At 37.8% G+C, this 144179-nt stretch overlaps 4 protein-coding genes across 4 annotated transcripts; all 4 read left to right on the forward strand.

Moving 5' to 3' along the window:
- The first annotated feature begins 703 nt into the window (after window positions 1–703).
- On the forward strand, window positions 704–16931 carry lingo4b (leucine rich repeat and Ig domain containing 4b). The gene is made up of 3 exons (XM_072393719.1): window positions 704–994; window positions 13593–13684; window positions 13859–16931. The coding sequence occupies exon 3, from the start codon at window positions 13871–13873 to the stop codon at window positions 15680–15682; it is 1812 nt and encodes a 603-aa protein (XP_072249820.1). The 5' UTR covers window positions 704–994; window positions 13593–13684; window positions 13859–13870; the 3' UTR covers window positions 15683–16931.
- Window positions 16932–22993: 6062 nt separating this feature from the next.
- LOC140316036 (semaphorin-7A) lies at window positions 22994–65056 on the forward strand. The gene is made up of 14 exons (XM_072393718.1): window positions 22994–23324; window positions 29491–29630; window positions 31910–31972; window positions 35845–35940; window positions 36262–36367; window positions 38672–38779; window positions 39164–39303; window positions 40798–40976; window positions 42663–42771; window positions 42903–43113; window positions 57554–57669; window positions 58407–58579; window positions 59066–59121; window positions 59920–65056. Exons 1-14 carry the CDS (start codon window positions 23246–23248, stop codon window positions 60264–60266), a joined length of 1923 nt encoding a protein of 640 aa, XP_072249819.1. The 5' UTR covers window positions 22994–23245; the 3' UTR covers window positions 60267–65056.
- Window positions 65057–68440: 3384 nt separating this feature from the next.
- Window positions 68441–88820, forward strand: tlr18 (toll-like receptor 18). Its single transcript, XM_072393720.1, has 4 exons — window positions 68441–68582; window positions 82752–83747; window positions 84159–85341; window positions 86012–88820. Exons 2-4 carry the CDS (start codon window positions 82762–82764, stop codon window positions 86477–86479), a joined length of 2637 nt encoding a protein of 878 aa, XP_072249821.1. The 5' UTR covers window positions 68441–68582; window positions 82752–82761; the 3' UTR covers window positions 86480–88820.
- A 1853-nt stretch (window positions 88821–90673) lies between these two features.
- s100a1 (S100 calcium binding protein A1) lies at window positions 90674–92920 on the forward strand. The gene is made up of 3 exons (XM_072393230.1): window positions 90674–90741; window positions 92221–92370; window positions 92724–92920. The coding sequence occupies exons 2-3, from the start codon at window positions 92230–92232 to the stop codon at window positions 92886–92888; spliced, it is 306 nt and encodes a 101-aa protein (XP_072249331.1). The 5' UTR covers window positions 90674–90741; window positions 92221–92229; the 3' UTR covers window positions 92889–92920.
- Window positions 92921–144179: the final 51259 nt, after the last annotated feature.

The following is a 144179-nucleotide window of genomic DNA, read 5'->3' on the forward strand; positions in this document are numbered from 1 at the left end:
TAATGTCATTATTTCTGTTGGTCATAAAAACACTGTCTCAGCCCTCACTCAATATATGAAGAATATTTTTCTTTACTTTATGTCAACTTTGTTGAAAACAAAGAAGATCCGGGACTTTTGAGCAGCTAGAATCCTATATCAGATAAGAATGGAGCAACATTCCTCTCCCTAAAGTCCAACATCTGGTCACTTCAGTTCACAGACATACAAGGACATAAAAGAGAAAAAAAGCATGTGGGGGTTTACACAGTGGTTAACATTGCCCCATCCAAGCTTTTTGTTGCTGTCATCTAGATCAACTTATATTTATATTGTTATAGTTATTGTTTTTCATGAAACAGTAAAATGGCTCTCCTTTGACATCTGATGTGTTTTCTTTGTCCTGTCGTGGATAAAACATTTATTTACATTTTACACAGCGTCCCAACTCTTTTGGAATTGGCTTTTTATACATTTTGGTGAAACAAAAGTGATCAAGTCCATCAAATTGTACTTTGCTTCTGCCCTCTATCAGCTTCCATAGTGGGGAATAACCCATTCTTCCTTACACGACTGGTTACTTTAGGATTGAACGTGTTTCGGCCCGACACATTGCGCTAATCCAGCCTTAAATCTGCTTGACTTTTGCTGAAACTGAGCGGAAAGATTTAGAGTGCGCAGCATCAGCAGCACCGCGGTCATAGCGTGGCAGCCTCACCACATGCAGTAGGACAGACAGACAGCGTCGACCTGAATTATTTTAGTAGCGCAATTATCTCAAGTCCTCCAGGTATTGGACAGTCGAAGAAGGAATTAACGAAGAAGGAAGGCGGAGAAAACCGCGTGAGTCTGGTGTCACATTTGTTGGAAACGTCTTGTTGAATGTGGAGAGAAGAGGAAGGGGAAGGAGAAGGAGACTGTCCTGAACAGAGATGTCTCTCAGTTGGAGATGTGAGCGATGAGCGTTGAAGCGGTGACAGCTTTGCGATGATTTCTTCTCTTAAAGCATCAGCTGGTGAGTGCCAGTCATGGTATTTTACTTTCCTGAAAAACTAAACTTACTTGCGTGGTTTACAAATGTTTTTGAGGCAGAATACAATATGTTGTGATCCTATTGTTATTTTTTTATACCATTAATATAACACACATTTGAAACATTGGCTACATTTACAGTTTAGTTTTAATCTGACGATAAATATTACGGACATAAACAGTTTAATCACGTTGAAATTTGATTTACAAAGGGAAGAATGGTCAGAAACCTCCAAAAATTAGACAAAGAGAGGCATTGTTGGTATTATTTTTTTAATCTCTTTTTTTTATATTGTGGTCTAATCTCGGAATCAAAGCAGACTGAAATCCCTCTTGGCTGATGTTTTGGAGAAAGGTGGTGTTATAACCTCCATCCAGTTCGATATTAAGAAATGAAGACCTATGACTCTTTTCAGACATAAACTTCACAATAATAAACATGTTAAAATGTTAATAACCTTCATAAAACTAATTGTTTGTGGTTTGGGAGTAATCTTGAGTTTAAACATGGGCCTGCTTTTAATTATATTATGACTCTAATCGTGTTTTTTTTTATCAAATCTCCTAAAAGCATCATTTGTAGTACCCTTAAAAATATATGCCATTACTACTATTTTGATGTTTAGCTCAGCAGCTTTGTTGTTTGTACAAATCTGTTGTTGCTGTTTTTGTGGAGTAACATCTCCATGTGAACAGTAATCCCCACACTAGTTTGTTCCATAAACCCTAAAAGGCCTGCAGCAGACTGTGTTTTAACTGCATTTTGGCAGGATTACAGACAGCAGTAAGTGCAGCCTCTTTTCCTCTCGGGGCAGTGTGTGCTTAAATCTGAGTGTTTTACTGTCACATCAACTGTCTCATTTCCCAACTTGGCCCCTCATGTTTGATTATCACCTGTCCTGCAGTCTGATATAAGCCAGGATCAGTATTTTGGTGACGGTCCAGAGGTGAACTCAGACCAGAGGCAAACTGTTAGTCTTCTCTAATCATAATCAGGACACACATCACATTGGTTGCAGCCCTGGAGGAGCAGATCACCGTCAAGGGAGAACCAAGATTGACGCTTGGGATTCTGCCAAATGAGCAATTTAATCAGAGGGCATTTTATGTACAGGAAGTATGTCAGCCTCCTTGTTATGAAATGATTTACCTGGACCGTTATATTCGGCAGCAGCTCCAGACCCAGGCTAAGAAGTGTATGACAAGTCCTCAGACTAGTTCTTCTCCCTGCCTTAGTGGTAGATGTATACAATTAGGCCTGGAGAGAGTGTATTTACTTGTATGAGAGTGGGGCTGTTTGTCAGTACATTGTTATATCAGCATATCTTGTGTCATCTTTACCAAAAAAAGATAAATATATCATACTATAAATTGTAGATGAGCTTTTTATGATGTTTTTTTGTTTTGCTGTAAGAAACTAAAGATGTGGAGATTATATATATTTTTTGGTCAAGTTAAGGCTTAAGTTTCTAAATTTGGACAATAATTGGAAAACTTCAGTCATAGACAAAGCAAAATCTTTCAGATACAGTCTAGTAAATCCATTGGATTTTATACAACCGTATTAGAAAACCAGTAATAAAAGCTTTAGTTTTTTATTAACATGTAACATTTCTTTTCATTTCAGAGGAGTTTGTCCTTTCTCCACATAACTACAGTTACTTTCTCCTAGTGGACTGTACTTGCCTGCATTAACCTACTTTTGACACTTGGGCAAAAGTTTGTTGCCGTGGACTTCTTGTCCATGATTACAAAGGCAACAGTGGGCCATTGTTTGCCGATGGCACCCAGAAACCTGACTCTATAGTAGTAATGACGTGGTTAAAATGAATTAGCCGATTGACAAGGATGTTGATATTCTAAAAGCAAAATTGCCAAAACTTAACTCAAACCTTTGCTTTTTTTCATAATCTTTTACAAAAATTAATCAAATATATGTTTAGATTTCACAACTAATCAAATACAAGCATGAAAGTTAAAATTAATTCAGCATCAGGAGACAATGACAGACAGATTTTACAATGAATTCTACATTGCACTGTAAGCCCCCTAAACAGATTATTGAAAATAACTGTTAGATGTATCAGTAATGGAAAAAAAAGTATTTTAAGACATACTTATAGATACATTTCCTTGAGGTTATCCATGTGTAAATCATTCAACGCAGAGAAAAGATAAAAAAAAAGACAAATCAGCTCAATAATAACAAATATAACAGCCTCTCCCTATGTGTCACTGTTGATTTGTAATTCAGTGGTGCAAATTTCTGAATCGTTGCATTTCATTATTGTATGAAAACATTAAAAAAAGGACAATAAAAGCTGAGATTTAATGACAAAAAGAGTCTGGAACTCCATGCACAGCTGTCCACTTTGCCTGTTCTGTACATGAACTTTTGTTGTCCTCACCATTGAAAATAACTATCCTCAACATCATGTAGGAAATAATAATCTTTACTCAAAGCAATAGAATTAGATTTTTTTTAATCTCCAAGACATCTGTCTACAAAAAGCCATGTGAGTATGTTTATAAAGTCATGTGTCACTGCAGCTTTGACTTCTATCCAACAGCCTTAATACCACAGTCAGCAAAAGAGGGTCCTGTCTGGGAAAGGTGTATCTGAGCCAGGAACAATGCATCCTCACATCCACCCTGTCAAATTTTCATCTTAACAGTCATGAGATTATGTTCAGGACTTTACTTTTTGTTAATGCAACGAAAGGATAAATCTCTCAATTATCGCATGAAGTCTGGGCCATGTGCAGTTGTTTGCCTTTTCAACTGAACTGAACTGTTTTTAGAGGGATTGCACGTGAAAACATCTATCCAGGGCAGAATCTGTAATGCACAGCACTTCTGAGCCCACTGTGTACACAAGTAATATTTAGGCCACATAGTCATTTGATGTCTGCTCATAGATGAATAGAAAGATCAGACATTCACTGCAACTGGACAAATGCAGTCAGGGCATACATAAAGCCCTGTTTGCCGCCGGCTGACTTGTATTGTTTGACTATGAAAACATGTATCTTTACATTAAAGATTTCTTACATGCAGCTTGTTTTTTCTTTAACGTTGAGTCCTTTCCCAAGACATATGAATGCTTTCCAGTTTCCTCTGTTGATTTGTTTTTTAACTGTAAATAAGAAAAGGCTTCAAGGATGAAGTCTCTTTAAACTCTCCCCACCCCACTGGAGAGCAGAGGGCAGCTGCTTTCCTGAGTGTTTTTGTTTTCTTCAATGTGCAAGACTTCTGAATGCTTCACAAAAGGAGGTGAGGGATTTTGTGGGTGAAGGAGAAGAAAATGAGAAAGAGTAGGTGTCAACATGGCACTTTTATTGTACTTTTTGTACAATTTGTACTTTGCAGTGGCTGTGTTTTTTAGTTATTTCAATGCATAGACTATTAGTCAGTGAGTAAGAGTATGTGTGGTGTCTTAGTCTTTTATTATTTGCTTTAAGGTTAATGAGGTTTGATTTGTGGTAGCATTCTTTTTAGCACATGAAGTGGTCACCTGTATAGTCATATAGATACAGGTAATTCAAAGTGCTTCATGTATGGAGATCAAATTCAGCTGAAAAATATATAAAAACTCAAAAAAGCTTATCATCTTTAAACAGTGCAAAAGTGCTCTTTTGGATTCATAAAGCTTCTCAATGTCCCAAAAGATTTGTGATGTTGCACAGAGATTGGTCAGGTGTAAAAACATGGCAGGGAAAGAACTTCTGTATAAACCTCTGTTTTGTTGTTACTGCACTAACGGCCACTTTTTGTGTGCTCAAACGAGTGCAATTCAAGAATGTCTCTGAGGGCAGTCTGTACAATAGTGTGTCCTCATTTTTACAACTCATTGCATGAAGACTACAAAGCCACACAAAAGACAGCCTTTGAAGACACAAAGAGATCAGGTGGGAAATGCGATGCAGTCAGAGGGCTGCAACTGCAGGCTGTTTGCCCCATCTTTGAGTGCAAACACTGTGAAAAGTATAAGCAGTTTATCTTTTCTAGACTGGACGTCACAAACCATTAATTTGTTTTTCTCATTTGCCTTGGCAGCATACCAGAATAATTTCTTTACTTTTTGAAGTATCACTGTCTGTTGAAGCAGTTTTTTTTTCACAAAGGAAAGTGCTATGAAAAAAAAAGAGCAGTTAGTCTGTATTAAAACTGTAAATCTGTATTAAATCTAGTCATTTAAAGGACCACTTTTTTTTGTCACATCAATCGTTCTAGCAGCCTGTCAATGTCCTTGTGCCCTAATATGTTCCTCTATCAAAAGAATTTAAGGTTTTCTCTCCCATAAAGACCAGGAGAAACTCATCCATGCATTCATCTCCAGTAGACTCGATTATTGTAATGGTCTTTTAACTGGACTTCCCAAAAAGAGCATTAAACATCTGCAGCTCATCTAGAACACTGCTGGTAGAGTTTTGAGCAGGACTAAGAGATCTGAACACATCACACCAGTTTTAAAATCTTTACCCTAGCTTCCGGTCAGTCACAGAATAGATTTTAAAAGCCTACTGATGGTTTACAATTCCCAGAACGGTTTAGGCCCAAAATGCATCTGTGATATGTTCAGAGAATATAAACCCAGCAGAGCTCTTAGATCCAAGGCCTCAGGTCAACTGGTCCAGTCTAGAGTCCAGATTAAACATGAAGAAGCAGCATTTAGCTGTTATGCTGCAAACAAGTGGAACAAACTGCCAGTGGAGATTAAACTGTCACCAAATGAAGACATTTTTAAATCCAGGTTAAAAAACATTTCTTTTCTCATGTGTCTATGCATGAAATCTGCACGGTATCTTTGACCTTATCTAGACTGTTGCTTGTTTTTGATCATTTTAATTTGAATTATTCTACTTCTTTCTCTTTATGTTCTTTTATATATTTATAATGCTTCTTCCACTCCCCGCTGCAATGCTTTTATTTTATGTAAAGCACATTGAATTGTTTTGTACATGAAATGTGCTACAAATAAATTTGACTTGACCTCCATGATAGAGTTGACAAAATACGTAAGACAGGAAACAAGAAACACTGACCTCTTACAGTCTTGCAATCGTTCTAGAATGTAGAATGATGATATCAAATCCTCGCAGTAGTTTTGTTTGCTTTATTTTTCTCTTCCAAATAATTTCGGTCCAGTTTTAAAAAGGGTAGAGGCATTTGTATCATGTACAAATCACAAGTGCCCTAATTTAGCAATGCAGCTCAATGGTATTGACAGAAAGACAATAAACAGTAAGGAAAATAAAAGACCCACATATTTCACTCTTGTGTTCACAGCCGTTTTCGCACCTGAACACCAGAGATATTCAGGAGAAATTGAGGACAATTTGGTCTGGACTTTTTCTGCAGTTGCTTTTTACACGTGCCTCACAGTGGGAGGCTTCTAGTGGTAGATGTGCTCAGCTGGAAATGTAGGGGAGGTGGTTGGGGGAAATCTTTGCCTGTAGGAGGCAGGACGTGATGCAAATTAGCCTGTGGAAAATCTCTGTTTTCTCTAGAAAATGTTGACAATAGCAGATGAAGCTCATTCTTTTGATGATATTCTACAATTCTACAATTATTTTCAGGTATTCACCAGACCATGGGCCAGAATTTAAAGCCAAGTCTTCAGCTTCCAAATGCAGAGCATGAGATACAGAATTTCTATGTTTGCTGGGAGTTTTAAACACTGTATGGAATAAATTAGAGGAGTCATGTAACTCGGGATAGACAACGCAACTATTTGGACTTTTTTATCATTAACCTTCCTACAAAGAAATGAAAATAATGACAAGTTGGATGTGAAACCAGTCAATGTGACAGTGGAACATTCAAACAAAATGCATCAAGAGTAAAATTCACCATAATAAAATTCTATAACCACATATCATTAGGACTAATAATAAAAGCATATCTTATAAAGGGGAAGAATTCTCCTTGTGCTATCTGAAATGCAGTTACTGATAAAAATCCATGGAATAATAGAGGGATGCTCTATCTTACCATACAATAGCATTAGTGTTTTTTTTCCATTTTTTTTCCAATGCTCTTTGTAGTTTTTCCTCCATACTAGCTTTCAGTTTATTACATGGAAGGGCAGAGGAGCTTGCATTGTGCTGTGTGGTTGTTTACAGGAGTCTTTCCTGCTGTTCTCTCCGCCTGAGGCATCCCATGTATGCTAATGGCAGGGCAGGGAGATCCCAGATGATGAGTGCCTTAGCACCAAATAAAAATGCTGAAATGGCTCTTACATAACTAAAGTGGCCCAAATTGAATTGTATATTTAATGTGTGAGAATTGTTTTTTGCTATTGCAGTGACTTTGTATTACTAAAAAAAAATAAACTAACCAGCGATGGAAATGTCACAGGCTGTGGGAAATTAAGTTTGTGAACTGCCAGATACAAGAAGCCTTAATCCAAACATCTTCCACATGCAATATGCACGCTTGCAATGCTGGCTCTACACTCCCCTCCACTCCAACCCCTCACCCCACTAATTTTTCCCTTCTGTGCCATTTTTGTTGGCCCTGGCTCAGATGGAAACCAGGTGGGATTATAGAGAAGCCCTGTCAGATTAGCATGTAGGCGGCCAAAGAGGAAAACCTCCTCTTGAGAGATTATTGAGATGATTGATTTTCTGTGAAACAGGGAAAACAAATGACAGCAGTTTATTGTTTCCTTTATGTTTATTTAAAGAGGTCATTTTAACATAATTTCTTCTTAAACTGTGGATTTGCAAACTTGTGTTTGGTAAATTTGGAGTATTTGGATATTTTTCTTTCAAGTACAGTGCATGACAAGAACAAATTAATTTCAGTACTTTTAGGTCATAGCTTTCCTACATTGCATCTTCCGTTTGTTCATATGATTGCTTTGTTCTTGTGTTTACATGATTTTATAACTTTATTTCCACACATTTACAGTATATTTTCTCTCTCTTGTATTTATTATCTCCAGTTTTTTTTTATCCAATAGCTTATGTTACCACATTTTGTGGTAACTCTCTCTATCTCGCTTTGCTCTGCTTCTTTTTCACCTCATTGCATTCCATATATTTACTTTTATTACATCTGCAGCTAAAATCTTAACCTTGACAGTTTTATTTACCACCAACTTGAGAACCACTATGTTATTTTATATTTTTCTGATTTCTCATTTAATAGAAATACAAAATCTTGTCTTTGATAATATCACTAACTGGTTAAACCCTCAATCTGCTTTTTATATGGAGCAGATTGTTGTTGAAGCATATGGTCAGTTAGTACATTTGTTTTACAAATTACATGTTCCAGGTTAAGAGCCCTGTCTCACATCAGTCAGCTTACCTTTAATGCGCGACCTTCCTTCCTCTCTCTGATGTACGCTGGTGGATTGAGTGCATAGTTTCTGTTAGTCGAGACGACCTAATTTGTCACATCATGTAGGCTCCTAACTGAGACTAATTCCCTTCCCTCATTTATTTGTGCTATTATTAATATTGCAGACGGTGCACTTTGCATGACGTTACACAGGGTCTTAACTCTCTCCTTGTCAGAATGTGGAATTACAGCAGAGTGCTTTGCCCAACGCACTGTCTGGAACAAGACTGCTGTGAGTGGATCTGTCCATGTGACACACTTCCACCACACATTACAGTGGTGTAAAGATTCAGATTAAATAAACATAATTAATTTGTCAGAGGCACACTTTTGTAGCCACACTAACACATACCTTTTTTTTTAATCTTTAATTAACATGACAGTTATGCAAACAAACAGATGCTATTTTTTTTCTTGGCTGTTTTAATGTTTCTGGTCACTACTTTATTCATATCCTTTTATCATCTTTGTGCACATTAAGCCCAAGATATCATTATGTAAAGATTGCATTGTTGCACTACAAACAGGATTATGTGATAACAACGAATGCCCAATTTTTCACCTGCCCAACAAAATATTCTTTATCAAAGTTTGCTAAGTTAAAGCTTGTGGTTGGCAGAAATCGGAAGGCTTTAAAAAAGGATGACATCAAGTGTTAATATTTGAAAATATGACTGGAGGAGTTTGCTTTACCCCCCTATATATGATACTTTCGAGCCAAAAAGTCCTTCTTGACTTCTGAGTATCAGGTCTCAAGTTGTTATTTCAACCTATATAGTTTCCTGTATACTGACCTTTAGAGGCAATGAGGAAAAGTGGAAGAAAAATCTCCAGAGGACTTCTCATACAGGCAACCTTGAAAATACAAAAAAGATTAACAGAATACCTAGAAGAAGTCTAAAATCAACCATGATCTTTTTCCAAAATGTCAGCCACATTTATAACCATGTCACATAGTTTGCTGTCAATCATGAACCTTTTCTGAACCTTGACGAATCATTTTTCTGTTCTCAACCTAAATAGGTTGTTTTACAGGCTCAACTTAATAAAGTGCATTTGGTACTTGCATGAATAAGTGCTTTTTCTCCGATTAGATTCATACCAACAACAGGTATGGTGAAGTGACTTAATACCCAGCCAGCAGTTAGTTTCATATGGTTACATATGAAACATGAATAAAGTGTCTTTTATGTAATTTGCCGGTTTGTGAACAACCTTAAATAGGCATTTAACATGTGTGGGTCATCAGCAACAAAGAAGGGCAAAGTGTTTCCACATTCAACGGTGTGCATTTGAAAAAATAAATAAATAAATTCAAGACAAGAATAAGGCTGTGATTTACATAATTTGACAGACAGCAGAAAATCTTCAACATGCTCTGAGCAGCACTGAAAAACCTCTGCTCTTAGTGTGGCAACATGCAACAAGATCTCATTCATGTTTTCCTTAAAAGCAGTTCAGTCCCTGACTGGTCTGTAAGAACTCTGTCCTGCATTGTAAGCCAGTGGGTAACTAAACCATTAAACCTGTCTTTCATATATCCATGTGTAACTGTATATTACTATAAGACGTAACTTCTGACTTGTTCTTGTTTACAATGTGTTTCCCAGACAAACCCAAATGGGAAAGAACTGGAGACTTTTGTTTCCCTACTTTGTACCCTACAGCTGTCCTGCCAAAAAAACCTTTTCATATCTGCTGTATGCAGGAGGTCTCAGGGGCCTTCACACTGCAGCAGGTGTCAGAGACCTTAAAGAAAAAAAGAAAAACTCAGAGACACACACTTCTACCGCTGCTGCAGTCAAACACTCTTAACAATTCGAGCACACATACGGAAAACACTGACACAAACTCGTGGTCTGTGATCCCCACACTGTTGCTCTGTTCTAGCCGCTTTAATTGGGGATTCAAGCCAGGCTCTTGTCTTTCTCACTGTGATGTGCTAAAAATAGCACTCTGACAAGTGTCAGAAAACTCAGCCGGGCTCAGACTGTGCATTCTCTATCAGGACAGAGTTGCTTGGCACAGAGAGTCACGCTCAGGGCATGAAAAGTCACAGGGAAACAAAGACTGTCATCATGGGGCTCATGTGAGGTCATGTTCCTGTTTCAAGTACCTGTTGCGAAGGCAGTTTTCCCCTTAATACTTTGTCGGAGCAATTGTATGTTGTCTGTCAATTTTTCAGATTTTGCTGCTAATCACAGTAACAAAGACAATCTTTGTTTTCAGGAATTGCAGATATAGAACAATTTACAGAAGTCAAGTTCTGAGAGTCTTCCCCTCTCAAGACTAAATAAGTCATAATGCAGGCAAGAAGAAGACTTTGTTTAAAGACTAATCATTGCTTCTTATTTGCTTCTGGCAGTGTTACAACAAAATAATGACGCAGGTCACTGCAGCACTTTGCTTAATGTGATCCCGGACTGTAACGATCAGGTTATCAGTGTGGTGACTAAGATGTGAGGCAGAAATGTTTAATTTGAGCTAATTGGCTGAACTGAGCATCTTCAGTAAAAACAAAATTTCACACGTTTGAGAAATACTTGAGTGACCACCATACACACTGAAAGAGAAAAAAAAGAAGCATGAAGAATAAAGCAACACAGCAAAGTAATGACTAAATCTATTGCTGTCCTCAGTCAGTAAGCAAAGCTCCAATTCTAACATGCACTGGCAAATGGCCAGAGACTAATGTAAGGCAGTAAGAGCCCAAGCTGAATGACTTGATGAGTTTTGATGTTTGATGACAAGAGAGGGGGAGCAAACTGGGCACATCAGGGGAAGTTGAATAATAACACATAATTATGCGACAGTGAATTCACCCAAAAGACTGTCTGTGGAGAGACAACATCGCATTGGCTTTGAGAATGATTACATTTTGGCATAGTGAGTCTTTATTAGGTAAGAGTTGGCCTTGCTTTGCTTTAGAAGAGTGAATGTTTTTTACTTATCTAAAAAAGCTTTAGCAGGGACATCAATGGCAGCATCATATTCGGTAGTCAGGGTTTTACAGTGGACAGTGGAAAGGCAAACAAATCCAAGAGACTATCGGATGGAATGAATCTCTGCAGGATCAAACAGTATGACTGTTATAAGCTGAATGAAACAGATTTCTCAGAAAGGATATAGAAGAAGTAGAAAGCAGGGTTTGGCTACGACTTAACACAACCATGTTGCAGAAATTGTGTCATTTCATAATAAATAGGCAATAATAACTGGGTATAAGCAGAATTACAAAATGTCTCATGCCAACAACAATGAGATTACTAATCAGTGGTTTCGTAAGATATAGCTAATAATTGTAGAAAAAATAACTCTTAACAGAAATTCTTTGAAATTCTTTAATATGTCAACTTTTAATATTCTTTAATTACTCTGCATTGTGAAATTATGGCACATGTCTCAAAAATAACAACTAATTGAATGCAAGCTCCATATTTTTTTTCAGATTGTAGCATCTGAAATTTTTATGAATTCTGTATTTTTCTGTATTGGAACATATTGAAAATATCCAGTACAATCAACATCATGATGTGTCAATGACTTAAACAGCAGCAGTAACAGCTTTTTAAGTGACTGCACTGATTTCAAACAGCATCAGTAATAGAAACAAGAGGCTGTGGCTAATAGAAAATAGTTAACCTAATGAACACTGTAATGTGACACTCATGTGACTGCATCCATGCACGGAGGGAAATAGATAGAAAATTACAAATACACTTATTCCTTCACTTTCTAATTTGATGGATGGGGTCAGTCCTGGCTGTGACTCTAGGGTTACAACCTTTGTATTGACTGTAGCTCTTTGATGGTGATCTCTGACTGGCTGAAAGGTCTCAGCAACTGCCAGCCTGAGATATCACACACCTGCCAGGCTATGTCTCTCACAACTTAGTTTAGGGAAAGGGATTGGGCATTGCATTTAAAATGTTGTACCCACTCACTCACTCTACTCACTCGTAGATTGGAGACAGGAGACTAATACTGGTTAGAAATGCTTATCAGTTTGTACCTGATAATAAGTTTGTTTACTTCTTATTTTTTTTAATCCATGGAGGCAGGAAGTAGGAAAAATAGTCTGAAACAGCAGTAGACAATCATGGGACAATGAAAATCTACACTCCAGTAGAATACATCTAAAAAGGTATAGTGCCACCATTCTATTATATTAGAATAGCTCTTAATATAAAACTAAACATAAAAGTCAGAATTGAATAAATGAAAAGATTGTTTTACTTTAGTCATTGAAAATGGCCAGTGACCAGCTTACACTGGCTGAATTCCAACATTATAAAAGGCTTTTATCAAAGTCTTTCTGGTGTGTCTGCACTCTGATACATCAACCTAACACAAGTCCTGTGAGTTTAAAAGCAGAAGTGTCGGCTTGTGAGTCTGCGCTCCCACCCAGCCAGTATAAAAGCTGTCTGCATGAAGAACAGAGAGGAGACAAAGCCTATACAGCTCTGGGACTGTTGGCACCTCTGTCACTCAGAGGAGAGGCTGCGGCGAGGGCACGTCCACACTCTGGAAATGGTTTGATGGGGAAGAGTTAGAAAGGGCAGCTGCTACATGTTGGACTCAGTTTGGCATGTGAGATTCTTGTATTTGGATTTCTTTTTAAGCATATATGAGATTTCTGTTTGTCGTGACAGGAAAGATCGCTCGATGAGTGCAGCTCAGTATTTGCGCTTTGAGGTTCCTGTGCAGCTACAGGACTTTCTGTCACATTACAAATTTGTTTTGTTTCTTTAAGCTTTGCTGCTTGTCATGGAGTAGGTCTCATGGTCGCATAGAAAGGAAATACATGATTTATAGCACGTTTTTTTCTGAGCACTTCTTTAGTCAAGTGGCAAGGCCATACAGTGGCAGAATAATGTAATTATGTAATATTTGAGCATGCAGTGTTCAGTGAGCTGCTTTCTTGACTCTGATTCTCAACAGTTTGTTGGCTGCTTTTACCTTTGCCTCTGTTACATTGCTTTCTGTTTAAAAATGTATGTTTTGACTTTTGCAGAGCACATTTAGAGCACACCACTGATTTTGGTACCTGTATACAATCATGTGTTTGGATTGATAGTTTTATCCCAGCATTTTACTCTCTGATGCAATTAAAGCATGTTATTTGTCATAATGTGCATACTCACTGTGGTGGTAGGAGTAGTTAGCATGGCACACTTTTGTTTTTGGTTGTTAAATTAAGGCTCGTTTTTCTGTCACTCTGTTCTGTCCAGGCCACACAGAAGGGCACAGAAGGACTTGACTCAAGTCTGACTCCAACATAACTGCCACTGGTTATGAAAAGCTGCACTTTCAGACTGAAACGGTTTGTATTAATACAAGCTTATACTTATTTGAAGGATATAAATTCAATATAAATACATGATTGACTTGGCATTTACTGTATTGTTCAGTATTTTTTGTAAGAAATATGGAGTTTTCTGTAGAAGCAACAATTTATGGTTAATGTATAATTGTTAATTGTCTGTCTTTTTTTCAGGCTGGAGGTAAGATGTTTGTGGAGTCAGTCGTCCGATGGGGGGTGTGGAGCATCCTGCTCCAGTTTGGACTGGGTGTATCTGCAGGAAACTGTCCTCCACGGTGTACTTGCCGACCTGAGGCTAGACAAGTCATCTGCTCTGGCAAGTATTTGAATTCAGTGCCGGAGGGTTTTTCCAGTGATGCCAGGCGTTTGGATTTATCCCGCAATAGGATTAAGACTGTGGGACGCCGCCAGTTCTCTGGCCTTCTTCAACTTCAAGAGTTGGACCTGAGTGATAACATAATCTCCATGATTGAAGTAGAGGCTTTCTTGGGCTTACAGAATCTCAGGACACTTAGACTTAAGAATAATCGTCTCAAGATCCTCCCAGTCGGGGTGTTTTCTGGCTTGTCCAGTCTGCGCTTCCTGGATTTGAGCCAGAATGAAATTCTTGTCTTTCTGGACTATACATTTAAGGAAATGATCAGCCTCCAAACTTTGGAAGCTGGGGAGAATGACCTTGTCTTTATCTCTCAACGAGCTTTCTTTGGTCTGCAGAATCTACAAGAGCTTAACTTAGACCGCAGTAACCTAACCTCCATTCCCACTGAAGCATTGTCCCAGCTCCAAAGCCTGACACAGCTTCGCATGCTACGCCTCACCATCGCTACACTGCCCAACAGTGCTTTTCGGCGACTCCACCGTTTGCGTAGCCTCTTGATCACAAACTGGCCAGCACTGGACACTATGGCTAGCAACAGTCTAATCGGTCTTAATTTGACCTCACTTGTCATCAGCAGCTGCAACCTAAGTGTAGTTCCTTATGCAGCACTTCGTCATCTGGTGTATTTGCACTTCCTGGATCTGTCATACAATCCCATCACTGTCATTCAAGGTAACCTGCTAGGGGACCTCCTGAGACTCCAGGAGTTACACCTAGCTGGGGCAAGCCTGCTACGAATAGAGCCAGGAGCCTTTAGGGGACTGTCCTTCTTTCGCTTGCTTAACGTAACATCCAATCAGCTCACTACTTTGGAGGAGAATGCTTTCCATTCTGTGGGGAACCTTCAGGTGTTACGGTTAGATGGGAATCCCCTTGCATGTGACTGTCGTCTTCTGTGGGTATTCCGTCGCAGGTTGCGTTTGAGCTTTGATGGACATCAGCCAACTTGTTCTTCTCCTGATGCTGTCAGACAGCGTGAATTCAGAGACTTCTCAGAAAAGGAACTCCCAAGGCTCTTCACCTGTCGCCCTGCTCGTATAATGGACCGCAGGCCACAGGAAGCAAGAGTGGAAGAGGGTACCACAGTCCTCTTTTCCTGTAAGGCTGATGGGGATCCATTCCCAGCTATCACATGGATATCATCCCATAAGAATGCTGTCTCTCCAACAGGTAGAATTAGAGTTTTACCAAATGGTACTTTAGAAGTGCGTTTTGCACAAGTTCAGGACAGTGGCACGTATCAATGCCTGGCAGGCAATGCAGCTGGCAATGACAGCTTGACTGTGGGCCTGTATGTGAAGGGAGTTCCACGCAACAGAACAAGTCATTTCTTCGCAGAGGAGGGCTGGGTAGAGCCTCCAAATCCCCAAGCTGCCAACTCCTCAGCTCAAATGTCCAAGCCGTATCCATTTGACGCAAAGACTCTGGTTATTGCCACTACCATGGGATTTCTGTCTTTCCTTAGCTCAGTGGCCATCTGTTTTGTCTTCATGTTTTTCTGGAGTCAGAGTAAAGGTCAGATCAAGCACACAGCAACTATTGACTTTGTTCCTAGGTCCTCTGTGGGTGGAGGAGGGGATGGAGGTGATAGTGGGAGATTTACAATGAAACTTATTTGAAGCCATGTAAAGGCATGAGAGGGGTTTTGATATTGACTGTGAGTTATTCTGCACTATTAACTTGCATCGCTGTGCTCAGAGACAAGACCTGCATTCAAAAGCCCCTTAAAAAGGCAAATCAGATCCAACTTGTTGAGCTTGTGCCAGTCTTTTTCTAGTTTTGGAGCTGAAACTTACATCTCAGCAATCCCTTGTCTGTATAATCCATCTCATCCATCCATGGATAGAACAATGTTAAAACATTGCAGACAGAGCGCCTTCAAGGTTGCTGTGTATTTTTATAACAACTTGTACTTCAGTAAGGAAATAATCCCCATGCAAATGTTTCTTTTTTATGTAGCATCTAATTAGAAAATAATTCATTTTCACGGGTTTGCTTTGTAATTCATGAAGACAGATTGATTGATACATTTTTGCTTTTTGAAACATACCAGGTGCTGTTGTGATCTAACTATCCATTATGTTCTAATATTCTCTCTTTTGTCTTTTATTACCAGTCACATATATTTGCCCTTTTGACACTGATTTTGCATTGGCTTTAAGATTTTAACATGTGAATATGTGATTCATAGCTTTTGCTATATATATTTGTGGAATAGATTAGCCAAATAATTTCTTATTCTCAACCTAAATTTCAGATATTCTAAAGGTTTAAAGATTGCTGCATTTTAATTGATTTTTCAACAGTGAATAGCATTGATGTTAAATGATTATATAGCTATGTAAAGGCACTGACAACCAGCCATAATGTACATATGAATGTATCCTTTACTCGTTCATACTTTAAGGAAATTTTTTAGGTCTGCCTATCCTTTTCTTAGATATTCATTTATCTTATGATAACAATAAAAGGCTTTTTGTTCTAAGTTCTCAAGCATGCTATATCTCTTTTTTATATTTAAGAAACCACTTTTTTTATTTTGCACCCACACAAAACACTCAAAAAGATGTGCCTCAGTAACATTCTGACCATGGACATAGAGAATGCTCACCTTGATCAATGTTATCTTGTAAATATTTAGGTCAAGGGCGATTTGTGTCCTCCATTCATTCCATCATTTTATCTAGTTCTGAGGATTAGTCTCTCTCAAATATGCCTCTTTTGTTGTATCTACAATTAAACTGAGAAACAAGGCCCCACACAAAACAATGCTCAATTATGCCAGGAAAAGAGGTTACAAATGATGCACACATATACATGTTTGTTATTTGCTGTAAATGACTTTTTTTCATTCTTTCAATAAACGCTTCTTTGAACCTGCACCGTCTGTATGGAGTCGCTTTAATTGCTTCATGTGAAATATTTCAGAATGTTATGAAAGTAAAGAGAGAAAAAAATTTAATTGAAATCAGTTTCTCCTCTTAAATTACTATTGAACTTGGATTACTGAAATATTTGATCAACTGTGTGTCTTAGTTTCAGACAACAAACTGACCATCTTGCCCCATTGACAGAAAACAAAGCTACAATTGGCAGTAAACCACACAAATGCACATTCACTTTTTTTTTCTGTTAAGGCGGAAGGATTATGTGTTCTGAGTAATACCATAGTGACTGCCTGTTTTCACCCAGAACCACATGTACTCTGAATGAAATACAAATACTCTCTTAAGACATTCACTGGATTTCTGTCTGCTTCACAGCACATCCTTCTGTGATAACTCTGAGATACAAAGAAGGATATTGAACTTAAGAGTGATGAGATGAATTTTAAGCAATGATTTGCTCTCATTTCACCTTAGTACAGTTAAGAGATCTGCTTTACTCCAAGAGAAATCACTAGACAGCAAATGATTTTGTGCGTCTCATGCAGTTGCCCAGAATAACCCAGAAACGCGAGGGGGAAAAAATTATAATCACGTGTATGAGCAGAGATCTAAACCCTTTTGGATTACGTCTGCATGTCTCAATCTGTTATATAGGTCTGTCTGGCGGGTACTATCCTCTGGGCCAGCTTGGCCTGTAATATTATCTATTTTAAAACTATTTGCTCCCATTGAACAGAAAGCCAAAGAAGCAGATTAAAGGGGTGTTTAAAAGCCACTCCCCCATCCCTTTTACTGGCATATACACACCCCTGAAAATATTATGGTCACCTCGCATCTGCTGTTAGATTAGTTTCCTCCTCTGTTTTGATGAAGAAAATGGCGACATTTCTGTACAACAAAAGACACATTTCACATTTACATTGAAAGCATTTGACTTATTTCAAAATGTGACAATGAAGAGAGCTTCATTGTTTAGATCACCTCCATGACAAACAACTAAAGTGGATATACATTCATTTAGAAGTCAACTAAAGAGTGGCTTAATTTTCCCTGTGTTTAGTTGTTTTTTTTAATTTTCTTCATTATCATTTTATACTGTCTCCTGAAATGGAAAATGAGTGAAAAGTCTATTTTGATCCACACTTAAGAGAACATCTGTATCTTTTTTGACAAATATTTCATGACATAAAAGATGAGAGCTTATTAAATAAAACTGAGAGAAGACCTTTCTGCCTGCAGTACATTGACAAAAGTGAATATAATTTCACATTTTTTTATCAGAACAAATTACTTGTAAAGCTCTAGGGCCATCAGATTGTCAGTGGGCATTCATTTTTGTACATAAAAACATGAATTACTGATGTGATATTACAATAAAACCAAGTAAGAAAAATAACTAACTTATACAGTATTTTCACAATTGATTAAGTTATAAAACATATGTATCCAACCATATCTCTTAATAAATATGAACTAGTTGAAAACGAAAAGAAATTCACCCACGGCTTTGTTATGCTCTGAAAAAATGTATTACTTAAACCACACAGCAATCATTACATAAGGCTAACTAAACATCACACTGTGATTAATACATTTGAATTAATTCTGTACTGAACAAAAACAAATAATATTATGGGAAACAATGGAATATTTTGGAAGAAAAAAAATTTGTCTATTCTTATACATTTAATATTTCTGTGATTTGTCATAAAGACAGGTTGATGACCTTTCTATATTATATATGTAAAATCCTAAATCGTAATTTATCCTTAGAAAGCATATTTGTCTTCGCTAATCAGTTCTGTATAATCAGAATTGCCAGGAGAAGAGGCTAAGGGCTAATCTACATGTAGCATTTGTGCTGTTATTTACATAAAAGCTCATTACTTACTTTGACATACATGTTTGCAGCTGTTTCCTTGGGCCTTTTTTGGCTAGCAAAAGCACAAGGCCTAATCAGATCATTTACCAAAAGTAAAATAATAATAATAGTAAATAAATTAATCAGCAAAACAATGCAAAAATACTTCACTGCAGGTTAGCATCCTGCATCAGAAATCCTACTTCACTAAAAGTACATAAGTACACTCAGTACACAAGTACTGATATATCATTATGTATGATTTCATTAGTTTATTAACGCTGAGGCATCAGTGCAGAAGAAGCATTTTACTGTTGCAGCTGTTGTCGGTGGAGCTACTTTGAACGACTTTATATACATATGTTGGTGTACATTCTCAGTCATCCAGGTCACAGTAATCATAAGAGCTTGAATAAGAGCAACTGGACTTATTTTCTTTGATTCTTGCTGACATTTCATCTCTTATCTTGGAAAACTTTGAGCAGATGTGATGATTTTTCACGTTTTATCCAAAAGGCTTCAATCACCTCAAAATATTAATTGAGTGCAGATTGGTTTTGAATGCTTTTGCGACACTGTTTACAAGCCCTCAAACCAAAGCCACACTCAGAAACCAACTGGCTGTTCAGTTTAGGGTTTGGTATAGGCAATTCACTCTGTGTCATTTTCAGGCTTTGCCTTAGCCCACAGTATTACATTTTTACTATATATGAAAAAATCAGCCTGGAATTCACCAGATAATTAGGTTCAATAACAGAGTGAATCAAAGAAATTCATCCAATAAATTTCAAGATGAATATCTCCAAAGCAAAATGCTTATCACATTAACTTCTATCAATGTTTGGAATATTAATTCGACATTGCATTCCTTTATCACTGTGATGTCAAGCTATCCAACCAAACGAAGAAGTGAATACATGAACAAGAAAAGAACGACTTTGAAAAATTCAAAAGATTCAAAGTCTTGCATCCATGTCGAGCACCAGCCATATCCTGCAGTGTACTGATGTATATCGATTTAAACCTACAAGTAGTGCTAAAACCACGAATCAAATAGACTCATTACATTTAACAAGCAGAACCAATTTGCCTCTATTATCATTGAGTGTTTTGTAACGAAATCAAGCTACAGCCTCAAGCGCCCTTTATTTGCGATGAAATAGGATGCATTGAAGTTAATTACTATGAAGCTTTCCAGACGTGCATGCACGTCCATGGGCCCACAACATCTCCTTGGGGATTTTATTTTGTACCTATTTCATTCTGCGATATTATATCTATCATCTTTAAACTAAACACTGAAGTCACAGATTGAATCACGTTCATCTTTCAGCTGATTTGCTCAGAGTACACACACACAGACACACGTACACACCCACATGTGTGTATGATTTATGTCCTTATAGTACAAATATAATATAAATAAGAAATACTTTTCATTTCTAAATTGAAATGAAATAATTGAAGCTTGGCTGACATTTACAATAACATTGAGAAATTCAAGACCATTAAAGACCATTGACTTAAATTACTGCTTTCTCCTAAAAGTGATAATCTGACAGACCTGAGTCCCACCTGGTGAGTTCACCAATAAACCATCTCATAGAGACAGTTAATGAGTGCATTGAACTGCTGAAGGAAATAGAACATCCTCATATTTATCATTCAAGAAGCATAGGACTTGTGGAAATCAAATACTACTGAAAACTCTGCTTTTGGTGCCATCTGGTGGTTATCAATTCCACAAATAAGTATGCACTGAAAAATGAAGACCAGAAGAAAAACATCACCATTGAGGAAAGTCTTTTGTGAATCTACAAAGTATAAATCACAGTTTAAATTATATTACTGCTGCTGGTCACCAGAAGTGGATTAAACTAAGATTAATCAACCTATTTCTTGATTACAGATCAGATAGATAGACAATAGACATACAAGTGTTTATCTATTATGGGACAGCACTGTGAAGAACTCTTACACCTCCCCTAATTTTTCATATATTGCCAGGAAAATGCAGTTCTTTGCTAAGTTTTCTGTTATGTGTACACACAACACTGGTTCATTGTTTGATTTTTGTGTGTTTTCTAATGCTTGAATGATTCTAAGGTCAGAAAACACATTAATCTGGTAAGAGATGGATACAAGAACTGGACTAAACATAAGTGAAAAAGCAGTCAATGTTGGCTCATTGGGAGCAAATTATAAAGAAATGAAGAGTAGCCCAAGACCTTTCCACAGTACTATCTTTGGCTTATCCTCTATTTTGTTGTCAATGATACAACTTACTATGTGTACTGTTTGCTGCTGCATGAAGAGAATTTCCCCTTGTGGGATTAATAAAGTACTTTCATTTGATTGTGGCTGCATTAACTCATCTATATCCCCAGTTGAGAGCTGCACGGCGGTGTGATGGTTAGCGCTGTCGCCTCACAGCAAGAGGGTTCCAGATTCATCCAAAACCATGCATGTTAGGTTAGTTGGTGGCTCTAGGTTGTCCCTGGGAGTGAGTGTGAGTGTGGCCCTGTGGGGCTCCTGGCCCCCCCGCGATCCTGGATTGGATTAAGTGGGTGTAGAAGATGGATGGAACTGGAACCCCAGTTGAGGATAAAAATAATCCTAAAATAACACACTGTCAGAAAATCTTAAAGCTTTTATACTTGTAATATGTCCTGCTGAAGTTAATAAGAAAACCACTACATTTGGTCTTCTTGTGGAGTTTACTCATCCATTAGTACATTTTATATATAATATTTCCTGACTGAGCTCAGAGGTGTTAAAGAGCAACATAATTATATAATTAGAGCCTTTGAAATAGACTTAAAACCTCCACAAGTGGGTGGGATATGAGTGGCTTTTTTAATTCAAGAACCCATCTGTGTGTATCATGACATGCTTTCTGAATTTAGTGAAAAAAAAATACTGCCTACCCTCTCTTGGAGCTCAATACTCAGAAAGTGCTCATAAACTGTAGATACCTTTGCACGGTGCCTACAGAAATCAGTTTCATGGAGATGGAAGAACCAATTTAACTCTTTCCACTAAAGTCATTTACCTTTCTTTTTAGTTCTTTAGTTTTCAAATTTGAGTCAGTTTACCTCCTAAAACCTCTGCAGATGGTCCAGAACGCAGCGGCGTGTCTGGTCTTCGATCAGCCTAAAAGAACACACATCACCCCTCTGTTCATTGAACTCCACTGGCTACCCTTAGCCGCCCACATCAAATTCAAGTGATTGATGTTAGCCTACAAAGTGCTTAATGGAACAGCTCCCATCTACTTGAATGCTCTTGCAAAGGGTTATGTCACAACTCGGTCCCTCCGTTCATCCCAAGATTGTCGTCTAGCAGTGCCTACACCACGCCTAAGACAATCCAAACTCTTTTCATGTGTCATCCCACAATGGTGGAATGACCTACCGAACACTACCAGAACAGGGGCGTCCCTGTCTATCTTCAAGAAACTCTTGAAAACCCAGCTCTTCAGGGAGCATTTCCTATCCTAGCATTTACCTTGTACCCCCTCTATCTTTGCACTTTATCTTTCTGCACTTCCTTCTATGCCTGCACTCTATCTCTACTCTGTCACCTCTGACAGAGTCGGACTAGTGGGTTCCTTCTATGTAGTTTATTGTTAGCTTTTTATATAGCTTGTTATATCTTCATTTGTAAGTCGCTTTGGATAAAAGCGTCTGCTAAATACATAAACGTAAATGCAAGATCAGCAGAGTCACACTGCTGATTCATTCTTATACAGGCACTTAGGCACTATTGACAGATATTGATTAGAATTTACAGTGGAGACCATTGCTGAGGCAATGGAGGTGTGAGGGCTTGTGAACAAACATAAAGTGATAAAAAAGTGTTCTGTTATCATTTAATGAGAAATTAAAATGTGTTAGGCTGCGCCTACTTTAGGACAAATAATAGCTTATGTTATCTGATCTGACTTCAACTGAAAATCTAAAATATTTTCAAACCATTGAAACAGAAACTGCAAGAGATTGAATAAACGATGAAAAATAAGATCAGAATCATCTTAATTACTTCCAGTTTATCAGAGAAGATAACCTATATCAGCAACAGGTATGACGTGTGATGCGCCACAGCCAAAAATGGTTGACTAAATCAGAAGGTTTGTTATCACATTTGTATGATAACCCCACATTTTATTTCTGCGCCCCTGCTGACAAGCTACACTCCCCCTTTGCCTTTTGTTTCCGAGGTGGAGCCTGACTCCCCGACTTTACCGAACTGGATTGCCGGCAAAGCAGACGGACAGGATAGGACTGGGACCAGCAGTCGTTGGCAAAGCTCTGGGACGTGGCAGATCAGGGAAGGGACCTCGAAGACGGCTTCAAGGAAGGAGAGGGATTTTGGGGAGCGCTTTAGTTTAGGAACTGTAATAACCGACAACGAAAAGCAGAGTCACAGGAAAGATGAATTATTTTATACTGCTGTCGATTTTTGCCACGGTTATTGCTGGAAAGTCACCTCGGCTGAAATTTGTTGTGCATGGTAAGTCGCTATGTTCTCCAAATTTTCATACGATTTATTCATTTAAGCTATTTGTGTCGCCAACCGTGTTTTGTTATTCTGCTTTTATGCGTTATTTGAGGCATGAGTAAATGAATGGGTGAATGGTTTGGAGAATGGACAGATGACTGAAAGAATGAAGGAAGCATCATGGGGTGATGCACCCAGTTATTTTCGAGTTCGAGTCATTTAGGCTACTGTTGTTCTCTCGTTATTAGCAAAAACCACATAAGGAGTATTTATAAAGCCTAAATGAAGGGACTAGCTCCGGATAAATCTCCTAAAACACGCCCTCCCTCCTCTGCTAGTCCAGTTGTAAATTACGCGCACCACCATTCAGGCCCTGCACACACGTTCAAAGGCTCAACGGGATTTAGCATCTGGAGAAAAACAAGCTCTGTTGTATCATCTTAGAATTAGCAACTAAAACTGTGGATGCTTTGAGTGTTTTCGTAGACAGTGCCATACATCTACATTCATTTCCATGGTTTCCATGTGTGCACAGTCCATTCGAATTGGATCTTTGCAACTTGTGGCTTTTCTGTTGGTTTTCTTGACAACATGTGTTTTAATTATTCCAGTGCCAGTACACGATGTGTTCTTGTCTAGATTACAAAGGCTCCAATTAATCCCTCCAAATGGTCAAATATTCCAGGATGACTGAGGGAAATAAAACCAGAGGGGATTCAAAACAACCTCGGTGCTGGAAAGTGGGGGATCATGGCGCCTTTTGGCCCAGAAAGGCTGTGCCTTTTAAACAGTTTCCCGTCATCGATGAAAGGCATCATTATTGTGATATATTGTCTCTTTGGAGGTTGACACAGTCATTGTAGCTCCCGTGTCCTTGCGGAGCTGCAATGCGGGACACGGCTGCTGCTTCACACTGCAGCAGAAGAGATCGGCTTAGTGAAAAAGAGAGCTCCTTTGCAGCCGAAATAAGAACATGTATAGCTTTATGTTGGCTTAACGTATGCAGGCAGAAAATGACAGAGAGAGAGCAATGAATGGAAAATTCCAAGCCGACTCCATGTTATCAATTCCTCTCACGTCTTTTTACACCGCACACAGACCTCTAATATATTCAGCAATCAATAGAGATGGGGGCTGAGTGTCAAGTTATATGTATCCCTCCCCTATCCGTGGATGAGCACAGTTCAAAGCGCAAAAGATGACGTCTCCGAGCGTGCATGTAATAGCAATCAAATTCGTTGTTATACAATTCTAGACACAGTAACAGACACAAAGACGTACAGGTTGAAAATGTCACAGAAAATCCAAGACAGTATCCGTCTGGAACTGTTTCAGGACCTCGGACAGCGCTGAGGTACGCGCTGACGCTCTAATGCGTTAATATGGCTCACTTTGCCTAAAGACAGCGTTTAAAAAATTCTCCTTCAAGAAATTGTGTAAACGTCAAGATATGGTTTGGGATTTTCGTTAACATATCAAAGATTAATCCTGCTTCCCTCACTGAAACAACTGAGTGTAGGTACAATAAATCCTACACTAATGACAGTTATAACAACCAGTCAGTGTTTTAGAACAATGCCTTTATTGATATGTATAAGTGAAGTAGACGATTGCTTTATACACCTCTCAGTATAATGTAGTGTAAAACAGCACCATAAACTACAGACTCTAAAATGTCCATTTAACTGACGCAAATCCTCTTTGAAATAGTTTTAACAAAAAATAATCACACACATCATTAAGCCCTCCCTACGGGTTTAATTTATATGCAGCATCAGTTAAAAGTGTTTGTGAGAAAATTAATATGATTATAACCTACAAAAATGTTTGGACGGAATACAATATTTTGCAAATTGTAAATACCAATATTACAGTATTGCACAATACAACATGAGAGACGTGAGACATCTTAACATTTTAATGAAAAATGTTAGCTCGTCTAGAAGTTGATGCAGCAACACATCTAAAATGACCTGATGCAGAGTAAGTAAAAGGCTGGAAAAGTAAGTGGTACTAAAAATAAACAGCTGGAGGAACATGCTGCAACTGATTATGTCAATTAACAACAGGTCAGTAACACAGAGCACCTTAGAGAGGCAGAGTCTCTCAGAAGTAAGGATGTGCAGTGGTTCAGCAATGTGAAAGAATCTGCATCTGGAAATTGTGGAGCAAATTCAGAAGAATGTTCTTTAACATAAAATTTTGAGACTTCATCATCATCTATCTTCTGTGTTCTTTGGGCCTTCAGTCAGCACTGCATTAAAAACAGACACGATTCAACTTTAACATCGAGAAACACACCACCAATGCAGATGGCTATATATAGGTTTGAGAGCAACATACTCCCATCTAGATGATGTCTTTTTTAGGGAACAACTTGCATATTTGATGTATACAATGCTAAACCACATACTGCATCTACAACAACAGCATGTCAATACAACAAAGTAGACGCAGGATGGTTGAGCAGCTAGAATCTTATATCAGAAATGAACAACATTCTTCTCCCAAAGGTCCAGCCGCTTTTTTTAAGGTATATTTTCCATTAGAGTAAATAGTCTTTTTTCTACATTTCACTGTGAATAAAATTCACAGATCCTTTTTTTCTGTTTTTATTTACATTTTACAGCGCCGTCCAACTTTTTTTAGCAACTGGGGTTGTATCAATTCAATTGTGCTTTTAAGTACTGATATGCCTAATATTGCCCACCAAACATGTGCATTTAAACATCGTTAAGCATCTGCAGTCATGATTCTGCCTACTCAATCAAACAAAGTTCAACATTCACTCTACGCTTAGCCCTGTTTTGATAATCATTGCCTGAGAAATGCAAGTGACTCATGATCAGCTAAACGCTACATTATGTTCAGCATCTAGTTCCTCTCTTTCGCCTGAATATTTTTTGATGCTGAGCAGGCCGTGCTGATTTGGCTTAATGGTTTTTTTCTTTGTGAATAGCTCCCTCCTGCTGGAAATGGAGTGACAGAATCAGAACAGTAAAATTGCAGGCCGTACTGTATGGCTTAAAACAGCTTGCTGGAATATGCTAAAAAGCCCCAGAGAGCTGAGGGGAATTGTACTATTGCACAATTAATCTCTATGGGTTTTGTTGCTATGACAGCCACTTTTCACATTAGAAATAATCATAAGACCCATGCATCAATGTAAAATATTGATTTATGTAGCTCTAATAACAGCAACACAAAAAACAATAAAATGCCTGTGTATTTGTTTGAAAACAGGAGAGAAACTTGTGTAATTTTTTATCTTCTTTTCATTTTTAGGGGATTTACTTTTGGATTAGGATTAGGCAGTGAATAGATGAAAAATGAAAGCCAGCTTTACTATTTTGCATGACTTGTCCTTTCAATGCACACATTTGAGAATAGTACAAATATCAAAAGATCAATACTGTATATAAATGGTAGGAAAAACAGAAACACAGAGAGAAATCCCAATATATGATTAAGACATGGAGAAAGAAAAGAAATGAATGGAGTGAGTGAGATAATAAATGAAAGGGAAACAAAAAGTAATCTTATATAAAGTAATAACACATTTCACAAAGAACACTTTATTGAAATGAAGGCACGATTTGTGTTGACCCTCTCACTGAATTGAAACCCTTAGATTAAAATGCTATTTCACAATGAAATGAGCCCTCATAGATTTTTGTGTTATACTCAAAACAGAAGACTTTGAGGTCCATCTTCAAAACAAGATTTCTTTCAACAAAAAAATCTATGTAAGTAAAGAAGCAGCAGTCATTTAATCTACTTGTGCCAAGCTCAAACCTCTTCCATATTGACTGACTTTCCCCCTGCTGTTTTTTAGTATTTGGTAAGTTTTTAAATTCTAGACTGATCCTAGCAATAACATCCAAAATGTGCAGTAGGAGGCCAATTCACTAATTTAGTTTTAACATAAAGAAATATGAACTCCTCTGAGGGTGAAACTCGTCATATTTTGCCTTTAATGAAGCCTTTTTCAAAATTAGGCTGTCTGCCTTAATGTGTGAAAAGTCGACCTTTTGAAAATTCAAAGTTTTTACCAGCAGGAGCCTATAAATGTCTACGGCAGAGAGGTGGGCACATATATTTAGACTTATAGGAAGCACAACAGAAAACAGTTTATTGGCAGACCATAGATTAAAGAGAAAATAAGTTGAACCGTCAATATCTTTGTAATAGTTGAGAAGACACTGACGTAGTGTCTCTGCCAAAATGATACAATCTAAATATGCTATATATGGTCAAGAAACTTCAGAGGATACTTTTACCAGGATGTTTTTTTCTGGCTATGCTCAGTTTGCTCCTTGGTTAAAGTTTGAAAAATCTATCTATCAGGTTTGGAAAACTTTGCCATTTTTATGACAACATAAATCACTTTCTGCTCTGCTCTGAATGACTGAATTTCTGGTCTTTGGCAGAAGCAGTGGCATCGTCAGCACCGCCTGGGGCAGGATTTGTCATTCTAGTAATGGAGCAGACAGGTCTGCTTAACAAATGCGAAACGAGCATGACTCCTCACATAATGCTGTGTGAAGATGCCGTTTTTGTGTCATGTACTTCTGTGAGAGATGTCTGGTCCAGCTAAAACAGCCAACACAAACCTTTGTCAAGTCCAAAATTTTGTATGGATGTGAAAGGTTCTTTTTGCTGAATCACCTTAGGGTAAGTTATTTAATATGGGTAGCTGGTAAGGCAATATCTGTGTGAATAGCAGCCTTTGTATTGTGATTATTGTCTTTGAGTGTGATGCAAGTCTGTTTTAAAGATGGATTGTTGCTGACGCAAGGCTGAGTCAACAGAGGTGTACTTAGGGGGCTGTAACATTCGGCATGCTAACGGCCAAAATAAATATTAATATTAATCCGTTGCTTTGGTGCCTGCATAATGTTGCCCTCAGCTAAAAGCCACATTGGATTTCCTTGTGTATTTCTCATTTCCTTGAAAAGAACAAGCCTCATCAATTAGATTCCCGCCAACCAGGGGGACTGCTGTTTCCATAGAAACATAGTTGGTTGGCTAGCAACCTGTTTTACCACTTCACTCTTCATCCTGATTTTGCTGTCAAACTGGATGTCCTTTTTATATTTCAGGGATAAGAAGAAAATATCATCTCCGAGAGGATCTCAGAGATGTGACTGTTATGCTACTGATCTTTCAGATGAGAGTTTAGGAAAATAAAAAGAGAAATGTGTTTCTGGATCAGAAAAAAAATTATAAAATGGCTTGGCGGTCTGTAAAGGGTTCAATGGATTGTTGTGATTTTTTTATAAAACATTATTTTAGTCACACAGTATTCATCATCATAGTACATGCAATCATATATTTTAAATAGTAGGAGTTATTTTAATTTTATTTCTAAATAAAGGCACAGCTGCAGTGTAGGTAAGTGTGAGTCTTATGTGTGATTCAGAGATGCCAAAATGTACTTCAGAGCCTTCTGGAGGTGTCTGCAGTGACAGAATCTGTCATAGGGTTTGCCCACATGATTATTTCAGTGATATTTATGCTCCCACCAGATGCCCTTTTCCTGTAGCACCCGAGCTGAGTCTTGTAAAGACTTCCTGTTTGACGTAAATCCACAAAGGGCAATAAAGGTGGTGCAAGTGTTTCGGTAAATGAAAGCAGTTCATTGCCAGGACTCATTGAGCTGCTTTCTGTATTGATGGTAGATTAAATGAAGATTTAAAACTGGAGGTTTGGCTTTTTGCCACGAGGGGTTCTAGACTTTGATTGAACCTGTCAGAGGAGCTTAGGCTGGCTACATCTGGATAATCTTTTGAAATAACTTTAAAAAACTCAATTTTGCTTCCATGCAATAATAATTTTGTATTTACTTTATGAATCTTTTTAAAACAGCCTTCTTTTCTAGGATTCATTTCCTGTGATTTAAAATTCACACCTGTTTGTTTTTTTCTTTTTCTGTATGTAGTAATAGTTGTATTATATAAGTAGCTGTGGAGGTAGTGGTATGTTATTAAAATGTTATCAACAGTTGCTTTTCCTCTTGTCTCAACCCCATTGTATGTTCAGTACCTTCAGCAAGGTGTATTTTAGATTACATATGCTAAAAAAAACTAAAAAAAACAACAACAAAAAAGGAACCGATAAATCAAACAAACTACTCTAAGAAAAGCTCTTGTCTCATCCCTTTTGTTCATGTCCTCAGAGCCCTCCAGGTTCCACTTCAACAAACCTGAGAACTACATCAGCATGTACCACCAGGAAGGGAGCGATACACTCTATGTAGGCGGACGGGCAATGATCTTCATATTGTCGTTCACAGACAGAGGGGTCCGCGACCTGCAGGTAAAAACTTGCTGATCTTTACCAAGATGTTGCAACCACATGTACTTTATTTCAGTCCCCGATTCTGTTTTGTTTTGTTGGGGGAAACACAGTTCACAACAGTTTAAAAAAGATGAGTTCCTTAATTACTTTGGAACTCAAGCTTGGAAGTTCTGCATGTACAAAAAAACACATATGTAGATGCATAGGACCTTTTAGTCATCTACAGAAAGTTATATAACTACAATCCAAAACTTGACAGTGATGCACCCTTGAGCTGTAAATTTTGGCTGCCAGTGACGGACTGCTGACTCAGTTAAACAAAGTGATTTTGATCAATTAACTTAAATTAATGGACAGCTTCACTGTCAAAGGGATGTAGCCAGATTAAAGTAGCTAATGCTGTTAGATGAGGTTAGAGAAATGTTGTTGTGCTGTGTAAATATGAACTATTGGGGGGAAAAGTTGCACCCTCTGGTTGCATACGTATTTCCATATGCATCGATTTAAATTTAATTTCCAAATTGATTAGTTGTGTCTCTTCTACTAATTTGGTTATGGTTTCTTGATTGATTTCCTCATCTAATCACCACAGATGCAATTTATTCTGATGACAGAATGTTAGATAGCTGTATTGGTACAAAATGTTGTAATTACACACTAACATTTCACTTCCCTCGACATTCTGTGTCTTGCTATGTCTGTCACCACTTTGACATTTGGTAGCCCCATACATAATATCATACATGTTGGACACTGCTGATATGACTACAAATGCTTACAGGAGGCAGGAGGGGTGGTAGGAGGCATTAGCCTGCCAGATATCAAGCTGAGTTCCATATGCATCCCACACAACATTTTCCACATCCCTTTCACTTGTCTTTCATCCCACTCAAGACTTATATTTAGTAAATGGTAAGGGTTAGGTTTTACATGAGAGTGGACTCTCAGGTGAGTTACTAGTTTGTGGTCCGTTGAACATACCTGTGTCTTAGTCAAATCATAACCCAGTGGTCTGTTAAATTATAATGCATATGCAGCTAGAATGTGCAACATTTTTCATCTTATTACGATAAGCGGTTAAATACGAACAAATTTTTTTTATTTACACTCAAATCAATGTTAATTATGCCAGTTTACTTTTGACGAACTTACACTGTGATATGTATATAATTCTGAGTCGTATCCAACGTTAGTAGGTTCACATAAGCTGTACATAGGCAGAAAGTCTGCTTGTGTACAGTTCTTTTGTGGTTTTTGTTACAAAATACATTATGCATATACTTGCTGTTCCCATGAAATGTGTGATGATGCAATGTTAGGTCCACATGGGGAACCAGGCAGGGCAGAGGGAGATATGATGGCCTACTGCTGACCCAGAATAGCAGCTGAGATTCAGTGAAGATCTTCTATGTTAGGTCATGCATACATCATTGAAGCTGTATTTATCTTTTTAAGGGGAGAAAACATGATTTACTCAGCTAATGATGTTAACAGAGGATCGAGATTACACAGTGTGGGCAATAGTGTCAGCGAGATTGGAAATGACTTGTTTTCAGCAGGAACATGATGTATTTTCTGGAATGATTGCTTGCTTAGTGTTGGGTTTTACTTAGACATAAGGGCAAGTGGAAAAACAGAGGTGAGTAATGTGTTTGGCATTGTGGAACTGTTTTGATATACAATGGTGTATTTTTCTCACTCATACAGTTAAGTGATACTTTGTCAGGTTGAGTTATTTCTGGTGCAGATTGGTTTTGTGGAACATAGCAGTCGCAAAACAGAATGCTCCACTTTTTAAAGCAGCAACAGTTAAAATTAACAATTGGTGCATAATGAAAGTGCATGTTTTTAAAAAAAAAAACAGATTCAACAATTGAAGATGGAGACATTTATCAAATGATCAGAAAACTTAGCAATCAGTAATCAAAGGCAAACAAAGGCTTGCGTGACTGAAGAAAACGCTATTCAGCAGTTTACTCTGAAGTATTGATTCCTTTGGACGATGTTGCCTTTTGTTGCTCTTTCTTATTTCATGTATACAGAGAATATCAATGGCAATTCTTTAAGGGTTTGTTGAAAGAAAATCTAGACAATGTTGGACTGAAGAAAAGCAGGACCCTGATAAGACTTTGGACAGAAAATGGCAATGAAATTAATTTCATACAGTGAGGAAGCAAAAGTGTTATCCAGCCGTCTGAATGTTTTCTTTGAGGATTGGGTTTTAGAGGCAGTTTTGATACTGAAACAGCTCTGTGTGAAATAACTTGGCACATACTAAACATTCCTTCCTCCCACAGATCCCAGCGGTATCTGATCAGACTGCTATTGACACCTGCAAAGCAAAGTCTGCACCACTTGAGGTAGAGGCTCATCCCCACTGTCATAATCCTCATCACTTCTGCAGTGCTCTCCTCAACACTCTCTATATGATGCTGTTTCTCTTCACCATTTTCTGTTTTGCTGAAATATTTAGTTTTCATCAAATCATTATGTCTTAGCTCCACTTTAATTCCTTAGGCCTTGGGAGACCAAATGGATAAAAACAGTAAAACACAAATGATAATGAATAAAGACATGAAAAGTAGTAATTTAGTTGGATGAGATAATACTACACTGGAGACTGTTTCACCTAAAAAAAAACAAACCAAACACTGTACAGTTCAGTGAGCAGATAATTACAAATGATGTGTGAAACTAAACATTGTGGATAACTTTGTTGTCTGCTTAGAGAATGGGAGATTCTAAATGTTACCACTCTATTCAAACTAAAATAAGGCTAAGTATGATAAATATACTTTCAAATAAGTATTTAGATTTTCAGAAATTGAGATGTAGTGTTGCATAACATTATGTTTGTCATGGAAAATCCAAGTCTAGAGAGACAATCCGTGGATAAATAATTTTGCATTACCTCAGAGAGTTGAATTACCACGCAAAGCTTTCACTGAATGACAGATTACTGACTAGGCTTCGTAGACAAAGGTCCGGGGGACCAAATGTCACTCAAATTCACCTCAAACAGACATAGGGAGGTTGCAAAGTGAGTAAGACACAAAATACAAATTGACCTCAAAGAAGTTTATTCTGAAATATGACCACAAAATTATTAAAACAGGATAAAAAATAAAGTATTTGTAAAATATCACAGATCACAGATAAAGTGGGTGGTCTTTCACATGTCTTACAATCTATCCATGTGGTACTCCCTCATGACAACTTCTGCATTCCATTACAATATGATTAACAGTTCTTTGTTTCCATATGAACAATGAATGTGTTGGTCCAGTCCAGTTATAGTGCACTGTCACTTAAGGGAATCGCTCTGCAGACTTGTTATGTGATGCTTTTATTGCTCCTTACTCATTTTAAAAGGCTGATCTCTGACAGTATCCAGCAGCTGACTGTGTGACTGTTTTGCCTGGCTGTGGTGAGTGAAGCCAAGGCTGGACACGGTTATTTCTCAGCTTTCAGCTGCTTGTGTGGTTTAATATCTCAGGAATATATAAGCTTTAATGTAACACACACCTTCGGAGCATACACACAACCATTACTACAGCCAATAAAAATGACACATCCATGTCACATCCATAACAACCAGAGGACAGCAAATGTGGCCACAGTCACTGTGACAGCTGTGTCATCCCAAGGCTGCAGTATTAATCACAGCTATAGTCTATCAGCAGCTGTCAATAGGAGCTGGTCAGCCAGCTCCTTCTTTCTTTGTGTATACTTGTGCCCGTGCAGACACAGCTGATATACTGTATACTGAGTCACTCTGTAGGTCATGCAATATTGCTCGATACTCTTCTATAATATAGCCCATGCTTGCTCCATGGTTCAGAGGAAATGCTGAAGTTACTGAAAGTTATGATTGTTCTTACTGTGACCTTTAGGCATTTGATAAGAAGCAGATATCTTAGCACTTCATTGATAAATCTGAAAACAATCTTTTTCCATTCTATTTGACAATTGTATTCATTAAATAATTTAACAATAATAGAAAAGATGTTCCGTTGGTAATTTCAAATTTTTAATTTGCTCAGCAATAAGAGAGGGGAACATTTATGTAATAAGTTAAATACTCAGTTATGCATGTTGTTTAAATAGGAATAATATAAATAATTCAACATGTTTTGAAGACTCATATCAGTAAATTATTTTCATGCTAATGTTGAGTTTGGGGAGCTAGCAGCATGTTATCTAGATCAGCCAGAGGAACTTTGTGAGGCACAGATTCTATGGGAGCAAAACAAAAGAAACATAAGAAGCTCTGCAAAGACTTAGATAACACATCCAAATTTTAATGTGATGAATTAAGGACAACCTCAGGACCCATATACGTTTGATTAAGAATAAAATCAGCAGTCATTATTGTGTGCTAATATGCATTTTCACATTTACTTTAAGCGTTTATCTATTTGCTTATAATTTTATTATGTATCCAAAGGTATAACCAGAAAGCAAGATGGAAAAACAATCTTGCACATACAGAGCTAAAGCTTTCTAAAAGTCTGAGGTACTGAAGGACAGGATACAACATTTTTAACTAATATACATCCGCAGGTTTTATGGAAAGCATTACACTTGAGGTGAGATGGGGTTTGAAAGTTAACAGTAATTACAACATGGAACCTGACAGAATGCATGCCCAGCAAACTACAAATCCTCTCCATCCACCTCAGCATCAGTTTGTCTGGTGCGCACCCAGTCTCCAAAGGGAGATCAGTGCAGCTGGAACGCTGGGAAAAAAAAGTAAATCCTACTTTGATCCTACAAGTCTAAATGACTCACCAGCTCTCACTTGGCTCCTTTCAGGTTGAAATCAACAATGTTCCAATCGTAGTTCAGTTGTTTATTCCAGGGAGTCCCATTCAGCACAAAATAACAGCTGTGTAATGTGCTTTGTGACTCAAGAGGAACATTGTCAGTTCTAAAATGTCTCACTTCTTTTAAGTAATCACGATTCGGGCTCAGGGAATGCACACTCTTGGGGCAGAGAGAAGACTGACGTTAGATTGTGGTAATCTGATTTGATTTGGACTATTTCTTCATTTGCTTGTCATAAGTCTGACAACATTTCTAAAATACAGCATTCATTTCTAAATTTTTCTTTTTTCTTTTCAAATCTCATTGGGTTATGTGTTAGCACTGCAACAACAAGCTTGGGAAAGGCTTTGGTTACAGTAACTTAAAATGGCTAATGACACCCTACTTTCTGCAATGAAAGTTCGCATCAGAAAAAAAATGAGGTGCAGAATCATTCACCAGGGAAGAAATGGATGGGCTGGAGTTCTAATTAACACTGACCTTTAGTTGAGATGCTCCAATGATTGTGCAGCAAAGTACAGCATCCAAAATTTCTACATCGTCAAAAAAGAAACTTCAAAAGCAGTGTTTGGAGTCTGACGCTCACCACAGGCCCAAACGTGCCCACAACCCATACTTGTTGGTTATTCTGCCAGATATTAAGTATCATTTTGACTGTTACTCAAACCCTTGCCATTACAGCTGACTCGCTTTAACTTCAGTCCTGCATTTTAGTCTTGGCAACATAAAATCAAACATGCCCCAGCACAAACTATTTCTCTGAGGAGAGAACACATGCGTATACACACAAAGAGATAGATAAATAAAATAAAATCTCATCCCACACATCCGCCCATCAAAACACCCACATATCCACCTACGCACGGTTGCACAAGCTCTGGTTCTGGTTTTTGGATTCATGATGCGATTCCACTGTTTCCACATGCCCATCTGGATTTATGATCTGATAGTTTCCTACAAAATAAATTAATAAATAAATCGATTAATCGATATATTGAATACTTTTAGACACATTATAACAAACTTGAATTGGTGTTAGTGTTAACCTGAGAGCTGTCTGCCAAAATGTTAGTCGCAGGGATGGCGTCCAACCTTTGTCTGAGCAAGCCATATTTTTTTCTAGTAATCAGGGGTTTTGTTCCTGTTACTTTGTTTCTCCATCCCTCTATTCCACCTTCCTCAACTCTTGTTTTTGTTTCTGTCCCTTGGTAGGCTTCTTGTTGTCTTTATCCCTTTGTGCTGTCTCTTTTTTTGTCTAATGACTTTTTCCACATACTCTCCTGAGCTTTTCTTCTCTTAATCTTTAATCCTTCAATCAATCTATGTACTCTCCATTTCCCTGCATGAATAATTTTCTTCCTTTCTTCCCCGTCTATGTCTCACTCATGCCCCTTTTTTCTAACAGCTGGAGTGCGATAATTTCATCACTGTCCTTCAGAGAGTAAATGACACTTTCATTGCGTGTGGGACAAATGCTGGAAGTCCCAGATGCTGGATGCTGGTAAGTTTCTCAAGGCAAATAAATTCCTTTTAGTATGCGTGTCTGTCCTTCAGCTGTTCTAAGTTAATTCCCCCATGAACAATCCTAAATCAATTGTAATTAGCAACAGCATTTATCTGTTTGCCAACTTATTTATTCTCTTGGTAAGATAAGGACATAAATTTATTAAGTCCCACAGATAATGTTTGCACTTAGTAATCAATATGATCATCCACAGATACATTGAAATTTATTGAGTAAGTGCTGATTTAACATATATAATAACTCAGGCCTTGAGCAGAATTCCACAAGGCTCCAATATCCTCCAACTTTCCCTTGCAGGTAAACGACACAGTGCTGACAGATGTCCAAGGTGGTGGGCAAATAGCATCACCCTCTGACATCTCACCACCCTACCCTTCACAGAGCTCCATCAGCTTACCTGCAGGTAACAAACACAAGAGGGAAGGTATACACATTCATTCAAAACTGTATATGTTTATCTGAAAGGTAGAGGAGGAACCACAGCTTTCATATCAGCAGATTAAGTCACTGCTGTGAAACATCCTTGACAGACATGTTGTCAGTGAACCTGATGAACCACAGCTGCTGGCAGCACAGTGTACCTAAAGTGAAATGGATCTTGTATGGTCAAAGTCAAGGATCAACATTTCCTAATAAGTCACTGCATTACATTACAGCAGACGGCACAAACTAATATGCATGTGTTGCTGTGGTAACGGTGAAGGTGTCAGCTATAGCCATGAGACATATTTCTATGCTATGAGATATGTCTTGATAAACTGCCGTGTTCTTTCCATTTGTCTCTATACAGAGGCCGCATCTCAAAATGCTTGCAATTTTCTGCTTTTTTGTTGGTAGATTGCTGTTCTCCATAATGATTCCCATAGGCTTCTTCATGTAGCTCTATACTGATTCTACTCAACATTGTTCTAAAAGGCACTCTGAAATCCAATTTAAGTGACCACGTTTTGCAGGCTGAGACAAATGAGCAGAAACCTAATGAAAATCTCTTTTCAAATGACCTCCATGTATGTTTTGGATGGTCTGTATTCCCAACTATTGCTACTCTGGAAGTGTTAGTCCTTGTCAAAGGGTGTCACTTTGCTCGCTCGCTTATTCTGGAGCAAAGCCACCACTAGCTCTTTGTAATAACTTTGTTCATTTGTGTCAGGAGCAGCAGAGTGACACTTGTGAGTGTCAGGTTCCCAGGAGCAACCTACCTCTTATTATCACACTCTATTCATATCATGCAAATGAGTAAACTCTTTTATCTGAAGTGCCACACAATACTTTAAAGAGTCAGTCCTGTATAAGACATATCAGTCTGCAGATTTACATTTTTCTGGAGCATACATTAAAATCATATCTAATATTCTGCCTGCTGTTACCAAATATAGTGCTCCATTTTATTGAGAAACATCAGTCAATTAGCGTTCTCTTTGAGTAAGTGTTGAGTTTGTTCGAACTTAAATTGTATTTTAAGCTTGTAAATGACACAAATCATCAAGTAATAACATTTAAAACACTTGGATTTCTTTACAATATAAAGTACCTCGCTTTTTGAACCACTTGACTCAAAAAGCTCATAATACAAAATCCGTATATACAACTTCTTCATCTGTCAGTGTAGGGCCTTCTGTAACCTACAGCATTTAGGTCCCCAGAAAACCAGGGACATTTTAGAAGCAGCAAAAGAGAACAGTTATGACCTGCACATGATAAGACAGCTGAAAAATTTTATTCATGGGGCGTAACTGACCGTGAGTTCGCCATCATGAGAGCTGAAAACACAATAGTTTGGATTGGCTTTGTCCACTGACATGAAATAAAAAGGGAATAGTATCATATAGTCTATATAATTCATATATAATATAGATATAATATAATAATATAGACTATACACTGTACTGTGATGATGGATTTGTTCACACCCACTGTGCTGGTTTTGTATTTTGTAAAATATAAGTCTTCCAATAAAACATGTTTTTCATTTGCAGCGCTTTGAAAAACTAAACACTGGGGAGTATAATTCTTTGGCTTAACAAGATCGACAACAGACTTAAACACCTTGCTGCACTCCAAAGGAAATTGAATTCTTAATTGAGTAATTATTGAGCAGTGCATCACATTAACTAAATAAAGATGTTTCTAATTAAGAGTGCATGGAAATAGATGCACCAATTGTTTGTTTCTTGAACCATCTAATGCAGATATGTTGCTTCAGTCACTGAAACCAGTGAGAGGCCCTACAAAGAGCAAGCCATTCGCTTAAGCTGGGAGAATTACAATAACAATCAGTCCTGATTAGGATGTTACTGCCATGATTTCAAAAGCTTCCCCTTCTGCAATGCTATAGAGACAGAGCCCTAAGTGGGGTTCTGATAATATGGGGATAAGTGGCTGCTTTGCTGTGCAAATCACAGTGAAATACTCAATGTCTTCCATGTCTCTTTTGCTATTTTCTCACCCCTGTTTTTATTTTTAACAGGGGTTTTTATTCTGGGCAAATTTCTGTTTATTATTTCTGTTTTTACTCTCAACTCTGAATTAAATGCTTTTTCCTCCATATTCTCCACCCCTCCAACTTCATTCAATCCCCTTCTCTTGTCGCTCCAATCTCTCTTCCTCTCCTTCCCAACCATTTATCGATCCATCAACTGTGCTTTGTCTTTTTTAACCACCGTTTCCCCTCTCTTCTCCTCTTCATGTTTCTCTCTGGCTGTCTCAGATGGGAGTCTGTATTCTGCTATGTCATCGGTGGGAGGTCATGCTGGCTCCATACGACGTACGTTTGGCCCTCAAAAACTTCTGAAGACGGAGAACATTTGGCTGCTAAGTGAGTAGGAGGAGAGTCATACAGAATCTAGACAGGTTTAGACTAATGCATATGGAGATGGTGGGTGGTAGTCTCATCTAAATCATCTACTACCATTCTCATGGGAAAAAAATACATGGATGTATTCACAGTTACTGTCAGAAACCTTTCCACTTCAATAAGATGTTTATGCTAACATTGATTCTCCCAGCATCATTTAAAGTATTAGAAATACTGTTAAAGTGATGGGATGTAATCATGAAATAAAGCTTCTAGCCTTGTTACTTATTCTAGTGGGTATGGCAAGTATAGTATCCTTGATAACCCAAGAGAGGTCTTGGAGGTACGATCCATTCTTAACAACATGATATTATCTCAGTGTATGCATTTGAATCTCATCACCAGATCCACAGTTTGCTGGAGCAGCTATAATTCCATCCTCACAAAAGTTCAAGGAGGAGATCTATTTCTTCTTCAGTGAGTTCAACAAGACTGCCAGGGTGGATGAGGAGCCATTCAGGGCTCGCATAGGCCGAATCTGCACGGTAAAAGTTCCACATGCATATAAATCTATTTATATATCTATCTATATATATGAAGCAACCTGAAAGGTTTAAGAATATTTTAGCTGTTTGGCTCTATAGAAGAATATGCAACCTAAAATATGTTTTAAGGGGAATTTGTTGGATAGCTTTTACAGAGCATCGCTGTTGAGAATATTTAAGATATTTATTTTCTAGGCTTTTCATTCATATATTATGTCTTGTAGTTGGTATTTTGAGATTAGAATGGCAGAATCTTGAATCACAGCTGATCTGTAGTAGGACAAAATTGATCTATGCCATGGAACAAAACGCATTTTCTCAGGCAAAAGTGAAACTATGTGAAATTTAGTGTAGACAGTGTTTGCTAAAAGCATCTGTGGCCCTCTTTATAGTAGTAGCTCTTACTGTGGCTCCCCTATCCAAAAGCTATCAATCAGCTTAAAAAAATATTAGAAAAGGTTAAACTGGGCAGTTACATTTAATTATGTGTATCAGTCTTCCTGTATGACTTCTTCTAAAGCTAGAATTGTGGTGTTGTGGTGGCATTTTCTCAGTAGCAACAGCTACTGGAGAAGTTTAGCATACCTGAAGCACCAGTATAACCAGTTCTGATCATGCTCATCTCAATGACCAGTGAGGTGAGCAGAACCAGAAGTTCTGGCATTTCTAAGCTGCAATTGTTCACATTAGTTTGAAGTTGCAGTTAAAGACATTTAACTACTCATATAACTTACAATCACTAAGAGTGTTTGAGACTATTTCTCATGAATGATCTTTAAATGCTTAGATTTTTTACAAATATGATAAATTATTAAGTAAATCATTACGAGAATTAAAAGATGGGATACTTCAGAAGAAACAACCCAAGACAATGTGTTCTTTTCTTGAGCCATTACAATACAATAAATAGGAGCTGAATCTCATCTAAGTTTACAGGTGCTGCTGCACTGCTTTGGGAACAATGGATTTTTTATTATTTAATTTTTCTAATTAACCTTTGCAATCAGCAGTGTCAAAGCATGTGTTTCTTGATTACCTGGTGTTCTGACGGACTCTCACTAAATTGCAATCAAATTAAAGAGGTAAAATCAAATGAGAAAAGGTTAAAGCATTTATGAAACTTTGCTAAAATACGATTTTTGTTTGCACCACTGAGCTTGCTTTTCAGGAGGTACATGAGATTTCTTTTTTTCACTACCTTTAAAAGAACTCTAAACCATGTTCAGCCTAGTTTACCTCAAACAGAATCAGGAAAAATAGTTTAGTCGAGAAATAAAGTATACAGCCATTGTTGTGTTGGTATACAACGTCACTGAGAGAAAAATCAATTCAGTCTAGAGTTAGGAACAAGTGAGAAACTTGTGGAAAAATTGTAGAGAAAGAGAGTTCTGGAACAGAATCACATCATGGAAGGGAACACAAGTCCTAATCAATTTGGTAACCTGCCTGCTCCTTTATGACCTTGTCGTAAAAGTCTTTCTTCGTTATTCCCAGGTGGATGAGGGGGGTATCAGAGCCCTGCTGGGTGATTCTTGGACCACCTTCATGAAGGCACGGATAATGTGCGGTGCTGGAAATACTCAGCAACAGTACAACAACCTGAAGCAGGCGGTGGTGATGACAGCTCAGGACAAGCGAGCCGGGGTCATGTATGGCCTCTTCTCAAATGCATGGTGAGCAGCAACATATCATAAACCCTTTACTACCCCAACAGCTTCACTGACTAAATAAAGCTATAGAAGGGATGTTGGTATAAAGAGTTGTAAATGATGAATGTGCGACCAGAAACACAAAAGTCTGTTAGGATCAGAAAACAGAAGAAATGCAACTATGGACAGGCAAACTGATAACGTATACATAAAAACACTCTACCTACAAAGTACCTACACAACAGTACACCCGAAAAAACCCACAACTTTGCAGTTTCGTTGGATTCTAAAAGAAAAAGTATAATGTTGAGTTTCCTGTAACTGTAAATTTGGGTTGGATTCAGAAATCGTCAACACAAAGGTAGAGTTCTCAAAGATTATACTGTGAGGTACAGAAATGGTCCTTCAGGTAAATACTCTGGACATTTGTTTAATATTAGAAATACAAAATCATCAGCCAATGACACATATTATATACACCCTGGACAGGTCGCCAGTCCATCACAGGGCCACACAGAGACAAACGAGACAAATGACCACACGCACACACTCACTCCTAAGGACAATTTTAGTGCCACCAATTAACCAAACATGCATGTTCACCCGGAGAGAACCCACGCAAACACGGGGAAAACATGCGAACTCCACACAGAAAAGACAGCTGGGAATCGAACCTGGAACTACAGGAGAAATTTAGCAAATTTCAAGTTTCAAAATACAAATAAGACGTTTTTAACAATATACAAAGGCATATATTAGCTTAAGTAAACTTTTCAGGTCATTGTATTTCTTCAGTGTGTTTCCACAAAGTACAGACTCTGGGGGATGAATAGTTATACTCACTCATGTCTTATTTGCTTAAAAAAAAACAATATTTTGCATCTTTAAGGTTGTTGGTGTTTTATGGAAATTGAATGATAAAAAAATACTTCAGATATCCATTTTAATTTCAGATTAAAAGACAAACACATGAGGAAAATGGGGAAGAATATTTTTGCAACTCATTCTATTTTATGTTTTCTCTAAATGAGAATAGAGACGGTATATATACCTATATTTAGGAATCGGTTCTTTTTCCACTCATTTTCAGGTGAATTGACTGTGGTTGTATAGATTTGTTAGAGGCTCTTTATTTCCTTCACCCTTGAGGATGGAAAGTGATCTAATCACCATCACACGTGAGACTGGGGAGTGGGCTATGTAACATATCAGAGCCTTTCACAGAAGTTGAACTGATTATAGTGAATTGGTTTCCCATATAGCAAAAGCTGTGTGTTTTGCTGTTGTGTGGCTTTATAAAATGCAAATAAAGTGAGATTCACTGTAGTGGAGTGAGGTCTTACATCAGCTCAAATTTGTTCACATTTCATCTAATTATAAGCATCTGATAAGAAAACATCAATGATCTTTAATCGATCAATCCAGAAAAGGTTCAAGCTGAAGAGCTGGCCTTTGAAGTTATCAATGGAAGCAATTATGAACCAAATAAGTCAGATGGAGTACAAGAAAGGAAAAAATGTTGGTTACAGGTAGGAAAGGGTGACTATGATGAACAAGAGTTGATTCAAAGGTAAACTTGGATTTGTACAACATCACAGATAGAGTCAGATTGTTGATATTTAATTTCTCAAGGCCACAACTTTGCTCCTTCAAAAAACTATTGCCTTGTCTATTTTGAGATGCATTCACTCTTCTTTCCTCCTTTTTTAGGGGCAAAACAGTGATTTGTGCCTACTCTATTGAAGACATTGACCAAGCCTTCTCCACCTCTAAACTAAAAGGTTACAGCAGCCCATTCATTGGCAGCCGCCCTGGGATGGTGAGAAAAGCCTATTTTTGAAAAGCGTGAGATAATAAAACACAAGAAATGCTGTGCTTTTTGTCTAAGTCTGTTTTGCTCATTCAAGGACCCAAACTGTTCTGAATCGATTGCACCACTTCTTCCCCCAGTGTGCCCGCAAAAGCCCCTCGACAGCAGAAAGTCAAAACAACATAAAAAACCTTGGGGTGATTAGATACCATCCAGAAATTGAGGATGTGATCCGACCTGTCGGTGTGGCTCCACTCGACCTTCCCACAGATGATCAAATCACACACACGGTGGCGGACATCGTCCTGGCAGTCAATGATGAGCATTACAGCGTCCTGTACCTCGGAACGGGTCAGTATGTTTTTATGTATTTGCAAGTTAAAGCAACAGCATATGCTTTATGCCTATTTCTTCCACTTCATTATAAAATTATAAATTATAAAAACTACTGTTTTTAGCATAAAGATTAAAGCTGGAAAAGTATCCAGAGGCTCTTTCACTTACTCAGCTATTTTCTTAGTCCTGCTGAAAGCCGCTTCCTGCTGCTGCAGGAAGCAGAGTTGGTGGCTTTGACCAGACTAAGTTGTAAATGAGCTGTCGAACCAAGTGAGCTTTAGAGATTTCACAGCAGCATGGCGCCGTATAAATTATTCCAACAGTGTTTTTGTTAAGAAAGTTTTCACCAAGTGAAAGCAGGGCTTGTTTTTTTAAATTTTCTTATTCCTTTTTCATGCCCAGTTTCTTTCTGCTTGGTTTTCAGCATCTGACCAAATGCCAAATACATTAAAGAATTACCAGCTGCAACAGTGCGACTAAGAGCACTGGATCCACAACAGAATCCACAAAGAAAATAAGATTATAGTTGTGACAGATTTGAATTCTCATTTCAAGTACTGAATTTTGGAAAATGTGGAAAATTGACACAAGGTTGAAATATATTCTGCTCACAAAATAATTCCATCAGCTTGTGGCTTTTGCAAAATTGTTTCTATTTGATGGAAGCCCAAGCGCCTCTGTTGCCCATAGCAGTTACTCTAAAATTGTGTTGCGCCTCAGGGACATTACTATGGCAACCATCATAAGTCGTATTCTCATGCACTGTATGTATTCATGTCTCATCACTCTGAAGTTCACCAAAAGATGAGCAAGTGCCATCTTTCTCACCACTTTCTTTGCTCTGTGCTTGTCACGCAGACCTTTCTGGGTTGATTATATTTTTAGTGGAAAGAAAACAATGTGGTTTTAAAAAACACTGTGTCACTGTGGGCCTTACAAACTGTGTCAGTAATAGGAGGGAAAACGAGAGCTATGAACAGCCACGGGTCTCTGTGGTGGCCTAAAAAGAAAGTGGAACACTTTGAGTCACACAAGTGAGGCCAGGAGGCCAGGCTGTGCTGAAGATTTCTTTATTTATTAATTTCCAGAATATTTTTTGTGTTGCATCACCTTCCTTCAGGGCACTGGCTATAAATATTAACAGCTTGTACCAAGTCAGCTCATCAATCCTTATAATTGATAACAATTATATTTGTGCAAATGATAGAGAAAAGCTCCCTTTTGCAAATAATTAATGCTGTCTGTCTGCTTCATTAGCTTTTCCTGACCTGAAATTACATTAAAACAGTCTAACCAACAAGATGAGTAATGGTGTTCCTGAGTAGTCGTAGGTTCTGGTTTGTGGTAAAGATGCATTTTGGGCAGGCCTGAGGGAATTTTCTTCAGTGGTGATGCAGAATACAGATAAATATGACAAACATTCGCTAGCTAATCTATGTGCAATCTAAACGCATTAATTGATATTAGCCCTTTAGGGGAGCAAATATTAGAAGATGTGAATGTTCAAACAATAAATATGGTGGACGGAGATGAGATCAGCCTCAGTAAGGCTCCTGTTCAAGTCCAGCTAAGCACATCAAATTGCATTAGCCTGCTGTTAAGGAGCTCTGGCACATTATTCCCAGAATCAGGTAGTCTGCTGAGAATGCTGGCCTTCAAAATCTGATGGAGATCAGACCAGCACATTCAGTCCGCTGTAGAAGAGAGATAGAGGTCTGCTGAGAAGCAAACCCTGTTGTAACTGTTTGTGGTGACAGAGAATTATGTTACATTCAAAAAGTTGCACTCAAATAGAATTGTTGGGAGTCAAGAAAGGGGAAGTGCCCTGAGATAAAGTTCTGTTGTGGATTAGCTTTATTGAAATAGGATTGAATTTAGCTGAGGATGTAAGAATAAACAGAATAATTAGTTTAATCTGTTAACCACCTAGTTAAATGGGCAGTCTTAGTAATAACCATTCAGTACCTGTTAAGGCAAAGATCTCATCCTTTGCTTATTTGCATGTTCTAACAAGCCCCAGTAAAAGCTAGGTCAACACAAAGGTCAATTTGTAGGAGCGGACAGAAGTTTTCATGTTCTCTCTGTTGCCATCATTTATGTATACCATTATCATCCAGATTTAGTGATGGCCAACAGAGCTAAAACAGAAAATAGCTGCAGATAACACAGGAACTTTGCAGGGCTGATCGTCTCCCTGGACCCTTTGACAAGAGTCAGGTTACATTATCATTATCAAACCTTCAATGGGCCTGGAGCTGGGCTTGTTTCAGTAGTGTCACTTGCATAAGACTGTGATATTTATTATATTGGTGACTGATGACTCAGCTGTTGTTGATACAAGGGCAAGCTTTCATTGTTTGGTAAAATATGGTGGAGAAATAGTACATTGAAAAATAGACAATAAAGAACATGGGGTAAAGCTGGTTTATCATAGATAGCAGTTAAAGTAAAGATGTAGGTTAGATAATGTCAAGATATTGTTGTGATAGGAATAATAAAAAAAAAAAGTGTAGTGTTTTTTTTGCTAAAATGCTGGCAGGCAGCACTTCCCAGTGCCCAGCCAGTGCTTTTCTGTCAGAAAAAGATGCTATGTGCAAATGGGCACTTATCTGCCAGGCAGCTGCTATGTTCTGCAATGCAAGCTTTAACAAGTCACAATGAGACTATACCTAAAAAAGACTTAGCCTACAAGGTGTCCATGGGCCAACTGCAGATACGGGAAAAATAAGTATCTGAGAATAGAATTTCCAAGATTTCAGTTTGGTATGTGGTCAGAGCTTTCTGCTTTCTCATACCATAATCAAATTGCTCCAAGAGTTATTGAGTACTACAGATCATAAAAGAGGCAGACCCTGAGAAAGAAAGGGGCAGAGTGAAGTCGAGTGGGTTACTGTACACTCTAAAGTGGTTCTCTTAATTTGAGGTGTAAAAGTTAAAAAGAGCTGCTGTATTCCCAATTTATGATTGTTATTACTAGGGATGGGAATTGATAAGATTTTTACGATTCCAATTACATTTTCGATTCTGCTTACCGAGTCGGTTCTTTATAGATTCCCTTATTGATTCTCATTTGGAAAAAAAGGACAACAAACAGGTCGATTAGCATCAACTTTGTTTAGTTTAGCAGTAACATGAGTCATGACCTTACAAATCCAACAACAGTGAGGTGTTAAGAGGCCCACAGCCTTGGGCTCCTCGATGGGGTGCCAGGGTTCCCCAGAAAAAATAATTTGTTTTGAAAATAAATTTTTATATAAATTTACATAAATTTTTATATTTTAATAATAAAAAATAAATATTCTTCTGTAGAAATTAACAAATTATTCTGTGGCAATTCCACAAGAATGTCCAATATCTTTCTAATAGAAATTCAAATTCTACAATACAATTGAACACATTCACCTACCGAAATTCAGGTGCATCTACTGTGGCAAATGGGTGCAAGCCTTTTACCACAAACTTAGTCACTGCTCTGTGACATTCGTCTATTCTGGCCTGGGCCATTTTACTCTTCCCTGCTTCGGAGAAAGCAGAAGATAGAGGTAGACGTGAACTGGAGGTAGTACTGCCAGCCTCTGGCTCTGAGCCAGTCAGGCTGTCTCTCGTGATGGTTATCTAAATGTAATACATGAGAAGGCATTCATTTAATGTTAACCGTTACTAATAGCAGGTTTTACAATGAGGCAAATGGTGCTAACATGATAGGCAGTGTTTGTTAGTTACCTGCAGTGTTAGCCGAGGACATGCTAACGTTGCTGCTGCTGCTGGGTTGAGATTCACTAACGTTAGTCCGGAGTGGATCAAAATTCATTAATAGTTATTGCATGCTGTGTGGGCAAATGTTTCTGCATGTTGGTAGTATTTCCTCCCTTTGATGAAATATCCACTTTGCAAGTATTGCAAGTTGCCCTGTTGCCGTCTTTTTTAGTGACGTGTAATCAAAAGTTGCGTTTTTACCGCTTGGGCTCCACGTTGCGTGGCTTGCGTAAGCTATGCAACGTGCGCGATGACGTCATTCGCACACATTGAAATCGATAAGGGAATAGTTTGGAAAATTGCCGATTTCAAGGAATTGAAACACTGGGGAATTTTCGGTTATTACTATTATCATGTATGACCTAAAGGATGTCAAAGAGATTTCAATAAGACCGTGGGAAATATTGTCATCATGTGAAAAATTGGCACAATATTTCTCCTATAATGTCCTGTTAAAATGACAAATTACTGGTACATTAAAGAAAACAAAACTGTCATTGAGAATAAATTCAAAATGAGAGATCTTAAAAGGAACCCAAATTAAAATTACAGACCTTGTTATGTTCCAGTTACCCTCATGTTCTAAATTAAATCCTGACAATTACATTAAATATTTAAATTTCTTTATCAATTTAAAGTTCCTGCCATCACTTTATGTGCACCATATATTCTAGTTGATAATGACTGTAAATAATTACAGTTATGATAACAACTTTTACTGGCCAGCAGAAAAATAAATTGATTTGGTGCCAGATGGCGTTGCTTTTTAGGTCTTAGTTTCCAGTTGAAAGGAAGCAAGGAAAGTAAACCTGTCTGCACAAATTTTCCAGACAACAGAGAGTATAGACAGCTTCCTAAAGACCGTAGATTGTTCTCTTGCCATTTCCGTACGGATTCTTTTGATATATCTGGTGCTATCAGGGAAGAACACGATTTAACTAATCTTGTACCAGTAAGAGAAATATCTGCATTCTAACTGCAACCACACTGAAAATATTTAACACTCTCACTCACAGTTGATAATTGATTGTTTAATTAAAACTTTGATTAAAACTAAAACAATCAAAGTTCAGACGTAATGAAAGTGTGACTGCATCATATATTAAAAGTTTGGGCTTAAATCTAACAAATCCATGAATCTTTGCTTTAACCAGAGTGAAATTATCCTCAGTTAAAGTCATTGTCTCTTTCAACTCACTTCACATTTATATTAATGTCCTCAGTCTCGTCTTCACCTCTTATGCTGCACTCAAGTTCGAATTGAAAAACACAAAGAAAGTCATCTTTATCCCACTGTAAGTCGCAGAGCCTGAAGCCGTTCAGGGAGGGAACCAACTAGCATAACTGCTATGCAACTTACACAATAATAGCGGGCAGTGAATGGTGAAAGATTTTTCTCTTATACTTTAAAAAACAAAGATATATTGAGTCTTTTTCATACTGCATCTAAATAACCCAAGCCAGTATTAATCTAATAAGCCATGTTAGTCATGTCAGTAGGGGTCCCGTTTAAGCAGCAATGTGGAAAGAGTAGTAGGGGAGCTTACAGAAAGTTAGCAATCATGGATGCTAACAAGATTTCAAAACAGCAAAATAATTGAGTTGGGTTATTAGTGAGAAAAATACAGCAAATTTCATGAGTCACGGTAAATTGAACTCAGTTACTCATTTGTTTGTTAACAGGAAAACTCTACATGGTACATTTAATTAATTAAATGAATTTAATTTGAAGTTTAGATGTACTCTCCTTGTCAAGCAAGTTCAGAACTGTTCAGTAGTTTCATGCGAGTCAACAGGATTGCAGCCTCTGACAGACACCTTTTTTTTAATAATGTTTTCACATCCTAAAAATGGGGCAATTTGAATAAAACTACATATGTAGACACAACTGTAAACACATCATTTTGTGGTTGGATCAAAGCCACAGTTGTTAATCTTCTATAATTTGCTTTTATTTTTCCACACAGACTATTTGGATGATGTAGGATAAATTTTTTGCACTATGCTATTTGTTGTCTTTACACAGGATTCAACAAAAAGAGTGTTTTAGTCTTTTTTTCTACATCTTACAGTCCTATAATTGTATTCTTGCTACATATTCAGCTAGTCACAGTTGGTAGCCTTTAGTCTTTCATCACGGAAAGGCTAAAGAACAGACATTAGACTCTTGTTACAAAGAAAAAGGATACCTTAATGGTGGCTGCTACGAAAGTAGAAAATGTCCTTTATTCAGTGTCCGGCCATCTAATACTGTATTCACAAAGGCTTTTGAGATTTTGTTTATTCAAGTCACAGTTGTCTGGCAAATTGATGCATTTGGGGGCAAAATGAACAATTTAACCATGTTGACTTGAACAAACAGACACGATGTAGCCATCTCCTAATGAGTAAAAATGTTATTAAACCCCCTAACAAGTCTCAGTGGGACCCCCCCCTGTGAGGCTTATGCTGACGGAACGCAGCAGTATTTGACAAAGGGAATCTCTCTCTCTTGTAATCGCCAGCCTGCGAATAGTTGCACTTTACAGATGTACTTAATACTTAATACAGATGTACTTGTACATAATAACAACATTTTTCACATTTCTAACATGACAAAAATGAATATTTTCAGAGCAGCTACAAGTCCACTTTTTATGAAAGGTTTAAAGCAGTGTAATTGCTTTGACAGAGGAGACAGAGTTTATGGTTTATATTTCCTCACCAATGGTGGCTATTGTTTATTTTGGATAAAACTCAGATTAAGCTTTTGTTCCTTGAATATTTGTCTGATAAAGACCTGGTGTTTATCAAAAACCCTCAATATGAGATTGAATATGTGGTTCATTCTGGTTGTGATGATGTCATTTCTCTGTCAGTGTTTGGTTTTATGAAATAAAATGAAAAGAAAAAGAAAAAAATTCATCCCTCAGGGAAATAATATAATCTTTGTATGATAAGAACAATATGTTTTATATGGAACAGAGTTGTGTGGGTCTTCTTGGTTTAATTGGAGTCACTTAAATGGGAAAAGGTAAACATTTTACACATCTGTTGACGGGTCTTGGGGAGTGTTACTGTAGAAAATCAATGTATAAAAGCTTCTGTGGCTCCAGAATGAGCAGCAGGAACTCTGGCAAATATACTCAAGTGATGTTACTTAAGATTGAAAATAATATGGAAAACAAAAGTCAGAGGTTGTGGAAAAGTGAGCTCACAACAGCTCTATAGCAGATTTGTAATTTTCTGTATTGATTTGTATCCTTTTATGACTTCCCCTTATGTTTGACAATGTTACGGGGGCCTCATGTTACATTTATGAATAATCTTTCCAAACAACAGATCGCACTGCCTTGGATGCAGCTATAGCTGAAAAGGGAGCTAAGAGACAGGGCTGCATCTATGATCAAATACACAAGACTTTATTGATTCTGGAGCATTTCTTGGCTCATCCAAAAGCCCTTTATGCAGAGCCTCGACAGAAGCAAACAGATTCCTTTTAAAGTTGCTGAGTCTTTTAGTACTGCGAGCAAGACAGAGGAATCCTTTCAGTAGGGAAAATATTTATTCCTAACAATACAGCAACATCTGTTTGTGATGTACATTATTAATGTATGTTTGGAAAAGGCTGTAGTATCAGCAACTTAAATAAGGGGAAAATCTGAGGTTTGAGTCAAGCTAAGGCAAATAGAAAGCTTGTTTATTTGTGTTTAAAAAGTTCTATAATACTGGACTTGCAGAGCAAGTTGGAACAATGTCAACAAGCAAATAAAAATAATATATATTCCAAAGAGCTCAACAGAGCTCTCAGTCACAGAGGTGATCGAGCAGAAAGCTTATCCCAAGCAGGGATATAAGAAATGTCGCAGTCATTTCAAGTTGACTTTATGTTTGGAATCTAAATCCTTTTCTTTACACACAGTGTAGCACTCAAAGTGGCAGTGCTTAAAAGGTTAGAGGCAGACGAAAGTGCCATCCGACAGAGGAAACTTTGAATTGGAGAGGAAGATCATTGTATAGAGCAGTAATACAGATCCTGTTGGCAAAATAAGTCGATTTTGAATCAAAGCTGGAAGAATATGCTTATTGGCTGTTGGCTTTCTCTCCCCCAATTAAAACTTCTTGATAAAAACTGTGTGTAACTGTAGAGCAGCCGTGAGGAAGGTAGAATATTGTTTTGTCCCTATCTGATTAAATGCAAGTAAAAACAGATTTACTCAGCAGATGTCACATAAGTTCAGCACTGTCATCATTTTCCCCACAGCTGCTTTCTTTGTGCTGATGCACTGTTTTGATAAATGAGCTGAAAATAGCTGCAGATGAGATCAAAGAATCACATGAGAATAAACTAGATAGAATGGGGATTTTTTTTCCTTGACAACAGAAGAAGATTTGGAATTTATGTAAAAGAGACGAGGCAGCGTGAAGACAAAAGAAGTCCAAGTGACAGCAAGAGCTTGTCTAATTATAAACGAGAAGGTGCCTCACAGAGAGGGAGTATTCAGAAAATGAAGATGTGAGATAAAAATGTACTATTATAATCACATTTTCATTGTGGGGATTGTAAAACAATCTTTGATGTGACACAAGATGAAACAAGTTAGAACATCTTTGGTCATTTGGTTTGACAGGTTATCATTTTGAGGCTTATTTGGCTTTGGCTGCAATGAAACAGTCCTAACAGCACCTAAACATAATAGGAAATGAAGACATTTAGAAAAGAGCATGTGACTGTAAACAGTCTGAGCGAAGCTGCACTTCTCTGTCTAGTGCTGTAACAGCCTATTGTCCAAAACAAAGTGATGGCTTGCAGCTAGAAAAATGACTCATCAACTTTCAAACTGCTGCTGCACAAAAAACAATAACTAACAGAGTAAAGCTGAACAATCATGTGCCAAATTCCAGCACCAACTTCAAGGCAGTCTTTGTATTTATTTACTACTACCCAGTGAACCTCGACCCAGTGAACAGAAAAATAAAACTTCCTTTTGAGCAAAAAAAACAAAACAAACCATTGGAGCAGATATTAATATGGCCATGGTTTTGTGAATGTGAGAAATGCTCAAGCACTGAAAAGCACTGATCAGTGTAGAAAACAAAGAATAATTGTCTCATATAAGTCAATTCACGTTTATTTATAAAGCACTTTAAAAACAATACCAACAGCTGACCAAAGTACTGGACTGGTAAGGTGATAGGACTTGATAAACAGCAGAACAGAACAGACAACAGAAAGTGGGGGTGACAAAATACACATACATACATATAAATAAACAAATAAGACAATTAAGCTGAGTAAAACGCCAGGGCATTTTTAGGTGGGATTTAAAAACCCTGAGCGTATATGCAGTGGCAGCTCATTCCAGAGCTTTGGTGCAATCACCACAAAAGCCTGGGCACAACCAGGCGTAGTTGGTCAGCTGACCTACAAGCCCTAGATGATGTCTGCAACTTTATGAGCTCTGATATATTCAGAGGGGCCAGACCATGTAGAGATTTGAAAACAAATAACAGAATTTTGAAATGTATTCTAAAGCGGACAGGGAGCTAGTGAAGGGCTACAAGCACAGGTGTAATATGTTCCCACCTTCGTGTTTTGGTAAGAAGGCGGATACCTGCATAAAGGGCGTTACAATAATCCAGGCGGGACGATACAAAGGCATGAATAGCCATCTCAAATTTTTTAGGGGATAAAAAGGCTTGACCTTGGATAGAAACCTTAGCTGGAAAAAGCTAGACCAAACAACTGAGCTTATCGGTTTATCCATTTTAAAATTGCAGTCTAAAATTACACCAAAGTTTTTTACAGTGTCTTTAACAAATGACTGAAGAGGGCCTAAGTCACCATGAGTACCACAAGCAGCACTGGGACGAAAGACAATGACCTCAGTCTTGTTTCATTAAAATTTAAGAAATTTAAGGCCATCCAAGCTTTGACGTCCTCTAGACAGTCTAATAACTGTTTGAATGAATGGGAGTCATTTTGGTTTAGTGCAAGGTAAATCTGTGTATCATCTGCATAACAGTGGAAGGAGATGTTATATTTTTTGAGGATGGATCCTAGGGGGAGCATGTATAAGGAGAATAATATAGGCCCCAAAATAGACCCTTGAGGAACACCACAAGGGAGCGGTGCAGAGGGAGATACTGATCCATCCAGGCAGACAGAAAAACTTCAGTCGGCCAGGTAGGATCTAAACCATTCAAGGGCAGTGCCACTGATGCCAACACTGTTCTCTAGCCGGGAGATTAAAATATCATGATCAACAGCATCGAATGCAGCAGTGAGATCAAGGAGGAGCAGGATAGCAGAATTTCCAGAGTCAGTGGCTAGCAGCAGATGATTAAAAACTTTTAGAAGTGCTGACTCAGTACTGTGAAGAGCTTTAAAACCAGATTGCTGAGGTTCCAGGATATCATGTAAATATAGAAAGATTGCGGTTGTTGAAGCACAAGTTTTCAAGAACTTTGGATAAGAATGGGAGCTTTAAGATGGGTCTGTAGATAAGCTTGAACTGTCTAAATTGGATTTTTTTATTTATTTATTTATTAAATCGATGACTGCACAAAAGCATGCTTAACATACTTTGGCACGACAAAGCAAATTATATGATTTAGCAAATGATATAGGCTCAAAGTGACTTAAACTCACAGGGCAAGTGATAGAAACTGAGGGGTCAAAGGAGGGAGGGGTTATCTGAGCTCTGATGTTGGAGAGTTCTGCCCTCCTACACTCTCACCTGATTGAGCGAGAAACATCAGCCATGGCTCTTTTTTTGGCTTTCGGGCACATTGTTTTAAAAGGTGCAACACAGTCCAGGATGTTAATGCAAGAAGAATAAAAAGATTATGTCAGATGTTCCGTATCAGAGCCTACAGGTGTTTGAGCCTCGGCAGCATTTTTAAATGCAGCAGAGAACCGCGTAGTAACAGTGGCGTTAATAATACGGCGTCGGCGCGCAGGAGCGCAGGGTTTGGCTGTATGACCATAGGAAGGGATTTCAAATAACACAGGCATATGATCAGAAAAAAGAGCATCATGAACCTTAACATTTTGCACAGGTAGCCCATACGATAACACCAGATCTAACGTGTGTCCCTGTATTTGAGTGGGACCCGACACAGATTGAACAAGATTAAAAGAGTCAGTGTTGAGAAAGTCTTTTGACAGTGGTTTTGAAGGGCAACAGACGTGAATGTTAAAATCCTCAACAATTAAAACACGGTCATATTTTGCCATAAGCCCAGACAGAAAGTGAGAGAAGTCCTGACTTAAGTCCTTATTATATTTCGGAGGCGGTATATCACGCCACATAAGATTGGTTGGGATCCAACTCAAACACATTCAGTTCAAAACTGGAGTATTGGGCCTCTAGCAACTGTTTGCACTTAAAACAGTTTCTAAAAATAGATGCTAAGCCACCACCACGTCCGGTTGTTCTCGTTGAGTTTATGTATGAGCAATCCAGCGGTAAAGGTTCAGCGAAAGGTTCAACTCTGAGCCAGGTTTCAGTCAGGCACAGCAGATCCAACTTTTGTGTTTTGAAGTAGCAATTGAGGATGAATGTCTTATTCCCAAGCGATCGAGCATTCACGAGTGCAATCCTGAAAGAGGCCGGCTCAATCTCCTTCCGGGGTGCACGACCTACAGGCCGGAGGCTTTGATGGTTCACCCCTCCACTGCCGAGACGAGGAGACGGAGCGCGTTAGGTGCAGAGCTCCTCCAGTGGCGCGACCAGGGGCGTCTGTCAAGTGTAGGCCGGTTCCAGGGAACGCCAGGACACAAAACGTTTGCAAGCAGAAGAACCACCCAGAAAAGCCTGACATTTTAATCCCAGGGACAGCGACAGTTGAACAGTTGTGGTGATGCTGTGGTTTTGGCCAATATTCACTTTTTTGTAATAAATTAGATGTTTGGTTACTGTTGGAGTTTTAAATTTGTACTCCTGCTTCCAGAAGCATTTTTATATATTTGAAAGTTGCTTAAAACTATCTGTTTGGGAAATTAGACATTCTTGGAAATATATACATTAGGGCTCAGAGAATTACAAAGTTGATTGCCTTCTTTTGTGTCCACACTCTGTGAATCCATAGTTTTTCTGAAGTCAGAAACTATATATTCCCGTTACAATGTGGTGGAAAAGGTTGAGATGAACCCAATACGTGACACAGCAGTCCACAGGCAAACAGATGGCGAGTGGCAATCTATTACTGGACAAACCAAGAACGCAGCAGAGCCAAGAAATCATGAACTAAACTGGGAAAAACTCAACAAAATCAGACGAAGTAACCTGGACAAGCAGGAAACAGAATAACAGCAGCAGTGAGGATCTGACAATGACTGAGACTAACCAAGGAGCATAAATACTGTGGGGAACTGTGACTGCAGCTGTGACAGATTGACAAAAGGTGAGCGTGGAGCTGAGGAGCAAACAGGGGAACTGAGGACAACTACCGGTGAAGATGTGAAACAGAGTAAACTGGAAATTAAACTAAGCGCACAAGTACAGAACTGAGGCAAGACAGAACTAAGAGTGTAGACCAATACAAAACAAAAGCAAGAACAACAGAAAAGGCAAACCAAGAACAGACTAAAACAGACAGAGTAAATGCTAATGCAAACTAGTAAGTCAAAATACGAAGAACAAAAACAAGAAAACAGAATTAAACAAAACACAGAAAAACCAAGACAAGGAAATCAAATCCAAAGTTGGAAAGACCACAAAGCCCAACAATGTCTGAATGGTTGTTTGTGCACAAAACAACTTATTTATTAGAAGTAACTTTCTTAATCTGTTCATAAACAGCCTTGTCTCTAGCAGTTTCTTGAATTAATTTAATAATTTCTATAGTGCTGACTAAATTTTCCAAATCTTGCAGGTTGTTTCTCCAATTAGTCATCTTTGTGCAAAAGATCCCTCTTCTTTAACCTTGAATATTTTTATTCCTCTGACTTCATGCCAGACACAGAAATGATTACTAAATTGTTCACTTTAGAATATCTGAAAAATATGTGGGTTCTTTTAAACATTAGCAACACTTTGTACAAGGGAACTGGTAGGATAATGTCACTTTTTGGGTTTCCCATGGATGTCATTGTGTAATGTTGCTTTTTGTGCATGTAAAGGGTCTGCAAAGATTCAAAATCTATCCAAAAAGGAACAGTTTTGTTCCACAGTAGCCACTGCTCCTGAGCTGCTTGAAACACAGCTTTTGAAATCAATTTTCCCCCCAAATTAATTACATTACCATTTAAAAAAAGAAAAGAATAAGAGCTTTGGTCACACTCCATAAATTCTGACCAATTAGCTGACCAATCAGAGCAGAACAAGCCTTTCATTTAAGAGGGGGGTTAAAAAACAAACAAGAGCAAAGCAGAACATTTAAAACAGCAGGTGGCCAGAGGAGCTGCAGCTATGCACATATGAAAAATGTTTTATCGATTGATTTTATTCCAGCAGTAAAGCATCCACAGCTTGCTTGTACCTGTAAATGAGCATAACATTGGTTCTTCAATGTGTGGTTTTGAACTAGGGCTGGGTCATAAGCAAAAATGATTATCCCAATGCTGTTTTTTTTTAATTGATCAATCCCGATCTTTATCATGATATACAATTTGATTGTGCTGTCACTGGGTATGTGTCTGCAACAATTCGCTTCTTAACCACATTCATACATTACACATTATGACTTAAGCACCATAATACCTTCTTTCTTCCTGTCTCCTTCACATTCCTTGTTAGCTGCTAGACTCATTATAGAGTCTTGAATACTAGCCAGTCCTGCTTTGTAAAATTGTCGGAGCTCGCCTTGAATAGTGCAAGCTTGGACAGCCTGAAATTGCCAGCATATATTTTTTCACAAGTTGTTTCACTTGGTAAAAAAAAATTTCTTAAAGTGTCAAAGAAGGCTTGAATGTTGCAACAAAATCACGTGGCAACAGTGTAACTCAGTGTTTCTCAATGCTGGTCCTCAAAGCACCCCGCCCTGCACATTTTCCATGTTTCCCTGTTACCTCAGCAGGATGACGTGAGTTCTATCTCAGTGTCAGTTTCGCTCCTGCTTTCATGTGTCTCATTGGGTCCATTGTTGGGTCCCCTCATGGATTCAGTCCTATTCCCTGGTGGTAGCTCAAACAATGTTTTGCTGTTATAGATGTTGTTTTTAATGTGATGGCCATACACTTGTGTGTGCCAAATGACTGTTTGCTCTATTCGTGGACCGACTGAAAACATTTATTGCTCATTACCAAGATTGACAAACATTTAACGTATATCTAAGTTTGAGATGGTTTTATCCCCCATTGTATTAAAAATTCTTACATATAGCTCCGTCTACGTCTTGATAAGTTCAGGGGTGCAGCGGCCAAAATAGCCCAAGTCAGCCTATATAATAAAACATATAAGAAAATATATGATAAAACCTCAAGTAACTGAAAGTACCGTTTGTGACAAGAGCTAAACACAAATCTTTGTGACTGATTAAAAAAAAATTCTGACTTTCTTTCTTCTGCTGAATTCAAATCATGTGATTTCCCTCTGGAATAAATACAGTCTTTTTAATTTAACGTGATTTCATTTTCATTTCGAATTGTGCAACACTCAATGTATTCTCTTCAATATAAGCTACCTTTGTAGCAGATTTCTTCCCCTGTGTTGTTGTACTATCGCTACACTCAGTTTTGCACTCTATATAAAAGAAATTCTCTTTATTTCTGCAGATCAAGGCAAAGTTCTAAAAGTTCTTCATACCAGCGAGGAGGTCTTCATCATATCTCAATACTCTCTGTTTCACAATGAGGGACCTGTTCTAAATATGGCCATTGACTCCCAAAAGGTATGAGTGATGATGTTAAAATGTGGTAAAGGGTGATTCCAGCTATTTTCAGGGTTTCATAATAAATTATTCATACATGATACATGTATGCAATGCAAGAAAAGGCATCAGGGCCCTATTCACAAACACAGGGATGATTCATTATAATGTAACACTTTAGCCAGGCTACAATTTTAAAAGCTTAGTAAAAACATTTTTGTAATTTTAGCAATTGGCAAGAATTTAACTGTAAAGTATATTTGAAATGATTCGCATTTTCATTCAACTTTTCAAAGTCTTACTTAGTTGCTACAGTCACAAACAGTCAGTGTTGCCGAGTGTAGGGCGGTGCAGCTTTACAGTGCTGCTTATATACATATATGTACATATATTCATAAACTAAATAAGAAATATGTACTGACCTGGTCATCTAAGTTATGTTATGAGTAATTTGAATAAAAACACATGATACACACACTGATATAAAGTCTAGAAATAATAGCTCATGCATATTTTCATCAATATAAAGTGATAATTAGCAGAGCTTCAAAATGTACTCACAAATCTTGAGCTTAGATACCATATCATCATCTACTGCTTTTTTCAAAAACACTGCTCAAAAAGAACTCTCTGAACTTTACTGTAGCAGAAAATTTCTTTTTGAACAATGAAACAACTCAGTTTGATATATTCTAGTAATGTCAATGTTCTTATTGGCTCCATAATTCATATACCATATTGCATCATTTCTTCCTCAGGGACATCTATATGTTGGTACAGCCATGGAGGTCCAGCGATTGCAACTGGCTGACTGCGGTCGCTATGGCGACACATGCAGGGAGTGCATCCTTTCCCGGGATCCGTACTGCGGCTGGGACAAGGCCAAGAGGAGGTGCATCGCCATCCCGCCTGGATACAACGTCACAACTGGGTAAGTTTAGAGATGATGTCGCAGCTGCAGTGCTATTGGCTGTTTTCATATGAGTCAAAGGGAAAAAAAGATGAAAGGAATTAATTAGTAGTTTTAAAAACACTATATTAAGACCGTCAGAGGATATGCTCTGACTAATAACCCTTGGGTCTGTGATGAAAAATGAAACTTTAACTATAAAGAAAAGAAAGTTCAAAGAAGAGCATGATGATCAATATAAATGGACATAACCATTTTTTAAAAATTGTTTTATCTTAAATTCCTCTGGGTTTAATACATTTTTTGTTAACTAGGTTTCCAGTTAACAAAAAAAAGACTAATTAGCCATGTGCTATATGAATCAACTGAGTCTTTTTCCATTAATGTTGTTGAATGATTTGTCTCTACTTATTCAAATGTATTAGTAACAGCAGCTCAATGCAAAGGCTCATTACTCCTTGGGCAATAATTTTATTCTGTTAATTTTGTCTCCTTTTTTCTCTACAGGACGCTCATCCAGAATCTGGACCATTCAAACTCTTCTGTTTGTGGGGAAGCTGCTGGTAAGGCCTTATCTGCTCTCTACCTCCCACTCTCTATCTTAATTAAACTTTCTGTGCAACTACAGTCGATTATCATCATATAACTGAGAAAAGTCAACCCACAGTTGAGTGTATATTCATATTATTGCATGCCTTTTGTTTTAACGATCACAAACCAGTTATAAACTCAATGAATAATGCCAAACTGTAGCCTCTGAAGGAAACGCTCTGAAGTGTCTTGCTTTGCTGTTTCAGTTCTACATCATTCCATGTTTTACTTTTAAAACCAGTCCATGTAGATTCTCAAAAAGTCTTTCTTAATCTCTTTTCGGTCTAACCTCCTTAGCCTGTGTTACATTACTTCCAAAACTTAGTTGATGATCCAGCAAAGTGTTGCTACTGTATGGGCTCATTCACGTGTTGTGTACCTAACAATCAAACTGAGTGGGTGGCACATACTTACCAATAACACTAATGATGAAGCTTAAATCTTTTCCAGTTGTTGTTATGTTTATTTCAACCAAGCAAACCAAGTAAAGGAGCCCTAATATAATAATAACCAAATAATAGCCCACTCAAGAGCTGTCTCATTCAAGCTTATGTTGCGCTTGAGTCATACATATTTCCAAACAAATTTGCATTTGAGACCTCAGGAACTTTGAACACCAAACAACTCTGCTTTGTCAAGTTGGAAATTCTGCCGTAGCATAAATTCACAACCAGTGTTTATGTACGGAGCAGCAATTATAGAAATGTGCTAGATATCGGCTTGTGTCCACAGAGATCCATCTACAACTACTCATTTCTTTCTCTATACAGCTCTGAAGCAGCGTCGGACTTCTCCCAGAGAGGTTGTGGTGCAATACAACACCTCTGTGTTCCTTCCCTGCCCGGTGCGCTCCTTCCATGCCACCTATCGCTGGGAGAAGGACAACTGCATCAAGAACTACCCCTGCCTCTTCTCCGGTGACTTCTGTGTCCTGGGGCCTGTTGTTGACACGCCCCTGAAGGAAGGTGTCTTCCGTTGCATGGCTACTGAAGATGGATTTAAGGTGGAGGTTATCTCCTTCAGGCTGGTGAATGACGGCAGGCTTCTGTCTGCCTCTTTTGCCTCCACCTTGGCGCTATCGCTGCTGCTCGCCATGGCTACCCTATGGCTTCATTAACCACAGTCACCACTAATGCTAACTCTTCATTCTTAATGGCTCCCACTTACAGGATAGACAAGGAGCTATTGTGTGGAGGTTAGGTTCGCATAGCATTGACGTCCATGGTTGGGTTGTACAGTGGCAACTCACCTTTTCTATTTTGGTTTTTAGATTATAGTTTAGAATAAAACAAAAAAAAAATCAGTGAATAAGGGGTTAACAAATCTATATTTTTTAGCATAAACAACATATCTGCAGCCGCAGCTGTCTTAATAAGATCAAAACTGTAAAATGCACACATTAACATTCAAAATGAGGTGACTAGGAGTTGTTGTCCATGAACTGTCTTGTCCTGCAAGTTCAAACTTGATTCAACCATAATCAGGTGCTTTGCGAACCTTTCCTCCCTGACTAGAAAAAGATCAACATATCTAATGAGTTGGGCAAAAAACACCAATACCAGGCCAGTTCTTTTTAGTATTTCTCTACTTATTTTGAAATTGACTTGATTGTGCTTATTTGTGGAAATGTAGACCTTTAATAATGCTTTTACATCTATTCATTCATCCTGTTAAACTTTATCGTTATAGCTCATTAGTACCTAGAAAATTGTCTGGTATTGAGATTTGAAAAGCCTTAACACTTCTGGGACATAAACTCCTAAGCACAATTTTGCAGTCGAGACCGAATGCTGCAGACTTGATTGGACTCGGCGATGTAATTGGTGCAGCTGAGTCTAACAACATGGCTGGGAGGAAGTGTCATCATTTTGACAGGAAGTAGGTGGATGGGCAACAGCTCATCCTCGAACATCACTGTGTCTCAGCACCTCCTCCTCAGACGAGGCAGTATCTTGCATCTTTTTAGCAGATGGTATCAGATGTTGTTATTGCACCACCTTGTTCAAAGCTTTTTCCATTGAGACGTTTTTTTGGACACATCTTTCCTCACCCGAAAGTAGGCAAAATACCTTACAAGATGTGAACATTAAAACGTCATCCACTACACCTACGGAACAAAAAAATAGATTTCATGATGGCAGTAAGGAGAAAGCCGCTCAACAACTAAGAATCTTTCATTCTTAATGGAAGTCCCAAAAAATCCTTTCAACCAATTATGTTCTTTTTGTTTGATACCCTGGTGGCGTGTCATTAGAGAAAATCATTCATATCCATCAGGTTTTGGGAATCAGACTGGAGAACTCAATGGCAGAGAGGAGCTAACATGTTCAAAAAGAAATGCCTAAAGTTGTGAACAAGGTGCTATGCTATAGCCATTTCAGTAAAAGTATACTCACAGTATCATAGGGATAGAATAAGCTAAATGCAACTGGATCATAGAGTTGCATTTCCTAGTTTGCCAGGAGAATAAAGGCTTGTACTTAGATTGGTGAAGTATGTTCTGGATGTTTTTGCTCTGCAGATACTGATATCTACCATTGCTGCCTATGTATGTGACAATTTGTCATTTTATGTCATAGTTTGAATGTGATGTGTAACCATTGCCTGCTTTGCCTCTTTCCTTGGGTACATCAACCAACCAACAATTGTTTTTTTTATACTTGTGTTTTTAAGCAAAAGGTTCTACATATTTGGCAGAATAAGATGCTTTAGTTTCTATGCCTGAGTTCAGATCTCTGAATTTGTCTGTTCTGCCAAGTTTAGTGAAAAAGAGTGTAAAGGGTTCACAATTCCTACTCTTAGAACATCCCTAATGCTCAGCAGGACCCATAACCAGTGGTGAAATGAATAGGTTTATGATTAAATGTCACACACCTGCAGTATCAACCTTAATTTTTTTTTCTGATGACTCTGAAATTGATTACTGAAAAGACAGATTAGGGCGGAATGAGAAAGGAAAGACCAAAATGCCAAAAGCTGCACTCAACCCTATGAATGCTGATCAGCAGATTAAATAGGCACACTTCTGTTGTGATGAATTGTGCAGCAAATGATCATGTCCTCCAGAGCTTTGAAAATTAGCATTCACTAATAGTACATACGTTTGGCCAAGATGAGCCTTCAACACTGGCAGAAATATCATTAATAGCTAATTAGACAATAAAACCAGCTCATGGTGAACTGTATTAAAGAATACATTTAACACCATTAGGGATTCTGACAGCACACATGAGCTACACTGCAAAGTGTTGCATTTCTCACTTTGGTTGTGTGTTGCTGCTCTGGGATCTACTTGCTTTCTGCACTTCATTGCAGGAGCTGCTGGCTGTGCTACAAAAAAAGAAAACGAGTGAAGCAGAGCCTCATTCATCCAGTGCTTGTTGCTTTCTTTTATCCTAATTTACAAAATCCCTCCATCCTTGCAATGCATCACATTTGAATCTGATAAAATCTGAGCATTTGTAAAACATCTGTCTTCCTTGCATCTTGTGTGTTTCTCTGTCACCTCTAGGGTGGGGAAATTCACACCTATGATCAGCCAAGTTCTGCTAAACATTTAGTAGCGGCTGCTCACCTCATCCCCACGCCAGAGCCCTTCAGCAGGAAACTAAGTTGACATACATACATGTGCTCAAGGCTTTTATCAAAAAGGGAAAAAAAAAAAAACTTAATGCTGTAATTATAACTGCTAAGTGCTTTTGTGTTGATGTGATTTGATTTAGAATTATATTATTATACGACACAGTAAGAATAGACGTCTACGCTATCCAGCTCTGATTGTTCAATGAACCTGGTGGTATGAGCTTCTTCACTTCACAACCTTCTGAATGTTCAGATTTACATAACCTCATGCTACCTTGCAGGAAATCACTGTGCTGTTTTAGAAGTATAATTGGAAGGAGGATGAAATTTCTCCTGCTATTAGTTATCAGGTTATGGTGGGTGATTGGTTACTGATACACAAAGTATGTCAGTTTAACACGGATGACTCACGTACACAAACCATCATTGATTACCTACAGAATGTTGGTTCATTCAAACGATAACTATGAGCGCTCAGTCAGAATATAGGTGGCCAGTATGGGTCATTTTTAAATTGTCATATCGATAGTTTTAAATTAATGGAAAAATGTCACTAAACTCAAGAAAAGTTATGTGTTCACAATGTTTAATAACAATGATGAATATCGAAGGTACTTCATCTTCTTTGTGAAGACTGTTCCATTAACTGTTTTATGGAGTAATTTGATACCTTTTTTGCTTTTTGTCATAATGTTGCAGTCAAGGGCAAACACTGGTCTTAATATTGGTGTCAAGTTAAATATAAAATATTTACATTTGTAAACTTAACTGTAACTACAGCTATCAAATGAATGTAGGAACTCAAGATTCTAAGTACGATACATCAGTAGACACATTATCTACCCACTGACGCCTCATTTCTACAAAGCTCTGTAACGTGTCCGCAATATAAGCTTTATGCCCCCTAGTGTTTAAGGAAAGAAAATGCTTTTTTTTTTCCCACATACTTAAATTTGAACGAGAGACTAATTTTGTCAGCTTTTTTCATCCAGTTTTATAGAATATACACATGGAGCATTTCCATGCCAAATCAAGATCTATAATGCATGTTGAAAAATAAGTTTGGAGACTTGCTTCCAGGGGTCTAGTTAATTTAGTAAAATATGCTGTTAAAAGATGTATGAGCCACAAAGCATGCACACAGCTTGCTATCATAAATCTGATGTTAATTCCAGATTAATATATCTTTGAAGTTTTCGCTTGAAAAGAGATTACGGTCACAAAATTACTGATTAGTCTGACTATTCTTATAATCAAGCAAGTAGCTGAAAGCTGCCCCGCAGTGTGGCCATTACAGATCCACAGAAAAGTTCAAACTTCAGCAGAATTTGAGGCAATTGTCAGACTACAGAGAGAAAAAAAATTAGCACACCCACATCAGTTCTCTCCAATAATTACACAGTGCTATGTGAAACTGAGGCATTCACTTCCTGGGGCATTCACTTCCTGGGGCATTACCTTTGCTTCTACTAATAGTTGGCTATTTAGACAATGACTATATTGTAATTTCAAAATGAAATTATATGCTTGACCATTACATAATAGAATAACAAAAAAGGTGCAATGTTTGAGCCACTGGATGTAAAAACTAGAAAAAAGGATACATTGGAAGATTTTTTTCTCAAACTGTAGAGAGAAAATTCAGCCATCAACTACCACACTCTGGTATGGTGTGATTTTAAAACACAACGTCTACTCACAAGGTGGGGTGGCCTTATGACAGAGTGTGCGAGGTGGAATGAGTTCTTCTTTATTCAACATTTCACCTAATCAATATCCAGTACTAGGCAGTTACTTTTTAATCTACACTTGTGTCACTGACAGTGAATTAAGAATTTCCTCTAACTTCCATCTTGAAACAACATCTCCACTCTGTCCAAGTCATTTGCTTTGATGTGGATATTCACTCAGTTGGTATAGCCAAGCTCACTTAATCTCTAACTCACATCTGTCATAGAATCCGATAAAAGCTAATCTCCTTCAAAGCAAGCTCTTGATTTCAGCAAACCCTTTTGGTTGATCACGCTATCTGCTGTAACTGAATCAAAGTCAAGTGAGGCGAGTCTATGTTTTGTTTGCTGTGGGGTTTTGAGTATTAAGTACTGTACATGATGTGTGCCCATGATTCTGTGTCTTGATATTGATTTAATTTTAATAGAAACATGCCAAACTCTATTATATGAAAAAGAGATTTATACTGTATTTGTGCCATGCCATTCTAATATCATCTCATGACATGACTTTTTAAATAACAGATATCTATGGTGAAATAGATATTCATGTAACAGATTCATATTGACATGTCTTTCCCTGAACATGTGCAGTGAAAATTAATAAAATATAAGTATAAAGAAATTATTTGTCTTTTTTCTTTTAAAACAGCAAAAAATTGTCAATTTCCCTTTAAATTAAACAAAATTGCATATTACTGCTGAATTATTATCATTATTTAAGACAGTTTAATTCATAACAAAAGGAGAAATTATGGATTGTGCTCTATTGAAGTATTTTTTTACACCTTTTAGGGCTTAGTCATGTCTTACAAACACTTTAATTACCTGCCATGTAATGGGTTTTCATAATATCTTATAATTTTAAATTTATAAATCCTAAATCCATGTCGAATCCTCTTAGAAACAGCAGATTAACCAGGAATTTAATACTTTTTCCTTATGGGGAAAATCTCTCAACCACAATCCCATTCTAATGTCATTTTTAATTCATAACAGACTTGTCAAACTGTTCAAAATAAGGAGGAATTGAAAATGTGCACATACCAGATTGCAAAATGGTTGACGCTAACTTGAGGTGGCCTGTCACGACAAGCAGGTTGCATCACCATCTGCTGGCCAATACTTGGTGCATTGACAAGAGCATTGCAAAGGCTTCAGAGCCTTCTAATTGCCTAAAACCCAGTGGCATAATTTATAAATTCAGTCTGTACTGTTACTCCTCAATGTATGCAATTATTGAATCATTATTTCATTTTTCTGAATCATCCAACAATAAACACAATAACACAATAAGAATATCAAACAATCTGAGATGGTGTAACCCAGTGGCTATTCGACCCGAAAAGGGAAAAGTGCCCTCTGACTTTTCAGTCTGAAATGTCTAATCATGTTTGTGTGAGGGTTATACCACAGTTAATTTAATTTTATGATTTAAACTGTACACCAAATTAAATATATCAAGGATGCTGATCAAATGCATGCATACTAATTTGGTCTGTTAAGAAAGATGCATTTTCACACTTAAATAAACCGGTATAAGCACAATATAATTTCTTCCCAAATGTCTGAACTGAAAATCATGTAAAAAAAGTAACCTGCCTAAAAACATTTACCCTAGAGAAAGGAACCATATGTGTTAAACTAGAAGAATACAACATTCATAGGAAAAGTTGGACTCAGGCATCACCTGTCTAACACTCTAAATGCAGCCTTGACTCGTCTCCATGCTGTTTTGCAACCATTCACAAACTGAATTTCTTGACCAAAACATCTCACATCTTGAGCAGGTCGGTAAACAACAGGATGAGCGAGTGGATCAGTGAGACGCATGTGACCTGAGCGACTCTCAAGGTGTGACTGTCCCAACAAAAGCTGGGACAGTCCTGGGACAAATGTTCAGAAATGTGGTAACCATTAAAAGGAACACCAAAACCCATAAATTCCAAAAATGATCAGCTCTAGCCAATGAGAAGGTCGTAAAATCCAGATAGCGCTCAGTTCATTTGGCACAAAATCAAAAAGGTCTGTGGAAAGACAGTGAGAGATTTCCAGAGAGAACAAATTCCTTTAAAGACCTTTAATGGGCAACATGACAAATTTCAACACCATCGAAACTGATTGAAAGCATAAGACATCTTGTGACTACACACAGACTCTTCACAGGCAGACACCAGCAAAGCTGCCAAAGTTCTCCGAGCTTCAAACAGAGCTGAATCACAGTCCTCCAAAAACCTCCTCACTAGAGTGAATGAAATCCACTCTTGTAAAATGTCTGCAGCCACATGAGTCATACTGTTAAAGCAGAAGCTGTGATAATGGAAATTTATATATATAAATCAAATGAGTCAGCATACAGCCGGGACCTTGCAAAAAGAAAGAAAGAAAAAATATGCCCACAGATAGAAAGCTTCATTGCTTCATAAAGGTGATGGCATACAACTTCTGCAACTACGCTTCCTTTGGGCTGCAAGTCTGGCTCAAGCAGAGTTGTTAGATTAGTCATTCCCATCGTTGGTCAGACTGAAATATCTTAACTTTTGGGTAGACCTTCATGAAATCTTCCACAGACAAACAATCCGGCTGACTAAGATGATCTGACTGTTTCCATCACCACCAGCTGATGAAAGTTTTCAACACTGCGAATCCTGATCACTTTTGCTTTCACCAAGCATTATCTATTGCAGCCATTACAGTCATTCAGCTTTTGAGTGAATTTATTGACAACATAGAAACGACCATGAATCAGGATATTCTTTTTTATAGAATTGACAACACTTCCCCAAAGTTTCAGCTATACTTTATGCACCATGCACTTTTTTTCAAAAAGTTGACACAACTTCCTCAGGTAGTAATGAAATGTCTGTGACATGCTTTGGTAAAAACACCACAGAATTACAGTACCACAGCTTTCTTCCTCCGGTCTGGTGTTAGGGTATGAAGGCAGTCACTCACGTACGCTCTACCATGTAGTCTGTGAGGTGTGATTCTTGTGAGATCAGTGCCAACGTGGAAATGCATTTCTGACACAAAATACACTCAATAACTCCTGAAACACATTACCACCAGAGAGAGCACTCAATATATAGCACTCAATATATAGACCATGCTATAGCAGTCAATATATATATATATATATATATATATGGTATCAACTGAGTTAAATAAAATGCAGTCTGGTTTAAAGTTCAAAGTAAAGACAAGAAGGACTGACAGTTTGACTCTAAGCAGGGTCTGTGACACGATATCACCCTACACCCTACCTGATTAGACTTAGGAAGTCCCAGACAAAGTGATACTGTCACTGTTAAAAGCATGACCCTAACAGTAAAACAAGTGAAATGTATCTTTCACGTGCAGTGCAAGACTTAAATTGGTTGAACTGTTATTATTATTATTATCAAAAAATGTTAAAATGTCAACCAAACAAAAAAAAAACATTTCTACATGGCAAGAATTGTGATGTCCCATAAAATAAACGATTTCCTTTTATTACAACTGTCACTTATTTCATATCTGTGGTTAACTTCTTTGTTTGAAAGGTTTTGTCTCGTTAGCTTTATTATCAATACAGTGCAAATACCCCCCTTCTCCTAAACTCCCACACTGTGTTTATTGAGTTTTCCTGCAATTCACGTTAGCTGTTTCAATTCCTTGTGTATGACCTTGTTGGGAGTGTGATATTAGTGATGACTAATATCCCCAGTATAACATCAGGCTTGCAAATAAACAGCTTTTATGTGAAACTTTTACTTCGTTCCATGTGATTGATGTGAACACAAAGGCAACAGTAATGTCTAACTCTGACAAAATATAGTTGCAGCTTACTTAGATAAGACAAGAAATCTGAAACCCTCCAGCCAGAGTAAAATATTCTCCTGGTACTTCCCACATTCCAGAGCTACACACACACACACACACATGCGGGAAGTGAAGGGTGAGTGAAAGGAAGTATGAGGCACATGGAAAGGGAGGGAGGGAGAGAGATGTAGAAAAGAGCTGCAATAGATTATCACATTCAGTGTTGAGTCACTTCTTACGCTGGGTAAAATATAAAGCACAGGTTAAAATGTGTTGTGCGGAGTCCAGCTGAAAAAGAGAGTCTGTCTACACATCTGGAGGTGAGTAGTGTCTCATGTCTGCTTTAAACTTGTTTTGTCTCAGTATACAAATTGAGTTAATTATGATGCCAGATCACCTGAAAGACTTGTGTGAAGTAAATTATTCCAAAGGTATTACAGTTTTGATTAACATCAGCAACAGTGCTGTGCAATAACTGGTAGAGTGTTCACAGTGTGAATCTGTCTGTGTGTCGTTTTGTTGTTATCATGGCAAAATGAGCTCTTAACACAAAATCTGTGACAGGAGCTAGCAAATGTAGCTTTGAGCACTGTGACAGTTGTTTACATCCGTCTCATACCGTTTTGTTAAAACAGTAGCTTAGACAGTGCGTGGCTGAGATCAACACGGAGGTTTAGATTAAAGTGAGTCCATGAATACATTTGGAAAATGTTAGCTTAGGCACCACTGGCTCTCCACTTCATGTTCAAATCAAACATTCTGTCTCATGTGTGATGTTGCTGACTTTAGTAATTTTTCATTTATGTGATCTGTATTTGGTTTCAACATATTTTCTATGATGGCTGTAATCCCATTATTCATTATCTAGTTGCACTGTCCATGGATGTGATGATATCAAATTCTGAGTGCAGTGTTGGGTTATGGGCCTATTCTGGTCTGTTGAACAATATTGACAACGCAGAGCAAAAAAAAAAAAAAAAACAGCACTTAGTGATGTTGTCTTACAAGCAGTGTCTGAAATCTGAATGGTTGCAAGAAGATGTCAACACGATGGACCAAAACAGAAGTAAAAGCGTATTTAACTGTCCACCCGTCCAACAGGAAAATTAAACAACAATGAAGATATTACAAATGATGACAGTAACAGTTTAACTCATCATGTTCCAGTCCTGTTCAAAAAAGATAACATACATGCGCACACTGCCCCGCAAAAACACAATCTCATCCATCGCTGAGCAACTGGGGTTTGAAGACTGTATTGCTCAACGGTGCCTCGATGCTGGTAAGCCGAACAGTTTGCTGTTTTCACTTCCCCTACCTAAATTTGTCTGCTGCAGGAAACAAACTTGCAACAACAAGAAAATGTTGGCAATAGCAGGCTTATATTTTTACACACACGGCTCTAGAAAAATTATGGGTGGATTGTCCAACTGGTCCACTGTCAAACCAGAACTGAAAGAAATCTGTTCATTCTACAGATACATCAAGAGAAAACTAACAATTTTGTATATACCAAATGTTAATAAAAACAATATTTTGTTTTAACTAATGCTGAAGTTGACATTGTCCTTTTGAGCATACAAACATGAGCGTCAAGCATGGCTACAGAATCAAGTTATTTGCTGAGGTTACATAAAACAAACCGATGAGCATCCCACTCATGCCGCTTTGTCAGACGTGCCACAGAGTAGTGGGGTGAAGAGGACCCAAATGCAGGCTCACAGGTAGGAGACATGCAGATAAGGGAGACAAATACTTTATTGTAAGAGAAACCAAAATCACTGGAGTGGCAGGAAAAGCCCTCAAATGTGAAATCCAAAAGCACAAAATAAACTTGACAAAACCAACTCAGACTGAGAACAAAGCAAGACTCAAACTACACAGTGATGAGGAAAGGGTGGAGGAAAGAACTGGTGTATAAATACTGAAGAATAATTGCTGAGGAAAGTGATGACAATCAAGATGCAGGTGTAGCAATCAGCGACTGAAACCCTGGCGTCAATCTGGAAGCAAGACTCATTTAATTTTAACTAAACCATAACATAAAAACTACAAAAGCAAGCAATCTGTGCAACTTGTGATTTACTTACTAGTACACAGTAAAATCAGCATACCCAAATTAACACTGAGAGTTGATCTTAACACTTTTAAAGTGTCTATATGGGTCCACACCTCAGTGTTAATTTAACACTTTTTCGAGTGTTGGTACCTTTACACTAAGTTAGTGTAAATTGGACTCTTGTTTTTCCGTCTTATCAAACGGTCTAAAATACGTCAGCTGGTCAATGAAAATCACAATATGTTCACCATTTTGCTCTTCTATACAGTATGCATGAAAATGTTCATCGAAGTACAGTGTGTCAACAGCACAGCCTATTATGAAAGCACGTTGTTCATGTATTATATTACAGATTTTCTTAAATACAGGTAGGTCATCATGGGATGTTCCAGTGCATACAAACAAGTCAATCTGGTACTCTGTGCCATCATTTCTAACCCAACATGTAGTTGAAACATCTGAACATGGATCTAATTGTAATGTATGACGGAGTAATTCTCCACCTTCCAAGCTATCAATGCTTTTTATTTTTAAAGGACCAATCTCAAACCGCTTAAAATAATTTTCATAGTAAAATGCCAGTTGACGCTGGTGTTGCTTTACTAGAGATTTAGTAAAGTTTTTAAAATTTTTTTACAGACTTCTTAAAAAAAAAAAAAAAAAAAAAAAAATAGTGTTTTGCTTCAAATCGCATACACCACATATGTATAAGAGGGCCAATTTGTTTTATAATCCTTGGATAATGTATCATTAAGTGGTGTTTGGGAATCAATTTCTTATCATGGAACAAAGTTTTGAACATGTTATGGTGGTCACAGATCAAATGTTTTAGATATCATACCATCAGTAAGGATAGGGGAGAAGACTATATCAACAATCTGTATCAAGAGGAGCAATAAATTCCAGTGATTATTGTCCCTTTCAACCACATCACCAAAAATAAGTGGGGTATTGCGTAGAATACACCATGACTGAATTGCATTTAAACCTAAGTGCTTGCTGTTGTCCTCAATTTTTAAGTGACTCGGTTTGTTTTTACGTTCCATGTGTCCATAATTAAAACTCTGTATCCTATCTGACAACGTGTTGATGGAGATGTAACCATTTTTAAGCAGGTACTGAAAAAACAGCTTCAGCTCATACTGTACGACACCCTCCAACAAATCATGCATAATATCAACGGCAAAATTATTGGTACACTGAAAATACTGTAATGAATCAGGCACACAAGGTTTTTTAACACCATAAACAGTAGGTAGAGCAGGATCTTCACTTAGTGCATTACAATGTTCAATATGAAGCTCTCTGGAGCGCAGATTAAATCCTGGATTATCCTCAGAAAAAACAGACTGAATTTCTTCCTTATTTGTCAGACACTGAATTGCACTGAAAGATTCAACAAAGCCGAGCAAAGTATTTAAGGCAAGATTATCTGCTGTGACTTGAATTACAGAGCCAAACACTGGTTCATCAATAAATGGGAGTTGGATTCCTTCAGTTTCTAAAATTTTCAAATCGTCAATTAGAGGCTTTAATATTTCTTCAAAACCGTACGTCTTTAAATCTTGGGTGTAGAAAAGAGTTGCAAGATGTATGTTCATTAGCACAGAGTTCATCTTGGGTGGGAGGTTTTTTTAAAGTAAAATAAACAACCAAGTTTGTGGATCCCCTTCTTAGAACCCAACGGATTAGCCGTTTCAAAATAGTCATAATAGAGTAAAATTTGTAGAGCATGTCTCTGTTGTGAAAAAAAGAGGATGTTTTGGAAATAAAAGCCATCATTAATGTCTTTATATGTCCCCTTTTTACAGTGTTTCTCTTGCAAGAAGCACTCTTATCTCACTATTTTTGAAAATGGATTTCAGTGTACCTAAAATGGTCACATACATGTACTTGTCTGTTACAGGAATCCGACTATATACACCTGTAGTTCTATTTCTACGTGTATCCATTCTCACACCAAGGACAAATTCTTTAGGCTCAACTATTTCCCATTTTTCATCATAATATTTATGCCTCTTCATCTGTGTATTAAATTTTGAAAAGGGATTGTCTAATTGATTTAAACAGTGCTCTACTTTCTTATAAATTTCCGACTCCTTAGTTTCTGAGGAAAATGTTTGGAGAACTGCTTCTTGTGCTCGACCTTGAACATCACTAATAACTTCCTCCATTGAACAAACTATCGTTTGGATAGTGCTTTGAGAACAACCAGAGGTTTGTAAGTGTGAAACAACTGAACCGCACATTCTTTCAAGTGAGTTCTGTGTAATTACAGGGGGAACCTGTAACATGGATGCAGCAGAAGTTGTTGGCTGTTCACTTAAAGATTCAAACTCACAATGTCTTTGTGTGGCCACTTCCTGATTAGTATCGACCAGTTCATCATGGTCTTTAGGTGCTTTCTGAAGCCATTGTATGTACAAAAAGATGAAGGACATCCTTGCTCTCCACATTTCAAACGTAAGTTTTTAGCTGGATATAGTCCATGCTGAAATTTTAAATGTTGACAAAGAACTGAACTATTTTTGTGGGGCTTTTTACAGACAAAACATAAGACAGTTTTTTCAACTGTGCTCTGACCTTTGTGAACTGGTGACATTTTAATGGTCTTGCAGTAGTTTGGCCCTCAGTTCCTTGACTCGTGGGGTTTCCTTTGTGGTTCCAACATCGATGTTGTATATCGTTGTTTGGATGAAAGTGTAGAATGCAGAAAGTGCTTCATCATAGGAGAGGCTGAAGACATAGTGAGTCTTGAACAGCACATCAAAAGCAGCCACCGATGTCTGAGCGTTGCATGGGATAGCTTTCTGGTCCACAACAATGACTAACCTTGCCATTTTCTTTTTTTGCTCTCCAATGCAAAGGAGGAAAGGCTGCCTTGCATCAACTTTATCCAGGAATGTAGTGAGGCTGGCTCCTTCCTGTAGTTTGAATGACACATTATGCATATACTTAGCATAACATACTAGATACACAGCAAGAATTATTCTTACAGTCCAATCTGCACCTCACACTTCTTACATGGTTGTACAAAAAAAGCTGATGATACCTTAATGAATCTGACAACATGATTGGCTGCCTGTGCTGAGCTCATCTTGGGAGTTTTTTTCTGGCCTTTTGATCTAGGGGGCAGGAGATGCAACAGTAACAGGAGAGCAGACGTATCACTATCCCAGCCTTGAAGACAAATATTTGAGACAGACAACAAAAGCATTTACCATTGAACTAAAATGATTGTTTCTGTTGAACAACAAAACTCAACTTCATATCAGTCATTATTAAAATTACAATAGAGAACAATTAATTTATTTCAGGACCACAAATTTCGCTTTGGATGACACGCTGCATATTGGATTTATTGAAATGGGCAACAGATTGTATGTTGGAAACAGAAAAACTTCATATTTACCGTAGTCATTCTCAAGCTCAAGCTCAGAAGCAGCCAGATTTCTGCAACCAGAATGTTTACCATCTGCTTGCGTGTCGCAACTGACAGTGTTTTGGTTTTGTCATACTCTTTGAAGATTTCTTCACCCTTTGGCTTAGAGCTCAGAGCACTTTCAACCCTCTGCAAAGACAACATTAATTTTTTAACCCTTAGGTTCATGCTTCAAATTAATAGACTACATTTGGTTCAATTTAGCTAAGTTTCACATATTACATTAAACTAATATAAATATTTCAAGTGCTGCCTCTTATCTAGCACTAATTTTATGATCTAATACATGTGTAGCTGGTTTCAAGGTTTACCTGTCTTGCTTCATCACGATCCAGGTCTTTCATGGCCCTCTTCCTGTTCTTTGTGGTTGGGAGGATAATAGTAGAATCTGATGAAATGGAAGAAGCCGGTGATTGTGCTGGCGTCGAAGCTAGTGATGCCAGAGGGTCCGGCAATGATGCTGGAGATGGGTCTAGTAATACAGATGAATCTGATTCATCCAAAGTAATAGCAATGTCTAAAAAACAGTTCAGAGATGAATTCATTTAAAGTAAAAACAATAATTTATCGATTGGTGAATGATCAAGACAACATAACCTTACCTGTTATTGGATACTGGCGATATCCAACTTTGAAGTTTCTCACCCCTGACTTGACCAGCTCATCGAATGTGTCGGCATCAACCTCAGTCTCTGATGTGTCAGTCAAGCTGAGCACACCTTCAGTCACAAGTTGGGCCTGCAGACTAAATTTGTCTGTTACTGGGGAAAAAAAAAAGTTACATTAAGTTTATTATCAACAATGTCATTTAAACATTTAGAGCATAAAAGCTTAAAAACAAAACAGACACTACAATAATGAAAATATTCTCTAAAATGGCCTATAAAGCTTTTTTTTTTAGCTTAAAATGTGTGGAGACAAACCTTGAAGAAACTTCTGGAAGTCAAAGTTTTCATCAATTTGTGGAATTTTTATGTATTTTTGGACTCTTCCGTATTCCACCTTTGCCAGCATTTTCTAAATGAATTCAGTGAATTAAAAGAGAGGATAGCTTTAAGAACAGTTTATCTGACCCACTGTTATTAAAAATCAAAAAAGTCAATGTGAGCCAATATCATGCAGCTTAGCCCATATAATAAAAATATGTCATTGAGGGAACCAACATTGAAGTGTCTCCCAAGATAAACCATATGACACTTAGAAATATAACTCAAAATAATCGTGATATTTCGATGTGACCCAGTAAAATAATGCTAATAATGCTGTACACATGAGCAGTCTGTCGAAAACTGCAATTTCACGGTTTGTGTTTGATACTGACAAAAAGTTATATTATACTTCACCAAGAGATGTGTTATTTTCGCAACAAAAAAAAAAAAAAAAAAAGAAATGACTTTGGTCAAAGGGCTAGCTAGCGTTAGCACCACTTTAGCACGCTAGCTAGCAACTTCGAACCATTAGCATAATCTTATCACGTTTTATATCTGGTTACAAAGTGCATGAATCGTCTCACTCAGCCAAAACGTCAAACCAAACTTGTTTACTGCCGTCAATCACTTGTTATGTTATGCTAACCTCTAGCTCATTAAGCAGGTGTTCAGGTGGTTAGTAACAGCGTGACGAGTTAAGTTGGCTCACCATTGCAAAATGACCGGGTGCCCGAAGAGTAATATTAATATAAAATACAATATTATCAGATACTACTTCATGTACTTACCGGACAGTGTCACCCTTAAAAGTTGAGATGCAGCTCTATCTTCAGCAGACTGATTGACACGCAGATACTGAGTCGAGACAGTTCTTGCTTCAGCAACGTTAATGTTCGGACGTTAGACGTTAACACTTGAGGTGTGAAATACAGGATCAGAGTTTAGAGTAAGAAGTTCGGAGTTAATATTCAAACATTTACACTTAGAGGTTTAATTTAGTGACACTTCTTTTTTACACTCGGTTTTGACAACAACTATTTGTCGACTGAGAGTTAATTATAATGGATTAACTCTATCTAGAGTATAATTAACTCTACTAGTGTATGTCTAGTTTAACACCAAGAATTCAACTCTTCTCAATTTGCTGTGTATGATGGTGTCCCAAAGAACAAATTAGAAGTGATAGAATGTCTCAAAGTTTCTTTTCACACAGTCAACAGCCTCCTAATCCACAGCACGGACATCACTGCCAACACAGTTGACATTGATCCAGACTTTAAGACATTGCATTTTCATCATAGACTCAATTTTGGCTCGTGATGAAATAATAATATGTTAATTCAAAGTTGACAACCTGTCAGTTACCAGAGGGATTCAGGATGCAGGGTCGTGTGATTTCAAGAGGGTTTTAATTATAAACAAGACAGCGGCACTGCAGAGCGCTCTCCCGGCAGCGCAAAAGAAAAGCTGTGAAAACCATTAACCAACGTAAAATCTCTCCAAACTGGGAGGAAAACCAAAAGCTATGAACACTTAACAAAACAAAGACACACTCTCAAAATGAGGCGGAATAAAACAAAGGCGCACTCTTAACAAAACCGAGGCTCTATGAAACTTTAACTAAAAGCTCTCCTTTAACGGAGGCGACTATGACAGGTAACAACGAAAAATCACTCCTAGAAAATGGAGGAAAAACAAAGCTATGAAACTTACCGTAACAATAAATAAGGCTATGGAACAATAAATTACAAAGCAAGTCAGCACTGCAGGAGAGTCGCTCGCTGCAGGCTCGTGGATTCTGTGGGTTCGAGACAAGACAATGCAGGTGGCTGGTAATGAAGCTCACAATGAGACAACATACTGGCGACGAGACAGGGGAAACGCAGACTATAGGGACCAAGGGGAACAGGTGAAAACACTTGGGAATCAGGGAAGACAATCAGACGCATGACACGGGAGAAAGAGCAAGTTACCTGAAACGGGATCTTTCAAAATAAAACAGGAAATAACAAGACAAGACATGGAACGGAAAATAAACCGTGACACAACCAGAAAAAAATAAAACCCAACACATATAAGGCCTTGGACTCCGATCCAGGACAACCGTTTCCACTGACCTTTCACTTTTTTTAATCTCCCCTCCCACTCATGACTTATTACTTTTCTACTTCACTTTCACATGCTTAGTTGGTTAGAAATCCAGTGTCAAAGGTTAGATGCTCAAAATATCAGCCTGAGATTTGAGTACACATCTTAGTTAATACTTGGTAGCAGTCATCAATATGTGACTCACGCTGCCCAATTTAACACAGCCTACAAATACTTTGCAATCACATAAATTTTATCCTTGAATTGTGACACTAATGAAGTATGTTTTCCACGTGTGAACAAATGTTCACACTTTCTCATTACACTGGGCTGACATTGTGCATGTGCAAGCAGCTCACAGGTTCTACTGTCTTTGACAGAGCAGAGTTGACAGGGAGAGGCATTCCTGAAGCTTGCTGGGCAGCACTGAAGAGGCTTTCCAAAAGTCTCTGCTGTTTTGAAAAAAGTCGCTGTGGGAGGGCTGACAAGAAGCTGAATCTTGCGATTTGCTAATGTAGCAACAGTGGCCACATCAGTCTCTGTTATCATGCAAGGTCATCGGTTACTAAGTAGTTTTTCGCTGTGTGAGAAAATGTATGTGTGGCATGAGCGTGAGAGTGTTTTTTGTGTGAGTCTCACACTTAATGGGCGTGAGTTGGAAAGCTAGGTGTCCTGATAAAGGGATTGAAGAGAGTCACAGTATGTGAGTCAACACAAAGCTGGAGATCAGTTTACTGTTCTCTATTGATAACGTTTGCATGACCAACAGTCACCGAATATTTCCTCTTAGTGGTCTAAGAGGAAATGCTCCACCACTTCATCTTAAACCTGTTTTGTCACTCATTAGCACAACAAAATGCTTCACTGATGCATGAAAGCAAAAGCTACCAGGCTTTCATAACACATTGATTCTTGGCACTGTAGCATTATAAGACCTTTGCTTTGGGGTTTTCATGGACTCTGTTCATAATCATAAAATAATAAATTACAACCAGGCTCAACATGTGCTTAAAGGTACTCATCAGGCTTTCAGAACACTTTTTGCTGGCACCTGAGAGGCTCCAGTAAAAGGTAACCAAATTTCAAGTATTTTCAGCAGCCCTTGTACGTGGAACCTCTCAGAATTGCTTGACATTGCAAGTTGCATTCTATTTTTACTAAGAGCAAGCACACATTGTTCCTAAAACTCTTCTGATTTACTGGGGATTTGTTTGTGTTTTGAGTGCCTGCTGCAAAATCTTTTTTAAACAACATCTGTCCAGGAGCCCAGCGCTTCAGTTTATGCTGAAACTTCAGGCATCTTTCCACAGTAGTGTTGCACTCTCTAAAGGCACATCAGTTCTCCTTTAATATCTTGTATTTCTTTGGGAAATGTGTACCCGAGAGAGGAACACAGCTGCAGACTCCTCTCAATCATATGCTTTGCTCTAATTTCTCAGTTTCTGGAGAGTCAAACGCCACTGGTGGTAGTGGTTGTGTCAGCTCCATTCATTGTCCATGGTTATCCACTCCATTTCAGCTGATTGTATCCAAATTGTTTTTCTACTTTAACAGTGATTATTATGTTTTCTCCAGATGTCTTGTAATTATTCATTATTGAGATTGTCCTCCTCAAAACAAAGTGGCATTTGTTCATACAGGCAGATATTGCAAATAATCCAGATTAAAGACTGTGCAACCTCCTATGTTCATGAGAGCAGCTACATGTAAAGAATAAAATGGTGTCCATTATGGTAAAGTCTCATTGTAAAAAACATTTTTTTACCCCAAACTATGATTTGTCCCTAACCCAAACAAAGGAGGTTTGATTTCTAGTCTGAACCCAACGAGGAATGGACACAAGTGTTTTTGTAAATTGTTGTTGTGTTGTTGACAGAATACATGTTGGTCTGAGTCTCACATCACGCAGAACTTCATAGTTTACCGGACATAACTCTCAAGAAACACGTAATGTGGTTACATATAGTAAGTGTCTTGTTGATTTCAGAGTCAAATTGCTGAAAGTCAACTCCAGAGTCCAACTTTAGAGACGACCAGAAAAAAAAAAGAAGCATCCTTCCATAAGAACATGTTTTATGCATTGTTACTGAGACAAATGTAAGCAACAAACAAAAAGAGTGTGTCATGTATGACAGACTTTTCTTTTAGGGAATGTTTTTTCTTGTCAAAAAACGAGAAGCCTTGCTGTAACTGATAGCATTTGCAGTGGCTATATTCCACTTCAGTGTGGCAGTCGCCCATAACATCGAGCTGCTGCAGAGCCCTGGTACTGAAACAGGATTTCAAGGTGGTAATGTCATCAATCACCTGTGTTAAACATGTCAAATGTTAGAAATGAAAAACATTCATAGTTTAATGCCGGAATAAATCAGTCCAATGAGACATATTTTCAGCTTGTCATGCTAATGAGACAATGAGCTATAACATTTAGGAATACTTGCACAGCTAGAAATCCACTCAGATATTAACTAATTAACTCAATTATTCAGTTTTGTTGTATTTCTTCTCTAAAACATGATTCCCTGTTTGAAAGTCCCAACCTCAAGGTAGATATTTTTTTTTTCTATTGGAACTACTTTGTAAAACACCATAACCCTAAGAAATATTGTTGATAGCATGTAGTTATTCCTGAACGATGAGAAGAGAAAAGCTGAAAAGCTAATCTAATTTAATCAAATTTAGTCCCATTTCTACTATCTATCAGGAAACAATATCATTAAACAAAAAATATCTCTTGATTTGTAATAGGAAAAGCCTCAGCACGTAAATGTGATAACCTGGGAGCATCGTGTTTACAGCTCCAGCACAACTGCAGCTGTGTTTGTGCATAGCATATAAACATGAAACCTCATTAAACCAGAATAAACCGCTGTGATCTGCAGTGACTATGGAGGGCAGTGGGTAACATATGTCAATGAAAAGAACTGTGTTCCACCTACTATTGACTGCTGAGTAAATATCAGATGCAGTAATATACACTTTCCGTGACTTATCAGACAGATATCACAGTTTAATCAATGATAGAAATGTTTGTTGTCTCTTTCGGCTAATAATGACGTAGTTATCTTGGCCGATTCCAAGGTACGATTTTTTAAATGTCTTAAAGGTCATTCAATCATTAAAAAAAACATTGGCCTTCTCTCTCTTTCAAAAATAATGTGCTTGTAGTTCCTCAACAGAGGTATCAGTTCAAAATCCAACAGAGAAGGAATAGCAGTATGTATCCCTTTAAATGATATATTATTCCCTTTTATCCCTCTATATTATCCCTTCTTTTGCACTCAAGCAACAACACACAAGCAATTCATTCTCATCCCCATCCTTTGGATTCGGTTAACTATCGAAATTATTTCAACTGGCTACTATAAACGGTGTGTCTCCACTTTTGTCACTGCCTTACGAGCCAGGTTGTGACAAAAATTTTGATATACAGCGCTGATCTCAGGTTCATCTTAGGTTAATTCATTCAAGTTCATTCTAGCATGAAATCCTTATAAATATTTATCATTTTTTGAGCTACTCAACTAATTTAAATTTCCCCCACTGGGGGATGAATATAGTATTTTTCTATTCTAATTCTATTTCTATTAACAAGGGCTGGATTCCATTTTTGCACCTGTGCAAAAGCAGACATTCGTCGAAGTGGAATGCAGCACTTACTGTTTGTCTGATTTCAAGCCAAGATTTCCTTTCAATATTCATATTGTCTTTGATATATTGATAATTCACATGTTGTTATTGAAATAGGGACACATTTTCAATATATTATGTTTCCTCATATCATCATTTCCAGTTAAGTCGTTTAGAATTTCTTAGGTCATTAGTTAGGATAAAGTGCTACTTCTCTTTTCTGAAAAGCTCAAGAGGAACGATGTAATTGTTTCCAGACATTGTCAGTTAATAGATTTAAAATGTGACAGGCTATATGAAAGTTATCTCTCAGATGCAGAGAAGACAAATATTTCTCCCTTGCACGTGCTCTCACGGGGTTTCTCAGATATCTTTTCAGCTTATACCATATAAACCTGGCAGAGAGCCAGACTGTATGTGAAAAAACGTGAGCCTGAAAAAGGGCCATATGTTTCTGCTTATATAAACAACTGTAACATTTATACAAGGAAGCACATAAGATTAACGTTAATTAATTTGTACATATTCCTTTCGCAGATAAAGTTACCAGACAACTGGAACACCAACAGAATTCTACACAACAGATCTTCACAAGGAAACATTCTTGTGGGTTAATGTCAAACTAGGAAAGGGTCATAAACTGGAAAAGTTAAAACTCTTTTTGAGGTTGAGGAATATGACTGGAAAATGTTAAAATAAATACATCAAAAGAGACAGATATATTACTTTTGAATTTTTCTTTTAACTGGATGTATTCACAATAGCCTGGATGGTCAAGAATTTGAAAAATTCAGTGTTGACGTGCAGGTTTGAGTTACAAAAACATAAATAAACAGTTAAATTCAGCTGGAAAAGCTAAATAATCATATTCTGTGTCTATTTTTTATAATTTTTAGATCTGGACTTTCACCTAAAAACTAGTAATGCATTTTAAATCATTTGAGTAAATATTTAACTGATTTCCACAGTGTTACGCCCCAGTGATATTAAATTAATTTTTAACCTTGTCTTATATGTGAGGAGTTTTACTTTGTAAAAAATATTGATGTCCATCTAACCATAGTCAATATTCCGGAGCAGCTGTTCTTTGCATGCCAGATAAGATAGCTAAAGAGTGTTTTGAAGCAACATCGCTCCTCTTGTGTTCTCTCTCAGACAGTGTTTACATGGTAAGGAAGTAAGATGATGGCCACAAACTGATACTAATTCTGATGAAGAATAAATTCTTCATATACTGTTTTTGAAGAAAGTTGAGTTGTTCAGATGGCTACTGACCTGTGCGAATACACTTGATTCTTATTTTTTAAAACATCTATTGTACTTAAATGGGTTGGGATTCATAAACTGATGAATTCATACACATGAAAGACAATTCAACATATTGCCCTAATTCCCAATCTGGCTTTAGGTGTTTTAGTATCTTTAAAAAACTGATTTTTATTAAGCCAAATCTGTGATTTAGGCCAATATGATTACTTTTAATTGTTTTTATTCAACTCATGACTCCTTTCCAGGTGGTTGTCCAAACTATTAAATATTAACAGACAGCGCACTAATCTAGTATAATGAATTATTTTAGCCTAAAATAAGACAGAGGAGAAAATAAAATAAAATAAAATAGGGAAACAATATCTTTCTTTACCACCTATATCTGTTCAGATGTGTTTATTCAAGTCACATAACTCCTAGAGAAGATCAAACTAAGACTATTTGTTTAGCCAGTGTTATAAAGTTTTATGGTTCCTCGATGTGAGGACCAAAACAGTGTGTAGCCTTGACCTATAAATACAGAGTTAAAGAAAAGACGAGTTAAAAGAGACTGTATCAGGAACCTTGAGCAGGTAACACAGGGTGAGTGCTTTTTCATTGAACAATGATTTATTCCTTGATGTAAACTGAGGAGCCAGTGAGGACATCCATTTTAAATGCTTGTGACTAACGTCTGTTGTGCTGTAAAAAAAAGGAAAGAAAGAAAGGAAAAAAGACAAGGTCTTTGACCAGTCAAACAAATCACGTCTGAGGATGTCTTGGACTCTCAAGTACCAGAACATTGGCAATAGATCTTCTGGGCCTTGTGGGTTGTGGAGTACCATCAGAACCTGGACTATAAAAAAGATGAGCAGTGTTGCTCAGTTTACCTGTCAGTGGTTTTAATGTTGTGGATGTTGGTTGAACACTAACGAGCTAGAGGAAAAGTAACATAAAAAATTGTAAATAAAAATGATCATGCACTTGGTTTGATGGGTCATTTAATTCAGAAAGAGAAATCATTGGGACCATTCTGCAGCTTCCTACTGCAACATAATCTAACATAACATCTGCTGTTCTTATTACTTTTCAGATCCATCACAATGATTTGGAATTTGCTTCAGTTCTGTGGTCTCTTTTTTGGAGCCCTCTCCTACCAAACTCCATCTTCACCAACCACCGGCACCACTGAAGAAGGACCCTGTCGAATCTATAACTTTGGCCAGTCTGCAGACTGTCGCGGAAGACAGCTTGACCGCATCCCACTAAAACAATTTCCACCCACAGTTGAAGACATTGATCTCTCCTACAATGAACTTCATACTGTCTATGGTGGGGACTTCAACCACCTCCCTCAGCTTCGCATCCTTCAGCTGCAGTACAACAACATTTCACACATTGATGATGATGCATTTATAGATAATACACTACTGGAGCATCTAAACATCTTTAATAACTCCCTGAAGGAAATTCCAGCGACAGCTCTGTCATCCCTCTTGAATCTAAAAGAGCTCTACATGTCCAACAACCTTTATAAACATGCCACTTTGGCTAATAGTTTCTCCAATTTTGTCAAACTCCAGGTTCTGTCTATGGGCGGCTCCATGGTTATGGGTCTTAAAAAAGCTGATTTTCAGCCCCTAAAGAACATCAAGTTACAAGGTTTTGCTATCAAATGCTCCTCTAATCTAAGTTACTATGAGGCTGGAAGTTTAGAAGTCATTCAGACAAAGCAGATGGGCTTTGATATGGCCATAGACCAACGGCCAAATGCTCTCCATCACATGCTACATGACCTTGCAAACAAGACATTCAGTGTCATTCAGTTTCGCAACCTCTTTGAATTTATGTACTATATGGGAGAGGATGATATTTTCCAGGGTTTAAAAGACATAAAAGCCCATCAGCTCATCTTCCACAGGGGCAAATTCAATGAGAATCTCTTAAGAATGGCTTTAATGAACTTACAAGTGACCCCTATTAAAAGACTGACACTGCAGTACATTGACTTTGCCCGTTCACCAACATTTATTGATAGTGGAACAGGTTCCAGCATCACAAATTTGATACTGGATAAGTTGGATCTTTGGTGAGTATTTTAGATAAAAATATATAATATGTATGTAATATAATATAATATGTATAAATGTATAAGTATATAATGTATCATATAAAAAATGATGCATCAAATTTGATATGCTATGATTTACATAACAATGAGTTTTTATTTACTATTCACTCTCCAGGACCTTACATTCTTGCAAACACAAGCAGTTATATCAAAAGCCGGTTAACAAAAAGTAGCTATATGGGAGTGTGGAACCACCAAATAATAATGTACTATGACATGCCTATTGTGTATTCTGTTTTTGAAAAAAAAAAAGGATAAAATGAAGAAATGTTTAGGATGAAAGCCATTCAGATAATGCAAAATTAATTCTATAGACCCAGAGTACAATTGCTTTACGTACATAACACTAAAATACTCACTTTCTTGTAGGTATATCAGCAATCCTGATGTGCTGAGATTTGACTGGCGCTTCACCTGGTTCAAGCAAATTAAGCACCTGTCTATTCGTTATGTCTATTTCAACTCTGTGCCTTGCGATTCCTGGGCTGAGATGGAAGGCGTGAAGTTTCTGGATGTCTCTAATAACAGACTGAAGAATGAATATGTCTTCAACCAGAGGTGTGATTACAGCTATACCATGCCAAATCTACACACTTTCAACCTGAGCACCAATGACCTGACCAGCTTAAAAGATTTATCTTCTCTAACGAGGGAGTTTCGGCAACTTCAGGTGTTGGATCTTAGCAACAACAAACTGGGATCTATAATAGATAGCCAAGACTGTGTTTGGAAGCAAAACATCACTCGTTTCATCGCTCATCATAATAATTTTGCAAGTGAAGCTCTCAGTTGTCTGCCCACCACAGTGCACTATTTAGATCTTTCCTACTGCAATCTGGACCAGCTAGACATGGTGTACTTTCAGAGAACCACCAACCTGAAATTCCTCCTGCTAAGTGGTAATAAAATAAAGTTTATCCCAACTAAGTGGGAGAGCCCATCACTTCAGTTTCTTTCTCTGGATGGGAATTCATTTGGCCTGATTAGCAAGGCATCCTTCCAGCACATGCCTCAGTTGTCTCAGCTGAGGGCAGGAAACAATCCTTACCACTGCACTTGTGAGCTTCATGCTTTTGTCCAGGACACGCTTTCAAAAGAAAAGGTTAACCTCACAGACTGGCCTTGGAACTACAAGTGTTATCATCCTGAGGCATTCGTCAACACAGTCATCTCAAAATACTTCCCCAGTCAGGTAGCATGTGATATCCGACTCGTTATAGTCATCAGTGCTGCAACTACTGCAACAGTGATCTTGATACTTGTTCTGATTTGCTACATTTTTGATCTTCCATGGTACACAAAAGCCACGTATCAGATCATCAGGGCCAAATACAGAGCTCACAAGGAAAAAGCAGCTGGGGAAGTGGGGACTTTTACCTATCATGCTTTCATATCCTACAGTCACTCAGATGCTGACTGGGTGAGGGACCAGCTCTTGCCCTGTTTGGAGAACAACAGAAATCCTTATCGTCTGTGCATTCATGAGCGGGACTTCATGCCAGGAAAATGGATCATCGACAACATCATTGAGAACATTGAAAGCAGTCGAAAGGTAACCAAAAAGTAGTCTTGTAATAGAAGAAGCTCTGGTATAGGCCACATCACCAGCAGTTACAATAAATGAAGACCTGGAAATTTTTAGGAAATAAGATTTTTGAAACCTGCTGTGGGAAGAGAAATTTTTGGGAACTGTTTTCAGTCTGCTGATCTATCAACTTGTTGGTAACATTGCTTGCTAGACCTGCTCAGTCCCTCCCAGGCTGCATACCGCTCCCGCAAAATAAGATCCTTTCGTCAAGTAATCTGTTATGAAATGAATAACTAAAGTGTATTGCCAGCTCTTTAATTTGGAACTTTCTCTTTTGGAACTCCAATAACATCTAAGGTCCTGTTTGAGTAATCCAAAAACTTGAAGACCCCTAGGACATTGAGTCCAAAAAGGCTTGGAATATCAACTTTGCAATAACATGTCAAGAGGAGCAACATACAGTATATTAATTGATCGGGTAGTTAGCATGCACTATCTGGGTATTGTTAAAAATCCGACGTTGTTCATAAAGCTTAACCGACAATAGCATACTAGATCATTCCCTAATGTTGTTGATATGGTTAATGCACTTAAAGTAGTACAAACAAAGCTAATCACATCTTTTTTTAAACAAAATTATTACTGTGAAACACCACTGCAAGTTTTAATTTTATTTTCATGTCCTCTTTCACAGGTCATCTTTGTCCTCTCTCGAAACTTCGTTAACAGTGAATGGTGCAATTATGAGTTGTACTTTGCTCAGCAGAGAGCAATGGGCAAGACCTTCAGCGACGTCATCCTCGTGGTGAAGGAGCCCATTGATCCAAACTCCTTGCCCAGCAAGTACTGCAAGCTAAAGAAGATGCTGAGTAACAAAACATACCTGGAGTGGCCCCAGCAGGATAATCAACAACCGTTTTTCTGGGCACAGCTCAGGAGTGTCCTGGGCAAACCCACAATGATCCGTGAGGGGAAGAATAGTGTGACGAGCAGGAACTCATCTGGGGGAGAAATTTCTGTGATTGGAATCCCTTTGGAGGAAAGGATTCCAGATGAGGCCATACCTGATGCAGACAACAAAGTAAAACTTAAAAAAGAAATTAGTATAAAGAATGATGTTGAGCTGTCAAATCAGAGACAAATACCTGTGATGCAATTTTGACCCAAAAATTTAACAAATCCATACATATTACTGTACTTTCTCAGTAATAGCTTGTCCTCAAGAGACTTTTTTGTGTGGCTGGTGCCAGTTTGGAGTAGACACCAACATCTCATGAGATGACAGATTAAAATACAATCCCTCCCTACCATTGATATTCTGTCATGTTATTCTGGATGCCTTCTACTCCACTTTCCATCCGATCACTTAGGCTTGGTGCCCTTCTGACAGGCAGTGAAAGACCAGCTCAAATGAGATTTCCCATGTTGCACTCTGTGGTGACAAGCGCCACACTGTAAAGCACTGTGCTCTGTCACATTCTTGACCCCTGGAGGTATCATCATTAATGTTCCAATTCTGATATTAAAGGTTCACGTTACAAACCAAATAAAAGCATACACCTGATGACAAATGATGATGCAAAAGTGTAGAAAATTGAAAGTGGTCATGTCCCAGTACTTTGCATTTGCTTCAGCTCTTGAGTGTTTTATAACTAGACCATGGTCTTTTAGGGAAGTCTGTAATCTAGAACAAGTGTTTTGAGGTAATTTGTTCTATATGAAGTAATAATGTAAATATAAATCAGTGTGTTAGCAATGTCACAATTGTTGCCAAATCTCTTTGTTAACTTGATCTGATTGTGGTTTTGGTTAAAGTCCTTTCAACGCTCTGTTTTCAACTGGGTTATAATTGGCTTCCAAATTTTCAGACTTTTTACAGAAAATCACTTATGACAAAGGACACTAGATAGGGATCACACCAGCTGCAATGCCACAGTATTATCAAACAACACCAATCTTTGTAAATCTTCATGTTTGCGTAATGTTTCACCATTGTGTTTTGTACAGTTTTGACAGTCAACTTTGACTAACTGGTCTCCCAGCCTGTGCTGTGAAACTTCTGCAGATGGTCCAGAACGCAACGGTATGTCTGGTCTTATAAGCTTAAAATCATTGAGTCCACGTCACCCCTCTGTTCATCGAGCTCCATTGGCTATCCTTAGCCGCCCACATCAAATTCAAGTCACTGATGTTAGCCTACAAAGTGCTCAATGGTCACTCCGGTTCAAAGAATTGTTGTCTACACCACGTTCGTTCAGACAATTCAGACTCTTTTCATGCGCCTTACTGAGCGCTACCAGAATAGGAGCGTCCCTATCTATCTTAAGAAACTCTTAAGACCCAGCTCTTCAGAGAGCATCTCCTACCCTGTACTTCCCTACCCTCTCTACTGCACTTTCTCTTGCTGTACTTCCCTCTATGTCTGCACTTTATCTCGACACTGTCACCCCTGTCACCTCTGACAGAGTCCGACTATGTAGCTTATTGTTAGCTTTGATGTTAGCTATAATGTTCTATCCTCATTTGTAAGTCACTTTGGATAAAAGTGTCTGCTAAATGCATAAACACAAACAAAATCAGGAGGTTACACAAAATGATAGACACATAAACACATATTGTGCTGTAAATGTTGCATTAACAGATATTTTACCACTAGGGGGAAGAGACAAACAACAAAAAAAGCACTGACAGACTGCCAGCTCCTCACACAATAATGATAATAAGCTTATATGTTTACAAACTGCTGTTCCTTCTCATATCAGGTATGTAACATTTAATCAATTGCTAAATTAAAAAAAACTATCAACCATTGATACCTACAGAAAACAGTATGATTAAGACAAGCAACAGTAAGATGTGAGAGGTGAAGGACTGTCTGCTTAATGTCTAAACTTTAACGTTTCTTCTGTGGTGTGACAGAAAATTTTACTGATTTTTTAAAAAAACGAACTCACTTTTTATACAAGTGATTGCCATATTGCACCTTATTTTATCACTTCTTGTATTTAAGCATTGTGTTTTATGAATTTCATCAACAGCCACTGTTTTCATGTTCTTGATAAATTTGGGTTGAGCTCAGTCTTCAGGAAGCCTCCATCATTTCTGTAATGTCATTTTTTTTCAGTTATTTACCTGTAACCTGTAGTACCGAGAGAAGATCCTGGCTTAACATGTGCATCGTTTACCGATGGCCAATATTTGACACACTTGAAGTGCTTAGTTTTCTGCATAGAGTGTGTGAGAGAGAAGGAAAGAGTATCAATGCCACACCTCTCTGCCTGAGGTGTTTTTGAAAGTCCAGACAGCACATCAGCAGTCCGGTAAATCATCATGCATTTGCATTAGTGATAGATCCATGCCACTGCATATCAAATGCTCCATGTAACAAACAGACTCTTCTTCATATAAACTATCGTAACTGGGAATATATGAAATGATAAAGTATTTTATTTTGAACATGAAGTGTAGAGATGTTTACTTTTTACTTTTTAATTTTTCCCAAACAGCACTGTTGTAATATTTTGTAATCAATAATAAAATGATTAATCATGATTGGTGAAAGTGTACAGAATGTCTGTATTAGGTTAGGAATTGCATCAATCAGTAACCAGATATGGATTCTTCAGATTCTCACAATAAAGAAACATAAAGTGTACTTTTTGCAGGTCATAGGTGCAATTAGTCTCATGGTCAAATAATAAAAAAAATCATTTAACTGTAAGATTAAAATTTCTTTAAACCAAGAACAAAAAACTGTTGCTAGACTGAAACAGATTGGGGTTTTGTTCCATAACTTAGCAAAATATTGAATTTGGAAATATTGCTTTACAGTTAAGGTAATGCTAGAAAGGATATTTGAACTCATTTTGCACTGATACCAGGAACATTAGCCAACTTTATTATATCATAAAGACACGTTTTATATGATCTCACTCACTATGACATCTTTGCAAAACTGTTTCTGAAGATATCGAAAGTACTCTGGTGTGGTTTCGTTGTTTAATATTCAAGCGGTATGTAAAAATCTTGAAAACCTTCACGCAGTATGGGACATGCAGTGATAGTGATGCAAATGATCTCCAAGAATTCCAAATGGCTGACCTGCACCTAATTTGCATTGCCACTTGACTTGAACTTTGGGCTCTACCATAATAATCCTCTTATTTGCAAATTAGGTTAAAGAAAAGCCTTTAACACATCTAACAAGCATTATAAATGAGCTAAGCATTAGCTGAAAAATGTAAGCAACTGATTGAGTCATATGTTGGCATTTTATTTGGCATTATTTTCCAGTTTTTGTTGTTCCAGGTCAAAAATTCACAATTTTAGAATAACACGGAGGTCTACAATTTAGTGATTATCAAAACAGTATTGATTAAATGGACTTTTTAAAAAAAATTATTTTGTTGACAGTTTAATGTTAAAAAGAAATAACCAAAAATTACCTTCAGTCTTTCTTTGATCTTGAAGTTTTCTTTTCATATATAACATGCTGTTTAAGAACTTACAACGATAGGATCTCATACAAAAAGAGTTATGAGATCATTCAAGTTAACATCAATCATAAACAACCTCTCTCAGCGCCTGCTCCGAGCAGCTCCTTAAGCAGTGGATTGATCCACACACAGTGTAGCAAAGAGCGCCGCCGCAGATCATTCATCTGCACACTTTTCAACAAATGAAATCTCTCAGAGTTGTCTGAGACAGAAAGTATAACCGTTTAATAATTCTAAGATTTTATGAACACAAGAAAAAAAATTATCTAGTCCGTTCCAGATCTTAAAACTGGGTTTATACAACCTCAGATTAACTACAACTCCTTGATATTTTCGTCATTTTTATTTCATGTCTTTAATAAATATAACTCTTGTATCTGTGTATTTAGTTGACTTGTTCTTTTGTATAGTTTATCATGTTTATTTCTACATTTGTTATGTTTATTTCATATGTCATGTTATTGGCGTGATTCTCTCGTGGCTAACATGGATCACAGTATCATTTTTCCTCTGACTCGGAGGCAGTGAAGACTGCTGTTCCAACAGCTTTATTTGGTGATGAACCATAAAGTCATGATGAAGACCTGCATGTCTTCCATGGTCCCCTGCTCCATCACACTTGATTCAATTAAATGGGTCAACTCTTCAGGCTCTGCAGGTGGCCGATAAAGATACACTGATTTGAATCAGGTGTGCTGGAGCAGGGAAAGATGGAAAACATCCAGGGATGTGTGTGTTGAGGGCCAGGGTTAGAAAACACTGCCTTACATGGCCACATGGCTCACCTGTGCAGCGTTGATGTAGCTGCTGCCCGGAAGGAGGCGCCTATCAGATCTTATGGCGTGTGTTTGAGTCAGCCTATAAAGCTGATGTGGTGACGTTAGAGCTGAATCCACTTTCTCCAGCACCTGTTAGCGTCAACATCCAGGTAAGCTATTTCTTTTGGTGCTGTCATTCTTCTATGCAACGGCGTCTGGAGTCTGTAACAGTTTTTAAAACTGCTCCTGTTGAGTCGCTGCCACAGTTAATTTACACCAACTTTGGATTTGGCATTCAAAGACTTGCAATTAGCTCCCTGAACGCGGTGAGTGTAAACGATAAACTGCAACCATCTTCAATAATTAGGAGATACTGGAATAATTTAGTAGTGTTATATTTGTGCTCTTTAATAAACTGTTGATATTAACACATTCACTTACTCACGCAGATGGCTGTTCATTATTGATGCAACCGTCGCTCGATAAACAAAAAAAAAAACCGGATGTACAGGATGAAATGCAACTAAACTCTGGAGTTAATACGCTGCGCTGAGGCATCAGGTCGTTCATGTAACGTAACTCAGGGCACAATTTTAAATGTATTTTATGTGCAAGCTGCCCTGCAGGGGGTCTGGCCTTTGTCCTCCACTGGCTCATGCAGGTGGGAGGTTAAGTGCCTCTGCTCCCCTGTATCTGCTTCTCAGGTATCACAGCGTGAAGGACAAGTATAGGTTGGACGTTTTCTAAACGTTTTTTACTTGGGTTATCATTCCTGACCTCTGTAGGCTATCTGCATGGCAAAAAATAGAAGTCAGTTTTAGCACCTTGATTAAATTTCTCCTTGTTTCCTAAAATCTTGTTGCAACTAAATACTGAACAAATTTGTCAAAGGATAACCCTTTCCAAGAAAATAATAATTTTATTTTTTTTCTTCCATGTAAACTGACAAAGTAAGTTAACTTTTGAGATGAAAAGTTGTAAGAACTTGCAGTGGAAAGAAACAACCTCACAATATTTTCTTCTACAAAGCAAGTGTCCAAAATGAGCAGAAAGAAATTTTACAGATAAGTTTAAAGTGAGTGTGAGTAGAAACAACGTATTGAAGCTGTAGTTCAGAGGGAGTTACTTTTCACTATTGCTACCTAATTTACCAAGGTTGGAAATATTTTTAAGTCCCAAAATCTGACTTAAATGTTTGTCATATTGTTACTGTTGCTCTCACGATATTTAGTGACATAAAATCCAAACCTGCACAGTGTTTTGTCCTAGAATCTGTTTTTTTTTTTTTTTTAATTATTTTTTTATTTATTTATATATTTTAACCTAAAGGATGGTCATGTGAAAAGAAATGAGGAAACCTTGACCTGAGACACACTTCTATACCGTCTAGAGAATTCAGTCTGCTTTTATCAGCGCTGCCACTTGGCTATCTCTGGGCCATTTTACTTGGCAAATTTCCTGTGCAAAAATACTATTCATCCAAAACCTTTTCCTCTTAACCACAGCTGTCCATCTATGGGTCTGAAGCAGATAGCTTTTTTTTTTTTCCCTAAACAATAAAGATCCTCCAGGTGGTATTTTTGTCAAATTCTGTCAATTATATTTGTACAATGCAACTATTTATTAGGCCTTCCATGTTGTAATGACAGTACAGCAAAATGAGTGCCAATCTGCAAGGAGCTATGGAGGACCTCATCAAAGTCTTCTACTGCTATTCTGGGAAAGAGGGTGACAAGTACAAGCTTAACAAAAAAGAGCTGAAGAACATGTTGCAGGAGGAGCTCTCAGATTTCCTCACAGTGAGTAAAGGATTGGCTCTTTTTCTTGCATTAAGAATGAGGTTCCACATGTAGCGCAGTACTTGTGCGGCACTATGCAACAAAGGCAACAGCAGCTTCTGTGTGGCCACAAGTGGTGATGACAGGATTCTGGTGCATTAAATTCTTAGCTCTTACAAGGTCTTTCTGCACCTCGTTTATTTGAATTTGTTATTGTACTTTAAGAGCTCTGTCGGACCGGAAAAGCATGAAATGGTGATGTAACAAAACTGTATTCAGTATAGTTGTTTTTTTGTTTTTGTTTTTTTGCACCCTATTATACAAATGCTTGTGAAATAAATTACTTTTTATTTATCACAATACTTTTCTTTTAGGGCAACAATGATTCTAGCGTGGTCGAGAAGATTTTGTCTGACTTGGATGAAAACAAGGATGGTGAAGTCGACTTCCAGGAATTTGTTGTTCTGGTTGCTGCCCTGACGGTTGCCTGCAATGAATTCTTTGTGGATTGTGTTAAGAATAGCAAGAAATCGGAGTAGAGATTCTAAGAAATTATCTTAAGGATGTAAAAGTGAGTCATTTCATTGTAATGTTGCAAAATATGTATTCGTGCAGCTCTTTAATTTATCCTTTTAAAGGTCTTCCATCTTAATAAAGATGTAATAAATGTATGCATGAACTGTTTCTGTGCGTCGTTTGTTTTTTGGGGGAAAAAAGTTAAGCTGCCTCATAACAGCTTCATCTTGCAGCACACTTTAGGTGAACCTGAGCAAGCTTCAGGCAACCACAATGCAGAACTGAGGTTCTCACTAACATATTTTCAAGATTTCTGCCAAGGTGAGAGGGGGAATTTATGTTCAATATTAATGAGAATAAGTCATTCCTCTGTTAGAACGATCGCCTGCAACACCACCTCCACTGCATCAGGTGTTTGATAAAGATCAAGGCGACGAGGTGCATACCAGAGATGGGATGCTGTAGCAAAATGATTGTTGCTTTATATACTATTCAGTTTTATCTAAACTTTACATAATGGTTCTGACATTGCATTGTATGAGGGTGTGGTATTAAAGATTTGCTATGTCATAAGAAAATCTCTTCTGTGGAGCAAAACCATGAGCAATATCACACATTGTAGGTTTTTAGTCATTTTAAATTGCTCTAAGAGTTACAATGTCCAGAATTAAAGTGTGTGTGTAGATATTTAGAATTAGTATTGTTCTCTTTTTATCCATTAGGCACTTTACAGGGTACTCAAAGATGCTTACATAAATTGTATTATTAAATGGAGGCTTAATTTCAAGAATGTTTTATTTACAAGTGGGAAAAACTATTAATGCAGCAGATGAGAGAATTATTCAAGGAATACAAATAGACCTTTTAAATAAGCCGTATCTGAAATACAGTATATTTTAGATTCTGTTGCATCCTCAATGACAGTGAGTAACCAGCAGATGGAGACAGAGACTTGAATATGACCAAGCTGAGAAGGTCCTGAAAACCAGCAATACTCCATGCTGTTCATCCTTACTCCATGCTTTTTTTGGGGGTCAGACTATATATTGAGTTTTAAAACTTAGACATTAAGCTAATAGTGAAGTGTCATTATCAGAGCTGCTGCTTCAAAACTGGCTTCAGCAAAAATGGGGTCTCAATTTGGAGAGTGATGATGACACATGTATTTTATCTCAACATATACACATTTCTGTTCATCTATGAACTTCATGAATTATCCTTTTTCATGAACAAAGCTGGGAAAAAAATCAAGCAAGCTTGATAACGCATATGTAATCTAGATTATTCAATCAATTCAATGCAGCCTAATCCAACACCATCATACTATATAATAGTAGTTTTAAAAAATGCTTGATTTCAGAAAGGCACCTCAATCAGATAGACAAATTTTTGACCATTTGGACACTGAGATGTCAGGACAGAGACGTAAGCAAAAAACACTTGATATAGATCCACTGGAAAAAAGAAACACAAAGTTAATGACAGTATAAATATTTTATGTGGAGAGGAGAGGTGCATCATGGGAGGTCTTATAGCAGCATAATTAAAGCTTTGGTTCAGGGTCACCCAAGTCAGTTCCGTATAAGCTTTATCAAAAAGAATTGTTTTAAACCTAATCCTAAAGGAAGAGAGGGTGTTGGGAACTGGTCCAGCAGAAATGGGCCAAATATAGCAAAATTATTCAACCCACTTTGCATCCATTGCTTCATATGAGAGGAGAAGGATTTTGCATTTCAATCTGCATTTTGAGGGAGAAGCCTCCTAATTTTGAGAATATTGCACTGCAACCACATGGGTGTTAAAGGACATTTTGTTATTGCAAAAAAATGTTGTATGTTATATACTGTGAATGAAGTACACTGGATATTCAAATGCTGAGGTGATTCTCAGATCTTGTTGATGTGAATCACATTTGCTAGATTTTTTATAATATGTAATATGTTTTCTATGTATGTTATTGTATCAGATAATCTATTTACAGTTTTCTTCACTTCCCATTGATGTGTACCCCTGCTTTGATTCTCATTTCATGATTACAAAAACTCTCTTGATATGTAAAGCTATCTCAACCAATTTTATTGAAGTATTTTTTGAAGCTCACTTTCTGTTTGTTCCATCCATCTATTTTCTATACCCGCTTAATCTGTCAATCGGGTCACAGGGGGGCTGGAGCCTATCCCAGCTGTCATCGGGCGAGAGGCGGGGTACACCCTGGACAGTTCGCCAGTCCATCACAGGACCACATAGAGACAAACGAGACAAACAACCACACACACGCTCACATTCACTCCTAAGGACAATTTTAGAAACACCAATTAATCTAACATGCTGTTTTTGGGGAGGAAGCCGGAGTACCCGGAGAAAACCCAAGCATACACGGGGAGAACATGCAAACTCCACACAGAAAGGCCCCAGCCAGGAGTTGAACCTGGAAACCTCTTGCATGAGGCGACGGTGCTAACCACCACAGCATTGTGTGGAAATGTGGCTTTTTATTAGTAGTAAGAGTCATGACAATATCCTGACTTCATGTTTGGTGGGACAGTTCGGGGGCAATGTTTGCACATGCATATATGAATGTGTGTTCTCTGGCATCATAGTGTAATAAAGTTATATTTAAAGATTTGTATATGTGCAGTCAACTATATGGCTTGGGTTATTGATGTAAACATAACAGTGCAGACACATGAACACCATGTCCAGTCAGATTTGCTCAGGTGTAAATACACTACAGGAAAGAATCTGCTTTCTAAATATGACTGGGTTACAAAGTAAATTCAGTGACTATACTTATTAGGAAGTAAGGAAGGAATATGACATATTAGATCACGTCATTATTTGGATACCAAATACTAAATCGACTGCAGAAGCAGTGTTGAATCATATTGAGACATTTTGAATTCTGCCTGCGGTGAATGCAGAAGTGTTTAAAGAAAAGATATATTATGCGTTAGCACCCCTCATGTACAGGTATTTACTCACACATCCTGCGTATATTGATAGACAAAACATGTATCTATTTACCAGAACTGGACCTTATTAGTAAGTTGTTAAAGCATCTAAGATATTTCCTTGTAAGAACAGCATAGAGCACTGCCAAACCTCTCCAGAACTGAACTGTTGAGTATGTAAAACATAGTTTAATGTGCCCTTCAACTGTAGTTTTTTTTTTTAAATGACCCACACTTTTATAATAGAAGAGGCAGTTTAAAAAAGGTTACATGACATGCCTAAAAAAAAAGTATTTTGGCATTCAGTAAAATTAAATTGCATCTAATTCTTTGATATAAAGCGACAGATAAAGGAGAGAGTTCAGAAGAAGACAAACGGGGATCGTCAACCTGCCTAATTTGAAAATGACATTGTGGAGTGGCCATTTCACTCTTCTGGTGATATAACTCTGGACAAATGTATTTCATGTGGATATCCATCTGTTTGCTTACAAGTTTGCATGAAGCTCATGAAGAAGCGCTGACTGTGTACTGATCCAGTTACCCATTAACAGACAGACTGGGTCATCTTATATTACTTCTTTTGTTTGAAGTAAAACTCTCTTCTGTGGTTTTACTGCCTCAAACATTTTTATCATATAAGAGTGGGTAACCAGAGGCAGATCTGTGAGACTCAGAAAACAACCAAAACTCAAGAACAGTTGAGGCATTTCACTCCAAAACAAACATGTAAACCTGCGGGTGTTGTAATAGATTCAGTGTAAGTATACACAATACTGACTCTTTAAATGCAACGTGATGTGAATGGGAGTCACCTTGTGCATCACATTAAGCCCTTGTCCCACTTTCATTTTTAGTATTGAGAGGGACTGTTGTTATTCACGTGGTTACTATTTGTCTTTGGTGTTGGGAAATTCAGTTTATCGGAAACAGGAATTTCAGTGACTGATAAAAATAGAACTGGAACAATAACAGCGATCACATTCCGTGAGATTAATAAAATGTCATGCCTGGTGATAAAGGACAAAAGACCTTTTCACACAGACTGCCACGAAGAAGAAAAATGGCGTACACAGATTATTTTTCATATAACAAAGGTAGACACTGTGAGGCCGGGGTTCTGCTCCTCATTATCAGAGGATACTTAAAGTTAACTGCTCGGAGTGAAAGAGAGTTATCAGTGCATCCCTGTTGTTTGCACAGTTTCTCCAGTGAAAGATGGACTTGGACAAGCAGCGATAGGACTCAGGTCAATGTTTACCTCTCACCTTTCTTATCAAGCTGGAAGTTTGCCGTCCATCTAGACGGTAAGCCCCTTGCCTCTCCCCTAAGTGTTCCCTCTCTTCTCTTCACTGGCATTCAGCTATTGAGCAACAGACAGATTACAACATTGACAAAGTGAGAACTATGAGAGCAAACTCGTGAAACATAAAAATGCTGATGACATTACGTACAACCACATATATTTGTATTAAGAACTTTAAAGCCTGAGCATTGTATTGGCAACTATTAACCTTTTTGGTGAGGTTAAATGCAATCCTTAATCTAATTTACACTGATTATGTGCTTCTTATCTTTCTTTTTGGCTCCATAGAGACTCTGATTAATTTCTTTTTAAAGCAGGCATTGTTGCTCAACATAGAAAAAATCCTTAAAACACTGTAAACATATATTTTTTTTAGTTTCGTGCTCAAGTGGTTGATTTGGATATATTGAAGAGAAGAGATATTTACTAAACCTTAGTAAAGATGTTCAGGTTCCTTGTAAAAGCTCTAAATTAAACATAAGTCACAAATAAGTCAATATAAAAATAATTGATACAACTTATATCTTTGAGTTGACTCATCAGAGTCTGACAGCTACCAAGTTTGTGACTTTTTGACCTCAAAACTAAAACATTATTTTAGATTATACCTATATATATATGTAGGTATAATCTGTATTATATAATATGTATATAATATGTATACAAACTCATTTGATAACCAAAATTCTTAAACATCATGCATCTACCATTTAGCTGACTACTTATGACTTAATAATGTCTTAGAACGTTTAACACTTTTGAACTCTGTCGTATGCGATGTCATGCCATTCTTACCAAAACAGAAATCTATTTTTGACGTCAGAAATAGTTACTCTGTGAGCGTATTTGTATTCATGCCTGACTGTGTGCATGACAAGCCTTGGCTCCGCCCCACACATGACAAAAGGCACGCCGTCCCACAGCAGACAGAGAGTCTCTAGGCAGAGCGTATACACCGATAAATCATGCCGACTAATGGCTCATCAAACTGTCACACAGAGACCAGACAATGCGTGCAGCACTGTCCAACCACAGAATGATAATGATAGGAAGACACAGGGGTAAAGAGGAAGGTTATACTTACAAAGTGTGTCACTCGGGTTTAAGCAATGAGAGGTGCCATTTGTACGTGCTGTATATGTTGTATAACGGCAAAGCAGTGGATTTGTATGTTTTTCCTTAAAAACATAACCATACAATTTGGTTCTTAAAACAAACTAGGTGGTCTTAGAGCCCTAACTTTAGGGCTAAGTTAATGCAATGTATTCACAAATTTCAACATGAGATACATAGCCCAAAATGAAGGAGAATTAAGAACATTCTCTCATCCTGATATCTGCTTTTATGTCTTCTGTTGGCAAGGGAGAGGGTGGAAACAGTGGTGTAATATCAGCTAGTGTACTTAACCCATAGAATACACATGTCCCATACATTTGTAGATAATTTGTTCCTATGTTTTACACAAAAGTAATCGAAGTCTTCTCTTTTCATCCCAGATTTATTGAAAACGGTGTTTAAACACACATTATACTGACACATCACTCTATTAATACAGTCATAATTCACATTCCTTTGGGGGACCAAAATTCTCCCATGATATAAATGTTTCCATTTTTGGGTAAAAACTTGGATTAAGGTTATGAAAAGATTTGTGTTCGGTCAGTGTTGGTTAGGCTTAGTTTAAATCTTTGGGACATCTATGTCAACCACACACTATTCTATCAAGTGACAGAAGCACACATTTGTTTTCTGAGGGGAAAGTTTACTTTGTATAAACCAGCAATAGATTTAATTTTTTTTTTTTGTAATGACCATCAGCAGAGGGACTTTCTGAATCTACACTACAAAACCGTTACAATGTAAATCCCAACCTCAGTCATTTCCACTGAACCACTATTTTTTCAGAATACACCCATCCTTCTTCTCAGGAAAAGGACTGGCTATATTCACAAATAGATGTCACAAAAGTCATCATTTTCTGACAGAAATTTGTCATATCCTCAAGTGATATGCATGACCAAGACACATGGAAAACATAGTACGATTTCATTTTACATTTCTGGAAATCACAAATACATACAATGTATACATTCCATAATATACTGCATTTATTTCACATAGATTGAATAATAATAATTAAAAAAAGTCGTCTCTGCTTCTTTTTTGTTCAATTCCAAAGACACCAAGCAGAATCATGCAATGGGTGGGTACGTGGTCAGTGACTTCATAACATATGTAAACATAAGAATACAGTTTGTCTTTCTTTGCCTTATTAAAGACTATTTTCAAATAACAAATAGTGCAACTTTTTTCAGCAGCACCATCCTTATCCACACATTTCACTACATTCTGTAGTGACATTCCTTGTGCTGTCAGCCTTCGATCATCACTTCTAACAACAGCCTCAAACCTACCTGCACATGACTTGAATCTTACTGAAAAAGACAAAAAAACAAGAGGAAGAAGAAGTTCAAGTGGAGGATCAGCTTAAGGTGAAAAGATTAACAAACAGCTGAACAGAGTGAAATTGATCAGTTTGAGGCAGCAGAGCTGAACCAGTGGAGCGTCACATTTTCTGTCATCATTGTGACCGGTCAGTGCAGCTCTCATTCAGGGTAAAGTGAGGGCACTAATGCCCCTGGGGGAGAAGTTTGGGTGTGTGTGCAACAGAGATGGTTTTGGGGGATGTATAAAGACTGATGGTGCCTGTCAACCCTCTCCGGCCCTCACAACCTCTGCCAGAGTCCTATGCTGGTTACAAGCCTCTGTGTATATGTGTGTATTATCAGGAATGGAGGGCATCCTAATGATGAACTTTGACCTCTAGAAAGGGGATCTGGGCTAAGGAAGTTGAGAGGAGAGGTGAAGAGGGGAGATGGAGGGTAAGTGGATGCCCGGCGCCACATTATGCCTCCTGTCAATCAAACAGACACCCCCAGCTGCCCCACCCATAAGCAACATCATTTACTGAAAGTGAGTACCATTAAACGTGCAATTGCACACAGCTTCTACAAGAAACCAGAGGTCAAAGGTCTACCCCCAAAGCTGGTTAGGCTCAAATCACTCCAAATTTTAGTTAATTGTAAAATTCTGACTTTTTTTTATTTCATAGTGGATTTTTTCATAAAGAGCGAAAAGCGTGTAGGTTTCTATAATAAATGCATACAAGGTATGGGTTGTACATTTACTTTGTTTGAGTATCCAAAAACAGATAAAAGGTCAATGTAAAAAACATCTAGCTTTGAAACAACTGAGAACAGACTGCACACAGAAGCTTGTGATGAAATGATACAAAACAGCTAAAACGGATTTTTAATCTATAAAATCTCTCCTTGTCGGAAAAACTTATTCTATAACTGTTGTGTTTTGCAATGCTTACAAAATATGTCTTCTTGCTTCATCTCTTCTGCACACAGATTTTGATTTGTTTTACTGAGAAGTTAAAGCAGCACAGAGGGCAGAGAAAGTGAAAGACTAAGTGCTACTTAAGGAGAATTTCTTGTCTGACTCCGACAGACTGACTGGTAGACTTTTGTAGGGGTGCTATGAGAGGGGAAAAAGTACAAATCGTTAAACTTACAAGCCATTATAAGCCAGGAAGACAACAACGCTCAAGCACAGAATTGCAATAACACTAGATCAATACAATGAAAACACATAAAACCTTGGATCCTGCGCCAATGAACTGGATGGGAGCCTAGGTCATCCGTGATTGGCCGGTGTTGGTTATAAACCAAACCCTCCCTCTCCTGCTCTGACCCCTGGGTTTGGGATTTTAATGGAGCTTCAGCAGGGTCAAGGCTGGGTCGCCACAGAAACCTAATGACTTCCTCCTAATAAAGACGTGATGTATGAGTTCTGTGATTGGGCAGCTGACCAGCAGGTAACCCCAACACCAGGATGGAGAGATGGACACAACCCAACCCAAATATAGTAAGTCAAATGAAAATTGTTTTAGTTTCAACAAAACTACACCCATCACCAAAACAAACTAAATAGAATCTCAGGTGATGTGGGAGTTAATCAATGGAGTCATTGTATTGACATTATAATCATTCGGTGAAGAACAATTACATTTACACACAGCGTCAAACCCAATAAGATGCTGACTACCAGTTTTCTAACGTGAATGTCTACTGATTGACAGCAAACTCCAACTCCAGCCTGGTCATCAACTCCACCTGGACAGCTTTCCTGTTCTGATGTGTTTGCAAAACATTAACTGATAAAATGGCTGATGCTTGCAGCAGTTCTGTACTAATAGTAACAAGAGATGAGAAAAAGAGGGGAAGCATATAGGACAAATAAGAGAATAAAAAAGGAGAGTTTTCATAGAAAACATAGAGAATAAAAGCAAAGGTCAGGAATGCAGAAGAAGAGCAGCATGCAGGTAGAATATCACAGCCACTGCTATATGATAATTCCCCACAGCCATGACCTGCAGGTTGCCTCTTATCACTGCTGCAGTGGCTTCAGGAAAGTTCATCATTGTATGTGTGTATGTGGGTGTGTGCAAACAAAGAAGTAGGGTCATTTAAGCAGGAATCTTGGAAACTCTGATTCACTCAAATTGAGTGGAGTTGGAGGAGTTTCAGTTAACTGGTTTTACAGGAAGGATTGCATGGTATCATAACCAGAAAACACCCCCTCACACACCTCACGTGCTGTGTTCCATGTTCAGTGCTGTACATACAGATCTTTTCTGTCCTCTGCTTACTCCCTTAGAGAGATACTGTTTATTCAAACAAGTTTATTTGGTAAAAGCCCTGTTCCATTAAAAGTAAGAAAAGGCTTCACACATCTAGATGGTTGTGGATATCGAGATGGCCAATGGCTGTAACACATGCGCTTTCAATTCCAGCTGGAAACTATTCAGTGTGATGGTTTCAGGTAATTCACAATTCCTCAGTTGTGTTTTTTTTATATTTGGTTTTATATAAACATTACGGCCACTTTGTTCAGTTTTAAAAGAGGAGGACCAGGACCAGGATTAGAAAATAAAAGGGTAAAAAATAAGATACTATATACATATGTGACACATGCATTGCATGTATTTCTGGTTTCCAGAAATGTAAAATGACATTAATTTTCTTGAAGATTTGGTTTTCGGAAGGTCAATTCAACATGCAACTATAAAAGGAAAAAGTTATGTAGCCACTTCAACAAATACAATTGATTTTTTCTGTCTGAGCACAGTATTATGTCAAATACTCACTTCTGGTAATATCGAAACACAGCAACGAAAGCAGCAGCTTTAGATATAACCATTTGGCAATTTTTTCATGAGGTGAACATCACTATCATAACGTATATCGACACAAATAATCTTCTGAAATAGTTTATCAACTACACCGTGCCGAAATGACTTCGGTGACAAAGAACCAAACACAAACCTCAACTGGAACAGCAGACACAATAACTACATATGAATGACCACTAGATGGCGACACACTGCCAAAAACACAGCATCCCGTTTTGTCTCACTCTCACACATTGATACACGCATTAAAACACGTTTGCACACAGATCCGGGCAATGTCAGAGCAGTGTTTGCTATTTAACTAGAGTTTCTGTACTGTGCTATTCTGATCCATGCTTTTCTATCAATGAATTACTCATAGTATGATCAGTTTAATAGGAGAGAACTACATTATACTGTATAAACCAGAGTGTAAACATAATATGTGACAGACAAGCAATGCAATGTAAAAGACACACCTTTAGTATTTACAGTAATAACCAGATTAATTTAATAATCTACAGTGTTAAATCATTTCATGATTTTATTGTTTTTTTATGTTTCTGGTTGAATTTCTGTATTATGAGGGATAAATAAAACGGCATCACATCACACTCCAGATTTTTTAAATCAATCAGTTGCTGTTTATTTTGTGTATCATAACAGTGTATGATGAAGATTAAAAAGGAAAATGTGAGATTTTCTGCAAGAGAGACGGTAACAACACAGAGAGAGATGGACAAAGGAAGAAAAAACAAGGAAAGACGGGAGAAGGTACAGAATGAAAGAAGGAAATAAAAACACAACCAAAGGATACAGGAGAGAAAGGGAATGACCTAGGAGGAAAGAAGGAGGAAATAAGTGGGAGATGTATAACAACAGAGAAAGGAGGAGGAAGACGGTTAGACAATATGTAGAACCGGGAGGAAAATATGTGGTGATAGAGAGAGAAGACATAGAGAGGAAAAAAGAAATGGCAGCAGTGATGGAGGGAGAGGAGAGGAAAAAGTAGAGGAGGAAGAGAAAAGGGAGAAAGAGGGAAGAGAAGGGGACAGCATCTGTTTCCTGTCTGGAGTCCAGCTGGAGGTGGAACAAATGACAAAAGAAGAAGAGGAGGAGGAGGAGAAGGAGGAAGTACCGGCTGGGCCTGAGAACCTGTCTCATACACACATGCATGCTTCCTCAGGGAAAAAAAAAAATCCTACTTCCTCTTCTCTGTACGTGTGCATGTTTAGATTTACTTCAGTTCATTTATTTATCTAAACTATACAAAAAACATTCTACTTAACAGGAATGATAATAATGATTATGATAGTGATGTGTGGCTAGCAGAACTTATTCACATGGTGTGTGCCCAGCTGACCTCACTGAAGTGTAGTGATACTTCATGTATGTAATATCATCACATATAGATATGAACCGTTGCAACAAGTGGCAAAATTCTGATGGTGGCAGTGACCTGTAGCTCTAAACCCTCAAATGAACAAGAACATTTATCTGATCACCGGAAGCATTTAAAGTCAAGCATCTGAATTCAGATCCTCTTACATGTTACATTTGATTTACAAAATTGTACTGCTTCCAAAATTCACTTGCTTTTTTGTCTGAGTACACCTTCAGCCCAGTGGATGAAGAAAAATCCCCTCAGAGATCACTCATGCTCAGTGGATTTTTCCATGTCTGAAAACACTGAATCACAGTCTGTAAAAAAAAAAAAAGTCACAGAAAAAGTTTTTATTCTGAGTGCAGTGGAGCTTTTCTGATGTTTGTCAGTCATTTAAGACTCCTGCACTCTTTCTCTCTGAGGAAACTATAATAAGTATAAAATGTTTGAAGAAGAGCAAACTAGTGTTGATACAAATCAGCACTGAACACACAAACGAACAGACACTAAACGTGAATGTAGACGGGCATACTTTTCACTACGTCTGTGTCTTCGTGTACAAGCGTGTGCATGCATATCGTTGCCATGATTCACCTACTGATGCTTCTTTATTCAAATTACTTAAAGTTAATGTGTTTTAATTACATTTAATTAAAGTAAGCACCTGTACACACACACACACACACGCACACACAAAGACTAAAATTTCTGAAAATGAATGTATAATCATGGGTTTATGAATGTGTGTTTTAGAGAGTGTGTGGTCTTAAAATAGCTCCAAACAGGAAGTCTAAATCTAGACTGGACCAGGAAGAAAAGTGTGTGAAGGAACAAAGGAATCAGGAAACCTTAACCCTCCACCCCCCGCTCAACATCTTACACACACACACAAACACAGAAACTGGAGCCAGTTGTTCTCACAACCTTGACAATCAAAGGATTTCAACTTTTTCATTATGTGTGTCCTGTTTACCTTCATAAACAAAAAACGTCCCTCAGGTCACCATATCCCAGAGTCACTCTCTCTGTTAACCTCACTCATCCCCAGTCAGTCTGACTTGATGATGTCATATTGTAATCTCTGAAATGATCAAAGCATCAGTCAAAACAGTGCTGATAGTGTCAGATCTGGTTTCTGCATGTGCACCTGCACAAAGTCCCTTCAATTACTCAAAGTCTTACTGACTATTGCTGTGGTTCACTGCCTGTATTAATCTAACTTCCTATGGGCCCTAACTTTTTAAAATAGGAACACGTAAAGGAATTTTCATGTGTTTAATAACATAAAAATCTGATATGCTGATTTATCTGGTTAACTGGCTTTTATATTACAGGTTACTGATAATGTAGTTTTGTCTGATGTTATGTTAAAGAACACCATGTTTTGTAGGTTCGGGTTTTTTGGAGAAACCCTTCGACATTGAATTATGATAAAGAAGTGTACTTAAGAGAAGTCACGTTTACACAGTAGAGTTCTGAAGGAGGGTTCTAAATTTCATGTAGAGTTTCTAACTATGATGCTATGATATTGCATGTCAACAATGACAAAAATTGTTTAACAATTTATTTTCACTCACCCAGTATATAATTTGACACGTACAGCATATCTTTGGTTGTAGAGCACTACTTTATTTGAAGGAATGTCATTATTTCATTATAAATATGATCTTACATCCGTCAGAAATATTGAAATCTTATCAAATTTCATTTGTACATTTAAATATGTGCTTGTTAATTACATTTACAAAGGGTTAAGGCTTGGAGCAGGTTTTTTTTTTACGTGTGTTAAATAATTAACGTACATTATATAACTGAAACCTCGCTGTGAGGCAAGAGGGTTCCTGATTCAAATCCTGGGCTGGGATCTTTCTGTGTGGAGTTTGCATGTTCTCCCTGTGCATGGGTGGGTTCTCTCTGTGAACTCGAGCTTCTCCCCACCGCTCAAAAACATGCATGTTATGTTAATTGGTGATTTTAAATTGACCCTAGGAGTGAGTGTCAGCTTTCATGGTTGCTGGTCTTGTTTATCTGTGTGGCTCTGTGCTGGACTGGCGACCTGTCCATGGTGTAGGCTTCAGCCTTCCTGCAACCCTGAACTGGATTAAGCAGGTATACGAAATGGATGGAAGGATGGATGGATGAAGGGTTCCAATGACGTTGAATCATAAAAAAAATGAAGATCTGATACATTTGTAGACGGTTTTTTTTTTTTTTTTTTTTGGTTGACAGAAGTTTTAAGCTGATCTACACTAATACCCTACCCTTAGATCTACAACTGGCTGAGAAGAGGAATCATCAGTCATCGTTGTCTGTAGAGACGGTAATTGCTTTTTGGGATGTTTGTGTGTCTGCAGGATCCTGAAGCGACAAAACATCAAACCACAACAAAAATCTTTTCTTCCTCAAGTTATTTATAGTCTGCTTATTAGACACAAATGCACAATTTCTGTTATGCGTCTCTGTATGCTTATTGCTGCGTTGTGGATGTTTTTTGTGCATGTGTGGATGTATGTACGTGTGTGTGTGTGCACGCTTAGCTCAGCTTGATGAACAAGTATGCTCACAACATCTGTTTGTGTTGCTGCTGCAGAGCAATGGGATGGTTCTGTTGAAACTTAAAGCAGAATGTCAGATGACGAATTCAGATCTCAATAGATCACAAATGTACTTCTATCATAGTGGGAATGTTATTGAGAGAAACAGCATAGCCATTAAACCCTAAATCTAACCCTTAGATCCATTAGAAAGGATTGCAGTCAACAGCTCTTTGAGGAGGTTATGAATGACTAAATGTCAACACTTTCTAATAATATTGTAATTTTAAAGATCAGAAGCTTTAACCGTTACTTTCAAAGAGAGAGCGAGCAGGGGTGTGTACACAGATGTACCCAAGACTGGTCTTAGTCAAAACTATGGATAAAAGAAGATGGCTGGACAGAACAGATGCTTCCAACCATAGAGTGACTCAGTCATTGCCACAGATTTGTTCCACATGCGAGTTTGTGCTAATATAGTCCATGCATTTGTTTGGTTCCATTTTGACTTATTCTATGATCATTTCAATGGATTAAATATGTGTGTTTGTGTGAATATGTACTAAAGTTAGAGGATGCACTGGTAAAAGATATTGGGTTTTTATATCAGTGTAAGTGTTTCAGTATCTTAAGAACAGTTACTCTCAGAATGAAAATCAATTTTGCCCTGATTATAATAGCTACAGGGAGGGGTGGTTATACATTTAGGCTACCCCAATATCATTTAATTTTGTAGACGTACTTGTTCATGTGTTCATTAATGCCTCCTTGTCAAGCTATTTATCTGTTTTATAATACCTTAGTGTATCCGTTGTTAAAAACACAAACAAAAATCCATCCATCCTTTTCTATCCCCGCTTAATCCGTCAGTCGGGTCACGGGCGGAGCTGGAGCCTATCCCAGCGGTCATCGGACGAGAGGCATGGTACACTCTGGACAGGTCACCAGTGCATCACAGGGCCAAACACAAAACTGTTTAACTTAAATGTTTCAGTTGTTTTGCTAATAGCAGATGGTTTTCAAGCAATTGGTAGTTGATAACAGTTTATTTATGGCTACTTTGGCAATATTCATTAACCAAAAAGAAACCAAAGTTTTTTCAAAACATGACAGTTGACATCATGAGACTCCAAAAGAATCGATGTTTTAAATAACCATGAATCATTTTTTCAGTTTCCACGTGCATGTTTGTGAGTGTTAGTCAGTAAGTGTGTTTGTATATGAGACAGCTTCTCATTCAAATCCCACCACCACTAACAATCAAGAGACAACAAAAAGTTAGTTAGCTCATTTCCATAACTTCTTTCCTGTGAGAGTCTGACTACATGTAAGTCAGCCTTAGCAAGTTGAACCCATTAAAAAACAATTCCTATGGATCAAAAAGAAAGGGGGGAGTGAATACTCTAGAAATACACTAATACCTTTCAAAACAACTGTTTCATCACACAGTAATCTCTGATGGTGTGAGTAGCCTAATGTACCTTAAGATAGCGTGCCTGCGGCTGCAGGATTGTTAGTCCGGGAGGTCATGGTCGCTGAGCCAGGGGCTGAATGTGGTCGATGTACGGTAGAGTGACTCAGGCTGAGGTTAAAGGATGGCCGAGTTGGCCATGAGTGTCCAAGGGTGTGGAGAAAGGAAGACCATGAGGATTAGCAAAATGCACCTGGATCTGATTGGTACATCTATGAGTCATTTTTGAAAAATGGAAGTGCAAAAATGAATACACTTCAGCTCATATTAGGTAAGAGTTATTTGTGTCTCTTAGTCAGTCTTGGATTCTTTGTGGCTCAATGTAGAGTCATTATTGACATATTTCAGCACGTAAAGCCATGTAACTGTCTACCTGTAAGCCATCAAGATGGCTCTCTGCCATCTTTCTCAACCATACGGGCCTGGGTGTGGACAAAAAGAGTATCAGGAGCTGAAACATTATATAAGGGGTTGCTATAGTCCACAAGGAGAGATTTAGTAGAGTATGTTTAGAATGTTTTCGGAGATGAGTTTGTCATGCCCTTACTCTCTGTCATGATGCTTTTCTTTAGTGTTGCACTTTTTGTAGATGCAGTCTTTTATCAAGATATACATGAATTACTGATGCATATTTCAGCTTCACCATGTATGTTTATTATTACACTTTTGAATCATGACATATAATACAGTGAAACATCCTAACTACCTCAGTTGTAACAATATCAGTGATTTTAATGTATGCTCTGACCCCTTAAGTGAAAACCATTGATCAGTGCCAAAACTGCAACAATGATAAATTACTTAAATCACTTTTTTTCCAGCTGCTGACCACAAAATGAGGATTTGGCTTTGTATCATTCCAAAACAAGAACTGTGTGTGCAGTGGAAATTAACTCAGTCATTGTTTCCCAACATTGTGAACTTGAGCCTCTGGTCTACAATAAAATGAAAAGTGTGAGAAATGTATGGTGGATGTGGCACTGCGACGACACAATGCGTCCATTCTTTGCCGCGCTGAAGTGTAACATCCTTCCTTTTGTTTTTCCACCACAGCCTGTTTTTTCTGAATGAAACTCTGAGCTGAATGAAGCACCTGCAGGAGCAGCACGGATGGAGCTGAATAAGTGAATGAATGAGTGGGAACACACACAAGTGTTCACACAGGTGTCACACATAAAGTGACTTGGATGGAACAATCAACATCGATGTAATACAGTCCTCCCCTCATGAGGACTACTTAGTACAGCTGTTTCATAGCACTACATGCTTAATTGTTACTATTACTACACCTGATACTGGTGAATACTATAGTGATGCTGTTTGTACATCTGCAGATGTACATATCAAATCAGTGCTTCAGATGAGTAGCAGTAAAACATCCTGAAATGAATTTTAATAAAAAATATATTTAACTGTAATCAGACATACTTTTAATTGGTTATTATGTAGTTATATGTAATAAACCAATAAATGGGATATTAGTGTAAGTTGATTTATTCTACAAACATTTGACACAGGCACAAAAATCCCTTTGAGGAAATATGACGGGAAGCATCCAAGAATGAGTGATTCAGACATCTTATATATCTAAGCAAACATAACCATGACTACCCTTGTGTGTATAATAGATAAAGCATCAGAGCGTCCCTGGCACAGCTGTAATCTGATTAATTTTATATAATCGGTAAAGCTAATGCTTTCAAAATGATAGGTCAGAAAGACTCCTCCAAGCAACAGTTTCAGCTCATGCCTCCGGCCGGCCAATATGCTCCAGAGAACCAGCCTACAGACTGCCCAGCGCAGCCGTGTGAAGTTCATGAGCGGCCCAATGAGTTAAAGCTGTTGTCTATCAAGCATATTCCCACAAAAATCTACAAGATCTCCAACAGCTATACCAGAAAGAAGTCCAATCAATATATATAACACTTGTTGTCTCTCTACGTCTTACTCATGGCTTCTGGAGTGTCAAACTCACCCTCATTAATCCAGCCTACTGGTTTTGGTTTAGCCTCCAATCTTGATCTAATTCTTTTTATTCAGACATTACACTTTATTGTCAATTGTATGATTTTGCCGTGTGCCATCTAGTGGTCATATTTCCGTTAAGTCCATACATTTTGTTTGTGTAGATGATATATGGGTGGTGTGGGGGATGGGTTGGGCCAGTTTGGGCTCATTGTGGGCCGGTGCAGTCAGAATGGTCCCGGTGGATTTTTGTGTCTCACTCCGCCCCTTAAATGGACTGTACTTCTGCAGCACTTCTCTAGTCAGTCAAAGTGCTTTTCCACCAAAAGCCTCATGCACACATACACTTATACAGCACATCTTAGGCTTAAAGTGTCTGAAATATGTGCATCACGAAAGAATCATTAAAGAAGAAGAGTGATAAATTCAAATAATTATCACACAAAATCCGAAAATGTAGCACCTTCGCACAGGGTGTTGTGGGGGCAAAGATGTGTTTATTTGTGATTTAGAGGGTGACTGCAGTAAAAACATTTAAAGTTATGTTTAATTTCTCTGATTTACTGCTTTATTCTGTGACTGAATACATTAAGTCCACAATTTCCTCAAAAAAAAACTTTTAACCTTGAGGTTATGTTAAAAAAGCAATTCATTATTTTTCAAACATTTTAAATATCCAATTTCAGAGCATTTGTAGTGAGCAAAGTCATCTAAATGTATGCTATTAAAAAAGGTTAGGTTATTGTTGTACCTTTATTCAACACTGAACACATGGGTACAAGTATTGTGAAAACAAGATATAATGTGTTTAAACTCATTCCTGGGTGTCAACATCTGATTAGAATTAATCTTCATATTTTGAGTTGCCTTACTTCTATGTTAAGAACATTAATCAATAATCAATCAATTAATATCTCAGAGTCTTTCATTCATACATTGTGGTTTATTTCAGGGAACTTCTCAGGAAGCTACTGGAAAATAACAAAACCCACACCTTCATGTGTATCCTCACAGCACAATTGTTGGCATGTTGTTTGTTAGTCAGGTTTGATTTCCCAACTGCCTCTCTAAAGCTTACTGTCTAACCTCAACTGGAGAAGAATGCACAGCAGGGTGGTGCTGAAGAGTAGGATGATGCACAAAAGTACCAAAGCGTGAACTAGCTGCTGTAAACGGTAAACAGAGCTGGTGTCAGCTGCGTGCACACAGGACAAAAGACAGACAGCCACGGCGTGTCCTCCTACATTCTACAGGGATTTGAACCAGCAGCCACTGCTGTTTACATTCCTCAGTCTGTGTCTGTCGCTCATAGACACTGAGTCACTCACACGCAGGAATGCCCTTGATTTGTTAGTGTGTATGTTTGATTTTCAGCATATGGCAATTAGCAAATAATTTCACTGTGTGGGTGCAGCTATTTGTGTACTGTACAGCCCTTTGTGGTAATGTGAGTCATTAATAACTAGACATTCACTGGGTGAGCCAATCAGTCTGACAGCTAATATCAAGATCCAAAGTGTACTGGCATAAACAGGGCTTTCCCTGATAGCCACACCTGGAGACAGATGGAGCAAGGATGTAAACAAGCCGCCCACAGATATTGACCCACTGCTGATCAGATGAAATAAAAAGTCATTTTATTTTGGTCTCTCTGGAATCTGAATATAGTATCTCTGAAATCCAAACCTGAGAAAAATATCCCTGTGTCGTTCATGCTGTAAGATATTCCACCAGCCAAAACACAAGATTAAGTGCAATAGATACACTAAATACCATTTTTTGTGCCCCTATATAACAACAATGCTAGTTCCATCAACACCCAGGCAACAGGTTATTTAGCATATAATCTAAAAATGACAAAAAAGGATGTTTTAGGGCACATTTTGTACAGTGCACATTCTTAAACAGTTTCAGGTCACTGTTGACAAGTGTCTGCTCGAAATGAATTGCTGAGTTTGTTTGGATAAAGCACCTTGAGAAGGCTTTTTTCATTTAAGATTTTTTACATTAAAAATGTTACTCTGAAATTGCTCCACAATATCTAGATGGATTTTATTTGCAGATTGCTGAACGTTTTCACATCTTTACTTTGGAGAGATTCTGACTTTTTAGACGTGCTCTTCTTCACACTCAATCCCATAACTGACCTGTCGCCAATTAATTCAATTCGTTGCAACATTTTCTTTCATCCGTTTCTTTTTAGTACCGTTAATACCACCATCCCAACTGTTTCCCAATTTTTTTTAGATTCATTATGGCCATCAAATTCAACAAAAGCTAATATTTACCATCCATTTTCTATACCCACTTAATCCTACTCAGGATTGAGGGAGGTTGGAACCTATCCCAGCTGTCATTGGGCAAGAGGTGGGATATACCCTGGACAGGTTGCCATTCCATCCCAGGGCCACACAAGACACACAACCATGCACGCTCACACCTAAGGACAATTTAGAGTCACCATCACTCCCCGTTCTAACATGCAAACACCACACAGAAAGACCCCAGCTTGGATTCAAACCTGTAACCCTCTTGCTGTGAGGTGACAGTGTTAACCACCACACCACCGTGCAATCCTTTGAGCATGACTGTGTTCTTGTTTTTGTCACTTGACTGGCCTTGTGGGGATTATTAGTCCCTATAGCGACCAAAGACCAGTCCTGATAACCTGATAAACTGCTAATGATTAACACAAGGGTTAGGGTTTGGGTTAAGCTGTAAACAATGGAAGGCAATATCCTGATAAGGACAATTGCAAATTATGCATTATCTAAATCTGCAAAATTTTCCATTATTCATTTTTTATGGTCACATTGTGCTCATAAAGGGGATTTATTAATTTATTTTATTTTCTCCCACCACACTGAAAAAAGTGTAACATGCAGTTGTTCATTCAAACTAATAACCATTGAAAAAGAGGATAAAATTATTGATTTGATTGTGTAACTCATTCCTCTTGCATTTTGAGACATCACGTTTGATTTAAACTGAACCAAATTTACTTAAAAAGGACCCAAAACAAAGTTTTTGATTTCTCTAAAAATATGTTTTTTTTTCATGACCTGCAGGTAATATTTTTAGTTTGAGTCGAATGTGAATTACGCATGCGCATTGCAGACTGCACAGTCCCAGTCCCAGAACGTGAGAGCTCTCTTTCGGTCGTTTACATCCTGGGTGGATTTCGTCCAAAAATAAACGTAAGTAGCAAAGCGGTTGCAGAAAATCAACGTTTTAAAACGGTTTTAGTATTTTGTGTTGTCAAAATTACTACTGGTAGCTGGCTGTGCCGCGTTCCAGGCAGGCTCTTCAACCCGTAATTTGCGACATCAAGTCACGACTAACGACTTTGTAGCGTTCCAAGAAACACGTAACTCGTGTTTTTTCGACCTGTTACCCGTGGAAGTGCACTGGAACTGCAGTCAAACTGGTGACTTCCTACTCGAGTTACGGGTTGCCTGGAATGTAGCTAGCTAGCTGGCTAGCTAACTAATTTCAGCTAGTTAACGTTTGAGTTGGCTAACACATTTATTATTATGTTAAAGATGAATAAATACATTTAAAGTAATCTGTTGGCCAAGTGTCTTATTTATAGTGTTTATAAGATGGGAAATGCAAGTTGTTTTTGAAGTAAAGTCAAATGACGTGAAAATTATAGTTTGGTTACATGTAAATTAATTAACTGGTGTCAATGCAAACATAAATTCATGTTAATTAAGTTAAAAGTAAAAACATTAGGTTGGTTCAATTTCAATATATTAGTTTGGTTCAACAACTGAAATGTTCAGAAAATCATTTGGATTAAGGCAAAGGTTGGGTCAAGTGCACATCAACATGAAATAATCAGGTCATAACAAGTGACTCAATCTAGATTCTGTGAAGTCAAATATTTTAGATATGATATCTGGACTTTTTTTTTTTATTTGAGCAACGTTATACTTTTTTTCAGTGCATGCACAGACTTTAAACTGCAAAGTTACTCAAAAAAGTTTGTTTTATACAGAATGAATATTTGCCATACAGCTTTAATACTTTGTTACATATTTGTGTGTTACATAGTTGTTCCTTTAAGAAGAAAAATATAGAATAAAAGGTATTCAATATTTCTAAATGGTCAAAGTGGTTGTATATTAATAAACAATTTGGGATTTCTCTATCATATAAATTCACCTTTCACAATATAGAAAGAAAGCTGTAATCAAATCATTAATGTGGCTTTTGAAAACAATAATTCTTTGTGGTAAAAAGTACTTTGAATTAAAACAGGACAGGGAAGGCGAGAGGGTACTAAATAAGATGTATGTCAGTATCTTATGTGTGTGTGACCTTCCTTCTTTTCTGTAATCAGTCTCGCAATATTTCTCCACGCCTCCTCTTCCTCCTCACTCCATCCTTTTTCCTTTCATTCATTTCTCTCTCCTCAAGTCTGTTATGTTTTCACCATTCCTCACTCTTATTTATACCTTTTTCTCCCTTTCCTCCCCCATCATCCTCTCACCTTTTCTGTCCATCTTTCTTCCTTCAGTCCTTGCTCATCGCTCTTTCCTTTAATTTTCTCCAATCACTCTGTCATTCATTTCTCACACTCTGTTCATCCCTTCTTATACCCAGTTGTCTTTCTATTTTCTGTATTTTTCAACTTTTTCTTTCTTCCCCTTTGAGCTTTTCTATTCATTTAATTTCCCATCCATCTCTTCCCGCCCTCCCCTCTGTATGTAATCAGACGCTGATAAAGAGACACTGATAGAGAGAGTGGGTCTTCATCTAATCTGCCAACCATGATTTTGCCATGACCCCGGGGCCAAAACTGTTGAATGATTTAAAGATTGTCAGTCTCCATCGGGATTGGGCTGAATTCCCCCCCTTTTCTCACAACTCATTTCCCATCAAGGACACATGCTGACACACAACACAGCATAATTCACTGTTGTGACAGGGACAAACACTGTCAAAGTGCACACACATGCCAAGTTGAATGAGACACATGCACACATGGAGAATTCAGTTTCTTTTACAGAAGGGTTTTGTTCAGTTTAGCATAAATATTGGAATGAGGAGGGCACGTCTAGCTTATTGTTACAGTCACAGGTTATCCCTGGCTACTGATTGCATGTCAGATGTCAAGGAGACTTGTCTTACATAACACAAACCTGTCAGACAACTGACAGCAGAGAGAGTTGCAGTAAAAATAAAAGAGAGGCTGAGCTGCTGATTGCACCAATCCTCTTCGACACTATGACCGAGAACGACTGATGACACCTCAGCCCTGAAGTGTTTTGATTAAGTTTGTGTCTCTGCATTTTGCCGAATTAACTAAAACAGCCATCTTGTGTCATTTGATGACAACAGATGTTGTTACTCTGGTTTGCACTATTAGCTTTTAAAAATTCACATGGCACTGCTGCAATGAGTTTCTGAAAATAAAACGTGACTTTTGGTGTCTAAGAACAGACGCAATGGACCAAAACAGATGAAAGAAAATTTAGCAACACAGAACAAAATGAAGTCAGCAGATTACAGTTTATAAAACTATGTTATGCTGATGGTATCAGCCAACAAGGTGAAACCACTAACATTAGATACTGCTTGAGGTCGTGACTCATCGGAGTCCTGTTTGTTGTGACAGACTCACACACGGCTCCTTGTCATTTCCAGGTGCAGTAGGGCTGTGCCATGTTGTGGGTGAATATGCATGCACATTCAGGTTCACAGGGCACAAAGTTGGTTTTCCAGTCATGGTGGTTGACGATATGGGAGGGTTTATTTTCACAGCTTATTTACATACGCATTGTGAGGAAAAAAAATGCTTCATATTTCAACCTGTTTCAGTGATCTTATTTTCTCTTCGCATACGAGATGATAATTATAAGCAGTGTCCAACTCAAACTGACCAATAACAACAAGTACTTAAAGTATTTAGAAGGTATTTTCAGCACATGCAGGGTATTGGTATGTTTTTAAAGCACATTTTAAAGGTTGGAAAGCTTCATGGATATGGAAAAGTAAAGAAAAATGTTTTTGCACTGGGATGCTTTTTGGAAAAACATCTGTAAAAAGTTGTAAACATTTTACTCGCAGCATGAATGATCTGCTCTTTCTACTTCTGTAGAATAACCATAGTTCATATTTTAGTCTGCATCAGCTTCTTTGAAGTTTTGTTTCCAGTAGGCAACCACTGCTTTGTTTAATACACGCGTGCATGAACATTACACCAGGAGATACATTAACATTACATATTTCCTGCAGATATTTCACATCATTCAAACTCGCCTGCTTCTATGTGACAGCCCCAGCCTTTTTGTTCGTTCAGAAGTTGAGACTTGAATGTTTTTGTGTTCAAGTAAGATGAGGGGATTAATCTTTAAAGACCGCTCAAACTTCTGGATGATGGGAAAGTATTGTGCTGTGTACAGATGTTGCATGTCTACCCAACCCTCAATGTCGTGTGCAAAAACAGAAACAAGGTCTTGATTATTTATTTGTCTTAACCGTGCTTTGGCCTCAACGCCTTATAGAAGGAAAGTGTTTCAAATGCAACAGAAAATCTGTTATACAGGGCTCCCGTATAATTTATTTAGTTTTTGTGATTTCTGAGGACATCAAGCAGCCAACTGTTGTGCATGACAGATGGTTGGTGTACAAATGCTGAATGATTTAAACTTCATGTCTGGGTCAGAGAGGTGTGTTTCATGCTTGAATCCAAACATTACATTTATTTCTACCCTTATTTGTGTGAGTACAGCATGCAGAGACTTGCCTGTGCATCTGTGTGTTGGACCTGCACTCCTATTGGCTGACGGAACATAAACATGTTTACAAAACAAAAAGAAGCCTGCCAGCCACTTCCTGTAGAGCACTGTCTGCTTTTAGTTTCTATGCATATGTGTAAAAAAACCTGACTGACACAAACATCCCATGTGAGGTCAGACAGAACTGTCTCATGACACTGGTGGGAATTCACAATCGACATTTAACCCAAAACCTCCCACTGTGAGTCAGAAAAGATACACTTATAGTAAATCTTCACTGGTTTCCTTTCATGTAATACAACATTTGTAGCCAAGTTTGAGATCTTTATCGGTCTGTCTCATCATGATCTAATTTTCATGTACCGTAATCAATATTGTGATTAAATCATATCAAGTCAGAACAACAACCTGTCAAGAATACTGTCGTCCTCAACTTTTGAACTCAAAACCGTCATGAAAGTCAGTGCAGCCATCCTCTTGCAGTCTGATGCAGAACACCAGACTGTATCAGTTGTGGTTAACCTTGAAAGATGATTGTTTGCCATTTTTATGAGGACAGACTGGCGATATTCTGTAAACTTCTCACTGTTATTAAATTACACAAAGACATTGTCAATCTTCGGCTGTTTTGAGGGACTAAGTTATAATCACAGTTTAGATTACTGTGATGAGGTGAAGGATGGCTTGTGGCAGATGTCATGAGTTAGTTTTGACTTATGATGCTGTGGTGAAACCCTGTGAGCAAACTGGTGATCGTTGTCAGTTGAGTAGCATCGAGACTTGCTATGTGATTTATTTTCTTAATATTATTCCAACCTAATTCAACCACCGACTTAAACAAATTATCACCACACTGAAGGATCTTATTGATTTCCAATTCTGAATCTCACTCTCTGTATTAGCTCCATTTCATGCAATCTAATTTAGTGACGAGTCAAAACATTTATATGACATTAAACAGAACTGACAGAAGAGATAAACTGTACCAAATCTCTCCCACATATTGGAGCAGAACAGATTTTATTTAATGGCATTAAACTTAAACACAAGTGAATATTCACATATCATTGTTCCAATAGAGTGAAGTTTCCATTCCATTCAGTTTATTTATTCAGCACCAACTCTCAACAAAACTGATCTCAGTGAACTTTAAAAACAAGTGACATTGAAGCCTAACTGAGTCCAACTCAATATAATTCAAATCAATCCAATTCAAATCAATACAACAGTATTTAGGTTCCTTTGCAAAGGAAACCAGCAGATTGCATCAAGTCTTCAGTTCAATTCAATCCCCCGTCCTCGGTGTGCCCGGCACAGCAGGCATCAGTGGACAGGAAGAACTCCCTTTTCGCAGGAAGAGACGTCCAGCAGATCCAGACTAAAGGAGGGCGGCCATCTGCATCAACCGATTGCGGGATGAACAGACAGGACAGAGACACAAACAAACACACACACACCAGCTCAGGCATACCCATTATGAGAAAGAAAATGACAGCAGAAATTCCATATGCAGATATAGAGAGTAAAAAGAGCAGACTCAGGAGCACTGAGTTCCTCACGGGATGTCCTCCAGCAGCCTAGGCCTGTAGCAGCAAAAGCAAAGTGATGGTTCATTTGGTTCACCTGACCCAGTCCTAACTATAACCTTCATCAGAAAGGAGAGTTTTAAGCCTAATCCTAAAGGTAAACAGTGTATATGCCATTTCAAACTGGTGGTTGGCTTCGAGAAGAGCTGCTACCGTCCATTTTACTTTGAGAAACTGCACGATTTAGTGTGTTGTCAGAGTGAAGCGCTCTGTTGGAAAAATATGGAACTGTGAGGTCTTTAAGATATGGTAGAACTTAGCAATTAAGAACTTTATGTGAGAAGAAGAACTTTAAATTCAGTTTTGAAGAAGCTACTGAAATTGTGGTCATCGTTATTTTTTCTTACACTTTATATGTTATCCTTCTCTCCATCAAAATGTCGTTAAAAAGAGGCAGTACTGGGCTGTGAATCACAAGAATGTCGCAACTTTGACTCTCGCATAACAGTCTTTTGTCGTCGACATGACGACATTGTGGTGGAATTCACATAGGAAAATGCTGATGGACTTTCTTTTTCCATAATGCTTCTGATGCTTCCAATTCTTTTAAAATGCTTCTACATAAAAGTTAAGTGACACTGTTATAGAAATAAACACAATTTCAGCTTTATAAAGATGGATGTAAAGGGCTTCAAAGGAATCAAAGGAAGTTTATCCAAAGGTTTTTTTTTTGGGGGGGGGGGGTGGAAATTGTGAAACATTTTACTTTTTCTGTTTGGATGTCTCACAATTTTTGCTTATTTATTCGGACAATTCTACATTGTAGACGAGCGTATTTATTACTCATAATCTGCGACTGGGCTGGAAACGGGCACCTGGCTGTTAAATGTGCACATGTGTGAAGTGACACGGAGACGCACGCACCCACACACACGTGCAAACACATGATGCACTTGTTTCTTGTAGCTAGAAGGGGCCATGTAGTTCCAAAACATATTGTCAGCTAGTTTTATTTGTGTGTACAGTCTGTGTGTGTGTGTCCATGCATGTGTTTCCGGTGGTGTGTGAGTGCAGAGGAAGCTGATCAGTCAGTAGAGTTGAAGGTAAACTGTATTTAGTCTTTCAGCGCCCTGTAGTCATGGTGCTTTGAAGCGAGAATGGAAATGTGTGTGTGCGAGAGACAGAGAGAGTGTCTGTGAGAAAATGAGTGGGGGATTTTCTGTGTGTGTGTCAATAGAGGACAACACCACTAATTTTGCCCCCAGGTGTGCCCACTGATTTTGGGACAGACGCCAACTTCAAACGAGGCTTCGTCCTCTTCCTTCTCTTCGTCCTCTGACAGATGAAAGGACAAACGGGGAAGACACAACACAGACGCAGAAAAAAGGAAGGGGATAAGGGTTGAAGGTGGAGGCGTGAGGGGGTGGAGGTAAAATTAAAGGAAACAAGCGTGGAAGGAAAAGGAAGTATTGCATTAATAAATAAAGCGAGTTAGAAAATTGTAAAGGAACAGCATGATATGGAGATGCAATAATGACAAGTGTGAAGTAGTTACCGATGTCATATTCTGGAGGTCAGTCACACAATAACAAAGTACGGCAGAGATGGAGGTCATTTTTCTCTTCAGCTTTCGCATGAGTCCTGATGAATTGCATCAAATATTATTGAAAATCCTTTAAAGAGCATGAATGACTCTGTTATAATCACAACTTTGCGTACATATACATCTGTCATTTCCTTCGCACCCCTCTTCATATCCAATAACAACAAGAACAATGTAGAAATCATGGAAGCCACTGGTCACGTCAGCAAGGTTCAGAGCAAAAGCTGCAGTAATGGATGGCTAAATATTATTCATGTACATTCATTTACAATAATGTATCATCAATTTGTATAAAGCCAGCAGCATCTCAGTCATTATTTAGAAATATCTGTACAGTCTCATGGTAAAACGGGAAATAGGCATAAAATAAGAATTTGCAGTTTTGAGATGAAAATTATGCCTTTTTTGACAACACTGACTTCCAATATAACACACATCAGCAGGAGGTTTCTTTTGTATTTTCATTTTTTGTGTCCTTATGCAGCAATCTTTTAATTCTGGGTCAATACTGATATAGATGTTAAGAATAATTTGGCCAGTGGTCCCGATACAGATTGTTTTTGTCATTCATTTTTAATTAGATATATACATTATGAAAACCTGCTTAATACTTGTAAAGTTTATATTTCAATTTATTAGTTTTCAATTAATCTTTTGTCAAACCTTTTACATGAAAATATTATTTGTGTCAAATAAGAAAAAACTCTTTCAAGAGACTTTATAGCCAGTTTAAAACATTACCAGCAAATTTTTTAGTACAAACTAAATAAATGTTTTTAGTCACTTTTTTAATTTAAGCTAAATATCATGGGGCATTTGATGACCAGTTAGGATTCCCTAACCGTAAAAAAATGGTTTCAAGGCCCAAATTAAAAAAATGAAGTTTTTTTAAATAAAAGTAGTAGGAGTAAGCATTGCACCAGAGGCGGTGGCAGCAGTTTTCTGGCTGCGTCTCAAGATATAAAATAAATAGATTGTCTTTAAAAGCAGTTTCACTATGATCAGTGACTTATCTTAAAGCCCTCATATTAGGATAGTTTACTTTGTGCTGCCCCACTTTTTTTCATTCATAAAGAGAAAGAATCATTTGAAAGACACATTTAAAAAAAAAAAGAATAATAAACTGATTAAAACTACATTTGTATTGTATTTATTTATGTTTATACCAGGAGAATGCAATTTAGTTTTTTTATGGACTCTAGTACATACAAATAATCTTGAATCAATAAATCCACAATTTAAGAGTTTAACAGAAAAAGACACAATCTGTTAAATTATTAATAAACTTAGGAAGAGTTTTTATATCCACATCTGTTGTTTACTTTATTTCTGTTACTTCAGACCTAAAGAACAGGCTGAAATCACCTGCATTGTTATCTTTTATCATTCAAGCATCATGATGTTTAAAAAGAAGTATAAATGTATAGAATAAAATCACCAAAAGACATAGACCCAGCTGTGGCTCAGCGGAGAGAGTGGGTTGTCCAATAACTGGAAGGTTACCGATTCCCACTCTCACCCCTCAAAGATTGACAGCTGGAGGGGTGGCAGTCCACCTCCTTACCATGGCCCTTGAGCAAGGCACTGGAGCCCACTGCTCCAGTGTGTGGCATCTGTCTTGATGAGTGTGTGCATGTGTGTGTTCAACATGTGCCAACCTTCAAGGGTTAAATGCGGAGGAGGATTTTCGTGTATTTCCCTGTACATGACAATACAATCTTCTTAATGTTACCGTGTGACACTGAATTGAGCACTGTTCTGTGTTTTTTCTGTTTGGCTGTGCAGGGTGCATCGGGTTCGAGGTAATCCCCTGGAAGCTCAAACCATGTTGTGGGGTTTCTTCAGAAGTTCAGGTCAGGTAGATTCCGCCTTTTGTCAGCCACCCAATGAAATTCAAGCTGAAGATATATGATACTAAAAAACAACCATCTGAGACACAAACAAACCTCAAAACAACTCATGCGTTCATCATGCTGTTCATCTTCTTAATTTTTGTTTTCAATGCCTGTAATCCTTTTAGTTCCTCAGAAGGATCACGTGTTAAGATTGTCTGTCTATCACCTCTTGGGAGTTTTGTTTTGACACATATCAGAATCATGTGGGAAATCCCATATTTTAATCAAGAAGTCACCACAAAGACCTCTAGAGCTTTTAAAGTTCAGTATGTGGTTTTAGGAAGAAGAGGTTTGTCAGAAGGTTAACTGAATTGTTCTGTTGCTTCACTATCACTACCCACAGACTTTTGACATGTGCTCAGTTAACGCCTACCTATTTACATTAATCAGAAGTCATCCTGCTCAAATCCTGACAAATTATGACTCAGTCAGGGCCAGGTTAGAATAGATGGCATTCACTGTGTATTTGAAATACTCAGATGGACACATGCAGTACACAATATCTATTTCCATTTAGTTGTGCAGTACAATAAAGAAGCAGGTGAAGAAAAATACTCTCTACAAAAAGGATTCGTGTTTGCTGCGGTAGCTAGTGATTGAAACAGACATGTAAAGTGTTGAGCTTGTGAAAGCTTAGCTGGAATAGTTTGAAAACTAATGGTCACCTCTTGTGAATTTGGGGGAATAAACCGACAAATATCTGTCAATGACTTTTTCTTTTTTCTGCTATCTTTTCCTTCCTTTCTTTTCTAATATGAAGGACATAATTAGAATCTTGTCTGTGGTGTAATGTCCGCAATGTCGAATGTTCTAATTAAATAGCTTAGGATAACAGTAGACTTGATGAACCTCATGAAGTTCAGACCTACTGTTAATCAACGGAACATGAACGCATGCATAATATATTTAACTTATAGGCTGATTGCACCAATAGAAATATATGGAGATAAAATAATGTTTACAATACTTACTGAGAACTTTCTGAGCAATATGCATGATGGACTTTAACTTTTTGTAACTTGACGCTGCTTCAGCTGCTTAAATGAATGAGTCTCGCCTTTAAGCAACACAAGCATTTAAAAAATCTTGAAGATGAATCACAGTTATATTAAGCTTAAAGTAAAAATCTAGGCTGATGTGTTCACATAAATACAATATGATACTTAGAATTGTGCAGGCATTAGTGTAGAACTGTTTGGATACAAACATAACTTCCTTACTAATGGAATGAACAGTCTTCCTTTCACTGATGGTTGTCCAACTCACCCTTGTGCCATTTTGCTCCACTATGTGACTACAGTATTATAGAAGGGACAAATCAAACTGGATAGACTTTTATGCTTTGTGGCTACTGTAGTTTAGCGGTAGCTGGAGAGGATTTATTTGGTTGCAAGGTACAAACTGTCACCACACTGAAGCTTTAAAAAATATTATAACTATAATAATTATTATTATGTTACTGTTGTACACTGTGGCTTTTAGTTCAGTTGCAGTTGAAGATGTTACTTTGTGTGACAGTAATTAGCTCTAGGTTAAAGGGGATCTGATCAATGGCTGGCTATTGGAACTGAAGAGACAGGCGACGCAACATGTGTACCTGTGTGTGTGCATTTTTGTCTGATGTTGTATCGATCGAATTTTAAGAAAATCTTAGAACTGAAAGTGAGTGTGCATGACTATATACCACAGCAGGACACTAGCTGATTTAAAATAAAGTGTGTGTGTCTTGATGTAAATGGTGGAACATGTAGCCCCGAGGAACTGTATATAAAGCTAATCTGTGTTTGGACAATAAACTGTCTGAGCTCCGTATCTACTCTATGCTGATGTATAAAGAATTTCCACCTATATGAACGATAAAAGGTGATAATTATGTGTCCAATGGACCCTATAAAAGCTGCTGTAAAGTAGAAATTTCCTGTTTAAGTTTCAGTTGTTCTGGGTGTAGCTATGACACTCATTGTCGTTCTGGCAACGGAGCAAGCCTTCAGTCATATTGAGAAATACTAAAATGCGACTCAGACGGGGTTAAAAATCACATTTTTCTGTGACCTCAGAGCCAAAGCAGACAGTCTGGCTCACTGCCTCTCCTTTCCCTATCAAAACCACTGTCTGTTACCCAACAACAGCAACAATGAGGGCTAATCACATTTAATGCAACTGTGATTAGCCAGGTATAGTGCCACAGGATGAGTCATGAAGAGACAGACACAATCGAAAGCAAGAGGGATTTTAGCACTAATAACCAGATCTCAAGCTTCTACACACAAATACTGGTAAACACACACATTAAAGTGGACAGACATGGAATGAGCAAGGACAGACAAGGTATAACACACCCTGAGTAGGAGTGTGTTGCCGTTACAAATACAAGAGAAAAACAGATACAAACAAACTAGAGGACATGCAAAGACAGAAACACACACACACACACACACACAGTGTGAAAGCAGTCCCTTCAAAAACTATGCTGTCATTTCAAGCTAAGTAAGGACAAGTTTGATGTTAGATGAGCAGTTACAAATGTAGCTGGTATTACTTTATGTGCATTTTTTTATTTGATTTTTATGTTTAATTTGTTAAATGGGTTCATGTAAATAATTGCTGTCCTCTTTCCTGGGACTTTAGGACAAGTTAAATGAGAGTTGATCCACAAATGGACCAACTACCATTAGCAATAAGTACTAAATGATGTTAGGAGTCAACCATTTCTCCCTAAAATGATATTCCCATCCAACTAAAATTGCACCAACAAACATGTTTTGAAGGGATTTCATCTCTAATCAGAATAATGAGGAAATCTTGCTAATTAGTGTTTATAGAAGATTGTAAGTACAGTAATGCTGAATCCACTTTCTAGTGACTCTAGAATTATTCAAATTTCTATGGATTAAGCATTCACAGCACTTTTGGAAAAGACTGTGGTCTGGAATAGTACAGAAGAAGTTTACAGTGACTTACAATGGAGTTTTAATCAAAACCATGATTTTCTCCTAATTTGAACCAAAGTACTGTTGTTGTTTTCTGAAACCAACCACAGGTTGTATGCAGTGCTAAAAATGCTTTAACAACACACAAAACCAGACAGGTAAACACAAAAAAAGACCTTCCAATAGGTCATACGATAGGAAGATCAGTAACTGTCATCATCAAGAATAACTGTTTAATGTTACTCTTTCTATAAATAATCCCAAGCATATTCTAAGTGGAAAAAAAGCCAAAACACATTGCTTGCACGTAAAAGAGTAACCTAAAAGTAGGATGGCTTGAAACAAACAAAATCTTAGAGAGTGAAAAAAGAGACAGAGAAAGGCGGGGGTGATGTTGTCGTCACAGATCATGTGTAGCAATCACTTACAGCAGAACGAGGCCCACACACACCGAAAAACCACAGACAAACACATGTCAGGACACACACACACAAACACACACACCCAGATCAACACACATTCCCACCACATCCATGTCTAACTGCTTTTGTGGGGACCTTCTTGTGACATGATGAATTCCCTTGCCCCCCACCTTACCTAAAACATCAACCTTCAAAACTGAACACCGAGATCCACCCTTATACAAACCCCACCTTACCCTTGCTCTATCCTTAAAAGTAGAACTAAGTTTTGAAACTTAAGAAACCATTTACACTTGGCAGGTTGAGTACTATGATCCCTACCGAGCTTTTAGACCCACAGGCAAACCGTCCTCTAAGCTCTTAGAGAAACTTAATGTATCCGAAAGATTAAAAAAAAAAAAAAATCCTGATTTTTGACTAAAGAGTCTCACTTCACCCATTGTTTGTACAGGAATGTGAAAAGAAGGCAGTTTATCATCATCAGGATTTTTCCAGCTCTGTGTTGCATGGGAAACAATTGAATGTTTTCAGCTCTGTGATTGGTGGACCCTTCGTAGAATAGTAAGGTCATAGAAATGCAATGAGGAATCCATTTGAATTTGCAGATTAATTGACCAATCGCATATTTTCACTAAATGAGTGGGCTGTTAAGTCACAAAATGTTTTACACGTTCCACCCTCTGTGGGATCATGACTCACAAGCCACCTGAAGGCTTTTCAGTTTAGTAGCTATAAACTGGAAAATGAATCTGAGGAACCAGTAGCCAGTTAGCTTGATACTGACTGTAGCAGCAGATGGTGAGGAGGACGTTGTCCCTAGTTTGTAAGGCAAAGTGGGAGTTAATTGTCCAAAGAAGATACTGAGTTGAAGGTTGTTCTGAAAATATATATATATATTTTTAAGCATTAAGCTCTGCACAGTTCTCTTGGATGGCAGGATCAACTGTGTGCTACTGCTATACTAATGTATACTTTCAACTCAAAAAGTTTATCCAAGTCACCCCATTGCAATCAGTTTTCAAGTGATGACATCACTAAATGGTAAGTAATTAAAATATTTTGCAGGCCACCTTTTCTGACTGTCGTGTCCATCAGAGGGTGGAACTGACCAGCTTTTAATACAGCTCTTTTTGAGAGTAAACATCCAGTGTTTAAGTCATCTAAACAAACACAACCCAGAGCTTATCAGTTACAGCAGATGTTTAGATCATGTTAATAGTATTTATTTAGTTCCCCTTACTTTTTTACAGAAGATATTCAAAATACGATGCTGTACACGGCATACAACTTATACCCTAAACTCTAAAACAAATCTTTCTTAGAATATGAGTTTGTAATTTTGACTCACAACTACAGAAGTCAGTGATGGCAGATAGGTACCATACTTTTCCCAGGAAGTCTGTATGACCAGTCTCATCTAAGCTGACTTGAGTTGATTTAGGTTGACGTGAATTAAGTGACGTTTTAGCATTGAGCTAAATATAGATAATAGGAAAACAGTGAAAAAGACCAAATGAATATAAGCATTATCCTCAGCGTTATTATTAGCTTGATATCAGCTTGACAGCAGTAAGAGTGACCATGGAAGTTTATGAAAGCATCAACTAGTATAATGTGTTTTTAAGACGTAGATAGTTTTGATTATGTTAAAACCCTACAGTGGTCAATTTAATTTTGTAATCATTTGAAAAATAGAAAATCTAGTTAAAATATCTATTATATATGGTATTTTTTCCCCAGCCTTTTTAGTAAAACATTATTAAGCTTATGACGTGACTGCAGACACATTTATTTGACACTATTCGCTTCTACCTAGTGCATTTTTTTTTCTTTCATCAAACTTCTCCACCCTGAACTATTTAAGATGTAAAATAACAAACACATATTGCATGTTGTTCAATGTACATTTTTAAATTTCTGTTCTGTTCCTCCCTCAAAAGCAGCAGCATTACGTCTCTTCCAATAAATGCATACATTGCATAGTTCAAAATCAATTGTCTACTTCCATATATGTATCTAATCATGTGGACTTTTGTCTCAGCTGTATGATAGCATTCTGAGTCAGAGCGGCCGACAGATGGACATGTGGAAGTAGCTGACCTGGATCCCCAAAGGGAATTTCCACCTCTCCTCTTCCTCACTCACCCCTTCCTCCTTTTCCCCCCAAAAATAATTTCTGCTTTTTCTATCAAAACAGAGAAGACTGAGAAAGTCTGGAGAATAAGAAGGTGTTAACAGAACCGAGATGAAGGCCTGGTGGTATTTTCCTTGACTTGTTTTTTGTTGACTAAAAATATGATTTCTTTCCATTTGATGTTGATTTTTCTGTCTGGTAACAATCAAACAAAAATGAACACACAAGAAGAAAAAGTTTATTAAACACACTTTATTTCTGCTATGTGACTCATTTGTGAAGTTCCCTGCCTTTCTAGAATTACATTGACAAAAAATGACAGATGTTCAGAAAAAACGTTTTTTTTTTGTTGGTTTGGTTCTTTGTCTTTTTTTTTATCTTGACTTTGAGATTTTCAGGAACTTAGTTCTGATTCCTTCCATTTTTACTTAAAAAAACATTCCATCTTTGTGCTCCTTGGCTAGTTTTACCTGTCCCATTTGTTACTCACCTAAATGATAAATGGGCTGTGCTTATGTATCCCTTTTCTAGTAGAGCTGACCACTCAGAGTGCTTTTACACTACATGTCACATTCACCCACTCACATATTCACTCATACACAACATATTGGTCTATACAGTGTTACAGGCTTTGCAGTATTTCTTTCTCCGTCACACACCCATGGACACATCGGAGGCAACGTGGGAGTCACTGTCCTTGCTTAAGGACACTCATGTGTTTCGGGGAAACAGGGAATTGAAATGCCAATCGTCTGATCGACAGGCAACTTCTCTGTCTCTTTCCACCTGCTTTAAGTTAAATGACACTTTATCACTATACCCTACATTTTTCTGTTTTCTTTTGTCCTTGCCAGTACGTTGTAATACCACTTGTTTTGTTCCATCCTATTTCTGGATTACCTTCTGTGCAACATCAAGTTTTTTTTTCCTTTGTCTGTTTGAATTCTTTTCAGAAACTTAAATTTCTTCTTTAGTACTTTAACTATCTGACTCTTGTCTCGTGTCTTCTGCACTTTGGCTCATCTTTTATGACGGTAAGCACTTTTACATGACTCTAGAAAAACATCTTATGAGTTAGCTCAAACAAAACTGGATTTTTAAAATGCATGTAAACATCTAAGTCAAACCAAAATAGAGCTTCTCAGCGCTGGGATTACACACCCAGATTATGATAGAATCACTCCAGCATGTAAATGCCTAACTACGCTGCATTGGGTCTAGCTGCTCCGCACATGTTCCAAAGTTACTTTTGCATCATGAAATTGTGCATTTTTGTCCAGTCGGCACTGTCTAGTTGTAAATACGGCCTTTCAGCTAAACTAAGGGCTCTCATAAGGAAAACATGTTTCACAGTTGCTTGGAGTCTAAAGAATTTTGATTGCATGATTAATTAATTAATTAATTAATTAATTAATTTAGGCTGATAATAAAATATTTAGGTGCATTATAAACACTATGCTTGGCAGACATCAGACACTGTTCATATGCCTATTACCATCCATACAATGAAACAAATAGGAGCATTTATTGGGGTGATTCCTAAAGACCAGTGTGTGTTTTGCCCTTTAACCATGGGTTGTTTATTACAGATTAACCTAACCCTGGCAGAATGCAGAACATTAAATAGCAATACCTCTGAGGATTGTTAGGTGCTGACTCAAAAGAAATCTCTCTAAGACTCTTTCTCAAAAGAAAATCCTTTTCTCATGACATTTAAACAAATAAGTTTTGAATACAACTCATTATGGTGTCATCAGCTGGCTTTGCTCATTGTGATCACTGTGGTGGTGCTCTATCTCAACTTTAAGTAGATATTAGGCCTTAAAAATAAACATGTTTGTCCAATTAGGTTCCATGTATTGCCCTCCTGCTCTACACTAATTTGCTAATTTCTAACCGCAGAAAGAAAATGTCCTTGATCAAATGTTAATTTCAAGGCTTCAAAATGTTGGTGGCTATGTCTATTTCACATAAACAGCAAAGTCTCAACCCTGTAGTTGAGAGGAACAAGAGCACCCACACAAATCCACACACTTACATATGCTACCAGTAGGATGACTTGGACTTTGTCAGATTCTCTTTCAACACTGTCTTAAACATCTACAGACAGTATAGTTGTTTAAAATGGTAAAAAGAATTTTAATGAGTAGAGAAAACAGAGGAGCAGTGAGGCTGAGTGAAGGAGGCAGCGGTGAAGTGGAGGAAACCACACACACACTACTAACACTGATGTGGTGAATACAAAACTCTGTCATCTACCCACATACAATCTTTTATACACATACATACCATACGTAGAGTGCTGAGACATCAGCACACACAGAAACCAGATTTATGTAAGATCCGATGTTTGGGATCACGTGTGGGTAAGCTATCATTGTGAATGACTGACATAGGAGTGCCATAAATAATTTGTTTAAAAAGGTATGTTTTCCCTAAAACAGAGTGGATCATCTTTTGATTGGAAACAGAGGAATATGGGTATGAGTAAGAAGCAAAGGGTTTCTTTAATGCCTTTGATACAGAATGTCCATCAAATTAGTATAAATTGGATCCTATTTTTGTCTCTTCCTCCTTCCTGCAGTTCTGTCTTGTCCAGAATGCGCAGAATAGGAAAACAGGCCTTGAGGACAGACAGACCTCTATTGTTCTTGAGCACGTTTGAAATAGAAGACAACAGTCCCCCACCAACAACACCCCACCTCCAGGGACAAACAGCACATGGAAAACAAAGTCAAAGCCCCCCATACCCCCATCCGCTCCTCACAGTGACAGTTTTTTCTATCTACATTATGTTTTTATATATATGTTTTGAACAAGATGTCATGAAGAATCTACCTTTCTGAAACTGGCGAGAAAACACCAATTTGAATAATTATGGCTTTATTTTCCTGTAATAATAATATATAATAATAATGCACATTGACCCATCCCTAAACATAACTATGAATCAGCACTATTAATGCTTTTTGGAATAAAAAACCTTCAGCGTTTCCATCACTTTCATTAATGCACATTTCAGAGTTGCACATTACAAACAATAGTACTAATACAGTTCTAAAATACCTCCTAAAAGTTTGTGCCATTTTTAGTGAAATAGTTCATACAAATAAGGCGGAATACTACTGACTACTAATGATAAAACAACATGAAAGCCTTGCAGAAAAAATAATGTTTTGTGCTAAAAAAAATAGGCCCTGTGGTAACCCCACCTCTTATAATCTTATATAATTATATAATCTTATAATCTTGCCTCCTGCATTCATATAGATTTTATTTTCCACCTTTCGTTTTTTGTATTGTTCAGTCTACTGATTCATTTGATAATCTTGTCTGATTGCTGATGTCATTATTTTCTTGTCTGCAGTGCTTCCTATGGATTTTCACAGCATCTGAAGAGTTTCATAGGCAAGAAATTCCGTCATGATATTGGTGTTATTGGGTTGCTTTTCCAAGCAAACGTAAATTGCTTTGATTTAGCCATTTATTACCTTTTCATTTCTCCAAAGGCCTGAATTATTGATAAACTAACTAGATTAACTTTCACTCTTTCCTTTTCACATGCTCTTTTTTTTATCAGAGTCTGTATTTGGTCTCACACAGCCTGACATCTTCATGTCAGTCTGTCTCGATGTCTGTACTGCTGTCTGTCTCCATCTCTCTGGGTGGTCTGTGGTCCTGCAGCCTCCGGTGGTGGTGTGAGGCAGTTTTTGGGAGGGGGCGAGAGGGTAAGGGGTACATATTGGGCATTGGGAAGCCGGTGTTAGTTACTTCCTCATATGTTCTCCTCCCACTCAAATGTTCTCCTCACTTCCTCACCGCCTCGTTGTTTCAGGCCAATAAAGAATATAACGTGCCCACACACCCGTGTTACTGCTAAAATGCCCCCCCACTGATCCCTAACTGCACTGAAAAATAAAAAGTTTAGGGGTTAACCGCTGAAACCCAGTGACTGCTAACACCCCTGCGCTCCCCACCAACACGAGCACACACACACTCTCAGTACCACCCCTGCTCAGCTTTGTGTATATAAACTGTGGTTGCTCACGGGCTGAATGACAGACAACAAGCACATATATACAATACAGTCACATAAACTCACTGATACAGACACACACATACACACCAACATACACACAGACATACACAGCACATGCCACACGCAGAGACTGTCCTCGACATCGCCATCAAAGAGCTGTGTGTCGCTTCCTCTCGTCTTCCTTTTTTCTGATCTGCAAACCATTTTACCATCTATAGCCTGGATGTATTTAAGAGGGATTTTCCCCCTCAGATCTGGCAATCAAAAAAAGGAGAAAGCAGTGAGTGACTGGCATTTGGTGTGTCTGCAGTGCTTAGTTCCTTTATGTGTGTCCTCTAAAATGCAGATTACAAAACAGACAGAAACATGTGCGAGTTGGTGTGGACTTAAATCACTCTCACATGGCTCTTTGTTAGCTTGTTGTTAGCACTAATCCCACACTAAGAACAGGCTGACAGTTAACCGGGTATATTTCTTACAGGCAGCAGTGAGAGGAGACAGACCTCACCTGTTCACAGTCAGAGCTCATTCATATTAGCACTGTTCAATATGTTGCTGTTGGGGAAGACCAGACAGCATGCTTAAAACAAAACACTCCAAACAAAACTTATTCCAATTCAGGGTCGCGGGGACACTCCATATTGTCTGGCATAATTCCAAATGGGGTTTGTCTTTTAGGAAAAAAATAAATAAAACATCCAAAACTGTACAGGCAAAGAGGCTTTTATTTTAATGTGTGCAGTATTTAAAAACACAATCACCTCTGGTTAGACATTTATAGGTTTACAGATAACAAAATATAATTGAAAGAACTGCTATAGATGCTTCAGAGCTTGAATGGTGCTCATGCATTATTACCTTCAAAGTATAAATGCCTAATTTGCGGTACAGCAATAAAAGTTATATAAACATTTGCATAAATTATTAAACTCTTATCCAGCAGCTTTCCAACTGGGAAAGCTAACCTGTGAAAACCACAAATGAGCACAGGTAAAATTTGACAAGTAGACAATCACCAGATCTGTACTAATGTTAGCGAAGCAGAAACAACATAATTAATGCAGATTATTAATATTGGCACAATGTAAGATCAGATCTTTACGTGACATCAGAGTTGATGGAATCATATTCTTCTAGCGCTGCATCAGAATATCAAATGAAACACAGCGAACACAAATCATGATGATGTAAGCTGATACATGAGTTTGTTTATATGAAAATCATACAGAGTAGGTAATCTCAGTACAGTTTTTATTCTGCCAAGGCTATGATTTTGTTGCTATTTACCTGAATATGGGATTATGCAAAAACATCCGTCAGTTTTCATGAAACTGGGAAATTTACATTACATTTATATTATCGTTGTTTGTTGTTTAAACAAAAAAAACCAAAGCTGAGCTGAACTGTTGGTGTCAGTTGGTGGTAAAAAGTGTGAGACCCCTCCACCTCAACAGTTTCATGACATCAATAACATAACACTGATCAACGAAAATGATGATGACCGAGCATATGACTGTAATCTGCGGTGATTATTTCACAATTGTTGCCTACGCACACAAAAAGAATGCACAGGGCAGATGCAGAAGAATTTCCTAATGTGCTTCTCATGGATTAACCAACAATGTCTCTGGGAAGCATCTTAAAGAGACTCATTGCCTTCCTCATTTAGGATTAGCATGAATTCAGTTCAGTTAGCAATTAGCAAGGCATAAGCCACTGCAGTGACTCATCATCTAAGGATTAGTGTCAATTTAGCATTTAGTTAATTAGCAGTTAGTAAAGCATCAACTGTATTAGTGACTCACAAACTACATTGTACATCAATTTAACGTTTAGTCCTTTTAGCAAAGTTGGCAAAACATTAACACTTAAGTTTTATTCATTTGCAAAATGTAATTGTTTAATCCTGTCACTCAATTTGAACATGAAGTCATACCAGGCCATTTATGAAATATCATTATGTTTGACACCCAAGTGGAGTTTATACTTATACAATTGTTCTTAGAGAGTTAGAAGTCCATTCTGTGCTTGAAAATTTTCCATAAAAAAAAAAATTAAATAACAGTAACTGTCCCATAGTAACAGAAATGCTAGACAGTGCTTATCATACTTGAGTCACTAACACAGTCTTCAAAAAACATCTGCTTTTTTGTGGTTAAAAGAGGATGGAGCCTAAGAAAGAAAGGCAAAAATACAATTCAAGTTATTTCAGTTTGTCTGAATGTGAATGGCGTCACCAAATAAGTTCCTTCTTCTTCTCACGCAAAAGCAAAAAAAAAAAAAAAAACATTTCCAGTGGATCAGCAGGAAGCAGTGAAAGATCTGGGTTGTTTATGTAAGTAGGGACTGTGTCAAAACTTTAACCCAACAAGTGTCTTTCACTGTTAAATGTGTCTTCACTCACTTTCAACATAGTGTTGGCCAATCTGCTGCAATCCAACAATTTTAATTATTTGCACAATGTTTGTCGAACACTTCCTCTGTTTGTGATGTTTGGTGGCTGCTTCAAGTACCAGTTTCATAAAAAATGATCACGCTTAATGCAAAGATTTCCTTATCTTTTCTTATTTAATACTTCAAAGTTACTATATATATATTTATTTGTGCCAGTGCACAAACTTTCTACAGAACGTTAATAATTCAAGAGAGACTAAATATGGCCTTGTTTGAGATTCTTCCCCTTTTACTGTAACTTTAGTGTTTTAACATTTCCCTTTCTCATGCTCTACACGTGTTTTCAAGTAATAAAAAGGCAAAGTCTCTTAAAGCTGCAACTTCCAAACCCCATCTTTCATTTCTGTTATCTACTGTTGACATTGTGTCTGAAATGGTTTGACTTTGCACTTACACTTGCTTTTTGTGAGTGCGTAGTGTTTTTTGAGCTAGTGTTAAGTAGAGATGACAGCATCAATGCTCGCTAACAGTATGTGTATATCAAGCATTGAGATTGCAGTTGTCGTGGAACTGTGTACGATTTATGCACCTATTGTCACCTTTACCGTAGTAGTAGATGTGTGATCCAGGGCTCAACAAATTGTTAACATTCACACTATTCAGCAGCTAGCAGTCAAATCTTGCAATGGATACAACTTGCTGTATTCAGCAATTTTTTTCTGTGGATATGCACACACTAAGAACAAGGTCAGTATATAAAATATATACTCGCAGTATATAAAAAGTACAACATGGAAGTGTACACAGAGGAATATCTCACATGAGATGTGTACAGTGATTCCAGGACTACCTTGTGTTTTTATTAAAGTCTGGTGCTGAACAGACCTGCTTGCAATTCAGACCTTTTACTATCTTAAAATATGTGGATCATGAAAATATGACAAAGGAAACCTAGGACTGTTGAACAGCTAGGATCAAGACAAGAATGGAGCAATATTCCTTTTTATAGAAGTCCAGCAACTGGTCCCCTCTGTTCCCAGACATTAACAGAGTGTTGTTTAGGAAGAGCGCATGTTAACCAGCGGTAAACACGGTCCTCTACCAACTTCTTTTGATATGCTACAGTCGTCAAAGGTAAGCTTGATATTTTTCATGAAATAATAAAGTATCTGAATTTTTTGGGCATTTGATGTGTTTTCTATATTCCATTGTGAGCAAAAAAAATATTGATTTGAAATTTGCAAATAATTGTCCTGTTTTACTTTACAATTAACACAGTGTCCCATCTTTTTTGGAATGGGGGTTGTAATTACCACAAAGTTCCTTTTTGAACACCCTGGTTGACAAGGATGTGCCAACTTACCAAAGAGAACAAAACAAGTGAAACTACTTTGAGATGGAAAGATGTATTGCATACCGACTTCCTACTTTTTTTAAAATTGAGGACCTTCTTACAGCAAACTGTGGTCAATGAGGACTTCTTACACCAGGAAACTTTGACACAAAGCTAGAAGGCAAGAAAAAGAACCTGGTTTTATGTAGTGAAGATTGCAGAATACAGTTGAATAGAAAAAGAAAGTAAACTGCTGTGCTGGAAAATTTGACAAACCCTCCAGAAAATTGTTGTGTATGACATGTTAGAAAACAAAGTCTTAAAAAGTCACATTGATGTCATGTGACAGTCACATTGCTGTCATGTGGCTCTCATTGTGGAAACAACTACTTTGTCCACCAGTCAAATCATTGCTACAGTCTTAGTCTTTGACTGTTTGCTTCCCTTTCTGCTATGCATAGTAGTGCTGCTGAATGTATACTTGAATCGACCTGTGTGTATATCATCTCAGTTTACCTCTGCACTGTGATTTTGTTCAAAATGTGGGGTCTATGTACTCAGCTGCATGTGCCACTGTCATAGTCCCGTTAACACTGCGTTTCTCCATCCATGGAGTGCGTGCACAATACAAAGGAAGCAACACATAACGACAGATTAGAATCCTGTAACATTAAGGTCTCTTAAAGGCACAGGTTACAGATTTGAATTTGGGAAATACAATTTTTTGGTTAATTTTTGCTATAGTTTCAGGTCTGTAGACCTGCCAGTAGGTAAAAGAAAATATCCGGAGGATTCATGGGCTCAAAGCAAATGAAAAAGAAGTATTATTGTATATGCCATTAGGAATTTTTAAGATTAGACTATTAAAAAACAGAGCTGACAGTATAAGTAGGCGAGATCTTTATGCTGGTTTTCTGTCCGTCAGTGAGTTTATTAAAAAAATAAGCTAAAAAAAGCTTTTTTAAGAAGAGCACAAATGCATTTCAGATGAACTGGTATGTTATGAACCTTTGAGGCATCTCAGGTAGATCAGAATAGGTTTGCATTCTCTCCCCCAGAGTTACAACTAAACATAAAGAAGGTGCTTTCAGTTTATCTAAACCAGTGTTTCTCAATCCTGGTCCTCAAGGCACCCCGCCCTGCATGTTTTCCATGTTTCCCTGCTCCAGCACACCTGATTCATATAAATGGGTCGCCCTCAGCCTTCTGCAGAACTTAAAGACCTGACCCATTCATTTGAATCAGGTGATGCTGGATAGGGCATTGATATTGTGTGCTAACAGAAAGTCTTGCAGATTGATAGTCAATTATTGGTTCCCACCTACATCCTCTTTTTTTCTGACATTGGTGCATGAAAAAGAAAATAGTGTTCCAGGTGGTCTGTCAAAAATTCTAGGTGTGTTTCCCCACAGTATCCTATTTCAACATAGAGTGTAAATCTGTGTACTGTATTATCCATCAGCTCTGCTTTCAATTTGAAATCAGACTTCTGATGTGATTTTACTTTTTATTTAGGTGACATTCTTGTATTTATAAAGATATTTAATCTATTGTTCGATGTTACTGTGCTGTGGGTAAAGAAAGTTCAGACTAAGCCAAACAAGAATATCAATGAGCCATCTCTTCTTAATTCCTCTTTCTCATGCATTGTCTATCTCACTCTTTTTCTCAGTCTTTTATATGCATTCAGCATGCAAGAAATTGCAGGAAGATGAAGTGAAAGTGTGTTGAAAGTGAATGTTTTTCGTTCGTTTTGTCAGACAGGCAGGAAGCTGCGTGAGCCAGTGGCCTGAACGGGGAAGTCAGATTGCTGTGTGTGTGTGCACGTGTGCATATGTATGTGGGGTCTGAGTGCTGAGTGAGTCCTTTCACTGTCTGCTAGCTTCTTCACATGCTTCACATGCAGGCTTCAAGAGACTTATAAACACGTCAACAGACATTATGTAATATATGTAAGACTTTTCTAAGATGGTCTCCAAGTAGCAGCAAAACTCGTGCAATGTGTGATTGCTCATTTCTAGGAGCTGTGACAGATACATCTGTCACAGTATAACTGGTATTTAATGTGACAAAACACCAGTGAAACTGCGGTCTTCCAGTTACCAAAACCAGAGATTACAAACCATCAGACCGTGAGTTGTTGTTGGGCCATAAGTGATATGGCAAAATAAATTAATCACTAAATAAACTAAATAAAAATTGGAAACTTGAAATAAGCATATAAGAACACAACAATCATGACCTTGAGGGATTATGAAAGGAAAGCGACATATTTGTTTCACCGGAACAAGTATTGCTCAGTTCCCAGCTAGATTGTTCCCTTACATTTTCATATTTGATTTGAGGCTGAAAGAATAATAACTTGTGTGTTATACAGTTTCTACTGTCCTCTGAGACAGTCTGTTTCTTTATTCCACATGCCAGTAGTCAAAGAAAATTATGAATTTTGTGCAATTAAGTGTAATCATCCAGTTTTCTCAACTTGTTCATTTCTTCAGCAGAAATTTCTTGTCCTAACAGAGTTTGAAAAGGTACTTTGTTTTAGACAGAAATGATTTGTCAACAGCTCACTTTACAAATTAAAATTACAGTGCAGATTATGAGGTCAGTTTAAAAGTGTCACAGTTTGTCGAGGGGTTTCTATTTGAACTAAAACAGAAAGCGAAGCAGAGCCAGAATACCTTAAAAAAGAAAGACTACCATGGGGTTGTAATAGACAAAATCTAACATAGACTGTGAGAAGCCAGGGAGACTAAATTGAAGAAACTCAAGATAACTCAAAAGCACAAACAAACTGAGCTTAAATAAAATGCAGAAATAAATCAAGGAGTTCTCCATGAACAAAAAGACAAATCTAGGCTAGAGAAAAGACTAATAATAAAAACATGCTAATAAAAACAAATGACTAAATAACTGACGAGAAAACTAGATATAGACAAAACACAGGAAAACAAGCCCAGAAATCCACAAATCATGACATAAAGTACTTTTTTTACAAGCTGCAGTCAGTCATAGACATTTCATCAGCTCATGAGCATTTCAGTTTGTGCTCTAGTTTCTACTTCCGCTTGTACCTCTATTTATTCCTACACCACAAGTAACAAAGCCTTTAAATACGTAAAGGGTGATAAATATATTGGGAGTCAAAAAAGTCATATTCTATTTTGGTTTGGCTGTGTTTTAGTTTTTTAGAGGGAAAGTTGGTGTGCGCAAACACTGAAACACAAAACATGCACATGGTAACAGATTTGTGATTAACACATGCTGGTTAATTCTGTCAGTGTACTTTGACTATGTTGAGGAACAATAGGTCTTATGTAAGAATATACATGTGTTTGTGTGTGTGTTTACAGAAGAGGTGATTAGTCCAGTGAGACAGACGATGGTCTAAAGCCGTCCTGATGAAACTATTAACTATGCCAGCACTTATTACGTAAGTGCTGGCATAGTTAATGTGTGTGTGTTGGGGGTCCCATCTGTTGTGGTCTGTGTGTCCAGTAAAGAGTGAAGGCGTAGATGTGAGAGGGTGTGTTGGTCGGAAGCTGATTCTGTTTTTCCTTTGTATGAACTTCCTTCAAATTTCCTCATTTACACAGTGATGTGTAAATAAGGAACAGTGATGTCTATTTTATAGGCAATCATGTTGTTTGGATGATTTAAAAAAATGTCATTGCTGCTTTAATGCTGGTGATGAAGTATGAATCTAAATCCAATTTACAGCAAACTACTGAGTGATTAGACTGCCAGTAATAGTGATTCAGGAGGATTCAGACAGAAGATTTGATTTTCACTTCCTCTGTGACCCATAACAAATTGTTGTATAACACTCCAAGCACTTTTCCCATCATTCACGCTGTAAGATAATGATGCTGCAGTTTTGATCATATAAACGGCATATGTTGACATTTGGAGTTTTTCACTCTCATGTCTCTATGTTGAGCTGTTTGCGGACCAGTCATAGCCAAAACTGGTCAGGTGGTGACTAATAAACACAAACAGACACTAGTGCACATTCTGGGAACATAAACATTCTCATACTTTTGTCTTTTTGATAGACTAAACTGACTAATATATAGGAGTGGAAAGAACTGAGTACACTGCTGACATCAGTACTTGACTTTTATTCACAGTGTAGTCACCAGACACACGTATTTGGCAATATATGTACTTTTGGTCAGCCAGAAGCAATCATACATCAAAATGTAATAAATAAAATGCACCCTGCTTCACGTCACAGGGAAGGCTTTCAAGAAATGCCATTAGACATGTGCAAATGGGCTGTGTCCATGTGTGTTTGTACGTCTGTGGTCCATTATTGAGAAACTGATGAAAGTTCCGTAACTCAACATGTTTTTCACATTGTGTGTGGGTGTGTGTACAAGCATGGCACTGAAAGCAAACTAAAAGGTTTTATCTAAAAAAAAAAAGTAGAACGTGTTTTCCTGTATTTTTCATACTCTGATACTCTGAGTTTTGAGCAAAATTGGAGTTAAAAACAGAACTTTGAAAGTGTGTAGATGTTTCATGGTGCATTTGTATCCAACACCAAGGGAACTGTGGCACAATTGCATACAATTGTGTGTTGACAAGCTAGGAATTTTTTAAATATTTTGCGTGAGGCTTTGTTGCGACAGTCAATCAGTGATGAGAGTCTTCCGATGGACCGGGAGAGAGAGTAAATCGATTTCTTTATGAATGAATGTAAGGGATCTATTGTAAGGGACAAATGTTGCCGAGCTGTATGTGAGTCCTTGGAGCTCTGTGATTAGAGACCATCCCAACTGCTATCGGGCGAGAGGCAGGGTACACCCTGTATGGGTTGCCAGTCCATCATGCAGCCACACACAAAAAAATAACCATTCACACTCCCTCCTAAGGTCAATTTAGAATCACCACTGACCCTAACATGCATGTTTTTGGATGGTGGGAGGATGCTTGAATACCCAGAGAGAACCCATACATGCACGAGAGAACATGCGAACTCCAAACAGGACGGCTCCAGCCAAGTTATGGACAAGGAACCCTCTTCATGTGAGGCAGCGGTGTTAACCACCACATTACCTCCAACAAATTTGTCACGTCACCACTGTTAAACCACTATTTAACCGAGGAATCTAAAGGATAGATCAGCTATTCATCTCTTACTCCTATTGACTAACTTCTACCATGATCTAAAAGTGATTAAATTACAGCTGGTTGCTTAAAGTCATCTGAGAGATGTATCAAATGCTTTACCAAATGCTTTATCAAACTGTTCTTGTTGTAATGATTATTTTTTGACAGAAAACAAAAAACATTGTCTTCAAGATCCTCTAATTCTGCATGTGACCACCAAAACAATCTAGAATTTGATTGGCTTAAGAAAATGTGAGGATTTGTCACATTGTGTTACAGGTATGCATGAGAGCTCCACCTTTTGTCCTGATTGTAAAAATTGAATTTTGCTGCCAAGAAGCAGGATAAACAACATAGAACAGCAGCATCAAAGCATCAAATGTCTTTGTGAATCTTAGTTAAATGTGGGTAAATTATGGAATGTTCTCTTGTTTTCGCTTGCTTTCATACACACGAATAATCCCCTGCCATCGTATCATCTTTTATACCTGTTACTAGGACGATACACCCAGTACTCTCTATACCTCTCACTGGGTCACAGGTAAAAGGCTTTGGTGTAACCCGAGGAGCAAAAGATTCACTCACACACTCAGAAACTGACAGTGACCTCTGTTCGTGTTTGTAACGGACCGTTTTATAGCCATGCACAGAAAATATCCCAACATACATGTGTTTGGTGCTTTATAGTCTTGAGGTACAGCTCAGCATTCATAAAATACAGCCACTCATGTCAGCTTTGTGTATGTATGTGAGTGTGTGTGACTTCAAAGAATAGCATGCTTCAGTGTTCAATCAGCTCTATGTTGATTTCTCATGAGATATAGGGCAGTCATTACAAAGATACTCTTGTGTGTGAGTCTCTATGTGCTTGTCAAAGTGAGGAAGGAAATGATGAAAGTTTTCTAGGTGTCTAAGTTTCACTGACAAGAGAATTTGTAACCTGGATGAGCCAGTGTAGCTATAATTAGCAAACCGCATGGAACACTGTTTAGATTGAGGTGTTAATGTTAAAAAAGCTGGACCCACAAATAGGAGAGTGCAACATTTTAAGGGTTTTCAATGGGAAAAATGCTGGTCAGGTCAGGCAAAATAAGTAATTACAGAAATAGTTGAAGCTCCTGGCAAGCAAACATTATGTTTATCACCACCCTCTTCCACAGAAACTGCATTCAGCAGCAAAGATTTAAAATGACAGAACAGTTATCATTATTATCATTTATATGAACTGTGCAAATTGAACAAAGCCGTGCAAGGATCAGGTTGAATTATCATAAAAAATGTTGACCCTTGAAAATTTGATTTATATAATTACCTTTGTGGCAATGGAGTTATGGAAGCCATACATTTACATGCATTTACAGGTACATTTACCTGCATGGCAATATTTTTATGTATGGAGTAAAACATTGTCTGATAATTTTAACCTGAGTAAGGTCATATTTTGAGTATTTTGAGTAAGCAATAATTTAAATAAACTATGTAGAGTTTGTTGATTTTTGTCATATTATTCAGACATATGTACAGCTTAACCATACTATAATATCCTATTAAAGCTTTCATGGCATCTTGCAAAACAAACTGCTGCTTTATAAAACACAACTTAGGTTCACAACAGGATGGTCTTAAATTGGTTTCCTTCCTTTGAATCTTTATTTCTGGTTGATTGATCTCTGTGCTAATGAGTCCTAAGCAAGCCATGGTTAAGAGACTTTTGGTTTGGTAGCTCTCCAACAGCTACAACAAGAACCACTTTACTTTTCTATAAAGTTTCCGAGGCACCCAAAAGGAGTACAGAAGTTGAATCTGACTCCCTTTGTCCATAATTCCACTGGTTTGCTGTTGTTGTGTTTTTTTGGCTTGGATTTCATTTTCACACCCATGTAGGTGTCTTGTTCAATGCCTGAAAACAGAAACAAGGTGAGAGCTGTCACTTAAAATGCACCCCCCTGGTACTTTAGAAGTCTTAAAAAGGTTAAGTTCCAGTTGATGTTCAAGTGATAATTTGATTCGTAGGACTTTGGACTCATACACCTGCTGCACACTACTCATTATAACAGAAAATCTTTAAATATCCTCAATGTATTGGTCAAACATCAGTGTAACCCATAAATGTAGGCCTTTGCCTCCAGAAAAATAGTAATAATAAAATATTATTTTTATTCATAAATGAACAATTGTTACAGAAATGAATGAGCATCCTGACCCACGTCATAAACTGCCTTCTCCTGTCAAAATTTTCTTTGTTTTTCCCCCTCACTATCTCCTTTCTCCCATTTTCCTTCTTGATGTCACTCCAGCTGTCACTTTTGTGTCAGGATAACAGGACAATGCTGCTCCTTTCAGATTGCTGGATGTGTTACTGTATTTCACATGCTGACATTTCTGCCGCCACTGGCTGAATAATCGACCTTCCACACTCTGCTTATTCAGGCTGCTGCTCCAGACTATGTGGGGGATTAATGTCTTTCTGTGTGTGTATTTCAGAGACAGGACATCTTAGACACACGCCTTATCATAACACAGGCAGAAGTAGTGCCACAGAGACAAGACATTGGTTATTTTAGATTGAGGGTGTGTTTCTGTTCCTTAAGGCCACAAGGCCATGAGCACCCCAGGTGGAACAGCAAAACAAGGAGACGGTTGAGCGTGTGTGTTTGGATAGTAGACTCTATACCTTGTCCATCTTTGCAATGTGAGGAATGTCAGTACAGGCCAAGCTCTCCGTTAGATCGAAGCACAGTTGTCGGCTGCAGGGAAAAGAAAGACCTACTGCCAGAAGATTTACACCTCAGACCTTTAAGTCTGACGACATGCCGCCCGACTTTCAAGGCCGCTTATCACGGTGGCATTTGGCCATTGCATTGGCTGCATTCCTATTTAAGTCAGTCTTTCCTGCCACAAAGGGGTGTACAGTATAAATGATTATGAACTGAAACTATTCTGTTAGAATTTGCGTGTGATCTCTACCAGAATAGAAATGTCAAGACTTATGGTATATAAGCTATAAATAGAAGGTTTTTTCTCCTATTTATTAGTTGCATGAATAAACATGGTTACACTACCACGAGCATAAAATAGTTTATAGAAATATGTTCTCACGTGTACATACATAAATATTGTGGAGAGAAAGACCAGAAATGGAGCAAGTAAAGAGTATTTCTACCAAAACAACACAGAACTTTTTGGTTTGCCAACAGCAAAGGAAAACTGGTAATGAACTAAATCGCAGGATTTGGAGCATTTCTCGAATAACAATTTAGATTTTTTTATTTTGAGTGTTGATTAGTAGTACACAAGGAAATAAAAATATTCATATGAGTCAGAGTATATAATATACATATTTTACATTCTACTGTTGAGTAAAAGTGCATGGGAACTATTACAACACGGCCCCACTCCAGAATGTGTAAGAACAGCATTGATCCAGAAAGCAAGATGTTGCTAAACTGCTTCACATTATGGAGTACAAAACCTCTGCATTCCTTCATCTGCCTTCTAAAATATTAAAATATCTGCTGTTTGTATTATATGAAACTGTTCAATTTTATTGAAAACTGTAAAATCTTCCTTAATTTATAGGGCACAGAAGATGCAGCGTTCCTATGTTTTTCTTTTTCGACTTTTCACAGATTTTTGTTTTGTATACCAAAGAACCAAGTTTGAGCCCCATCAGACCCTTTTCAAACTTTTCAACTTGGCTGTCAATTGCTGTTGATTAGGATTGCACATAGATAATACAAGGTTAGGGTTACCTCATGATAAATAAGTAGATTTTTAGAGATATTCAACACACAGTTTTGCTCAGTTATTGATAAAATCATGGTTAAGGGTTAGCAGCCCAACACATGGATGCACCTACTAGATTTTGGCATCTCAACAAACCTACACATAACAACGTTTAAAGAGTGGTATGGTTACTATCAGATATAATACTTGATTACTATTATTAATGTATTTTATACGAGCAGTAACATAATGTCAGGAGAATAAATATGGTGACAGTTTAACTATCTCAGTGTTTAAAGCTTCAGAAATTATGACCCACTATGTCTTAAGTACAGGATTTCCACTAGTCCTGCTTTGGATAATGCCCAACATGTCTGATTTAGCCACTAAGATCCACTTGGTAGGTAGCCAGTTTTGGAACTGAAATATAGAAACTTCCTCAGCTATCATAGAGGTATTGGTGTATAAAACACATATCAAATTTGACTCAGAGGAAATGTTAGAAGACCCATAACTGACAGAACTGAAAAACACCAAAAAAATAACGTGTCATCAAGTTCACTTCTTGTAAAAAAGACAATGACATTTTTATTGACACCAG

This window comes from Leuresthes tenuis, unplaced genomic scaffold, assembly GCF_036924035.1.
Source record: "Leuresthes tenuis unplaced genomic scaffold, fLeuTen1.0.hap1 SCAF_10, whole genome shotgun sequence".
In the NCBI taxonomy this organism is placed as follows: domain Eukaryota; kingdom Metazoa; phylum Chordata; class Actinopteri; order Atheriniformes; family Atherinopsidae; genus Leuresthes; species Leuresthes tenuis.

Bases quoted from the DNA above. Each gene is read 5' to 3' on its own strand.
- lingo4b (XM_072393719.1), top strand. From the start codon at position 13,871: ATGTTTGTGGAGTCAGTCGTCCGATGGGGGGTGTGGAGCATCCTGCTC.
- LOC140316036 (XM_072393718.1), top strand. From the start codon at position 23,246: ATGAATTATTTTATACTGCTGTCGATTTTTGCCACGGTTATTGCTGGA. The intron at 31,973-35,844 runs GTAGAGGCTCAT...TTTTTCTAACAG, and splicing joins CAAAGTCTGCACCACTTGAG to CTGGAGTGCGATAATTTCAT. The intron at 39,304-40,797 runs GTAAAAGTTCCA...CGTTATTCCCAG, and splicing joins GCATAGGCCGAATCTGCACG to GTGGATGAGGGGGGTATCAG.
- tlr18 (XM_072393720.1), top strand. From the start codon at position 82,762: ATGATTTGGAATTTGCTTCAGTTCTGTGGTCTCTTTTTTGGAGCCCTC. The intron at 83,748-84,158 runs GTGAGTATTTTA...ACTTTCTTGTAG, and splicing joins CTGGATAAGTTGGATCTTTG to GTATATCAGCAATCCTGATG. The intron at 85,342-86,011 runs GTAACCAAAAAG...CCTCTTTCACAG, and splicing joins ACATTGAAAGCAGTCGAAAG to GTCATCTTTGTCCTCTCTCG.
- s100a1 (XM_072393230.1), top strand. From the start codon at position 92,230: ATGAGTGCCAATCTGCAAGGAGCTATGGAGGACCTCATCAAAGTCTTC. The intron at 92,371-92,723 runs GTGAGTAAAGGA...CTTTTCTTTTAG, and splicing joins AGCTCTCAGATTTCCTCACA to GGCAACAATGATTCTAGCGT.